Source organism: Hyaena hyaena, unplaced genomic scaffold (genome assembly GCF_003009895.1).
Source record: "Hyaena hyaena isolate Hyena2069 unplaced genomic scaffold, ASM300989v1 scaffold_235, whole genome shotgun sequence".
In the NCBI taxonomy this organism is placed as follows: Eukaryota; Metazoa; Chordata; class Mammalia; order Carnivora; family Hyaenidae; genus Hyaena; species Hyaena hyaena.
In genome coordinates this window covers 185,158-321,139 of record NW_024080867.1, presented here as the reverse complement: position 1 = coordinate 321,139, position 135,982 = coordinate 185,158, and the positions used below count along the sequence as shown (strand labels likewise).

At 46.0% G+C, this 135,982-nt stretch overlaps 4 protein-coding genes across 10 annotated transcripts; 2 read left to right on the top strand and 2 right to left on the bottom strand.

Moving 5' to 3' along the window:
* The first annotated feature begins 18,261 nt into the window (after nucleotides 1–18,261).
* LOC120239653 (cationic amino acid transporter 3-like) lies at nucleotides 18,262–58,675 on the top strand. 2 transcript variants are annotated; one of them, XM_039244062.1, is made up of 12 exons: nucleotides 18,262–18,301; nucleotides 51,911–52,324; nucleotides 52,985–53,143; nucleotides 54,855–55,032; nucleotides 55,491–55,603; nucleotides 55,754–55,976; nucleotides 56,128–56,267; nucleotides 56,590–56,692; nucleotides 57,118–57,320; nucleotides 57,521–57,687; nucleotides 58,012–58,120; nucleotides 58,289–58,675. In XM_039244062.1, the coding sequence occupies exons 2-12, from the start codon at nucleotides 51,952–51,954 to the stop codon at nucleotides 58,405–58,407; spliced, it is 1,887 nt and encodes a 628-aa protein (XP_039099993.1). In that variant the 5' UTR covers nucleotides 18,262–18,301; nucleotides 51,911–51,951; the 3' UTR covers nucleotides 58,408–58,675. The 2 variants fall into 2 exon arrangements, with proteins under 2 accessions (XP_039099993.1, XP_039099992.1); XM_039244061.1 differs by lacking the exon at nucleotides 18,262–18,301 and adding an exon at nucleotides 45,155–45,342.
* DPRX (divergent-paired related homeobox) lies at nucleotides 28,284–29,441 on the bottom strand. The gene is made up of 2 exons (XM_039244063.1): nucleotides 29,322–29,441; nucleotides 28,284–28,595 (listed from the first exon to the last, which is right to left on the bottom strand). Exons 1-2 carry the CDS (start codon nucleotides 29,439–29,441, stop codon nucleotides 28,284–28,286), a joined length of 432 nt encoding a protein of 143 aa, XP_039099994.1.
* A 6,452-nt stretch (nucleotides 58,676–65,127) lies between the features above and the next one.
* On the bottom strand, nucleotides 65,128–80,282 carry ZNF331 (zinc finger protein 331). Of its 6 annotated transcripts, none has more exons than XM_039244076.1 (6): nucleotides 80,140–80,282; nucleotides 78,033–79,073; nucleotides 77,277–77,375; nucleotides 72,142–72,189; nucleotides 70,885–71,011; nucleotides 65,128–67,129 (listed from the first exon to the last, which is right to left on the bottom strand). In XM_039244076.1, exons 4-6 carry the CDS (start codon nucleotides 72,148–72,150, stop codon nucleotides 65,793–65,795), a joined length of 1,473 nt encoding a protein of 490 aa, XP_039100007.1. In that variant the 5' UTR covers nucleotides 72,151–72,189; nucleotides 77,277–77,375; nucleotides 78,033–79,073; nucleotides 80,140–80,282; the 3' UTR covers nucleotides 65,128–65,792. The 6 variants fall into 6 exon arrangements, with proteins under 6 accessions (XP_039100007.1, XP_039100008.1, XP_039100006.1 ...); XM_039244077.1 differs by having other exon boundaries at nucleotides 78,039–79,073; XM_039244075.1 differs by having other exon boundaries at nucleotides 77,277–78,152; nucleotides 79,008–79,073.
* Nucleotides 80,283–108,661: 28,379 nt separating this feature from the next.
* Nucleotides 108,662–115,951, top strand: LOC120239665 (vomeronasal type-1 receptor 2-like; the record flags this gene model as incomplete). Its single annotated transcript, XM_039244080.1, has 3 exons — nucleotides 108,662–108,672; nucleotides 114,180–115,020; nucleotides 115,928–115,951. Coding segments are annotated over 3 exons (876 nt in total), but the record flags the coding sequence as incomplete, so codon positions are not given.
* Between the last annotated feature and the right edge of the window lie 20,031 nt (nucleotides 115,952–135,982).

Genomic DNA, 135,982 nt, shown 5'->3' with positions numbered 1-135,982 from the left:
TCCATCTCAGCCTTCACTTTACACCCACCCAGAACCCCAGATCCTCTTCCATCTCAGCCCTCTGTTTACACCCACCTAGAACCCCAGATCCTCTTCCATCTCAGCCTTCAGTTTAAACCCACCTAGAACCCCCAGATCCTCTCCTCCATCTCAGCCTTCAGTTTACACCCACCCAGAACCCCAGATCCTCTTCCATCTCAGCCCCCAGGTTACACCCACCCAGAACCCCCAGATCCTCTCTTCCACCTCAGCCCTCATTTTACCACCACCCAGAGCCCCCAGATTTTCTCTCCCATCTCTGTCCTCAGTGTACACCCACCCAGAACCCCTAGATCCTCTCTTCCATCTCAGCCTTCAGGTTAAACTCACACAGAACCTCTTATCAAGAACCTCCAGATCCTTGTCTTTGATATCAGCATTCAGTTTAAGCTCTTCAAAAAAAGAAAAAGAAAAAGAAAATGAAAAAGAAAGCCAGTTACAATTTCTATTCTTTTTTAGAATGAGAGGATTTGTTGAGGGAAGGGTCAGAGATCTGGTTGGGAGACGGAGGAGGAGGTTAAAGGGTGTGTCTTGTCATTTAAGAGATTCTGCAATAGCCTTTGGGGCGGGCAATTTGGAGAGCAGGAGCAGAGGAGTCTATCTGGGTAAGGTGGCTGGAGGCGGAGGGGCCCTGTGGTCACACCAGGTATAAGCCTGGGAAACTGCTGGTTCCTGGGGCTTTCCCAGACTTCATATTGGTAACCTGGCCAGGTGTAACTTAATGACTAGCACTTGGGGCATTTCCTGTCCTGGCCAGCAGAGTCCCCAAGCAATGTATGTGGGTTAATTAGTTGAGCTGGGTCTGCAATGGGCTTTGAATCCTGGATGTGTTTTCTAGAAGGCTTTTTGGCTCTAACATCCAGGAGGATGGAATGAATACAGAAGTTCTCAACCAGGGTTCATCCCTGCCTTGGGGATCAGTGAATAGGGCAGCTCCCACATATAAGGGTTTATTCAGCCCCAAACACCACAGGTACACTCAGAAACCCTGTATAAAATGCACACTATCTGGGCTGAGATGAAGCAGGGGTGAGGAAGGTGGGGGGAGGGCAAGAACCTTTAGGAGAAGGGCTTGCTTTCCAAGGGATGAACCAAATATCAGAGAAAGAAAAGGGGTCTATTTATCATGAATGATAAACAGGAATTGGAAGAAAGTGTCCACACTGAGGGACAAAGGAGACGCCAATTCCATTTTGTCAATATAATACGAATATAAAGTAAAAAGAGCAAAATCCGTGATTTCTTTTTCCTAAGCTAGTCCTGGCTTTTCCTGTGTCGTTAAATCTTACAAACTTAAGAGTTGTCTGCTGATGTGTATGGGAATGCTTATATTTTTAAGCTTTTTGGTACAGTAAAAATCACTTTTTAGTGGTTTTGTTTTATAGGTTTATAAGTTCAGACAGTCATGTGCCCCCCCCCCCCCAAGAATACAGAATGGTATTCCTTGGGAACTGCCCATCTACTTTGTCCCTAGAGTTCTGCCTTTTCCACAGTGTCCCATAAATAGAATCATACAGTTTGTAGAATCTACAATATGTAGACTTTGGGGTCTGGCTTCTCTCAGTCTGCAAAAGGCATTCATCCATGTTGGTTCCTTTTTCTTGTGGAGTCGTGGTTATCGTGTGGATGTACAAAGGTTTTTAAAGTCCTTCTGGCTGTCGGGAATAGTTTTTGTCCGTTATAAATGAAGCTTCTATCAGTATTCTATATAGGGTTTTGTGGGAACATTATGTGTTCGTGTGGCAAGATGTGTGGGGATGGGATGGATGAGTCACAGATGTGTATGCTTTGCTTTCAAAGGAATGGAGACACTTTTTTACCAAGGTAGCTTGTCGATTTTGTGTGTCTTAACAGCAAGGTATGAGAAACACTGGATCTGCTCTGCCTTCTAAGCCATTCTAAAAGCATAATTGGTGTTTTATTATGGTTTTAATTTACTTTTCCCAATGGCATCTTGTTGAGCACCTTGTCATAGGCTTATATCTCCATAGTGTCTGCTCATATCTTTTGTTGTCCGTTTTTGCAATTGGGTTACTTGCTTTCCTATTACTGAGTTATGGGAATTCTTTTTGTATTCTGGATGTAAGTCATCAGAAATGTGATTTGCAAACACTGCTATCAGTTGTGTGCGTTATCTTTTTGTTTTCTTAAGGGTGTATTTTGGGGGCCCCTGGGTGGCTCAGTGGGTTACACGTCAGACTCTTGATTTCCAGGACATGCTCTCAAGGTCATGAGATCGAACTCCATGCTGAGCATGGAGGCTGCTTAAGATTTTACTCTCCCTCTCTTGCTGCCCCTCCCCCAATTGTGCTCATGAACTCTGGTAATAAAAATAAATTTTAAAAGTATATTTTGTTAAAAGTATATTTTGAAGAGAAGTAATTTTTAATTTTAATGAAGTCTAATTAAAAAAAATTGTCTATCTTGGAGGGTCTGACTGGCTCCATTGGCAGGAACCCCACACGGGGTGTGGACATTACTTAAAAATAAAATTCTATCTCAAAATCCTTTAATATTGAGGATATACATAACATATATATAATATGTAATACTGAAGATACGTGGAGATTGTATGATCTGGTACTCAGGGTGCAAAATAAAATTTTTGTTTTTAAGTATATTTAGCTACCTGCCTATTCTATAGAGCCTTTCTCAATGGCTCAGGGCAATAAACCCTTACTCTTCTATAAAAGCCATTGAATATTTTAGTCTTTGCTTATCTATTCATCTTCATCCCTTTAAAATGTAGCCAGTTCTTATCTTTTCCCCCAGCAACCATAACACCCATTGCTTTCAGAGCCCTCCAAATGCCCAGGGCACCGTTACTGTATCAGTGCATTTAATCCACACAGGAACCCTGTGAGGTAGGAACAATTGTTTCCACTCTGCTGATGAGTCAAGGAGATGCTAAAATAAGTTTTTGGCCTTCATGTCCTGCTCCATTCCAGAAACACAACTTTAGCTCTCATGGTCAAGGTCTAGGTTTTTTTTTTTTTTTTTTTAATGTGGTGAAAACCACAATTTTATTTTTAATTTTTTAAAATGTTTGTTTGAGAGAGAGAGAGACAGTGTGAGCGGGGGAGGGGTGGAGAGACAGGGAGACACAGAATCCCAAGCAGGGTCCAGGCTTTGAGCTGTCAGCACAGAGCCAAACATGGGCTGGAACTCAGGAACCTTGAGGTCATGACCTGAGCTGCAAGTTGGACGCTTAAGCAATTGGGCCACCAGGGTGCCCCAAAACATGTCACTTTAACTGTAGAGTTTTTGGGCTAGATTCATTCACATGATTGTGTAGCAGATCTCTGGAACTTCTTTATCTACTAAAACTGCCTCTATACCCATGCCACATAACTCCTCCCTTCCCCGGGGCCCTTGGCAACCACTTTTGTACTTTGTTTCTAGGATTTAGACTACTTTAGATGCTTCATGGGTGGATTCATACCATATTTTCCTTTTGTGGTTGGCTTATTTCGCTTAGCCTAGTGTCCTCAAGATTCATCCATGTTTTCCCATAGGACAAGATTTTTTTTTTTTTAATTTCTGAGGAACCTCCATATTCTCCATAATGAGTGCACCATCCAACAGTGTGCAAGAGGCCCTTTTTGGGAGGGAAGGGGCAGGTCTTTATTTTAATCCCCAAATGATTCTTAGCAATCAACCTTTGAAGAATACCTGCTCATGTTTACTAAGAGATACACACAATTAAGTTCACACCAGGATCCACGTGAATGAAAGCATGGAAACAAACTAAATGTCTATGTGCAGAGTTCTGGTAACTTATATCATGGTAGGTAGGTTTCTACTGTGGAGTTCAAGTGGCTCTGGGCATAGACCCATGCTTCCAGACATATTTTTAAGCAGGAGACTAGTTACTAACAAGATACAGAGCATGATAAAATTTATGCTTAAATCTTGCTCCATTTAAAAACATATTTAGGGGGCACCATGGTGGCTCAGTCAGGTCAAGCGTCCAACTTCGGCACAGGTCATGATTTTGTGGTTCATGGGTTTGAGTCCCGCTGCAGGCTCTGTGCTAACAGCTTGTAACCTGGAGTCTGCTTCTGATTCTGTGTCTCTATCTCTTTCTCTCTCTCTCTGCCCCTCCTCTGTGTGTGTGCTCTTTCTCTCAAAAATAAACATTAAAAAAACTTTACTTTGAAAATTTTTGATTCTGAAACAGTTAAAAAAATCATAAGACTTGCTGTAGACTCTTCCTTTAGCTTCTCCCTGATGTTAAGGTCTTTTAAGATTTTCCTTTTTTAAGTAATCTCTACAACCAATGTGGGGCTTAAAGTCATAACCCCGAGATCAAGAGTTGCATACTCTACTGACTGAGCCAGCCAGATGCCCCGTGATCTTTTGTAATCATAGTGCAATTATCAAAGTAGGAAGTCAACACTGGATCAATACTACAAGCTACAGGCTTTCTTTGAATTTCACCATTTTTTCCAATAACGTTGGTTTTCTGTTACAGGACCAAATCTGGGATCTCTCATAGCATTTGGTTGTCTTGTGCCTTCTGCCTCCTCCAACCTGTGATATTTCCTCAGGTTTTTCTTGTCTATGTTGACCTTGACACTTTGGAAGGGTAGTGGTCAGTGACTTTGAAGTCCCTCAGTCTGATTTGCCTGATGTTTTCTCATGACCGCATTAAAATTATCCTTTGTTGGCAAGACTGCTACAGAAATGATGTGTGTCCTTCTTAGGGGAATAGGATGCTGATATATCTCATCACTGGTCATCTCTTGGGTAAGGTTGTGACTACTGAGCTTTTCCATTGAAAGTTACATTTCCCATTTCCATGAAAAACATTTGTTGGGGGATATGCTCGGAGACTATGTGAATATCCTGCTTTTCTTCAAACATTTGGCAACTGATTTTAGTATTCACTGATGAACGTCATTGATCACAACAATCAATACCATCGTTAGATTTTTGTTCCAATTTATTCATTGGAATCTTCTGTAAGGAAGAGGTATCCTTGAAATAGGAATTCTACTATCCTCATTTTATTTTTCAACTAAAGACCCAGAGATCAAGTCTCCTGCTCCACTGAGCTGGCCAGGTGTCCCTTCTAACCCCATCTTAAATTAAAACCTAACGAATAGGGGTGATTGGATGGCTCACTTGGTTAAGTGTTCGAATTTAACTGAGGTCGTGATCTCATAGTTCCGTGGGGGTTCGAGTCCTGCGTTGGGCTCTGGGCTGACAGCTCAGAGCCTAGAGTCTGCTTCACTGTCTCTCTCTGCCCCTCCCTCCTCTCTCACATTAATGAATAAACATTAAATATATTTAGTAGTGTTTAAGAATGGAAAGTTACTTAAATAAAATAAACTCAAAATCAATTCTTGAAACTCATCTAAACACTTCTTTTAAGGTAACATGTGGGACAGAGGAATGCCAGATCCTTCTCTTAACATTTACAAGGTCTTTTGCTTTTCTATGTAAAAAGAATATTTGCTGTGACGCCTGGCTCAGTTGGTCAGGCATCATACTCCTGATTCTGGCTCAGGTCACAATCTCATGATTTGCGAGTTCGAGCCCTGCATCGGGCTCTGTGCTGACAGTATGGAGTCTGCTTGGGATTCTCTCTCTCTGCCTCTCTCTCTCTCTCTCTCAAAATAAATAAGCATCAAAACATTTTTTTAAATATAAAAATAAGTCAAAAGAAAAAGGATATTTGCTGTTGATTTGAATTTTTCTTTTTTGCCAGATAATCCAGTCAAGCTGTCTTCCTTCTTAACAGTCTAGAAGACCTTAAAATGGATGTACCATATTTTAGAAACACTTATATCAAAGGTAAGGCCCTTACAGTAGTTCTAACTTTTTTTTTAAAAGTAATCCCTACCGCCAACATGGGGTTAGGAGGAGGGAGGGAGATGGGGGGGCAGAGAGGGAAAGAGAGAATTCCAAGCCCACTCTGTGCTGTCAATGCAGAGTTCAATGCGGGACTCGAACTCACGAACCGTGCTATCATGACCTGAGCTGAAACCAAGAGTCAGACGCTTAAGGCTCAGCCACCCAGGCACCTCCCCCCCCCCATTTTTTATTATTATAAAGCAGGTGCTTACCACTTTTTCATTTCTGTATGTATGTGTATATTTATTCCTCACTTGTAAATAAAATGCTTCTATCTCTATTTCTTTGTTTACAATTTCAGGCATTTTCTGTTGATTTCTCATGCCTTCTTCCCAAACAGTATCCAACCCCCCCTACAATCTGCATTAATACTTCCCATCTGTCCTCCTGGGAGTATGATTTCATCTGGATGAACATTTTTCGTCTACATATGCAAACTTTTAAATTTTTATTTATTAAAAATTGTTAAGTGTTTATTTTTGAGCGAGAGAGAGGGGGAGAGAGACAGAGAGACCAAGGAGGGTAGGGGCAGAGAGAGGCAGACACAGAATCCAAAGCAGGCTCCAGGCACTGAGCTGTCAGCACAGAGCCCAGTGCAGGGCTGGAACTCAGAAACCGGGAGATCACGCCCTGAGCCAAAGTCAGACATTTAACTGACTGAGCCACCCAGGTGCCCCTACATATGCAAACTTTAATCACTGCTGAGGAACTTGGCACACTATGATTATTTTTACTTTGGGAGCATAACATTATTGTTTTCTCTGAAGGTAATCACCCTTTTGTTGGTTTGCTGAGTTTTCTATGTGTCTACCACTAATTCACAGCATCTTACCCCCAGTAATCTCGATCTTGCCTTCGTTCCTTCACTCATTCATTCATTCTTAATCTCTACACTCAATGTCAGGCTCAAAGCTCTGAGCTCGAGAGTCGCATGCTCTTTCAACCACCCAGGCGTCCCCTGACCTTATTACATTCAAACACATCAAGACTTCTGTTCAATTTTATGTCCTTGCCCTGGCTCCACCGTGAACTTGGTTCTTTATGCTGGATGAGCACATGTAATTTGGCATCTCCTCCACTATATTCCTAGAAATTTTCTCACCTCTGAAAATCCAAGCTACAAACACCCCAATAGCCCTCTGGCCTCCTCCGGTGAATGCCCTATCTACCTGCTACGACGGGAATAGTTTTCACCAGGTAAGCAGAGCCCCAGAAGATCAACCTCCAGTCTTGGGGGCCCTTTTTGCCACGGAGCAACAGCATGCACCTCTGGGTTTGGCTGTAGCTCACTTTTCAGAGAAGAAAGTGAGGGCTCTAGACGAGTCAATAGGGCATCCGCTGGAACCCGGACAATCTTCAACATGTCTCAAGGGGACATCAAGGTATTGCCTCCCTCTAGGAAACCAATTCCCCAGTGCAAACAAAAACTAAATTTTAACATTTAAACTATAATGAGTAGTCTTAAAATTTCTTAAGCTCCACTAGCTTAACTGGGACAGATCAAAAGCGGTATCAAAGGGGTCTGGAGAAAAACTGTGACTCCCTCAGATATCTCACAGCCTCTGAAACACAAAAATCCCTTAGTCTTATAAGGTCATCTGCCAAGAGATTCCTTCAGTCCATGAGCCTCGCAAAGATGTTCTTGCCTCATTCATTTGAGAAGAGCTGTGTATTCAGCACTGAGTGTGAAAAGAAGTTGAGATCTTTGAAAAGAAAGACTTGGGAACTTAATTCTGGAAATTACAGCGTTAATTGGCTACCTGCTGAAGAATGCAGTGGCCAATATCAGATGTAGATCCCTGAAGTCTGAGAATCATGGCTATGTGGTTTCTAACTTGTTAATAAGATGCTGTCATCCTGTTTAAAGACATTTTAATGACTTATAATGATTTGCTGTCTGTGTAACATTACTGATCCCATAGTTAACGTTAAATTTAAGTTCCGATTTTTATATTTATATTACCATTTATAGATTCATTTTGGAGCCAGGTAGTGATACTTAAAGATGCTATTAAATATGAGAATGCTCTAAAAAAAAAATTAGGATGAATAAAGTAAGCTCTTCCAGGACTAATAAAATACTGAACAAGAACATAGAAAAAGGCACCAAAAAACATTTAGAAAAAGAAATAAAGAAAATTTTAAAAATACATATGTATAGACATGTATAAGAGACTATTAAAAATAAAATATAAAAATTTGGGGCACCTGGGCGGCTCAGTCAGTCAAGTGTCTGGCTCTTAATTTTGGCTCAGGTCATGATCTCACAGTTTGTGGGTTCGAGCCCTGTGTCGGGCTATGTGCTGACAGCATAGAGCCTGCTTGGGACTCTCTCTCTCTGCTCCTGCCCCTGCTCATGCTCTCTGCCCTCAAAATAAATAAACTTAAAATAAAATATGAAAAAGGAATATAAGATCTTTTGGCTAATAATGCAAAAACAGAAAATTGGACAATTTTCTGGAAAAATATTAATAAAAAAAGAAAAAAAAAAGAAAAACACTAACGACCCTGTTGACTAAAGTAGACCAAGGGATCGCCAAGCTTTTTCTGTAAGGGAGCATAATGTTAATATTTTCCATTTTGCAGAGCAGACTATTTCTAGAATGTAAACAAAAGGCCAAGGTCAACTTTGGCCAGTGTACTGTAGGTTGTCAAGTTATGAAGAACTTAACTAACTGAACTGAACCCAAACCTTGCACTTCTAAAAATAATTGAGGCTACAGTACAGCAAAAGCTCCCCTTAACTCACCTGCCCCTTTCTTAATCCTCATGATAGCTAGATAGTGTCACTGACTGAAAAAGAAAGAAAAATCACACAAAAAGTCATGAGCCTTTTTGTCACTCAGACAAAAGGGGTCACTCAGACAAGAAATTTTAAAAATATTATGAAAAAAAAAAAGTAATATTATGAAAAAGAAAATAGGGGCAGACACATTTTTGAATGCAGATGCGAAATCAGTTAAGCAAAATTTTGGTTCAGACCAACAATGGTGAACAGAAATAACAACTGAACATTCACATAAATGACTGACGGTCGGGTATGGGGCGGGGGGGGGACCTCAGTAATCCAGGACTGGTTTTATATTATAAAGTGTGATGATCAACGACATAGCTCATTAATTGCTAACAATAAGACACGACTTTCAACAGATGCAGATCTCTTGTTTGGAATACTTCAAATTTAAGTATAGCAAAAAGATCTGATTCGATAAGGGCTTCACATCCCATGCATTACCGACACCGGGGTTGGATAATTCTCTGTTGTAGGGGCTGTTCTGTGCATTGTGCGATGCTTAATAGCATCTATGGCTTTTTCCTTCTAGAAGTATTTCATTCCTCCACCCCACTCAGTTGTGACGCCCGAAAATGTTCATAAAAAACATCTCATGCCAGTGTCATGATGAAATCCAGCCAAACTGGCCTTTTCTTTATATAGGCATTTACTGTTCCCCTGCTGTACTGGGGTCTTACTAATGCAGCCAGTGGCTGGGGCCCCAATCCACCCCACTATTCTTTACACATCTGGGGGGAAGCTTTTATTGAGTGGAGGGAGGGTGAATGCCACCAGGGAGCAGCCTTTCAGAAGGGACAGGGTGGGTCTGGAGAAATGCAGAGACTGCATGGTCGGCTTTATGTCTCTTTGTGTTCCCACGCAGGGAATGTTTGAGAACAGCACACCTAAAAGACAACTCCTGGTTAGCCAAGCAGAAAAGGCGGCCCAGCCGGCAGGTAAGCTGGAGGTGGCCACAAGAGGTCCTGATTTGTATTGTTGGCCAATTACAGTGATTTCAGTACTTTGAGGGGCGCCTGGGTGGCTCACCCAGTTGAGCACCTGACCAGCTCAGGTCATGATCTCATGGTTGGTGGGTTTGAGCCCCGCGTCGGGCTCTGCTGACAGCTCAGAGCCTGGAGCCTGCTTCGGATTCTGTGTCTCCCTCTCTCTCTGCTCTTCCCCTCCTGCTTGCACTCTCTCTCTCAAAAATAAATGCTAAAAAAAAATCATAAACAGGGGATAGTGAGACATATGGAAGACATGTTTTCCTTGAATCAAAAAGAAAAACTGACCACTAAAGAAGAGAAAGACCACTGATTGGTTTCCAGCAGTGGGAGACAGCAAGTAGATAGAGTGCTCAAGAAACTGGTCTCTCTCTCTTAAGTTTATTTATTTTGAAAGAGAGAGAGAGAGAGAGAATATCCCAAACAGGCTCTACCTTGTCAGCATCAAACCCAGCGTGGGGCTCAAACTCAAAAAACTGTGAAGATCATGACACGAAACCATGAGATCATGACCTGAGCCAAAATCAAGAGTCAGGCGCTTAACTGACGGAAATGCCCAGGCGGCCCTGGTCTTCTCTTATTCAGAACAGATTTTCAAGGTAGTACAAAGTCAGAGCTGAGTGGAAAGCAAAGTGCCAGGGCCAGCAGCTGGGACAGCAAGGAGACAGGCTGAGTTCTAGAGGCTGTGCTCAACATTGCACGGACAGGTGGCGGTTGGGGTTAACCAAATGTCCCCTCTCCACAGCCAAACCAAAGAGGAGAAGCCGAGAACGGACCTCATTCACCTCCGATCAGAAGGCAGAGTTGGAGGCCCTGTTTAGTCTGACCCACTTTCCAGATTATGTCACCCAGGAGTTGCTGGCATCGAAAATTCATTTACAATACCCGGTGGTGCAGGTCTGACCCTCTGGAGTGGGGTGTGTTCCCCAGAGCCTTCTCACGCATGCCTCCTCCCTCCCCTTCTCCCTGCCCCTTGACCAAAGAATCACGACCAACCTTCCCTTTGGCGAAAAAGTGTCAATAACCTGACTCTTGTTGCTAAACACGGTTTGTACTTCCGCTCTCAGAAGTAGATCCATTTACACAGGAGATGAACAGAGGCAAGAAAGGCCAAGGTAGCTTCCCCGGGGTTTCAAGCCGGTTAAGTTGTAAAGATGGAACTCTTCCTAAGTGTGAAGTACTTGTCCTAAACTGTGCCTTCCACAAAACCCCAAAGAGAAGGGCCACTGCTTCCTGAAGCTTGTCCCTGGGGCTCGCCTGGTGAGGACACAAGTGAGAAACCAGCCGGAGATCTCCAGCTCGAATCACACTGAGGGCATATCAGACCCTTTTCTGGAATGCTTTTTTTCCTTTGTAAAAAAAATTTTAAGTTTATTTATTTTTAGAGAGGCAGAACACACAAGCAGGGGAGGGGCCAAGAGACAGGGAGAGAGAGGGAATCTCAAGGAGGCTCCACACTGCCTTGCCTCCGCTCTGCCGTGCAGAGCCTGATGTGGGGCTTGAACCCATGAACTGTGAGATCATGGCCTGAGCTGAAGTCAAGACCCGGACACTTAACCAACTGAGCCACCCAAGCACCCTTTTTTTTTTTTTTTAATGTTTATTAAACATTAAAAAACATATTGGGGGGGGCAGAGAGAGGGGGAGACACAGAATCTGAAGCAGGCTCCAGGCTCTGAGCTGTCGGCACAGAGCCCGATGCGGGGCTCGAACTCACGAGCCGTGAGATCATGACCCGAGCTGAAGTCGGATGCCCAACTGACTGAGCCACCCGGGTGCCCCGGAATGCTCCTGTTTAGCGTGGATCCTTCCAAGAGGCTGGGCCACAGATACTTCTCAAGGACTCCATCTGTCCTCCAGAGTCCGGACCCTTGGTCCCGTAGAGACTCATGGCATATGGCCGCTGCCTCCTGCTGCTGCTCTGGGGTCCAAGCCCTGCCTCATTCCCTCCTTCCTTCTTTCCCCATCCTCTGGAGGCCCTGGCCAGGGTGAGACACAGCACCTCCCTGCCGCACTCACACTGGCAGGAGCCCGCTTCCCCCCTGTGCCCCCAGGAAACCTGGTTTCCAAGGAAGATGAATGACCATCATCCTGGGCCCCTTTCCACTCCCGGATTCACACTCCCCCCGTGTCCTCTCTCTCCTCCGCAGGTCTGGTTTAAGAACCGCCGGGTTAAATGGAGAAAGAGTATCCAGAAAGAGCAAGAAGCGGGGCTCCCAGGCCCCGCCCCTGCGGCCAAGAGGAACAGAGCCAGGGCTCCCAGACACGCTTCTGACAGGGCGTCTGTTGTCTCCATCGGGCCCCATGGCTCGGAGCCGGGCGCTGGGGCCCCGGATCCGGCTTCTCCGCGGGGTGACCCTGAGCTGGACTGGCTGGTTGCTACTGTCCCCGCCTTGTCCTCCATGCCCTACGACATCCGCCAGGTCATGGAAGCCTATGGGTGCTTGGAGGGGGAGGGGAGCCCCAACAGCTTCAGTTGCCTTTATCAGTATCTCCCCCTGGCTGAGCAGCAGGGGCCGGCATCCTGCTAGCCGGTCCCTCCCGGAAGCCCTGCCTCCACCCTAAGGCTACTGACCCCTATACACAGCAGCAGGACAGAGATTCCAGAAAGCTTCCAGGATGGTTAAGCCCATAGATTTCAGCAGTTACGGCTACAGGTCACCGGAGAGTCTATAGGAGATCTCTCCACCTTGTCTTCTCACCCCCGGTTTCCCTTCCCTCAGGTTTGCGTCCACACCCAAAGGTACAGGATAGAGACACTTTGTCCTCTGTTTTCCCTGGTAGGAAAAAAACCAAAAAGCCCTATAGAAACCAGAGCCCTCTGGACCCAATGTGACATATTAATTTTCCCATAGGAAGAAACCATCTGCATATTGGAGTGGCCAGTTTGCAAATAAAGCAGAGTTTTCAAAGTCTCAGGTGTTCTTATTTGTAATGTGGGAGTATTATGAACCTGGTCATAGAAGGTTGTGCAGAGTGACCCTTTTCCTATCAGATTTGTCTGTTTTCCTTCTTTTTAAAATTTTTTTATTTTTTTAACATTAATTTATTTACTTTTAAAAAAATGTTTTTTATTTATTTCTGAGAGAGAGACTGTGAGCAGGGAATGGTCAGAGAGAGAGGGAGACACAGAATGGGAAGCAGGCTCCAGGCTCTGAGCTGTCAGCACAGAGCCTGACATGGGGCTCGAACTCACGAACTGTGAGATCCTGACCTGAGCCAAAGTCTGATGCTTAACCGACTGATTCACCCAGGCGCCCCTATTTTTCCTCTTAAGAGCTGTTTCAATATCCGGTATAACAGCCCTTTGTAATTATTTTCCATCAGGTTACCAGCTGTCAACTTTGTTTATAGATTGGGCCATGTAAGATTTATTTTTATTTATTAAAATTTTTTCTTAAAAATGTTTTTGAGACAGACAGAGTGTCAGCAGGGAAGGAATAGAGAGAGAGAGAGGGAAACACAGAATCTGAAGCAGGCTCCCGTCTCTGAGCTGTCAGCACAGAGCCCAATGTTGGGCTTGAACCCATGGACTGTGAGATCATGATCTGAGCCAAAGAAAGACACTTAACCAACTGAGCCACCCAGGCACTCCTCTTTCTGCCCCTTCCTGACACATGTGTGCACGTGCTCTCTCTCTTTCTCAAAACAAACAAACAAACAAACAAACAAAAGGGGGCACCTGGCTGGCTCCTTCAGTTAAGCATCCAACTTTAGCTCAGGTCACGATCTCAGAGCTTGTGAGTTCAAGCCCTGCATCAGGCTCTGTGCTGACAGCTCAGAGCCTGGGAGCCTGCTTCAGATTCTGTCTGTCTGTCTGTCTGTCTCTCTCTCTCTCAAAAATAGACATTAAAAAAATATTTTTTAAAAAAGAGAACTTCAGCCTACCTCCAGTAAATACAGGAATTCACCCATATTCTTGCATATTTGTGGTTTTCCTTTTTTACATTTAGATCCCTGATCTAGTCAGAATGTGTATCTTATGTGTGGTGTAAAGTACTCGCTCAATTTTATTCGTTTGAATGCCTAAGCAGACATCCTAGCATCATTTGTTTCAAAGCCCATATGTGCATGTTGGGAAACCTGGACTCCTGTTGTACCTTATCACAAAAATCAACTGGAAATGGAATCATGCCCTGAAAACATAAAACTCCTAGAGGAAGCCAGGGGTCAGCTCCTTGACATTGCCAATGAACTTTTTGGATTTGACAGCAACATGAAAGGCAATAATGAAAAGTAAAACTATCAAATTGAAAAGCTGCTACGCAGCAAAGGAAACCATCAACAAAATAAGAAGGCAATGTACCACATGGGAGCAAATATTCCGAAAGCACATATAGAACTCCTGTAGTTTGGGGCACAGGGGTGGCTCAGTCAGTTAAGCGTCTGACTTCGGCTCAGGTCATGATCTAACAGTTGGTGAGTTCGAACCTCACATTGGGCTCTGTGCTGACAGATCAGAGCCTGGGACCTGCTTCAGACTGTGTGTGTCTCTCTCTCTGCCCCTTTCCTAATCATGCTCTATCTCTTTCAAAAATAAATACACATTGAAAAAAAAATTTTAAAAAGAACTCCTACAACTCAATAGCAAAAAAAGAAAGGAAAGGAAAAAACAGGACACAGTCTGATTAAAAGGACTGAAACAGGTAGGATTCCCAGAAAAACATGCAGGTGGCCAACAGACACATGAAGAGATGCTTCACATCACTCATCACCAAGGAAGCGCATATCAAAACCACAATGAGATACCAGCTCATACCTGTCTGAATGCCTAACATTAACAACTCAGGCAACAACAGATGTTGGCGAGGAAAGAGAAAGGGGAGCCCACTTGCACTGCTGGTGGGAATGCACGCTGGTGCAGCCGCTCTGGAAAACTGTGTGGAGCCTCCTCAGAAAGTTAAAGATAAAGCTATCACATGATCCAGCAATCCCACTTCTGGGACCATATTGTAAAGGGATCTGCAACCCCATTTTCACTGCAGCATTATTTACGTTAGCCAAGACACAGACACGCCGATGTGACCATCGATGGACCAACGAACAAAGAAAATGTGGCCTCTACCCATAACGGTATGCTACTCAGCTATAAAAAAAAAAAAAAGAAAAAGGATACCCTTCCATTTGCAACCTAGGCGAATCTGGACGAATATTTCATTTATGCCAAATGAAATAAGTCAAAGATGAATAGCATATGAATTTCCATATAGGTGGCATCTAAAACAACCCCGAATGCATAGAAACAGAAAACAGATTCGTGGTTAACAGAAGTGGTGGATGGGGGTGGGGGGTGGAACGGGATGAAGATGGTCAAAAGGCTCAAACTTCAAGATATAAAATAAGTCTTGGGGGGCGCCTGGGGGGCTCAGTCGGTTAAAGTGTCTGACTTTGGCTCGGGTCATGATCTTGCGGTTCATGGGTTCAAGTCCCACATCGAGCTCTGTGCTGACAGCTCAGAGCCTGAAGCCTATTTGGGATTCTGTGTCTCCCTCACTCTCTCTGCCCCTCCCTGCTCTCTCTCCTCCCTCTCAAAATATAAACATTAAAAATTTTTAAAAAGAAAAGAAAAGAAGCCCTGGGATGTGATGGACAGCATGGTGACCAAAATGCTGTGTGGTACCTTTGAAAGCTGGGTTCATAAGAAGGCAGAAAATGGCCAAACTTCAAAATCAGACCTAAGAAGAAGAAAAGAGAATACATCCAAATCCCTAAGTGTTCCTTCTGAGCCTCTGCAGTGAGCAAGTATGGTCCAAGGGAAAAAATAAATGCATGTATAAGATAAAAGGAAAAGTCCACCCTGATTGTGAAAAAGCAGGCGGTTCCCCAGCAATGAGAACACAGAACGTAGGGAAGGGACTTACACGTGAGCGAGCACGCAGCCAGGTAGCTTCCTCAGGACTCCGCGCATCCGCGGGAGAAGCAGGGAAAGGGAGGGAGGCCGACTCCTTGCAGATTAAGTCTGGGAGGGAAAAAAAAGCAGAGAGAATGCTTTAGGGTCCTGCAGAACAAAGAGAATGAAACAAAATCCTCAGAGGACATAGAAACCCTTCCCCCCAAGTCAGAATCTATTGCAGAGACTGTCCTTTGCTGGGTTGACAGTTTTATTTATTTGTGAGAGAGAGACAGTGTGAGCAGGGGAGGGTCAGAGAGAGAGGGAGACACAGAATCTGAAGCAGGCTCCAGGCTCTGAGCTGTCAGCACAGAGCCTGACGTGGGGCTCGAACCCACGAACCGTGAGATCATGACCTGAGGTGAAGTCAGATGCTTAACCAACCGAGCCACCCAGGCGCTCCAGTGTCTGACTCTTGATTTCAGCTCAGGTCATGATCTCACAGTTTGAGAGATTCAAGCCCTGCATTAGGCTCTGTGCTGACATCATGGAGCCTGCTTGCGATTCTCTCTTTTTTTAAAACTCTTTTTAAAACAGTCTTATTTATTTATTTATTTATTTATTTATTTATTTCTATTTTGGGGGGGAGAGAGAGAGAGAGAAAGAGAGAGAGCAGGGCAGGGGCAGAGAGAGGGAGAGAGAGAATCCCATGCAGGCACCATGCTGTCAGTGTGGAGCCTAATGTGCAGCTCAGTCCCACCAACTGTGAGACATCATGACCTGAGCTGAAATTAGGAGCTGGCTGCTTAACTGACTGAGCCACCCAGGTGTCCCAATAATAAATAAACTGAGAAAAAAAAATTTTTTTTTGTTTTATTTACGTGTTTTGAGAGAAAAGGAGACATCACGAGCAGGGAGAGGCAGAAAGAGAGGAAAGAAAATTGCAAGCAGGCTCCACATTCTCAGTACAGCATGAACCGTGAGTTCATGACCTGCACCAAGACAGTCATGGGGCCACTCAACTGAGCCATCCAGGCACCCCTAAATAAATAAACTTAATTTTTTTTTTTACTTTATAAAATATACATTATGTACCAATACATTTTAAAACATGCTTGTGAGCGAATGGAGCAAAATTAATCCTAGATTAGTCAAAGAAAGTAATGTAATCACACCTCAGTAAGAGCGCCCGGCTGGCTCAGTCAGTAGAGCATAGGACTCTCAGTCTCAGCGTTGTGAGATCCATCTCACCGTTCAGGAGACCAAGCCCCAAGTCTGGCTCTGTGCTGACAGCATGGAGCCTACTTACAGTTCTCTCTCTCTCCCACTTTCTCTCTGCCCCTGCCCCACTCACTTTCTCTCAATCTCTCAAAATTAATAAATTCAAGAAACAAGTATGCTCCCTTATTTCATGTTAAAAAGCAAGCACTAAAAATGAAAAAAAAGTGCTCATACAAATCGCTCTTAGAAATTGGAAGAGTTGTCTGATGTGATTAGGACTAGGTTGGCATTTCGGGGAGCAAGCAGTATGGGGAGAGGCCCTCAGCCCCGTGCGGGAGGTCTCCCCTTGAGTTCCTGGGTGTCAGGGTGTGTAAGCGATGCCTTAGTACATTGTGCGGAACCACACTCTGGGGTCCCATAGAGGGTCTGGAGGAGCGGGTGATTTACGCGCGACTGTCAAACGCAGGCATTTCCTAGGTACAGACGACCCAGGAAATCGTCCACAAAGCTCACTGACGTCACTCAATTGACATTTCTGGGGAGAGAAGCCCTGGAGGCAAGGCCCTGTTCCGTAAGAAGAAACAGAAAGCGGGGGAAACGGAAACGGAGGGGGGTAAAGCGAGGGAGGGAGACAAACCATGAGAGACTCTTGAATGCTGAGAACAAACTGAGGACTGATGGGGGTGGGGAGAGAGGGGAAGGGGGGTGATGGGCATGGAGGCGGGCACTTGTGGGGACGAGCACTGGGTGTTATATGGAAACCAACTTGACAATAAACTATTAAAAACAAAAAGAGGGGAGTAGACAGGCGGGGGTACCTTCTGTCCAGGCTGGGGGGGGGGGCTCTGACCCTGTCCACGAGGTCTAGTGCACCCCAGGGATTCTGGAATGCCTGTCGGTGGAGAGCTGCAGGCCGCAGAGCTCTGAAGGGGTGGGGGCATCAAGGCAGAGGTGCGTGGGGACCCCCTCACTCAACGGGGCTCGGACAGGGCCCAAGGGTCGGCAGCGCATGGGGCAGATACCCCACCCACGCGTAGAGGCCGGAACACGTCCGCGGAAGACATAGTTTGTGCCGAATTCCAATCGCACAAGTTCCGACCTCTCGCCCAGCTCCAGGTTCCAGGGGCCAGCGAGGGGCTGCTGCCCAGGAGTCGGTGTGTCCGGGGAGCGGGGGGCCCCGAGACCCAGGGGCCGGGGTGCGCAGGCCTGGAGCGGAGGAGACGCAGCCATATGGTGAGGGGCGAGTTGGGGGGCGTCACGGGGGTGCGGGGCACCCCAGAGCTTGCTTCGCGACTGCCACATGCCACGGGGTCGCAGGCAACGCGTCACCCTGGGCGCTTAGCCGGCCTGCGCCGGAAACTCGCTCAGAGCGGCGGCCGGGCATCCGGGGCAGGGAGGCGCGCAGGGGCGTGGGGGGGCGGGGAGGCGCGCAGGGGCGTGGGGGGGCGGGGAGGCGCGCAGGGGCGTGGGGACGGGCGGGCGCGACCCGCGCCGGGACTGGCGCGCGGGAGGCTCCGTTCCGGGACGGCGGGCGCAGGTGGCGTGGAGCCGGGCGAGGAGGCTGGCGCTGGGCAGGTGAGCGGACCGCCGCGGAGGCTGGCGTCGGAGGCTTGTGGAGGGGCGAAGAGGTGCCGGCCGGGCGTGTTGAGGGCATGGGGACCCTGGCCCTGCGAACGTCGGGGTGGGATGCAGAGGCTGCGGAGGACCCTGCTTTGCAGGAAAGGGACGGGGACCTTGGAGATGTGAGGACAGACATCAGAGACTGTGGTCCTGGCTGTGATGTGGCAGACTTTCCTGCCCTGGGTCTTTGGTCCTTAGACCAAATTTGGGGAGAAGACAGCACCCATCAGGGTGAGTGAATATGAAAAGCATCCTCAGGACTGTCCCAGGGCAGAACCTGGTTTCCAAAGAGAAAAAAAAAAATCAGAGTTTCCACCTCTTTCTCTGGGTCCAGTTAGGGGCCTCGTTCCTAACTTCTGCTGTTACTCAAGTCCCAGAAAGGAGGCATGGGGGTGGGGGGGGTGCACGGGGAGGTAAACAGGTGCACGGGCTCAGGGAGGTCTCAGGCAGGTCGAGGTGTGGTTGGGGACTTGGAAGTCTAGAGTGCTGGCCGCAGGTCTCTTGGCATAAGAGGCGGTATGGTGTGGGGCACCTGGGTGGCTCAGTCGGTTAAGTGTCCGACTTCGGCTTAGGTCATGATCTCACGGTTTGTGGGTTCAAGCCCCGCGTCGGGCTCTGTGCTGACAGCTAGTTCAGAGCCTGGACCCTATTTAGGATTCTGTCTGTCTGTCTCTCTCTGATTCTCCCGTTCATGCTGTCTCTCTCTCTCAGAAGTAAAAAAAATATTAAAAAATTAAAAAAAAAAAAGAGGCAGTATGGTGTATGGTTAAGGACATCGTTTGAGCCTGGGCAGAAAGATCCAGACTCGGAGATTAATTCGATGTGGCTAATGTAGCCCTGTGGGTTCATGAAATGGTGCACATTAATAGGAAGAAAAATCCAGGCTCGATAAAGAAGCCTCAACAGCCCATAGTTGTGTTATCATGAGTTCTTTGAATAGTATTCAGCTAGGAGGTGCACCTGTGTGACTCAGTTGTTGTCGGAGTGTGGGACTTACTGCTTAGGTCATGATCTAGTGGTTAGTGGGTTCTAGCCCTGTGTCAGGCTCTGTGCTGACGGCTAGGAGCTTGGAGCCTGCTTCAGATTCTGTGTCTCCCTCCCTCTCTATGACCCTCCCCTGCTCACCCTCTTTCTCGCTCTCAAAAATAAACATTAAAAAAAATATCATTCAGCCACCGGAAAGACAGAAATCCTGCCATTTGTGAAAACGTGGATAAACCTGGAGGGCATTATGCTGAGTGAGATAAACCAAAGAAAGAGGTACTGTCTGATCTTGCTTATATGTGGATTCTAAAACTGTCGAATTCGTGGAACCAAAGAGGATGGTAGTTTGCCAGGGGTGGGAGTGGGAAAAATGGGCAGATGTTGATCAAAGGGTACAGACTTAAGAGTTATAGGATGCATAAGAAATCAAGAGTTGGGGTGCGTGGGTGGCTCAGTCGGTTAAGCGTCAGACTTCGGCTCAGGTCATGATCTCACTGTTTGTGGGTTCCAGCCCCTCATCAGGTTCTGTGCTGACAGCTCGGAGCCTACAGCCTGTTTCTGATTCTCCCTCCCTCTCTGACCCTCCCCTGCTCACGCTGTCTCTCTCTCTGAACTAAATAAAACATTAAAAAATTTTTTTAAAAAAAAGATCAAGAGTTGGATGCTTCACCCACTGAGCCACTCAGGCGCCCCAGATGGATGGGTTACTGGGCTTGAGTTTGGTAATTATTTCACAATGTCTACATATATCAAAGTATCATGTCGTACACCTTAAATATATGCAATTGTAATTTGTCAATTAGACATCCTTAAAGCTGGGGGAAAATACAGACCGTTCCTTAAGTTGGGAATTTGTTAAGTATTGAGTCTTAGGAAGGAGGGAAAGAGAAACTGAGTAGCCATGCCCCATCCATGGTTGGCCTTCCCTTCCTCTTGGGGTCAGAGACTAGGAGACCCCAGAATGGACACAAATGGGGTGTTTGCCTCAGCTCTAGCCCTTTTCTTTCCTCTGGGTGCCCTGGAGTGGGGTGGAGCCTTGCCTACACCATATGGCCTGTTTGCTATAGGGGGAAGAGGTGTACTTACTACCTAGTGGGCTTGGACTCCTCACTTGAGTATCTGGGCATCATCCTACCCCACCCCACCCCCCCATGTCACTGCTTTTAACCTCAGGTAACAAATTCATAGGCGGTCACCATTCCTGTTCCCAATCTCAGATGAGGAAGTTGAGGAAGAGAAGTTCCATAACAGGATTATTCCTTCCCAATCTCATTTATACTTTGTTAGTCCCCTTCTGTAAGATAAGCCTCCTCATCTCGTCTAGATAGGATAATCAACTCCTCCTGATTTGCTGGGGGCAGTGGAGAGGAGGGGGCTCTCGGTTTTAGCACAGAAAATGCTGCATCTGAAAAACCACTTAGGTGCAAACAGACTGCGGGTCTCCTAGTTTCTAGACCAGAGGTTGCCACTTCTCTCCTTGACCTGTTGTGTGGCCACTGTGTGAAGACTGGTTTTTACAGTTTGTAAAGGTTTAGAAGAGGAGGGTGAGTAGGGAGGCTGAGGGAGGGCAGGGGTGGGGGGTAGAGAGGAGGCTGGAGGGGATGGAAGTTGAGGGTGGGGTAGGTATGGAAATGAGGGTGGGGTCTGTGGAAGGGTTAAGGGCAGTGGGGGGAGGGACAGGTGAGCAGGGGGGGTGAGCAGGGAGGCTGAAGGGGAGGGTAAGAATGGAGATTAGGATGGAGTCTGGGGGAGGGTGTAGGGAAGACGAAGGAGGGTAGGGGGAGCAGGTGAGGGAGCAGAGACTGGAGGAGCAGGAAGGGGACAAGAATATGGGACAGACTGGCACGTGGAAGACAAAAGTTTTACTTCCTGGCTCTGTTTTATCAACTCCTGCTCAACGCCCTCAAGGTTAGGGGTCTGAGCCCCACCGACAGGATGGGGGAGAGCAGAGGCCAGAGCAGCTCGCACTCACAGGAAGGATGTACAGATGCTGGCGTTGCCTGGGGATCCTGTCTGGGGATCCTCAGAGTCCCTGGAGCCCCCACGACGGACCTGGGTGGCGGAGTGTCCTCAAGGACTGGATGGCATGAGAGTGGCCCGTGGGACAGAGGGGGTCTTGGCTTTGTGGCTCCTTTTAAGGGGCAGTGTGGACAGCCCACGAACCCAGCACCCACCAGTTCCATGGCCGGGAATAGATATCCCTTTCCTGATCTCCAGCTCCCCTCTTAGTGCGGGGAGTTAATAACAGCTTCTCCCAGTGCTGACCCAGAGAAAGCTGCTCCATGTCGGTCCTGTCCGCGGGGATCATCGTTCCCGCCTATCAGGCGAGAAGTCAGGGAAAGAGGGCTTCAAGCCTACCTGTGGGCACCGGCTGCAGACACAGGGACGGCGCACTGTGTGAGAGCACCTGTCTGCTGGGAAGCTCAGGTGCCCAGGACCAGTCTGCCAGCCCCAGGTTCATGGCCCACGCCTGCTTGGTTTGGCCTTCTGTCCATCGTCAGTCCTCCCCAGTCCCGCTCAGCCTGACAGCTTGGCTCTGGGAACCTCTGCCCTCTGCCTGCTCCAACGAGGGCCCCTCTTGGTGGCCTCACGGCCGCTCCTCACTACTCAGGGCTCCTCCAGGACCCCTGATTCTTTCATCAAGCACAGCTCTGTGGTTTGGCTTGGAGATAGGCCCCCAGAACCCAAAGTCTCGCTCTCTGAGCCTGCGGACTCACAGTCTTCAGGTGAGAGACTAACGGCCCAGGGAACAGGCTGTGGAAATAACTGCTGATGGCAGGTGCTATCAGGGAAGTGAGGGGTGGGTCTGGAAATGGGGAGATCTTCTACACAGAATGGTGAAGGAAGGGTCCTTAGGAGCCGCTGTTTCTATCGAAAGGATGGGAAGGAGGGGACGGTGGGTGAAGGAGGGGATATGGCGCTATAGGAAAAGCTTGGATGGGGCTGTTCAGGCTGGATGGAGCTTTGATGTAATTGTGAAACTCATTGAAAACGTGTGTGCCCCATACTCACAAGTGCCTCTGAAAGTTCCCATCACCTGTTTAGTGTATGTGTTTGGGAAGCTTTGGATTAGCAGGTGGTAGAAAGGGGGTCACCTGGGTGTCTCAGTCGGTTAAGCATCTTGATTTCAGCTCAGGTCATGATCTTACAGTTCGTGAGATGGAGTCCCTGGTCACTCTTTGTTGGGCTCTGCGCTGACAGTGCGCCTCTCTCTCTCTCTGCCCCTCCCCCTGCACTCTCTCTCTCTCAGTAGATCAATAAATAAATTTTATTTCTAGGAGAGAGAGAGACAGCGTGAGCAGGGGAGGGTCAGAGAGAGAGGGAGACATAGACTCTGAAATAGGCTCCAGGCTCTGAGCTGGCAGTCAGCACAGAGCCCGACGCGGAGCTCGAACCCATGAACCGCGAGATCATGACCTAAGCGAAAGTCGGACGCTTAACCGACTAAGCCACCTGGGCGCCCCACTTGGGTGTTGATTTTAAACAACAGCTTTAATTAAGAAGGTGCTTTGGGGACCATCAGGGAAATCTGAATATTACCTAGTATTAGGTTACCAAGGGCTCTATTTTACGTTACCTTTTAAAGATTTTAATTAAAAATTTTTTAAATATTTATTTTTGAGAGAGAGAGACCAGATCACAAGGAGAAAGGGCAGAGAAAGAGAGGGAGACACAGAATAGGAAGCAGGCTCCAGGCTCTGAGCTGTCAGCATAGAGCTGGATGCGGGACTTGAGCTCAGGAGCTGTGACATCATGACCAGAGCTGAAGTCGGAGGCTTACCTGACTGAGCCGCCCAGGTGCCCCAGGTTTTTTTTAAGTATGCTTCACACCCAGTGAGGAGCCCAATACTGGGCTTCAACTCACAACCCTAAGATCAAGACCTTGATGCTTAACCAACTGAGCCACCCAGGCGTCCCTTAATTTTAATTTTTTTAAATAAACTTTATACTGAATGTGGGGCTCCAGCTCCCCACCCTGAGATCAGAGTCACACGCTCCACCCACTGAGCCAGCCAGGCGCCCCTACCAAAGGCTCTTAAAAAGTTTTAGATACTGTGCTCCCTTTAACATGATTGAATCTCACCAGTTAAGTGGTGAGTGAAAGAAGGCACACATACACACGCACACCAGACACACACGTTCCTATGTTGTGGTTCCGTTTGGTGGGGAAGTTCAGCCACAGGCAAACGACGAGTGGAGGAGAACCGTTCGGTCTGGGCGACGGAGAGGCCGTGGGGGCACACGCTGCAAGCGCGCAAGCGGGTCCCCGCAGTGGAGACGGCCTCCCCGCTCATCGTTTGCCTGGGGAGAGGGCCGGGCGCAGGCCCAGCTCCGGGGTCCCCGAGTGTCCCCGCCCCCCGCCCGGGGTCCCCGTCTGGCGCGCGCCCCGGTGGCCCCCAGCCTTCCCCTGGGGCTCACCCTCCGGATTCTCGGGCTCTCCTCCAGAGGTGCACCTCTCTGGACCTTCAGGCTGTAGTGCGTCCCCGGAGACTCGCGCCCTGGTTGAGTCCGCCGCCTCTGGGGGCCGCGCTGCCTCCCCTCCTGCAGCCTGGGCTTTGCCGGGTCCGCAGGTGCGGCTTGGGTCAGCAGGTAGGGCCACACCCGCGGCTCGGCGGTACGCGGTGGGAGGGGCTCAGGGGCCGCGCGCGGGCTAGCCGCTCGCCCAGCCGGCCAATCCCCCTCTCCTCCGTGTTTCTTTCTTTCAAGCACATTTTGAGTAACTTCTTGGTGACAGGCTCTGTTCTGCAAACTCGGATAGGGCGCGAGGCACCAGGAAGTTCCTGATCACTAAAGCTTGCACTCTGGAGCGAGGTCCCAGGCAGTCAGTGGATAGTCTGCACTCTAAGGACATAAAAAAGCCAGGGGGTGGGGGGTAGGTGTGTGTGTAGGGGGGTGCCTGGGTGTCTCGATCTCTTAAGCTTCTGACTCTTGGTTTCAGCTAAGTCGGTTAAGCGTCCGACTTCAGCCAAAGTCATGATCTCATGGTTTGTGGGTTCAAACCCCGCATCGGGCTCTGTGCTGACAGCTCAGAGCCTGGAGCCTGCTTCAGATTCTGTGTCTCCTTTTCTGTCTGCCCGTCCCCCCCTCAAAAATAAATAATCATTAAAAAAGTAAATAATCATATATATATATTTTTTAATCCATGGGTTCCAAAGGAAACTGAAAAAAAAATTACCCCAAAGAATAACTGGACTCATTTTTTATTGTTGCAGTAAACAAGGACATAGAGTTCTTCTTTTTAAGTTTATTTATTTGATATCTACACCCAACTTGGGGCCGGAACTCACACCTGGAGATTAATTAAGAGTCTCACTCAGCATGGGGCACCTGGGTGGCTCAGTAGATTAAGCGTCCGACTTCAGCTCAGGTCATGATCTCATAGTTAGTTCTGTGGGCTTGAACCCCACGTCCAGCTCTGTGCTGACAGCTCAGAGCCTGGAGCCTGTTTCAGATTCTGTGTCTCCCTCTCTCTCTCTGACCCTCCCCTGCTCATGCTGTCTGTCTGTCTGTCTCTCTCTCAGAAATAAATGAAACGTAAATTTTTTTTAAAGGGTCTCATGCTCTTCTGACTGAGCCACCCAAGCACCGCTGAGTTCTTGATTCTGACCAAGAAAGGATTGAGCTTTTTACGTATACTTCTGTATGGATTCTACTTCTTTCTCAGCTATGACTATGTTATTTGTGAATCGATAAGGAAATGTTCTCACAAGCAGAAATGTGTCTCTGATGACTGTGGGGAGACTGGAGGAATTGGGTAACGTCCATCTGTAGCCTCTGTTGGGTAGTTGTTGCTCAGATGCTGATTCCAACAACCAAAGCTAACAAGATATTTTAAGACTTAAAAATTTTTTTAAAGTAATCTCTGCACCCAGTGTGCAGGCTCGAACTCAAAACCCCGAGATGTAGCATTACATGCCCTACCAACTTAGTTAGCCAGGTGCCCTTGTTTTGAGAAATTTAAATATGGCATAGGTGTCAGGTTTGTAGAAATCAATGAAGATCACTCCCAAATGAGAATGAGCAAATATTTATTCTCTTTTTATGTGTGTGTGTGTGTTTTTGTTTGTTTAATTCTCAAGTTAGTTAATATATAGTGTAGTCTTGGCTTCAAGAGTAGAATCGAGTGATTCATCACTTATATATGACATCCAGTGCTCATCCCAACAAGTGCCTTCCTTAATGCCCATCACCCATTTTCCCCATCCCCATCAACCCTCAGTTTATTCTCTGTATTTAAGAGTCTCTTATAGTTTGACTCCCTCTCTCTCTCTCTCTCTCTTTCAATGTTTATTTTTGAGAGAGAGTGTGAGCAGGGGAGGGGGAGAGAGAGACACACACAGAATCTGAAGCAGGTTCCAGACTCCAAGCTGTCAGCACAGAGCCCGATACGGGACTTGAACCCACAAACTTAGCTGAAGTCTGACGCTTAACCGACTGAGCCACCCAGGCGCCTGTGCTTTCCTCTCTGTTTTTATCTTATTTTTCCTTCCCTTCCCCTATGTTCATCTGTTACATTTCTCAAATTCCACATATGAGTGAGGTCATTCTCTGACTTATTTCACTTAGTACAATATACTCTAGTTCCATCCACGTTGTTGCAAATGGCAAGATTTCATTCTTTTTCATCATTGCTAGTATTCTGTTGTATAAATATACCACATACTCCTTATCCATTCATCCATCGATAGACGTTTGGGCTGTCTCCATACTTTGGCTACTGTTGATAGAGCTGCTATAAACATTGGGGTGTATGTGCCCCTTGGAATCAGCACTCCTGAATCCTTTGGATAAATCCCTAGTTGTGCACAGGGGTCACAGGGTAGTTCTGTTTTTGATTTTTTGAGGAGCCTCCGCACTTTTCCAGAGTGGCAAATATTGATTCTTGCTGTAGCGAGACAGCCCGCGTCGATAACCGACTGAGTTTGTCAAGCCAGGGAGCTGACAGCTTTATAGAAGGAAAAAGGAAATCCCAGGATATGCCCTGATTGGAGACTGGTTGACACGGGAAGGAGGGATACTCGCCACGCGGTTCGTGGTGGGCATATTTGGCTTTGTCTGGCTGGTGAAGGTGAGGGTGCTGGCAAAGATGAGGGGAGCTGTCCAGCCCTTCTGGGCTGATTGCTGCGCAGCTTGTGGTTTGGTTTCCTGGTTATGGGTCAAAGCTCTCATGTATGTTCTGGCTCCTGTCTGGATTCATCTGTCGGGCTACCCCAGCGCCTCTCAACCTGGCACAATTGACGCTTGGGGCTGGATAACTCTTCCTGGGGCGGGGAGGTCTGACCTGTGAACTGTGAGCTGCTCAGCGTCCATTTGGGTACCTGCCAGTGGCACCCTCCTCCCCTCCAGTGTGACAGCCAAAAAATGTCCCCGGGTGCTGCCAGATGTCACCAGGTGCGCAGAACCGGCTCCTGGTTGAGAAGCGCTGTGTTAAACGAGGATTCCTTGGGCTGTGCACAATGTGCATGAATTTCATCGATGGAAGCCACCCAGAAGGGTTCCCGCAGAATGATTCAATCACGTGATGTTTAGGACCAGGCAAAAGTCAAACCAGCCGTTCCTTCTGGGGCCTGGGTGTCATTGATGGCTTAGGGCAGGCAGCCGGGGGGGAGTAGCGCAGCACCTGCTGGAGGGGTGGTCTCTGGCCAGGAAGAGAATGAGAGGGTGGGCGCAGGCCTCCTAAAGCCAAGTCTGCCCCAGGAGCATGTCAGCTGTCGACGACGAGGTGCTAGTTGGTGGGGGAGCGCACATTGTAAGGTGGGGAGCGTTGTCTCCTGGCCCGGCTGAGGGCACCCTGGTTCTGAAGTTCAGGGTGGACTAGAGATGTCAGAGCCCCGACACTCCCCCTCCCCCCTGCCCCGACAACCTGAGGACACCTTTATGGGACAGGTGGGCAGCCTTACGGCATCTCCCTGCACGGGAGTGCCAAGGTCAGGTCTGACACAAATGTGCATGATCCTGCAGCCTCCGAATCTCACGTGTTCCTGACAAAGCATAGTTAATGGGATCATCTTGGGCTCTTTCAAAGATGCTGTGAGCACAGGGAGGGGGCAGGGAGGAAGGAAGCAGAAGGCCTGAGAATTTCCTTGGAAGGGCCTGTGGTGTTTAGTAGGTGGAGAAGAAAAAAAAAGATAGAAAAATGGAGGACGGGGGACTGGAGATATTTGGGTGTTCAGGACATAAAATAATGGCTGGGAAGGTGACCAAAAAAATAAATTAGAAAGAAAAATAAACCAATTTCCTACCTAATGATGTTGACTAAATCTTAGTAGTGGAATGATGGTGAAGAAGAAACAAAATCACAAAATCAAGACAGAAGAAGCAGGAAAAAAGGTGACTGTCTTTTTACTAGTCCCATATATACACACACACATATATATATGTATATGTATATACACAGGTATATTTATATACATTTTTATATAAATCTTTATTGAGATATCATTAAAACATTTTTTCTCCAGCTTTACTGAGATATAATTGATACATTAACATTGTGCAAGTTTAAGGTGTGCATGAAGGTGTTGATTTGATGCGTTTACGATTGCAAAATGATGACCACTGTGGCATTAGCTGACGTTGCCATGTGGACACGATTGTTTCTTTTTTGTGGTGTAGATAATATTACACTTCCATGTCTTCTAGTGACTTAATACATCCAGGTAGGCACCATCCTAATTAAGACAAGAAACATCATTATCCCCATTCAGTTTCACTGCCTCTCTTTCCGCTTCATTCCACCACATGGGCATTGGCATTTTGTGTCTTTTTTTTGGAGCATCATGGTTTTGAAGCATGTCCATGTTGTGTAGCTCTTGTATCTGTCGCTTGTTTGGGCATTGTTGCAAATCATGACAATATGTGACTTTGTGTCTAGCTTCTTTCATTAGGTTCTTTGTGGTGATGTGGAACGGAAGGGATTAGATGTGAAGCCTGAGGAAAGAATCTGAGATTCCTAAATGGGACAAAGGGAGTAGATGTTAGGATCTTGGCAGCAGCCAAAGTGGACTATTGTGTGGCCAACAGAATGGCCAGGGAGAGCCTTCAAATTGGGGCATATGCGGAGTTGGAAGGAAGGTATTGGATGTTCTGTGTAAACCAGGGAGGTAGGGTAGGTGCCGTTAGAGGATCCTGGAAGTGCCTCCATATTTCTCTGGGAAGAACTGGTCTTGAGGTCCACCCCAGCGAATTGCTCTGGTTCTTGTTTTTGCTGCATATGCCTGCACTGGGCTTTCTTGAGTTTTGCTCTGTGGTTCTTGAACCAGACCTAAGGAGAAAAGAGGAGCAATGGGTTGGTGAGTCCAAAGGAGATTCCACATGTTTTCATTTTACCCGATACAATGGACAGTGCTAGGTGAGAACAGCTAGCTGGACCAGTCTGCCACCCAGATCCAAGTACTGGAAACTCTCCCAACCTATGGGAAAGGAAGCAGAAATGAGAGGTGGTAGGGACAGAAAGTGAGGCGGGCGTCAAAACACCCAGGGCAGGAGAGACTGATGTCAGCACACTGAGGCCAAATCTGACCTGCAGCTGTTTTTTTGTATGATGCATAAAGTAAGAACAGGGTTGTTGGTGTGTGCATGTGTTTTAAGTTTTTATTATTTGTTTAAATAATCCCTACACCCTTCACGGGGCTTGAGCTCACCACCCTAGAACAGGAGTTGCACACTGTTCTGAGCCATCCAGGTGCCCCTAAGAACAGGTGTTACATCTTTTAACATTTTATGCGAATGCAGGCACATCCGTTCGTTTACATATTGCTGATGGCTGCTCTCACGCTATCCCTGCAGAGCTGAATAATTTGGGCAAACGTGACGTGGCCCACAAAGTCTAAACTCTTTGTTGCCCGGCCCTTTATGGAAGAAAATTTTTGCTGATCCTTGCTCTAGGGGTTGGGATGGAGGGATTCAGGGTAAGAGTCTGGGTCTGTAGAATTGGGAATTATCCTAGGGTCTCTGAATTTAGGATATTCCAGGGAGGTGGCGTGGCAACCTGCAGCACTGTTGGATGCATGTCCAGTTTCGAGGCCATCTCCTTTTGAAGGTTGGGAGGGGGGTACGGGTTCTGACTGAACAAGAATTCCAAGGCTTCCAGTTGGTCCTCAGTGAACATTGTTCGTTTCCTTTGTGAATGCTTCTGCTGTTTTCCTGGGAAGGGGAGAAAGGCACAGATGAGGGGTTAAGACAATTCTGTCCTCAAAAACCTGAACTCCCCTCCCTCTCCAGAGGCCAAGCCATATATCGATACATGGCGTGGATGACTCTGGTTACGTTTCCTGAGCTTCATTTTGTCATGGCTGCTCTTCCACATACTCGGCATAGGAAAAGGTTATATATTTGTTTATTTTTTTAAGTATCTGTAAAAAAAAATTTAATGTTTTTTATTTATTTTTGAGAGAGAGAGAGAGCACAAGCAGGGAGGGACAGAGAGGGAGACACAGAATCCAAAGCAGGCTCCAGGCTCTGAGCTGTCAGCACAGAGCCCAACACATGGCTTGAACTCATGAACTGTGAGATCATGACCTGTGCTGAGATCGGACACTCAACAGACTGAGCCACCGAGGCACCCCTTGAGGATTTTGTTTTTGAGTAGTCTACATAGAATGTAAAGCTTGAACTTAAAACCCTGAGATCAAGAGTCACACGCTGTACTGACTGAGCCAGCCAGGTGCCCCTGGAGAGGGTTATTTAAAATAAGGATATTAGGGCGCCTGGGTGGCTCAGTGGGTTAAGCATCCAACTTCAGCTCAGGTCTTGATCACACGGTTTGTGAGTTTGAGCCCTGCGTCGGGCTCTGTGCTGACAGCTCTGAGCCTGGAGCCTGCTTTGGATTGTGTCTCCCTCTCTCTCTCTCTGCCCCTCTCCTGCTCGCTCTCTGTCTCTGTCTCTCAAAAAGGAAATAAACATTTAAAATATAATAGCATAAAATAGTAATTTAAAAAAAAGGATTCCTTGTGTGTCAACTCCTAGATTTTGTGTGGGGGTGGGTGGGTGGGTGGGTATAAGAGGAAATCTCTGTACTTTCTGCTCAGTTTTGCTGTGAAACTAATACTGCTCCAAAAATAGTTGATTAATGATCAAACATTGTTGCTCTCATGGATTTCATTTAGTGAAGACACAGATATACACAAACTAAAAGACACACGTACTTTATGTAGTGTTAATAAGTACCCTCTCTGTAGAGGAGGAAAATTCAGAACAGGGAGGATAAGGAATTTGGGTGGGAGGTTTTAGTTTTAATGACCTATGAAGGAAGGTCTGTCTGGGTGAGGTGAGGGTGTGAGCCATGTGCTTATCTGCAGGAATAGAAATGCAGACAGAGGGAACAGATCCTTGAGGAATAATAAAGAGATGAGTATTCTTGCATAGAGAAGACAAGTGGACAGGTGTTGAGAAATTAGTCCATGTTGGAGGGGAGCAGGTCATGCAGGGTCCTGTCGGGGAGGTGGGCCGAGTGAGTGGGTCATCTGGCTCCTGTAGAATCTAGCGCTTCTGGGTTCCCTGAGCTCAAGACGTTATCAGGAGAACAGACAGTCTTAGGGGTCACTGGGTCTCCAGCACCTGGACTGATATTTCCGTAGGTTTGAGATGAGGGCATCCAGTGACCTTAACACACACATTTGCTTCTTCAGGGTTCAGAAGTTTCAAGTGTAGTTGGAGATGACTAAAGTTCCTCTCACAGGCTACTGAGGATTAAATTAGGTCATGTCTGTGAAATGCAGGACTTAACATATCATGAGGCTTCAAGGAACCTACTGAATCTCACACACAGTATATTGATGTCATTCTCCCATGCACACACGGCGCTTTCAACATGGTCCTGGTGTTACCGCCTTTGTCTACTTCCATCCAACATGGCACCCAACTTGGTCGGTGTGGCCAGGAGGGCACAGAAAATACTGTGGGATGTCACTTCTGAGCTTATGAAAGCCTCTGTGCCTTCTGTCTAGGACACTTTCTCTCTTTTGGATCACTTGTTCCAGGGGAAACCGTATTGAACATCCCGAAGGCAAGGCCCTCTTGACAAGGATCTGAGGTCTCCAGATGAAAGTCAGGGGCTGAGGCCTCCAGCCAACAATGTGAATGGGCCCTCTTGGAACTGGATTGATCCTCCAAGTTCAGTTACGCCTTAGATGACTGCATTCTTTGTTGACAGCTTGATTCCACTATGCATTTTTAACAGTGTTATTGAGATATAGTTGATGTATAATAAACTACATAATTAAAGTGTACAATCTCATAAATTTTGATATATGTATATTTACACGCTCATGAAATGCATAAATGGATTTATCCTCAGTTTCCTATGATCCCGTTCAAAGTCATCCACCTGATAATCTCAGGTCATTGTGGACTTGACTCCATACTAGTTAAGGACAATAAGAAAAGATAAATACATCAAGAGCTAGAAGGTTTTATGTCAAAGGAACTTATCAGACTGTATGTGTTAAATATGTGAAGTTTATTATATGTCAACTATATCTCATTAAAGCTGTTAAAAAAATTATTTTAGGAGCCAACTTGATTATTTATGTTTATAGGACTCTATACTCAACAATAGCAGAAATTAAGTATTCTTTCCAGTGCATATGGAACATTCATCCGGTAGAGTATATTCTGGGCCCAAAACCAAGTCTGAAAAAATTTTAAATGATTTAAATCCTACAAAATATGTTCTCTGAACATAGGAGTTAAGATAGAAATATGTAAAAATAACTGTAACATCTCTCTCCCAGTGTCTGGAGATTAAACACATTTCTGAATCAAACAGGGGACAAAGAAGAAATCAAATGGTATTGGGTCAACTGGGTATCTGTATAGGGAAAAAACGAACTTCAACCTTTGTCTTGAACCATATGCAAAGAATGAACTACGGGTAGATTTCAGACATAAACATAAAGCCTAACTCTAAAACTTCTGCAAGAAAACAGAATCTTTTGAGTCCTTGGGTCAGATAAAGGTGTCAAGAGCACAGAGTATAAAAGTAAAAAAATCAGTGAACTGGGGTTCATGAAAAGTAAAAAGTTTTCTCTTCAAAAGACTGCATTAAGAAGATGAAGAGGCAGTGGGGGCCCCTGGGTGGCTGTCAGTGAAGTGTCCAACTTTAGCTCAGGTCATGATCTCATGGTTCATGGGTTCGAGCCCCATGTCTGGCTCTGTGCTGACAGCTCAGAGCCTGGAGCCTGCTTCAGATTCTGTGTCTCCCTTTCTCTCTACCCCTCCCCTGTTCGTGCTCTGTCTCAACCATAAATAAATGTTAAAAAAAAAAGAAGAAGAAGAAGAAGAAGAAGAAGAAGAAAGAGGGGAGCACATAATGGAAGAAAATATTCTTAAAACATGTGTCAGACAAATTCATATCCAGAATATACAAAGAATTCAATGACTTGACAATTCTGTTCCTAGGTACATTCCTAGGTATGTTAGAGAAGTAAAAATATCCATGTGAAGGGGCACCTGAGTGGCTTAGTGGGTTAAATGTCTGCTTCGACTCAGGTCATTATCTCGCGGTTCATGAGTTCAAGCCCCATATCGGGCTCTGTGCTGACAGCTCAGAGCCTGGAGCCTGCTTCAGATTCTGTGTCTCCTTCTTCCTCTGCCCCTCCCCCACTCATGCGCTTGCTCGCGCGCTCTCTCTCTCTCTCTCCCCCTCCCTCCCTCCCTCTCTCTTTCAAAAATAAACATTAAGGGGCGCCTGGGTGGCTTAGTCGGTTAAGCGTCCGACTTTCGCTTAGGTCATAAACTCGCGGTTCGTGGGTTCAAGCCCCGCATCGGGCTCTGTGCTGACTGCCAGCTCAGAGCCTGGAGCCTGTTTCAGAGTCTGTGTCTCCTTCTCTCTCTGACCCTCCCCTGCTCACGCTGTCTCTCTCTCTCTCCTAGAAATAAATAAAAATTAAAAAAATTAAAAAAAAACAAAAACAAAAACAAAAATAAACATTAAAAATCTAAAAAAAATTATCCAGGTGAAGGCTAGTATGTGAATGTTCCTGCCAGTTTTATTCATAATAGCCAAAATTTTGAGATTAAAAAAAAAAAAATCTTACTCATTGTCAAGTAACAGATAGCCAAATTATGTTGTATCCATACAGTGGAATAGCGCTTCTCTGTGAAAAAAGAATGAGCCACTGATACAACACAAATGTACTCCAGCAACATGCTGAGCAAAGACAGATACACACAAAAGAGCACATACTCTGCATCTTGATTTATGTGCAGTCCTAGGCAGGAAAGCAGATCACGTGGTGCCTGGGGCTGGTGGTCCAGGTGTGGTGTTGTGTGTTGGGATGAGGTTGGGAGATGATGCCCACAATAGGATGTGAACTTTTTTAGAGTGATGGGGGTGTTCTGTGTTTCCATCGGGGTGGTGGTTCATAGGCATATACACTTGATGTGCAAACTTACTTTAAGTGTACACTTGAAAATGGGTAGACTTTATTATAAATTGCACATCAACAAAGTTGATTTTTAACCCAAAAAAGAAAATTGTAACAATTCAGGGAGTAAAGCCATCTTGCCACACTTTGTGAAAGTTATATATTAAATCCCTCTAGTGAACATTGTACTTAATGGAAAAATGCGTGCATTTCTTGGAGTCAGGAACACAACAGGGGTATTTGTAAGCACCATGACAGTGTAATCTAGTTCCATTATAAGGAAAGACAAAAATGTGTAAGATCAGAAGAGAAGAGATAAAACAGATTCTTTGTAGGTAGTTTTTACTAGAAAAGCCAGCAGAATCTGACAGGTAAGGCTTTTAGAGCTATTGAGAGTTAAGCAGCCTTTCTAGGTAGATGACCTGTAACATTTCTCTCTACCAGCCACGTTCAACTGGAAACAAAACTGGGAAAGAAAAAGTCGACATTCACAAAAGCAACCCAAAACTCCAAGATACCTACAAATTAACAGAGGACAAAAGATCTCAAAGGACTTCAGTGGGAAAGTCACAGCTTCAAACCATTTGAGGACACCTTCTGATCTTTATGATCTCTCAGTAGGGAAGGATTTTGAGATAACATCAGCAAACCATGAAAGAACAAAAGATACGTTTGACTACCTTATAATCAAGAAATGGTATTCAAAGTTTCCTTAACAGAGTGAAACAAAGTGGAAGAAGATAAATAGATAAAGATCAGGTGTGGGGGGAGTCAGAAACATGAAAGGGATATAACAGAATGGAAATATTACTCATCCAGAAGACGTTGAAATCCTGCCATTTGCAACAACATGTATGGAACTTGAGGGCATTATGCTAAGTGAAATACATCAGAGAAAAGACAAATACTGTATGGAACCACTTATATGTGGAATCCATAAAAGCAGAACTTGTAGAAGCAGCCTAGAATGGTGGTCACCAGTTATGGGAGTGGGTGGTGGAGATGGTGGGTGGTGGATGGATTGGGGAGATGTTATAGGTTTCAGACTTGAGACTTTAGTAGTTGAGTAAGTCCTGTAGATTGAATACCCAGCACAGTGATTAGAGGCAACAATACTATATTATACAGTTAAAATAGCTAAGTGACTAGATCTTTTTTGTTTTCAGAGAGAGAGCGAGAGTGTGAATGGTAGAGGGACAGAGAGAATCTTAAGGCTGCAGGCCCAGTGCAGAGCCCAACATAGGGCTCAATCTTATGACCCTGAGATGATGACTTGAGCCAAAACCAAGAGTGGACACTTAGTAGGCTGCCTGCCTGACTCAGTCCAGTAAGTGACTAGATCCATAAATGTTCTCATCACAAAAAAGAAAATGGTACTTATGGATTGTGATAGAGGAGTCAGCTAACACTGTGATGCTAATCATATTGAAATACATAAATGTATCAAAACGCATTGCTCACTTTAAGCTCACACATTATAGATGTCCATTATTCCACAAAAACAGACAGATCCAGGCCCTTGCAGTCTGCCAGACACTTTCCTAGGTGCTTTGTGAATATCAGCTGACTCAATTCTGATTATTCCCCACGTGGTTGGTACAGATGGGGAAACTGAGGCACAGGAGACTACGTGATGGGTTTGAGGCTGTGCTATGCTCTCTCTGGAGAAACACATGTAGTTTATTGAACTGGGCTCCAGTGTTCATGACAGGTTTCTAGGGCTCCTGATTTTGTGCTCTATGACTTTAGAGGAAGCATATCATCTCCCTCAACAATGTTATCTTTTTATTTTATTTTAATTTTATTTTTAAATGTTTATTTTTGAGAGAGACACACACACAGAATCCAAAGCAGTCTCCAGGCTCTGAGCTGACAGCACAGAGCCTGATGCGGGGCTTGAACTCAAACCGTGAGAGCATGACCCAGGTGCCCCATCTACATTATCTTTAAAACGAAAACTTCTAACTGTTACGACTTTTATTATTATTATTATTATTATTATTAATTATTTCTGAGACAGAGACAGCATGAACAGGGGAGGGTCAGACACAAAGGGAGATACAGAATCTTAAACAGGCTCTGAGCTAGCTGTCAGTGCAGAGCCGGATACGGGGCTCAAACCCACAAACCGTGAGATCATGACCTGAACCGAAGTCAGCCGCCCAACTGACTGGGCCACCCAGGTACCCCTATTATTGTTTTTTTAAGAAGCCATCTCTACACGCAACGTGGGGCTACTTTCACAGCCCTGAGTCGCATGCTCTCTCTTCCAACTGAGCCAGCCTGGTGCCCCAGGTTGTAACCACCTGAAAAGATTTTAATGGTTGGAGCACCTGGGTGGCTCAGTTGGTTAAGCGTCCGACTTTGTTGAGTTCGAGCCCTGTTTCAGGCTCTTTGCTGTCAGCACAGAGCCCGCTTAGGATCCTCTGTCCCCCGTCCTCTCTGTCCAACCCCCCAAAAATAAATAAACATTAAAAAACAACAACAAAGAACTGGGATTCCCTCTGATTGGGTTTGCCCTCTGATACCCTTGCCTCCACCATAGTCAGCTGCTCTCAGCTGACTCCTTCACACATTATCTCTCAGTTCACATCCCTCCGACTTACCTTTAGGAAGAACCTCTGGGTCTGACATCCTGAGATCTAGATGCGTTCCCATGCTCTGCTCCTGTGACAAGAGCTGGCTAATGTGGCATCTTGACTTAAATACCTCCCTCCCTCGACAGTCACTCCCTGGCCCCACCCCTTCACCTTTTCATTTCTTTCCCCCTCCGCCCATTAATCTGATCCATTCATCTGATCCTCGGGTCCTAGAGCCCCTGGTCCTCTGCCATCTCTTAAATGTGGAGTTCACACCAGCAGCAGCATCACCCGAGAGCTTAGTAAGAGCAGAATCAATACATAGTCCAAGGGTATGAACTTGTAGTTATTAGCGTGACAGGTTCTGGTAACGTACTGCATGGTGATGAGAGCTAATACTGTATCATAGACTTGATAGTTGCTGAGCAGGTAGATCTTAAGATCAGTTCGCACCAGAAAAAAAAATTTAGGTAATGTGATGGGACGGAGGTCTTCACTACCACTCTGGCCGCAGTCGCGTTGAAACTAGTTGTACGCTTGAAATGTCCACATGATACGTGTCCATCACATCTCCGGGAAACCGGAAGAAAATGCTGATTCTGCTGAGTGTGTCTGTATTTCGCAGGAGCCTCAGGTGATGGCGAGGTCACAGTAGAGATGGAGGAACACGGCCGTTCCTCCGAGGATTGCCTGGAGCACTTGCTGAAACAGGTTGCTGGGGCTTGAGGATTATCATCCCTAACAGTTCCCAGTGGTGGTGCCCCGGTGATGGGGTCTGGGGGGGGGGTGCCTGTCCATCACAATGTCCCTCTGGTTGCTTGGGGAGCACTTCCGTGATCTTTAGTGGTTGCTCTGTGCCTGACATCATTCTAAGCACCTGCATATCCTAATTTGTTTAATCCACTTTATCTCATTTTACAGATGGGGAAACGGATAAAAAGGCAAGTTTATCTGACTTGGCCAGTGTCCCATAACCAGTAAGCGTCAGAGGCAATATTTACCTCATATTTTTACCTCGCTTTGACCAGCAAGGTGCTATTGCCCCTAAAACCCACGGGGGGAGCCAGAGGGCCCACAAGTGAGCCAAGAAAACCTTGACTTAATGGGATCATTGCATAGAAACAAACATACAGAGGCTAAGCAAAGATACTTGAGAAATAGTACTAATAAGCCTACTTCTTGTAACTGGATTTCTGCCTGCCTTTTGTTTTGGGTTTTGTATTCTGGACCAGAAAACATTCAGCCAACTTTCCTATCATTTCAGCAGTTAAAAAAAAAAAAAATCCTCATAATCAGACATGATGATTGGATAATGAGAAATAATCACATCATCATCATCCGATAATCAGCATCATCTCTGGTGAACTGGAGTAACAAATAATGATTCCGAGAGGCGATGAATCATCTTGAATGGTGAATCAGACACCAACAACTTGTAAACCATAATTTCATCTTCCGGTAGTATCCAAAACCGCTTTCAAAAGAGCCACCATTCTGCTTCGTGTTTATGGATTTACCTATTAGGGATATTTCACATAAATGGGATCATACACTATGTGACCTCTTGCATCTTAGTTTTCACTGAGCATGCTGTTTTCAAAACCCTTGTATCTGTGGCTGACTTGGACTCCATCCAGTGCATGGATATACCATACTTGGCTTATTCATCTGTTGATGGATGGGTTAGGGGTAATAGAATGGAGAGTAACTGCTTAATGAGCACAGGGATTATTTGGGGGGTAATGAAAGCGTTTTGATTCCAGATACAGGTGGTGATTGTACAACATCGTGGGTGTACTAAAGCCACTGAATTGTTGCCTTTAAAATGGTTAATTAGGGGGCCGCCTGGGCGGTCCGACTTTGGGTTTTTTTTTTTTTAATTTTTTTTAATGTTTTATTTATCTCTAGGAGAGAGAGAGAGACAGCATGAGCAGGGGAGGGTCAGAGAGAGAGGGAGTCACAGATTGAAACAGGCTCCAGGCTCTGAGCCGGCAGTCAGCACAGAGCCCGACGCGGGGCTCGAACCCACGAACCGCGAGACCATGACCTAAGCAAAAGTCGGACACTTAACCGACTAAGCCACCCAGGCACCCCTGGGCGGTCCGACTTTGGCTCAGGGCGTGATCTCATGGTTCGTGGGTTTGAGCCCTGTGTCGTGCTCCATGCTGACAGCTCGGAGCCTGGAGCCTGCTTGGGATTCTCTGTGTCCCTCTCTGTCTGCTCCTCACCCGCTCATGCTCTCTCTTACTCTGAAAAATAAACATTAAGAAAAAAGTACTTTAAAAATAAAATGGTTAATTAGGGGGTGCCTGGCTGGTCCAGTCGGTGGAGCATCTCTTGACTTTGGGATCATGAGTTTGAGCCCCAATTTGGGGGTAGAGATTACTTTTTAAAAATCTTAAAAATAAAACAGTTGGGGCACCTCCTGGGTGGCTCAGCCGGTTAAGTGTCTGACTCTTGATTTTGGCTCAGGTCATGATCTCACCATTGTGGGACTGAGAATGTGTCTGGCTCAGTGTGAAACAGTCTGTTTGGGATTCTCTTTCCCTCTCTCTCCCCCCCCCCCCCGGCTTGTTCTCTACCCCACCAAAATAAATAAAATAAAATGGTTAATTTTGTGTTAAGTGCATTTCACCTACATTTTTTTTAAAAAGCCACTGAGAAAGTCACATAAAGTCCACTTATCAGAGGTGCAAAGTCACATGTTCCCTCAAGTTGTTACCATCAGTCTAGTCAAAGGGGCTAAACCCTTAGCTTGCTTGTTTCTGACTTTGGGTACAGTTTTTCCCCTTTCTTGGGAAAGGACCAGCTGCTACAGGTTGGCCTCAGGAGGACTTAAATTCTATAGGAAACATTTTTTTTTAAACATTTGAATTTATTTTTGAGAGAGAAACAGAGTATGAACAGGGGAGGGGCAGAGATAGGAGACACAAAATCTGAAGCAGGCTCCCGGCCCTGAGCTGTCAGCACAGAGCCTGACGTGGGGCTCAAATTCACAAACCATGAGATCATGACCTGAGCTGAAGTCAGACACTGTTTTGTTTTTGTTTTTTGTTTTTTAAAAAATATTATTTTTTTAACGTTTTATTTATTTTTGAGACAGAGAGAGACAGAGCATGAGCGGGGGAGGGGCAGAGAGAGAGGGAGACACAGAATCTAAAGCAGGCTCCAGGCTCTGAGCTGTCAGCACAGAGCCCGAAGTGGGGCTTGAACCCACGAACTGCGAGATCATGACCTGAACTGAAGTCAGATGCTTAACCAACTGAGCTCCCCAGGTGCCCTAGGTTTTTTTTATTTATTTTTTTTAAAGGAAAGGGTTACCTACCTGGCTCAGTTGGAAGAGCATGCAGCTCTTGATCTCATGGTCATCAGTTTGAGCCCCAAGTTGGGTATAGAAATTTAAAAAAAAAATGTTAAAAAAAAAAAGGAAAGATAATCTTTATATTTCAAATATTTTTGAGGTAGCTCATTCCTCTTTTTCTAGGTTTCACTATACTTTGTTTTCTTTATTTTACTTCACATTTTATATTAGTTATTGTATTTTATACTTTGTTTTTACTTTATTTTTAATTTTACTTTATATAGTCATATATATATATATATTTGAGTTTATTTTTTTAGTTTGAGAGACACGGAGGGAATAAGGGAGGGGCGGAGAGAGAGGGAGAAAGATAGAATCCCAAACAGGCTCTGCACTGTCAGTGTGGATCCTGATGTGGGGCTCGAACTCACAAACCATGAGATCATGACCTGAGCTGAAATCAAGAGTCGGACACTTAACCAACTGAGCCACCCAGGCGACCCTTGTCTTTTATATGTTTTATTTATTTTTTGAGAGAGAGAGAAAGCACAAGCAAGGGAGGAGAAAAGAGAGAGGGAGACATCAGAGGCAGGCTCCAGGCTCTGAGCTGTCAGTACAGAGCCCGATGTGGGGCCTAAACCAATGAATCATGAGATCATGATCTGAGCCAAAGTCAGGTGCTTAACCAACTGAGCCACCCAGGCGACCCTTGTCTTTTATATGTTTTATTTATTTTTTGAGAGAGAGAGAAAGCACAAGCAAGGGAGGAGAAAAGAGAGAGGGAGACATCAGAGGCAGGCTCCAGGCTCTGAGCTGTCAGTACAGAGCCCGATGTGGGGCCTAAACCAATGAATCATGAGATCATGATCTGAGCCAAAGTCAGGTGCTTAACCAACTGAGCCACCCAGATGCCCCTAAAATTTTGCTTTATTTTAATTGTACACTTTATTCATTTAATTTTATATTTAATTTAATTTTACATCTTATTTTTAAAAAAATTTTAATGTTTTTTATTTATTTCTGAGAGAGACAGAGAGAGAGAGACAGAGTGAGCAGGAGAGAGTCAGAGAGAGAGGGAGACAGAGAATCTGAAACAGGCTCCAGGCTCTGTGCTGACAGCCTGTCTGGGCTGAAACCCACCGTGAGATCATGACCTGAGCCAAAGTCAGACACTTAACCGACTGAGTCACCCAGGCGCCCCTAATTTTACATCTTATTGTATATTTTATATTTTATTTACTTACATTGTCTGGGTACAGTGTACTGTATTAATTGCACAGGACAAGGTAGCGCTCCCTAAGCCCTCTCCCCTGCCCCAAGGGGGCCTGGGAGGGACATTGTCAAGGACGGGAAATACTGTATTGGGTGACTGAATTGGGGCCGGGACTTCCCAGCAGCTGAGGTCCTCTCTCTTCCTTTTGAGCCCTTGCTGGTGCCAGAAGTCCAGGGCTTTTATGCCTTAGAGGCCACACTGCAGTCAAATTCACTGTCATACCAGGAAATGAGCTTAATGTGGTGCCAGAACCAGCAACAGAGATCGAAGACTAGGTGTCCCTATTACAGATGCAGAAAAATCCGTGTTGCCCAGGATGCCCTGTAGGGGCCCTCTGATGCTGACTTCACCACCTTCTTGATGCCACCATATTGAACAGCTTCAGAAGGACCCACGTTGGCTGTAGGGACACAGAAGGTCATGAGCTGAAGCTTAGGGATGACCTTGCCAACAGCCTTGACTGTGCCAGTAGAAGCCGGGCTCATTAGGCCCCAGCTCCCCAGAGGGGCTGTCCATGGTCTTCTGACTGTAAGTCCTTCCACGATGACAGAATTGTCATGGGTGACCTTGGCCTGCAGGGGCCAAGGAGTTGGTGGTAAGGGAGACATTGCCGACAACCTTCAGGGAGCTGTCCTCATTCTCATGGCTCACGCCCATCGCAAAACACGAGGCGTGTCAGCAGATAGGACAGAGATAATGACCCTCTCAGCTCCACTCTTTAAGTGAGCGCCAGCCTTCTCCAGAGCAGTGAGGACACTGGCAGACCCCACAGTTTATTCAGCACAGGGTTCACCCCATATGATGCTCTTGATCCTGGAAGATGGACATGAGCTTCTGGCTGATGACAAGCCTTGACTGTGCCATTGAGCATGCCATGAGTGGAATCCTATTGCAACACCACGTAGTTGAGGTAATTGAAGGGGTCATCGGTGGTGACAATATCCATCTTACCAGAGTTAAAAGCAGATCTGGTGATCAGTGCCCAAGTACAGTTAAATCCATTTACTCTGACCTTCACCATGGTGTGAAAGTCATACATCTCATAGATGCCACTGGCACCACCCAAGAAGATTTGGCCGCCTGTCACCTGGGAGGAGCAGAGGATCTAAACTTTTTAAAATTAAATGGTTTCAGAAATTGCACCTGAGTCTGAAAAAGCATACCTCAAGGATAAGCCTAAAGCTTCAGGGAGAGACTGGAAGACGTTAATGAATCTGAGTTAGTAGTGTTTTTCAACCATGGCTCTATCTTGTCATCCCAGGCTGAAGTTTTTAAAAATGCCCAGGGCTCCACCCCAGGGTCCGGTCAATTAACTCAAATCTCTGCAGGCGGGGCCTAAGCATAAAGATTTGCATGCAATCCTCAGATGGTTCTGACACATAGGCAGGGTTGGAAGTTGTTAGCTCAGTCACCATCTTTAGAAGGATGGGAGTTGATGTCACCAGGAATTCACCTTGGAGCCTCACCCGCTAGCCAACACTCATTGCCTACCTAGAGGACCAGTCCCAGGAAAGGATGCTGACCAGTACTCCCCCAAATAACTGGGATTAATTTTTTTTTTAAATATTTTTTTATTTCTAGGAAAGAGAGAGAGACAGCGTGAGCAGGGGAGGGTCAGAGAGAGAGGGAGACACAGACTCTGAAACAGGCTCCAGGCTCTGAACTGGCAGTCAGCACAGAGCCCGACGCGGGGCTCGAACCCACGAACTGCGAGATCATGACCTAAGCAAAAGTCGGACGCTTAACCGACTAAGCCACCCAGGCGCCCCAGGATTAATTTTTTTTTAAATATTTTTTTATTTCTAGGAAAGAGAGAGGGAGACAGCATGAGCAGGGGAGGGTCAGAGAGAGAGGGAGATACAGAGTCTGAAATAGGCTCCAGGTTCTGAACTGGCAGTCAGCACAGAGCCTGATGTGGGGCTCGAACCCACGAACTGCGAGATCATGATCTAAGCGAAAGTCGGACGCTTAACCAACTAAGCCACCCAGGTGCCCCACTGGGATTAATTTCTTATCAGTGTCTGGGTCAGTCTCTCTAATCTTATTATAGCTCTCAAATCGTTTATACTCTGAGGCAATCTCCTGTTCACCTTCACCTGTAAACCACTTCCCCAAGCCTGCTGGAATCAACGGAATGACATCAACTATACCACTGGTGTTTTCAACTATCTCCTCTGACTAATCTTTCACACTTTTGCTCTGAAATTACTGAAGGCTTGGTTTTCCCTCCAAAGTGAGTAGACAGTATTTATCCATCGCCATTCACATCCCACCGAAGGCTGCAATAAGTTTTACTGCTCTTTGGGACTGAAATCTGACTACCGTTCATCCTACATCTTCAAACAGCCAGTGAATTTGAAAGATGTGCTATTAGACTGCACTGTCTGGTGCCTTAGCCCAGTAGGGGCTCTTGACTGGGGTAAATTTTACCCTTCAGCAGACCTTTGTCAGTATCTGGAGACATTTTTGGTTGTGACAACCAGGGAGAGGAAGATTCTACTGCCATCTGGTGGGTTGGAGGCTAAACATCCCACACTGCACAGTACAGCCCCCACAGCAAAGAATCCTCAGGCCCAAAGGTCAGTAATAACAAGCAGAGAAACTCTGTCTTAGACAGTATCAACTGCTGCACCTCCTTAGTGAGGCTCTTGACCCCCATCTTGATGACCTTTTTATAGACTGAACACTGTAATGGTCTTCCACCAGTCACGTGGCTTCTCTCACTTCTTACAAATCTCTGCTAAGATATCACCGCCTTGAAATAAAAATACACACAACACCCTCTCCATCCCCAAACCAAAAGAAGTAAGTGCTGTCCTAAGCATCCTGTCTTAAGAAGCATCCATCAGTCTTCATCCATTTATACTGCCTCGTTTTTCTGTAGCATATTTATTGCTTCTTGATATTAAATTTTTATTTTTTTTAATGTTTATCTGTTTTTGAGTGGAAGAGACAAAGTGGGAGCGGGGAAGGGGCAGAGAGAGGAGGAGACACAGAATCTGAAGCAGGCTCCAGGCTCTGAGCTGTCAGCACAGAGCCCGATGCAGGGCTTGAACTCACAGACCATGAGATCACGACCTCAGCCGAGGTCAATGCTTAACCAACTGAGCCACCCAGGCTCCCCTTTACATTAAATTTTATATCTCTTTATCACATGGCCATTTACTGGAATGTAGGTAGTATCTTTGAAATTGGTCTTTTTTGTTCCCCACTGAAGCCACCCATTTATTCAACAAATATTAACTGGCTGACTCTACCGGTCACTGTTGTAGACACCAGAGATAGAGAACACACAGACAAACCCACATGAGTTTATAGTTTAAGGAGATCGCATCATATTTGAAGGGGGAATGCAGCTAAAGTACTGGAATGTTCTAAGCTAATTCAAGTTGTCAGTTAACTCATCCGTGAGCTTTTCAGTAACAGATTCAGCTCCTTAGGTCAAGTATCTGGAGGACTCATTGTCCTTATGGAGGCTTTTCTTTTCTTTTTTTTTCCCCCCTGGCAGGGCACTCTACTTATAAGTTAATAAACCTGCAGAAATTTGGAGCATTTAAGTGGCTCAGTTGGTTAAGCATCTGACTCTTGATCTCAGCTCAGGTCTTGATCTCAGGGCCTTGAGTTCTAAGGCCTACGTTGGGCTCCATAGGAGCCTACTAAAAACAAACATACAGAAATTCATATTTTTAACGTTTATTTTCTTTTTGAGAGAGAGAGACAGCGCGACCAGGGGAGGGTCAGAGAGAGAGGAAGACACAGAATCTGAAGCAGGCTCCAGGCTCTGAGCTAGCTGTCAGCACAGAACCTCGTGTGGGGCTCAAACTTAACGAACTGTGGGATAATGATCTGAGCCGAAGTTAAGAGTTGGATGTTGGAAATTGAGTTGCTCAACCAGCTGAGCCACCCAGGTGCCCCAACAGAAGGATAGCTCCTGATACATATGCTAGGTTCTAAACTTCCCCAAATAATTGGTACCCAAAAGAGCACTTAGGATGGCTCCATTAGAAAAGTCTTGCCCAACTCATTTCTAGGGTGAGGTAAAGTCAGCTGGTTTTGGGTGTACTCAGAGCAAGACTAGGTCCGGCAATCTGTCCCGGATGGTGGCACAAGGCTCTTGCTGCTCCTGTCCCAGCAGGTCCAGCCACGTGGAGTGGTATCTGTGGTAGTGAGGACACTCCAGGGAGTGTTTGACACACATCGGTTACGGAATGTTCACAGAAGGATTCTAGGGTTCCGAAGCAAGGCTGTCCCTTCCGTTGCAGAACTCCTCACTCCTGGCATGAATCGCGGCTGAATCCTAGTCAATCCTGAACGCCTCTGAGCGTGGGACATCAAGGCTCCACATAGCCGGAAATGCCCATCATGATCTGGGTGCAGTTAGACCCTCTGAGTATCGGGTCCCGAATTGGATGGGTGTGGCAGCCGTTACTTGTACTGTGGAAGAGGCTCGTTGAGGAATTGAGCTGAGAAGGTCCAAAATTTTGGCACAGGTAAGTTACACGTGAAGAATTGGCATCAGGTCCCGGTATTTCAAACCCAGTTACATTGTTGCTTCTTCTTGACCTCACACTATGGTCTCATGGGGTTTCCCTCTGAGCAGCTGAGCGAGGAGGAAACTCCAACCTGACTCAAGGTGGGCCATGTGCCCCTAAAGATGCCCACTGACACCTCTCTGCCTTTCTCGAGGTGGCCCTGCAGTCATGGCGATAGGGAATTATCCCAGCGGCCAGAGCTATGAGCGGTACCCATGGCCTCCCACTTTGAATGGACAGAGCCGTGGCCTGAAACCAGGTTAAATATGCACTTGTAGGAAGTGGAATGTGGCCCAGCCTATTGGTCAGGGAAGGAAAGAAGGTTGGAAGACGGACATCTAAGTGGTCTGTGGACATGGTAGGTCAACGACCTGTGAAGAGGCACACAACACGTGTAGAACGTTGCGTCTCGTGTTAATGACCTCCAGGGAGCGTTTGCCAGAGAGAAGTCCCTCAACACCCAGGTGGAGAGGATGCTGTATGTAGTGGATATGCTATAGTAATGAGCGCTGGTGATGGGAACCTCCTCAGACTGGGGGGGTTCATTTTGTGCTGAAATGGGTCTTCAGCATGTGTATGACTACGCAAACCCCTGTTCACATCATATATTGCATTGTACAGAAGGAGCTGCCACAGCGCGATGACACAGTGGCCTGGAAACAGCTCAGCTCAGGTTGTCAGCTCAGGGACAACAGCCTGTGGGAGTGGGGTGTTGTCCTGAAACATGTAATATGTGCGTTCAACTAACAACAGTCAGTATAAGGTGCTGTGTCCCTGATAGAGTGCACAAGTCTAGCCCTCGGGGTGAAAAGAGAGTTGGTTTTTATCCCTCCCATTTCTAGGGACTCACTTGAAGGATTTGTGCTTCCTGTTCCCCCCCAAACTTAGGACCTATTCGATGAGGTGTCTTCATTTTCACAAGGGTGACACTTCCATCAGGAACCAGGAGGAGTTCCTGGGTGGTTACGGTGGCCTTTCCGTGCTGATGAACCAATGGGCAGAGAAATGAGTTGGTTCACGGGCGTGGATACCGCACCGTGATGACTACCGGGGGCTGGGGGCACTGCCACGTAATGAGGTGGGGAACGCATGTGTCTGGGACCCAGAGGATGCCCTGTGCCCTGCAGTCATGGGTGAAAAGGAACCTGCAACCCAATAAAAGCAAAGTCGCGGAGCTAACTCTAAGGGATGGTGAAAGACTCCATGAATCAGAGATTTTTGACACCTGGCATCAAACTTTCAGTCATTCCAAGGATACAGATAATTGCAAAACACAGGCAGAGCAGAGGGAACGTCTGAGGCAGCCAACACAGCCGCTTGGGCCCTTCCTTGTCACCCTGGAACGACCCTTGGCCCTGATTTAAGATTCGAGGTCCTTATTTAAGTGATGTATATTGGGGCCTCACATACACAAAGGCATTACTTTGATCAATGACTTCTCCTCCCCACCCCTCGAATTCTCTGATGATTAAATAGCAGACTTGTTTTCCAATGGCCCCTGCCCTGTAAACCCATAAATCTCAGGTTTGTTTACTATAAGCCAGCTAGAAAGAGCAGGTATGTCCTATTAAAAGCATTTCATAGATAAGGAGTCTAGTTTGGTTTCCTCTAACACCCCAAGGAGGAGATCTGATTAGCTTGTTCATAAGTCAGGATAGGAAGAGTGGATTATAGACCAGTTGCTAACTCCTTGCTTCCTAGCAGTGCATGATTCAGACCTCTCAGAAACAAGGGCCTGGATCACCCTACTGGACAAATGACTTAGACGACATATGGTGCTGACCCACCACAGGAATCTGGAAGGTGTTGGGTGGAAAAGAAAGATGAGTCATAGAAGTGGTCTTGGGTCCGGGGTGCAGTGGGGACCGTGGCTGGTTCCACCAGCCATGTTCACATCAGAGTTTTGTATATGGTGGCGGGATCCTTGAAGACTCAATGACTGGGTGGACTCCATGTGGAAGTGAGTATCTGAGAAGGTGCAAGGGTTGTGCCTTAGCAAAAGTCAACCTTATATCCCCTTGGTGCACCTCCAACATCAGTCTGGGCTTCAGTGGTCTTGTGCAAACACGGACTCCCCTTATTCTGCCATAGTCTTATCTCAGCCATAGACCACTCATCCTTCTGTATTCATCCCTAGGGTCTTTTCTGATGCTCTTTACCCATAAAAAATAATGGCCCACGGGGGACCTAGGTGGCTCCATCAGTTAGGCATCCGGACTCTTGATTTGATTTCAGTTCAGGTCATGATCTCAGTGAGTTTGAGCCCCACACTGGGACTCACTTCGGACTCATTTCTTTCTCCTCAGTTGCTCACATGCCTCTGAATTCTTACACTTACATTCAAAATAATTCCTGGGCAGGGGCACCTGGGTGGCTCACTTGGTTAAGTGTTGGACTTCAGCTCAGGTCATGATGTCACTGTTCCTGAGTTCGAGACCTGGATCCACATCCGGCTCTCTGCTGTCATCACAGAGCCTACTTAGGATCCTCTGTCCCTCTTCTCTTTCTGCATCTCCCTCACTCTCTCTCTCTTTCAAAAATAAAGATTAAGAAAAATTCAGATCAGGGGTTCCAGGGTGACTCAGTCGGTTGAGCGTCTGACTTCGGCTCAGGTCATGATCTCACTGCAAGTGGGTTCCAGCCCTGCGTCTATCTATGCTCACAGTTTGGAGCCTGGAGCCTGCCTCGGATTCTCTTTCTCTGTCTCTCTGTCTCTCTGTCTCTCCCTCCCTCCCTCTCTCCCCGGCTCATGCTCTGTCTCTCTCTCTCTAAAAAATAAACATTAAAATTTTTAAAAAATCAGATCAACAGAACAAATAAAATGGCCCATTACCACACTTTATGGCATAACAAATGGATCTTGATTCTCTCCTCACACACATATCAAATACAAATGATTCACCAACCTCAAATCAGAAGGCACAACAGTATGTTTTTAGAAGACAACACACAAGGACGTTTTTGCGATCTAGGAGTAAGCTAAGATTTACTAAAAAGGCCAAAAAAGTCTTCACAGTGAAGATACATAAATTAGACTATATATTAAGGACCGCAGTTCTTTAAAAAAAAAAAAAAAAAAAAAGCCAAACACCGTTGAGAAAGGGGAAAGGCAGCTCCCCTGCGTGGGGAAGGATACAGGCAAGGGCACATGAAGAGCTCTTGCAAATTACTACGAAAAGAGACAATTCAGTACAAAAATGCGCCAAAGACGACAGAGAAAAACAAGAGGGAGTGACATCGGCAACACAGCAGCGAAAGAAATGCCTCCTTTTTACCCCCCATTAACAAGTTGGACACCCACCCAGGCGCGAAGGCGCCTCGGCTGGTGCTGCGGGGTCCTGCGGGGTCCTGCGGGGTCCTGCGGGGTCCTGCGGGGTCCTGCGGGGTCCTGCGGGGTCCTGCGGGGTCCTGCGGGGTCCGGGAGCAGGCCCGCGCACTGCGCATCGGGTGCCGGCCAGTCTCGGGAAGCCAGGAGAGTGCACACCTGGGCAGTGTCGCCACCCGCGAGAACCGCACGAGCGCAGGCTACCTGGAGAGACCAGGCAGCAGCGCCCTCGCGCCCCGGGAACGCGGAGCGGCGCGGGGGTGCCCGGCCCCTCCGAGCGCAGGGTGCCAAGGCGCGCGGTGGGACCTCCCCGACCCGGGGAGGAGGGATCCTGGGAGAGGGCACATACAGATTGCTGGGGCTTGGGCAGGCGGAGCCCCAGCGCCGACCCCAAACCTCCCCGCCCTGCGCGTCTGCGAGCGCGCAGCGGCCCGTCCCGCGGACCCGGAGCGCGCGCCCGGCACCGGCCGCGCAGCTGGAGCCACCGCGCCACCTTCCGGAGGAAGAGAACGCTTTCCTGGACGCGGCCGGCTGAGTCCTTCAGGAATCGCAGCAACGCGTTTTAACTGGGCCGCAGGTCAGATCAAGAGTGGGGGGCAGGTGCGTTCATACAAAGTCAGAAGACCCCAGACGGTAAAAGTGCCATGGAACAGAATGCCCCGTCCGAAGGTATCTCACGCAGATTAAAAAAAGAAAAAAAAAATTAGATTTTTTTTTTTAGATTTTTTAAAGAGACATTTAGAGAGATTTATTTTAGAGAGAGAGAGAGACAGAGCACGAGTAGGGAGGGGCAGAGAGAAAGAGGGAGACACAGAATCCGAAGCAGGCTCCAGGCTCTGAGGTGTCAGCACAGAGCCCCCCGTGGGGCTCGAACTTGTGAACTGTGAGATCATGACGTGAGCCACAGTCGGACACTTAACCGACTGAGCCACCCAGGCGTTCAAACCATATTTTAGTTGTACGTTGTAGAACCAATCTCCAGAACTCTTTTCATCTTGCAAGGTGAAACTCTGTCCCCATTAAACACCTGCTCCTCCCCCTCCCTCTAGCCCATGGCCACCCCATTCTACTTTCTGTCTCCATGAATGTGATGACTCTTGGTACTTCATACAAGTGGAATCATACATCTGTCTTTTTGTGATTGGCATACTTCAGTTACCATAATGTCTTCAAGATTCATCTGTGTTGCAGCATGTACTGAAATTTCCTGTCTTTTAAAGGTTGAATAATATTTCTTTGGGGGGGCGCCTGGCTGGCTCTGTTGGTTGAGTGTTGGACTCTTGATTCAGGCTCAGGTCATGATCCAAGGGTCATGGGATCCAGCCCCGAGTCCAGCTCTGTGCTGAAAGTGGAGCCTGCTTAAGATGTCTCTCTCTCTGTCTCTCTGCCCCCTCCCCTGTTCTCTCTCTCTAAAAATTAAAAAAATATATATATTTTAAAGTAATCTCCACCCAGTGTGAGACTTCAACCTTCAAACCCGCGATCAAGAGTGGCAGGCTTTTAGGGACTGGATGGGTCGGTTAGGTGTCTGACTTCGGCTCAGGTCATGACCTCATGGGCCACCAATCTCCACAACTCTTGATATGTGGGGGTTGGGGCCCCACGTCGGACTCTGTCCTGGCAGCTCGGAGCCTGGACGGAGCTTGCTTAAGATTCAGTGTCTCCCTCTCTCTCTGCCCCTCCCCCACTTGCACTCTCTCTCTCAAAAGTAAAATAAACATTAAAAAAAAAAAAAAGAGTGGCAGGCTCAGCGGACTGAGCCAGCCAGGCACCTAGAACACACAACTCTTGATCTCAGGGTTGTGAGTTCAAGCCCACATTGGGCAAAGAGCTAACATTAAAACAAAAACGAATAAAAACCCGGTATGTATGTACCACATTGTTTATCCCTTCCTCATGGATGGGCATTTAGGTTCATTCTACCTTTCGGCTCTTGTGAATAATGCTATGAACAGGGGTATACAAATATCTCTTTGAGACCCTACTTTTTAAATAAAGTTTATTTTGAGAGAGAGAGGGCGTGCACACCTGTGCACGCAAATTGGGAGGCACAGAGAGAGAGGGAGAGAGTCCCAGGCAGGCTTTTCAATATCAATGCAGAGCCCGACGTGGGGCTCGAACCCACGAACCCTGAGATCATGATCTGAGCCGAAGTCGGACGTTTAACCGACTGAGCCACCCAGGTGCCTCTGAGACTCCACTTCCAATTCTTTTGGACGTATATGCCCAAAGGTGGAGTTGCTATATCATATGGTAGTTCTGCTTTTATTTAATTTTTTGAGGAATAGCACCTTATCTGCAGTAGAGGGACCATCTCACGTTCCTCCTAACGGGACCCAAGGGTTCATCTGCAGCATCAGGGGAAGACGTAGAAGGTGACCGCTCAGTGGCAGACAGGTAGCAGTGGCCCCAAGATTCTTCCAACCTGGGGCCTGGCTATTGGATCCCTGCTCTCTCCAACACGCTAAACTTACACTTTCGCCCTCAGCCTTGCCCTGCAGAGCAGCTCACTGAGGAAACATTCTGCGCCTCAACGGAGCAGGCAAGTGGAGGGAGACAGTTAGTCTGCCCCCCTCTCTCCAGGTGACTGGGAGGGCACTCTGGTTTCAGGCCCTGGCTGAGCCAGGCTAGTCTCTCCCTCCCTGCAAATTCTGTCTCATTCTGCCCCAGCTCAAAATTCCAGTTCCATTTTGCTCTGCAGGCAGATGACACAGCGCCATCAGGTCTTGGCATAGACATGTGTGGAGGATGAGCCACGTCCCTGGTCGCCACAGCCTGCAAAGTGAGCGTCGCTTCCCACATAACCAGGGCGGGAGGGAATGACGATGATAATGACTATCTTCCCTGTTTTATGGAGGGGAGGGCAGAGAGTGGCGTGTAGCTTGTGCGAAATCCGACCGGGCTCGTGTGTGAATCTGGATGATTCGGCCTCAAAGGTCAGGGCTCTCGTCCCTCCGCTTATATGGAGGAAGCGGAGGGCCAGGCTGGCCTGAAAGCTTTCACTTACCTTCCTGGTAACTTTGAGCTGTGTTAAAAGTCTTACTTAAGTTTCAGGAAACGTTTCAGGCCCGGGGATGGTTGCCTGGGCAAGTCAACCCAAGGTGTTCAGTCCCCGCTGCTCCAGGGATTTGGTTCTGGCCACGACTCCCAGGGCCATGGCGGATGGACGCTCTCGATGGCTTTCTTTTGTCTTCTCCCCAGATCTTGGCCTCCTCCCCATCGACTCCTGAACTCCTGCCTGGATGCTGTGTGAGCAGGTCCGCCAGTTTGGGAGGAAGCTGGTGCGGAGGCGGCCCCTGGTGCCCAGCACGGGGGCTGGGAGCCGCCTGGCCCGTTGCCTGGACACCCTAGATCTGGTGGCCCTGGGCGTGGGCAGCACCCTGGGAGCAGGCGTGTATGTCCTGGCTGGCGAGGTGGCCAAGGACAAAGCTGGGCCCGCGATCATCATCTGCTTCTTGGTGGCCGCCATGTCTTCTGTGCTGTCCGGGCTCTGCTACGCGGAGTTTGGGGCCCGCGTGCCGGGCTCCGGCTCAGCCTATCTCTACAGCTATGTCACAGTGGGACAGTTGTGTGCTTTCATCACTGGCTGGAACCTCATACTCTCCTATGTCATTGGTGAGATGGCCTGACGGGGGTGAGGCGCGGGGGGAGAACGAGGGACTCAACGTCAGGAGAGTGGGATGGGGTGCTGGGGCTTCAGTCTCCTCTGTGACCTTCTTGTTATCCACCTCATGGGGGCGGGGGTAATAGCGCAGGAAAACCCCCCAAACTTTATTCTACTCAACTTCAAGGCCCCATTCCCTTTTCCGCCAACTTCCCCATTTTCTTGCGTTGCCTGATCTTGATCTCTTTCTAACTGTATTAGTTTATTTAAACTATTTTTGCAAATTTTAATGTTTATATTTGAGAGAGAGAGTGCGCGCCAGCGAGCTGGAGTTGGGGAGGGGCAGAGAGAGAGGGAGACAGAATCTGAAGCAGGATCCAGGCTCTGAGCTGTCAGCACGGAGCCCAACATGGGGCTCAAACTCCAGGACCATGAGATCATGACCTGAGCTGAAGTCAGATGCTCAACAGATTGAGCCACTCTGTTGCCCCTAAAATAGTTGACCTGTTTTGTGAACCATCTGTGTCTGCTCTCCCCACCCCATGAGAGGAAACTCTTAGAGATTAGGTGTTCTGTCTGGCGTCTTTTTCCTCCCCAAGATAGCTCCCATGGTGCATAGTAGGAGTTCAGCTCATGTTCCTGAGCGGATGTTTCTGCCTCCGTCGCCTCAGGCACTGCCAGCGTGGCCAGGGCCTGGAGCTCCGCCTTCGACAGCCTGGTTGGGAACCGTGTCCTGCAGGTGCTGCGGGAAACTCTCGTTCTGCACGTCCCCCACGTGCTGGCCACGCACCTGGACTTCTTCGCGCTGGGCCTGGTGCTGCTGCTCACTGGTGAGGCTGGGGGTGTCTAGGACGGGGGAGCCGGGTGTGGAGGGAGTCCTGTGTGAGGCATGGTGGGCGACCCTGGAAGGCAGGTCAGAGAGGCCACTGCTTCCGTCCCCGGGCACTATTGACATTTGGGGTGGATCAGTCTTTGCTGTGGACAACTGTCCTGTACATTGTAGGTGTCTATGTTGTTGTTTTAATTCATGCTGGATTTTGGTAGCATCCCTGACTTCTACTCACTAGATGCCAGTGGCATGCACCCCCCAAATTATGAAAATCAGAATGTCTCCAGACATTGCCCACATGTTCTTTGGGGAACAAAACCAGCCCTTGAGAATCATTTACTTAGACTGACACATTTCTTCTGCTGCACTGAGATCAAGGGTTTTTAAAAAAATCTTTAAAAACATTTTTTAAGCTTATTTTTGAGAGAAAGAGAGAGAGAGACAGACAGATAGACAGACAGCACCAGCACGGGCGGGCAGAAAGAGAGGGAGACACAGAATCTGAAGCAAGATCCAGGCTCTGAGCTGTCAGCACAGAGCCCTGTGCGAGGCTCGAACCCACAGGCCATGAGCTGAAGTCAGATGCTTAACCAACTGAGCTACCCAGGAGCCCCTGAGACCAAAGGTTTTTAAAATTTAATTGAGGGGCGCCTGGGTGGCTCATTCGGTTGAGCGTCCAGCTTTGGCTCAGAGTTTGTGGGTTCGGGCCCCGCATCAGGCTCTGCTGACAGCTCAGAGCCTGGAGCTGCTTCATATTCTGTGTCTCCCTCTCTCTCTGACCCTCCCCTGCTCACGCTGTCTCTCTCTCTCAAAAATAAATAAAACATTAAATTGTTTTTTAAATAAAATAAAATATAATTGAGATGAGAGGCACCTGGGTGACTCAGTTGGTTAAGTATCTAACTTCGGCTCAGGTCATGATCTCACGGTTCATGGGTTTGAGCCCTACATCGGGCTGTGTGGTGAGAGCTCAGAGCCTGGAGCTGCTTCAGATTCTCTCTCTCCCTCTCTCTCTCTCTCTCTGCCCCTCCTCTGCTCGCTCTCTGTCTCTGTCTCAAAAATAAATAAACATTAAAAAAATAAGAATAGGGGGCGCCTGGGTGGCTTAGTCGGTTAAGCGTCCGACTTTCGCTTAGGTCATGATCTCGCGGTTCGTGGGTTCGAGCCCCGCGTCGGGCTCTGTGCTGACTGCCAGCTCAGAGCCTAGAGCCTATTTCGGAGTCTGTATCTCCCTCTCTCTCACCCTCCCTGCTCACGCTATCTGTCTGTCTCTCTCTCCTAGAAATAAATAAAAATATTAAAAAAAAAAAAAAATAAAGAAAAAATTGAGGTGAAATTCACATAGCATCAAATCACCACTTCATTTTATTATTCCCAGCTTTACTGAGATTTAATTGATGTGCACCATTGTGCAAGTTTAAGGGGTACAACACGGTGATTTGATACACCTGCATATCGCAAGCTGATTACCACAGTAAGAAACTAGCCATCTTAGAGTGTACCTTTCGGTGGCACTTAGCACGCCCACAGCGTTGTCCACCCCTGTCTAGTCCCAAAACCCAAAGGGACCAGCACCCCAAAGGGGAACCTCGTGCTTACTGAGCAGGCGCTGCCCACCGCTGTCCCCTCCAGCCCCTGGAAACCACTGGTCTGTCTGTCTGTCAGCGTGGGCTTAGTTGTTGGGCAGATGCCACACTCCATCGTTCCCACAGGACTCCTGGTTCTGGGAGCTAGCGAGTCGGCCCTGGTCACCAAGATCTTCACGGGCGTGAACCTTTTGGTTCTCAGCTTTGTCATTCTCTGCGGCTTCATTAAGGGAGATCTGCACCATTGGCAGCTCACTGAACACGACTACAAACTGGCCATCTCCGAAACCAACGACACTTCTAGGTGAGGCGGGCACTGCTGGCCGTGGTAGGGCGTGCGGGGTGTCAAGCCGGGAACACGGCGGGGTGTGTGTGTGTGTGTGTGTGTGTGTGTGTGTGTGTGAGAAGGGGAATGCGTGGGCAGGGGATGAAGGGGAATGTGGGCGGGGGGTGAAGGGGAATGTGGTGGGGGAGTAAAGGGGAATATGATGGGGGGGTGAAGGGGAATGTGGTGGGTGGGGGGTGAAGGGTGGGGGGGGTGGAGGGTGGGCTGGTGGGGTGGAGGGGAATGCGGTGGGGGGGGTGAAGGGTGGGCGGGGGTGGGTGAAGGGGAATGCGGAGGGGGGGTGGAGGGGAATGCGGTGGGCGGGGGGATGCAGATGACAAGCGTGGGGAACGGAGCCCAGGTCTTGTCGTGTTGACTGAGCCATCAGTGGAGGTGGCTGAGCAGCACGCGCCCGTTCTTGTTCCCTCTCACCACAGCTTGGGCCCTCTGGGCTCTGGAGGGTTTATGCCCTTCGGTATTGAGGGGATTCTCCATGGAGCAGCTACGTGTTTCTACGCGTTCATTGGTTTCGATTGCATTGCCACCACAGGTACCACAGTCATCCCGTCCTATCAGGGGCTTGGGCGCAGTTGGGCTGCCCTTGGGCATGGGGTTGGTAGGAGGGACGTGTAAGAGGGAAGAGGATTTTGCACCTTCGCCCCCATGTTTTCCTGACCCAGTGCTTCCACTCTTCCTGCAGGGGAGGAAGCCCGTGACCCCCAACGATCCATCCCCTTGGGCATCATAATCTCGCTCTTCATCTGCTTTTTGGCGTATTTTGGTGTCTCGGCAGCACTCACCCTCATGATGCCCTACTACCAGATTCATGCCAGCAGCCCCTTGCCACAGGCGTTTCTCTACGTAGGGTGGGACCCGGCCAGATACACTGTGGCTGCCGGAACCCTCTGTGCCCTTTCATCCAGGTCAGTGTCCGCCTTCTCCCCGCGTGGTATCAGACTCTCAGGTGTCCCAGCCCTTGGGAGTGAGATTCAAGAGCGAGAGACGCCTGACCGTACGCCGACTGGGGTCTCCCTTGCTCCCTGAGCTCACGCACATCCCCCTTGTCTCCCCCAGCCTGCTGGGTACCATGTTCCCCATACCTCGAGTGATCTATGCAATGGCAAATGATGGACTTCTCTTCCGGGGCCTCGCCTGGATTCATCCTCGCACACGTACCCCCATTGTGGCCACTATCGTGTCTGGAACTTTTGCAGGTAAGTAAGAAAGAAAAAACCATTTTAAAAAAATGTTTGTGTATTTACTTTGAGAGAGCATATGGGTGTGCACGAGTTGGAGAGGGGCAGAGAGAGAGGGAGAGAGACTCCCAAGGAGGCTCCGAGCTGTCAGCGGGGAGCCTGATGTGGGGCTCAGTCTCACAAACCGAGAGATCACGACCTGAGCCGAAATCAAAGTCGCACGCCCAACTGACTGAGCCACCCAGGCGCCCCCCACACCCACTCTTTTGATCAGTTTCCTCAGTGGTTATTTGCAGTGGCTCCTCACCCCCTCGCCCACCTTGTCTGTGCCTTGTCCCAGCATTGATGGCATTCCTCTTTGAGCTCACTGATCTTGTGGACCTGATGTCAACTGGGACCTTGCTTGCTTACTCCCTGGTGGTCTTTTCTGTCCTTGTCCTCAGGTAAGCTCTTGCATCTTTTCTTCAAAAAAATTTTAATGTTTATTATGGAGAGAGAGAGAGAGACAGAGTGTGAGCTGAGGAGGGGCAGGGAGAGAGGGAGACACAGAATCTGAAGCAGGCTCCAGGCTCTGAGCTGGCAGCACAGAGCCTGACGCAGGGCTCGAACCCACAGACTCTGCGATCGTGACCTGAGCCAAAGTCAGATGCTTAAATGACTGAGCCCCCCAGGCGCCCCAATCCTCCTCTTGCATCTTGCTGGGCGTCTTGGACGCGTGGGGCTTGCTGAGCTGCTAATCGTCTCTTGCTTCCACGCTGCCTCCTAAGCGTTCTGCTGCACCCCGGGGCGGGAAATGGGCCTGATTAGGCTGTCCGATGTTGGAGGGGCAGGGGCTGGTGTTAATACTGCCTTGATGCCTCTCCTTTAGGTACCAGCCAGACCAGACTTTAAGCAAGCACGAGAAAACAGAGATGGAAATAATTGCGATAAAGCCTGCACTTGAAGCAAGTTCTTTGGAATCTGTACCTAAAGCGGGAACCTCACGGACCACGACCGGTCTGCACAACCCTGCCAGCACCACCCCTACTCGGAAGTCTGGCCGGATCGTGTACGGGTGCGCCCTGCTGCTTGGTGAGCAGTGGAGCCCTCTCTGTGGCATTCTGAAACTGGTGGGATGAGGTGGGAGGTTGTGTCTTTGGTAGGCGAGGAAGAGTCTTAGAGAGATGGTGGCCTTTCCCGAGGGGGCCGCTGTTGGGGTGGGGGGGTGACCCGAGCTCTCCACGTTTGGCTTCTGGACTTGGACCTGTCCCCCTCCGTCTCGACCCCTGCAGCTCCCTTGCTGACCGCCCTGTGCCTGATGCTGGCCGAGTGGCCTAGCCATCTGCTCTCTGGAGACCCGGCATATACTACAGGGGCTGGGCTGCTGCTGCTGCTCATTTTTGGGCTCACTTTCATCATCTGGAGACAGCCCCAGAACCCCACTCCTCTCCACTTCAGGGTAGGTGACCTTATGTCCCCAGACTATTGACCTTGAGTGAATGAACTATGCGTTAAGGTCTACCATTCTGGGCCGGGCCAGGCAAGAAAATGGTCAGCCGCTGAAACCATGAACCATTTCCCTGATCTACACTCAGTACTTGCTTACCTCCATTTACCTCTGCCCACTCCTTCCAGAACCTTCCATGGGATACCTGATGTGAGTAGGCAGTGAATGCAGAGCACAGGACTGGAGTCTTCCTTCCCGCCCAGGTGGGGCTGGCGGGGGCACCTCCCTGCCAGACACCTGTGCTGTGTTCAGGGACTGACCTGACTTTGCCCACAGGTCCCTGCGTTGCCCATGCTCCCGCTGGTGAGCATCTTTGTGAATGTTTACCTGATGATGCAGATGACCGCCGAGACCTGGGCCCGATTTGGCCTCTGGATGGTGATCGGTAAGTGGTTTTCTGGGGGAGAAGCAGCTTCTCAAGGGCCACAACTCAACCCTCTTCCTACTACTTTCCCCAGAACTGTCTCAAGACGCCATGATAGGAGGCCTGTTGGGCACTTCTAGGTCGGGGGAGTGCCTCCTTTTCCATCACGTTGTCTCGTTTCCCTTCTAGGATTTGCTATATACTTTGGATATGGGATCCGACACAGCTTGGAGAGCAGTGATCAACAGCCACCAGCCTCAAGCTCCCAAACTTTTGACAGAAACACCCCCGGTGCTGAATTAGCTTAACCACAGGGCAGAGATGCCGTGTAGAATCCCTCCACACACTGGAGGTAGCTTCTGGTTCAAGGGACACTCTGAGCCTCTACGAGTATGAAGGTAGGATGCACTCAGAGCACTGTATTTATTTCCAGGGGGCAAAAATGCCTTTACTCTTATTTTTTAAGTAAACTTTTAAAAGAATATACACACAAAATTGCTTGCTTCATAAATGTGCAGCAAGATGAATTTTCACAAAGCACCAGGAACATACTCAGCAACCAGAGGGACAAATAAAATACCACCTGCATGTAAGCAGTGCCTTCTGGTGCCTATTTCCACATGGGAGGAAAATGTAGCTGTCCCCTCTATACTGTGTCAAGAATTGTACTTTGTTTTTTCTTTTTAATGTTTATTTTTGAGAAGGAGAGACAGAGTGTGAGCAGGGAAGGGACAGAGAGAGAGATAGGGAAGCACAGAATCCGAAGGCAGCTGCAGGCTCTGAGCCGTCAGCACAGAGCCCGGTGCAGGCTTGAACCCATGAACCATGAGATCATGGCCTGAGCCGAAGTCGGATGCTTAACCGACGGAGCCTCCCAGGCACCTCAAGAATTGTACTTTATTTTTTACTTAAAAATTTTAAAGTAGTCTCTACCCTTAACTTGAGGCTCAAACTTATGATCCTGAGATCAAGACTTGCATGCTCTACCAACTGAGCCAGCCCAGTGTCCCTGAAGAACTGTACTTTAAATATTAGAGCACAAACAGAGTAGAAATAAAAGGAAGGGAAGAGGGGCACCTGGGTGGCTCAGTTCATTGAGTGTCCAACTTTGGCTCAGGTCATAATCTCCCATTTCGTGGAGTTGAGCCCCATATCATACTCACTGCTATCAGTGCAGAGCCCACTTCAGATCCTCTGTCCCTCTCTGCTCCTCCCCTGCTTGCGCTCTCTCCCTCTCAAAAACAAACATTAAAAAAAAAAGGAAGCAAAGAGACACATCGTGCAAGTGGTAACAGGAAGCTGGCGTAGCTATTTTAACATCAGACAATGGAGACTCTAAGAAAGACAGTAATATCAGGTGAAGTGCATCATTTCATAATGTCCAAGAGAATTGGTCATTTTTATTTTCTCGTCAGCTTTATTGAGATATAGTTGACTTATCAGCTTGTGTAAGTAAGTGATCATGTGTCTTTATGTTTTCGGTCATACTTTCAGAGTGACACAGTAGGTTGGTGAGGAAAAGTCGTGAACTGAAGGGAATTGCATTGCCTGAGGCAGGGACCCTGTGGGAAGTAATGGTGGTGGATACGTGGGTATATGTGGGTAGAACTAAAAGACAAGATCAGTCTGGTGCAGCACAGAACACTTGAAATTGAGATTGTGGATGCTGAAGATGGTGGCAGGAGCCAAGTACAGGATTGTCTGTGGGGTCAGCAGTAGAGTAAAGAATATGGCCATTGTGGCGATGGAGGTCAATGAAATGAACAGCAAAGTTAATATGGTGAATTTTAATTTTTTTAATGCTTATTTATATTTGAGAGAGAGAGAGCACGCAAGTGGGGGGGAGGAAGTGAGAGAGGGAGACACAGAATCCAAAACAGGCTCCAGGCTCCGAGTATCAGCACAGAGCCCAATGCAGGGCTTGAATCCCTGAACCGTGAGATTATGACCTGAGCCGAAGTCGGACGCTCAACCGACTGAACCACCCAGGTACCCCAATTTGGTGAATTTAAAAACAGCAGGAGGATTAACCAATTAGAAAAATCGCCATCTTGCAAGTTCTCGTGAAAACAGTGGGGGTAGGAAACACTAGTTAGTGGAGACAAATTCAGGCGCAAGTTGATTATTCTTGTCACCACTAACTGGACAGCAGACACACGCGCATCCCAGCTGGCTGCGACAGGCCACGCAGAGCACTGCTCCAGAAGGGTTGGTGGGGAACTGAAGGAGAATGTTAATCAAGCCCTTGGCAACCATTGGCTAATAATAAAAGCCATCAGGGATAGGGTCATATGTCTACAGAAAGCCCAAGCAGCCAAAACCAGAATGCGGGCAGTTCTCCAGGAAAAGCCTAAAATGACCTGATCCGAACCCCAGGTTAACTGTTGCAGATTAAAGGATGCTGACTAGTCAACAAGAGCCAGATACTGACATTTGCAGGAATGTTCTGCCTTGTCTTTTGCTACAGAAGTCATTTTGTCACCTGATTTTGTGCGGCATGATGATGGTATTGTGGCTGCTTTTGAAACATAAGATTTTGGATGTGCTTTGAAAGACCTCAGCCAAGGGCCGGGGGTGGGGTGGCGGGAGGTGTGGGTGGGGAAGCCCCATCTGGATCTGATTTAGAACAAGTTAACTGCTTTACAAAGACTGTGAGAGATGGTTGTGAAAATTTGAATTACAGGGTATCGAAGAGTTGATTATTGTACTGGGCACCTGGGTGGCTCACTCGCTTAACTTCTGACTTCAGCTCGGGTTATGACCTTGTGGTTGTTGATTTCCAGCCCCGCGTTGGTGCGGACGAGAGGGACGTGGAGGGTAGATGACTGATAAACGCAGCCATAAGCAGCAGATAGTGCTGGTAGCAGTTTCCCTTCCGCAAACGTTAACTGCTCACGAGGGTCCAGCCGTATATTATTGGGTGGTGGGTATGGCAGTGGTGGATCTGAGAGCCATAGTCATCTGCATCAAGATACGTTGACTTCACGTAGGTGATTCGACCGATGGTCAAATGCTCAAAGATGTATGTGGCTCTCACTTCATGACTGACTGTTGGCCCTGTCTGCGCTTCGGCATGTCCACCAGAATGTGGGGACAGTGTGTGTCTGCGATCTAGGGCTGCCTCGGGGTTTAGTCAGTCCATGTGAAGCCACCGCGTTGTACCTGGCACATGCTGCCCTCACTGTGGTCACCGAGGTCAATGATTAAGGACATGCTCTGCAAGGCAGGCTGGCTGGTCTGAGCCCAGTGTCACCGTGCAGTACTGGGGTGGCCTTGGGCCAGTTACTGGACCTACTGCACCTCTGTGTCCTCCTGGAAGACTGGAACGATGGCACTTACATCAGAGTATTATTGTAATGTTTACTGAATGGGAGTTTTCAAAACATGACTACAGGGATGAGTAATGCGGATTCTGGTTCTAGCGTGGGGCAAAGCAATTGAAGGGTCTTAAACAAGAGCTACAGGTAATGCCCTTGACCTGTAGGTTAAAAACATGCTTTAAGATCACTGCTGGGACGACAGTAGTGATGAGAGCTTGGGCTGAGCACATGGGTGTGATTAATCTCTAGTTTATGAAAAGTTTAACACTGTAATATTACAACTTGTATTTTAAAATAATGTTTTTTTTTTTTTTAATTTCTGAGAGAGAGAGAGAGACAGAGAGAGAGACAACATGAGCAGGGGAGGGTCAGAGAAAGAGGGAGATACAGAATCTGAAGCAGCTCCAGGCTCTGAGCTTCAGCACAGAGCCCGACATGGGGCTCGAACCCATGAACTGTGAGATCCTGACCTGAGCTGAAGTCAGATGCCTAACCGACTGAGCCTCGAGGCGCCCCTAAAATGTTTTGAGAGAAAGAGAAAGGGGGAGGGTCAGAGAGGGAGGAAGGAAGAGAATCTCCACAGTGAGTGCAGAGCCCAGTGTAGGGCTTGAACCCACGAAACGTTAAGATCATGACCTGAGCTGAAATCAAGAGTTGGATGCTTAACCTACTGAGCCACCCAGGCGCCCCCAGTTTCCTATCCTTTTAAATGTAGATATTTACTGTTATTAAGTGTCCGTCTGGGCACTGCATTCACAGTACACGTCTTGTTTTGATTTTCACTCCTATTTTCTAGTTTCCTTTTGAGCTCTTCTTTGACCCGTCTGTTGTAGAGTGTGGTTTGATTTCCACATACTATTTTCCTTTCCTTCTGTGGATTTCTAGTTGATTCCATCTAGGTTGGAGGAGATCCTAGGATTCCAGTGCTTTCCGGTTTGTCGAGACTTGCTCTGTGGCCTACCACATGGTCTATCCCAGAGAGTGTTTGTGTGTGTTCTGTTGCTGGTGGTGTTGTGTTTGTCTGCTAGGTCTACTTGGTGTATAATGTTGCCTTTCATTTTTGCAAATCAGTCTCCCATCTGGATGTTGTACCCATTACTGAAAGTGGCGTACCGGGGGGACCTGGGTGGCTCAGTGGGTAAGCGTCTCTTGGTTTTGGCTCAGGTCATGATCTCACGGTTTGCGAGCTTAAGCCCCACATCGGGCTTCATACTGACAGTGTGGAGTCTGCTTGGGATTCTCCTTCTCTCTCTCCCTTTCTCTGCCCCTCCTGAACACACACCTACACTCTCAAAATAACCTTTAAAGAAAAAGTGGGGTGCTGAAATCTTCAACTATTACTGCAGAACTATTTGTCAATGTTCATGTCTTTTCAGGTTTAGTGTGTATATAATTTGTATATGAATTGTATTAATATATGATGTCCTTCTTTGTCTGTTTTAGACCTGAAGCCTGTTTTGTCTGATTAGTGTAGCTGCCCCAGCGCTCTTTAATGACTGACGAAGGACCTCAGCTAGTGTGCAATTTGCTTTCTGTATGTCATGCTTTTCTTCTTCCTCATTTCCTCCACCATTACCTTCTTTCCTGATTATTTTGCAGTTAGTGTTCTGACTACCCTCTCATTTCCTTTTGTGTATTTATTTATTTATTTAAATTTTTAAAAAAATATTTTTATTTCTAGGAGAGAGAGAGACAGCGTGAGCAGGGGAGGGTCAGAGAGAGAGGGAGACGCAGAATCCGAAACAGGCTCCAGGCTCTGAGCTGGCAGTCAGCACAGAGCCCGACGCGGGGCTCGAACCCACGAACCGCGAGATCATGACCTAAGCGAAAGTCGGACGCTTAACCGACTATGCCACCCAGGCGCCCCTGTGTATTTATTTATACACATTTATACTCATTTTTGAGAGAGACAGCACAAGGGGGTAGGGGCACAGTGAGAGGTTAGACAGAGAATCCGAAGCAGGCTCCAAGCTCTGAGCTGTCAGCACAGAGCCTGACACGGGGCTCAAACTCACAAACCTTGAGATCATGACTTGAGCCGAAGTTGGACACACAACCAACTGAGCCACCAGGAGCCCCTTTGGCATTTCTTGTAGGGCAGATCTGTTAGCAAATTCTTGGCCTTTTATCTGGCAATGTCTTCACTTCTCTCTAGGTTTTCAAGGGCAGTTTCGACAGATAAAGAATTCTTGGTTGGCAGCCTTTTCTTTCAATTTGTATCATTCCTCCTGCTGACGGGATCTCATGCACCCTTGCAAACGCTCTTTGGACATATCCCTAATGATAAAGTGTGTCTTATGCTTATGTATTTGAGAGGGGGATCATTAATTAATGCGTTGAGGCTCAATAAAATTCAGATGTTCAACAGACACTTCCTGACTGCCTACAACATACACGGTGCCTACTGGTCAAAAGGGTCAGGATTCAGGGGCACCTGGTGGCTCAGTCGGTGAAGCATCTGACTTGGGCTCAGGTCATGATCTCACGGTTCGTGGGTTTGAGCCCTGCGTTGGGCTGTGTGCTGACAGCTCAAAGCCTGAAGCCTGCTTCGGATTCCGTGTCTCCCCCTCTGTCTCTAACCATCCCCTGCTCCCGCACTGTCTCTCAAAAATAAACAAACATTAACAAAAATTTTAAAAAGGCCTTCAGTTGAAACTTTAGTTTTGGATAGTGTGCACCAGAAGCAAATGAGCAGTGCTGTGACAGAGCTGCATCGAGATGCATTAAACCCTACTCTCCCAAAAACTGAGCTTGAAGCAAGGATTATGCACTGACACTTTGATAGGTAGCAAGAAAGAACTTGTCAGAACTACACTGATGCCCACACTCCTGAAAACAGTCCAAAGCAGAGTTCGAATATTTTTGCAGTTGAAATTGTGGGGGTGCCCGGGTGGCCTCCCCCTTTGATTCATGCAGGACAGCACCCACCCCCACCCTGCGGTCAGCAGACACCTGTATTCTGTGAATACTGCACCCCAACCTGGAGGTAAACCACACATTAAGCCCTACTTGACCCCAGAATCTGGACCTCTTGTTGGCCTCTGTGCTCTAACCACACTGCCACCCCCCGGGCCAAGGCCAGACCCATAGGCATTCAGGTCTTCCAGCCCTTGAAGGCTTCAGCTTCCCAGGACCTGTCTACACTAGCCATTCCTCCCCCAGCTTCTCAAACTCACCCGCCTGGGCTCTAGTCTTTCCCACAGGAGCACCCCTCCCTCCTCTCCAGGGCCCCTGGCGCTTACTGCTCCCTCAACTCTCCCAGGACTGGGTTGCGGGTCCCAGCGCCTCCCCCTGGGCAAGTCTGCTTGCCACCCCCTCGAGCACCCCCTTCTTGCTCCTGCTGCAGGACCTCCAAGACCCCGTGTGCAGGCCCCATACTCCTTCCTGAACTGGTCACGCCTGACAACCCAACAAGGTGCCAGGCTCACACGTGACTCTGACGGTAGCTACTCTAGAGGGCGTCTGGTGAAATCGATAGTGTTACTTCTTGTTTCCCTGGTGAGAAGACGTCAAACCTGCTTCATTGGCCATTTGGTGATCTCAAGTGCTTATTTAGGTCCCCGCCACCCCCTTAAAACTGCTTTGTTATGGACTTGGGGGACTCAGGTTTCTGTGTGAGTCCTTCATCAGGTGCACGGACAGAAGTGCCTTCTCCCAGGCTGCTGCCTGCTGCTTTCACCTGCATGTCACTTGAACACAACTCTCAACGAAATCCAACACGTAAGCTTTTTATTTCACACTGAGCATCTTCTGTGTACCAGGAAACACCGTCCACCCCAAGGCCATGGCAGTAATCTCTAGATTACTGTATCTTCCTCTAGAAGTCTGAGTCTTTCCTAAACCCACTATACCCACAGGGGAGGCGGTCTTCCTCGAAGAATTCACCAGGGGCAATGCTTGTGGTAATGATGGTAAGAACAACAACATCTAATATTGACTGAGCTCACATGATTTTCCAGATACACTTTAAGAGTTTACACGTAGCAGACACAGCCAGCCCAGCAGCAGTATGTGTGACTGTCCCCATTTCACACGTGACACATGGGGGTCGCAGGTTGCTTCCCCAGGTTTCACAGAGGGTGAAGCAGTGGGATGGTGACGGTAACGGGGAGGCTCTCCCACGTATGTTACATCAGTGGAGCTGTTCCCTAGAACAAATCTGAAATGACACAGACATTGACTGGTAGCGGGAGGCTTCTATCCACTCATTACACTAACCAATTCAGTAAAAAAAAAAAAAGTCTACACTGAGTGTGCGGTGATCACTAAGAAAAAGTGATTTCTCCATTCTCCAAACCTGCCTCGAGCAGGACTCCTCGGAGATCCTGTAAGCAGAAGGGTGACTGGTGAAGGCTTTCTTTCGTTAAATCGTGTCATGGATTTCCCTCGTGTTGTGGCTGGAGTGAGGGTGGGATAGAAGCTTCTGCATGTTCTTTGGGTTCAAGAGGCTTTCCAGCCGTGTGAATTCTCCCATGTTCTCGAACATGGTTCACATGGTGACACGCCTTCCCACACTCCTTACATTCAAAGGCTTTCTCGCCCGTGTGAACCTTCTGATGCTGGGTAAGCTGATGGCCGTGACTGAAGGCCTTCCCACACTCTTTGCATCCGTAGGGCTTCTCCCCGGTGTGAATCCTCTCGTGCTTCACAAGGCTCGAGCCGTAGATGAAGGCCTTCCCACACTCCCGGCATTTGTAAGGCGTCTCGCCCGTGTGGATCCGCTCGTGCTGGGTGAGGTGGTAGCCGCAGTTGAAGGCCTTCCCGCACTCCGTGCACTTGTAGGGCTTCTCGCCCGTGTGAATCCTCTCGTGCTTCACGAGGCTCGAGCCCCAGCGGAAGGCCTTCCCGCACTCCTTACACTCGTGCGGCTTCTCGCCGGTGTGGATCTTCTGGTGCTGGGTGAGGTAGTTGACCCGCGTGAAGGCCTTCCCGCACTCCTGGCATTCGTAGGGCTTCTCGCCCGTGTGGATCCTCTTGTGCTGGACGAGGCTCGAGCCGCAGATGAAGGCCTTCCCACAGTCCTTACACTCGTAGGGCTTCTCGCCGCTGTGAATTCGCTTGTGTTGGATCAGTTTGTACACACGGCTGAAGGTCTTGCCGCAGTCTTTGCACTCGTAGTCCTTCTCCCCCGTGTGAAACCTCTGGTGCTGGGTGAGCTCGTCGCCCCGTCTGAAGGCCTTCCCGCAGTCCTTACACTCGTAGGGTTTCTCGCCCGTGTGGATCCTCTTGTGGATGACGAGGCTCGAGCCCCAGCGAAAGGCCTTCCCGCAGTCCTTACACTCGTAGGGCTTCTCGCCCGTGTGGATCTTCTGGTGCTGAGTGAGCTGATTACCCCAACGAAAGGCCTTTTTACATTCTTTACATTCGTAGGGCTTCTCGCCCGTGTGAATTTTCTGATGCTGAGTGAGCTGGTAGCCACGACTAAAGGCCTTCCCGCATTCTTTACACTCATAGGAGTTCTCTCTGGCGTGGTGTCTCTGGTGCACTCTGCCAGAGCTATTTTCTCTACAAGTGGGCGCTTTCTCACAGTTGGTTATCACTTGATTCAGACAGCCCTCCTGAGGGCCCCGCCGTCTTTCAAGCTCACCTTCACACCTCCAGCTAAGGCCAACGGGTTTCCTTTTTCCATTTGAGTTCCAGCGGGATAAATTTATTTCATAAATGCCCTTTTCTGTAGGTAAACTCTTGGTCCCATACGGTGACTCCAAATCTGGAAAAAAAAAAAAATAACGTATTTTGTTTCCTTTTAAGGAGAATGAAAACACAAACGAAACTAACCACAAAGCAAAAGCTGACTCTAAGAGAAATAAAACTTCTCTAGGAGAACAAACATGGATCTCCTACGGGCTCTTTTTTTTTTTTTTTTTACAAATAGTTTATTGTCAAATTAGTTTCCACGTAACACCCAGTGCTCATCCCCACAAGTGTCCTCCTCCATGCCCATCCCCCCTCCCCCCCACATCCATCAGTCCTCAGTTTTTGTCAGCATTCAAGAGTCTCTCATGGCTTGCCTCTCTCCCCTTCCCCCACCATTTCCCCCCTTCTTCTCCCCCTTGTTCCTCCGTCAAGTTCCTAATCCTCCTATACGTGCAAACATATGATATTTGTCTTTCTCTGCCTGACTTATTTCGCTCAGCATAACACCCTCAAGGTCCAACCATGTTGCTACACATGGCCAGATTTCATTCTTTCTCATTGCCATGTAGTAGTCCATGGTATAGATAAACCACATCTTCTTGATCCATTCATCTGTTGATGGACACTTAGGCTCTTTCCATGTTTTAGCTATTGTGGAGAGTGCTGCTATGAACATTGGGGTACATGTGCTCCTATGCATCAGCATTTCTGTATCCCTTGGGTAAATTCCTAGCAGTGCTATTGCTGCGTCATAGGGGAGTTCTATTGTTAGTTTCCTTAGGAACCTCCACACTCTACGGCCTCTTGTTAGAATGTAGAGTCCACTTCTGGGATCACGATACTTAATGAGGAAAGCACTGGAGACAGATGTTCCTGCTAAAGTCAGACAAGAAAAAGGCAGTGCCTGTCAGCTGCCCCACTATGGGCTGACCCAATTTAACAGAAAGAAAGCGGAGGGGCAGATCTCAAAAATAAAGATGAAAAAGAGTAAATTAGCAGATGATGTGATGACATACCTGGAAAACACAGGGAAAGTCAAATATGCAATTAATGTAAAAAACAATATACAGTTGGGTAGCTGGCTATAAAGTATTCTGAAATTAATCTTTAGATGTCAGTCATATGATGAAAGGTAGTTCTGGACATAAAGACCCAACATCGGAGGCAATAAAAGAGACAACGTAGGATTCATTGTAAGAAACCTGGTAAATGCTAAGTGGGAGGGTTCAGGAGGGTCTGACCATCAGCACGATGCTAAATGCAAGGGGCTGCCAAGCCCCGAACACGTGACTCCGCGAGTTCACAATGATGCTACAAAGTGTTAAATGATCAACGGGGAGCATACTAGCAAACCAGCCCTTTACTGTAGGAACTGGTCATTTTTTTCCTTAAAGAACAATGTTTATCCAGTACAAAGAGGCTCAGTACATAACCAAGTAGCAGGTGGAGCACAGTTTCTCCTTAACAAATAAAGAAGTGGTGATAAAAGATCACCATTTTTAAAATATGTATTTTTTGGGGCGCCTGGGTGGCTTAGTCGGTTAAGCGTCCGACTTTCGCTTAGGTCATGATCTCGCGGTTCGTGGGTTTGGGCCCCGCGTCGGGCTCTGTGCTGACTGCCAGCTCAGAGCCTGGAGCCCGTTTCAGTCTGTGACTCCCTCTCTCTCTGACCCTCCCCTGCTCACGCTGTCTCTCTCTCTCTCCTAGAAATACATAAAACATTAAAAAAATTAAAAAAATAAAATAAAATAAAATATGTATTTTTTTAAGTTTATTTTGAGAGAGACAGCATGAGTGAGGGGGGGGGCAGAGAGAGGAGAGACAGAATCCCAAGCAGGCCCCTAGCTGCCAGTGCAAAGCCCAGTGTGGGGCTTGAACTTACCAACCATGAGATCACAACCTGAGCCAAGACCACGTCGGAAGCCTAACTGTCTGAGTGGCCCAAGTGCCCCAAGAAGATCACCATTCTGAAATTTTTTTTAATGTTTATTTTTGGGACAGAGAAACCGAGCATGAGCAGGGAAGGATCAGAAAGAGAGGGAGAAACAAAATCTGAAGCAGCTCCAGGCTCCCAGCTGTCAGCACAGAGCCTGACACGGGGCTTGAACTCACTAACCATGAGATCATGACCTGAGCCGAAGTTGTATGCTTAACTACCTGAGCCCCCCGCGCCCGCAGATCAGCATTGAGGCCTGCTGCAGAAGTGGGTCAGGCACCGAGCGTCAGTGGTGGCCAAGGGCACAAAGTGCCATAAGCCGACAACGTCCTGCGGTGTCCCGAGCATAACTGTGCAGGGAGGACGTGTCAGTGACAAGTGGACAACAGGGTAAGAAGGAGAGCACTCAAGCTGGGATGCCAGCCAACCCGCAGGAGCTGCAAAGGGCCTAGGGTCATGCCGTCTACGCCCCTGGCACCGGAGGCTGGTCTGCGACACGAGAGCGGGAGTGAAGTAGGAGAGGAGGGGTGAAGGGGGACGGGGTGACTTCCCCACGGGCCTTGGGCCTTTGCAGGAAGCTTCCCAAAGACCCAGGGGCACACCTGCTCCCTGCCCTCATGGCGTGGCCCAGCTGGACCCGCGGTCAGTCCCTTGAACGTGTCCCCCTTTCAACCACAAGACGCTCTTCCCTGCTCCAAAAAAGCAGCAAGTCACATCTGGCGTGGAAATGAAAGGTCCTGCTTTCGAAAAAAGAAATGCACCTGATGTGGGACTTCAGAAATAAGTTATAAACTCAGAAATTCTTCGATGGAGACTTAGCGAAATTTCTGACAAGTTCAGTGTCAAAGTGGTCAGACTTCAGAAAAGAGAAATGAAGAACAAACAGGCAGCCAGATAGGAAAGGTCTTACTGTAAACAGCCAAGGGCTTCAGTACAACAGTACCACAGGGCAAGTGTCCGTCTGGACTCGGGGCCACAGCGCTCAGGTTCGGTTCTTGCTTCTGCCTCCCTGTCCGCCCGAGCGCTCTCACCTGCAGACCAGAGCACTCTCACCTGCAGACCAGAGCACTCTCACCTGCAGACTAGAGCACTCTCGCCTGCAGATCAGAGCACTCTCGCCTGCAGACTAGAGCACTCTCGCCTGCAGACTAGAGCACTCTCGCCTGCAGACTAGAGCACTCTCGCCTGCAGACTAGAGCACTCTCACCTGCAGATCAGAGCACTCTCACCTGCAGATCAGATGTAGCAGTCGTGCGTACGTCATCAACTGGTGGGAAGCAGATGAAGCGTATCTGCACAAACACGCCATGCTCACGACAGTGCCTGGTACACAGCGAGCATAGTGTGAGCCACTAACACTACAGCTGCTATTTTCCTAACAGAAAAATGACACACATCTTGAGATGTTCACGAGACATGGTCATCCAGTGTCTAACTCAGAACTCAGGAATTTAAACTTCCAACCTCACTTCCGGTAACAGCACAGCACAGGGAAAGTGCTGGCTATGGCTTCACGTGAGTGCTGTGCGTGCAGTCTACCTCTACGCCAGACACATGCTGGGTCACCAGCGGACTCACGTGTGAGCTGCTTTCCCAGAAGGTGGCCCCAAAGCAGCACACACCATCAACCATGGTTTGGGTATGAACACGCTACCATAACATGAAGATGGCCGTGAAGTAAATATTCCAGAATTTGAAAACACTTTGGTCACTAAGGGCGGGATACAATTACAAGAAGGGCCAGACAAAGGTGGGAAGATCAGTGACAGGGGAGACGGTGCGTGATGCCCATTTTAGACGCAGCAGGGCTCAGGATGCGCCTGAGAAGGGAAGAAGGAAGTCGGCTGGCTCCGTGGAAGGCGTCCTGGCACTCAGGGGGGCAGGCAGCTCACCCAGGGACACCAGGTTGCTGTAGTTCTCCAGCATCACATCCCAGTACAGGTCCCTCTGCGTGGAGTCCAGGCATGCCCACTCCTCCTGCGAGAAGTCGATGGCTACGTCTGAGAACGTCACCAAGCCCTGAGAACACAAACCCACAAGCCCCTCATGAGATGAGAGGGCACAGGTTGAAGACAAAGGACAGGTCTGCTCGGGGTCGGGCTGGACACGGGCTGGATGTGGTGGGACTGTGACCGCAGCAGGGCCCAGCTGCTGCAGAGAGAACCTTTGCGCTGTGGGATGCCTTGTCTCCCCAGCCCGTCAATCCTGGGGCTCCTCCCGCATGCCTGCCCCGGAACACCTCAGCAAGCGTGGATCCCTGAGGATCACCCTCTCCGTCCTCCATGGGGAGGAAAATGCCCGGGGTTTTGTTTCCAAATGTGAAAACTGAGCTTTTACCTTCGAAACTAGGGCTCACATGTCTGAATGTTCTCAAGCCTCATGCTCATTATCTGCCAAGACTTTACGCAGCCTTCCTACATAATGACGGCAGCATTTTCTTGTTCCCTCGTGGGACAGATTAGACTTATTACGGCTGTAGACTTTGGAACAACCAGCCATCTGGGGTTTTCCCCAATTCTGGGAGTAGATGATCATCTAGGACTTCTGTACCCGGTGACCTTACCCGTCACCACCCAGCACCCCTGCCTTTTCCATGTTCCCGACTTAGGATACTGGTGCCAAGTCACGTGGATGCATGCAGGGGCTTGGGGGGTCTGCTGGGTGCCCGGGTAACACCATGGCCCGCCATCCGCAGGCCCTAACCACAGCCCTGTCTGGCCCCAAAAGCCTCCTGGAGCTGGAGCTCTCACCGCGCACTGACACTGATCAACAACGTGAGCATTCCCTCTTCTTGGCCTGAAAAAAAGACCAGTGGAGAACAGGGGAGAATTTCTGTTTTTGCACGTGGTCAAATGCGACCACCATCTCCAACTCCTCAAACCACAGATGTGACCCAAGTTTTTCTCTCAAGGGACTTCCCTCCTCCACTGCCTCCTCGTTGCTCTTGACAAAAAAAGTGAGCACACAGGAGACACTGAATCACCGGCTCCGTGTCCCCCACGTGGCTGTTTGGCATCGTTTTTCACCAGAATAGGAATACCCAAGGAGGGGTAATTACAGGGGCCTCAAGAGCCTTCAGGATTATTTGTAAAACTATCCACAGGAACTACACACCGCATTTCAAGAAGGAGAGAGAAAAATATACTTACGTGGGCCATAGTTTTAGAATCAAGAACTGATCAGTCCTCTTGGGGTTTCTTTTACCAAAGACACAAAATCCAGAGAAGCCACAGATATACGAGAAAAAAAGAGGCATTAAAATAAGTGCACCTTGTTCCCCAAATGACTTCATACAACCTTCCTGCTCCTCCATCTTTGCTTCAAACCTCCCCCGCACCCCCACCCCTTTCTTCCCCACAAAGCTCTCCCCAAAACCCAGCTGAGCACACGGATTAGAGCAGCTTTTAGTTACGGTTTTGCCTTGAAGTCAGACCTACTCTTTTACTTTTTAAATTTTTATTTTTTTAGTAATCTTGTCCCCCAATGTGGGGCTTGAACCCATGACACCCAGATCAAGAGTTGCACACTCTACTGAATGAGCCGGCTGGGTGCCCCTCAACATCAATTTTCAATTGCAGCGCAGGGACACAGAGTGTTATGTTAATGTCAGGATTATGCAAGTCTGCACCTCACGCTGCGCACACAGTGTAGCGGCAGTCCGTCACCAGGTGACGCTGTTAACAATACCGAGGACTGTGCTCCCTATGCCATTCCTCTCATTCCCGTGACTTACTCACCTCAGGGCTGGAAGCCTGTACCTCCCACTTCCCTTCACCCATTCTGCCCATCCCCCCTCCCCTCTGACAACCATGTTTGTTGGTTCTCTTTATGGGTTTGTTTCTGTTTTTGTTTTATTTAGATTCCACATATAAGTGAAATCATATGGCATTTATCTTTCTCTTACTTCACTTAGCACAATACTCTTCAGGTGCATCTATCTTGTTGCAAATAGCAAGATCTCATTCCTGTCTTTTACCCTCAACTTTTTTTTTTTAAAGGGAGTGAGAAAGCACAAAGCTGGGGAGGGGGGGCAGAGAATTTTAAGCAAGCTCCATGCTCAGTACAGAGCCCAACTCAGGGCTAGATTGCCATGACTCTGGAGATTCTGGAATCATGACCCGAGGTGCGCCTGCCCTCAACCTCCAAGAGGTGATCTACATCACACCTGATGGGAATGTCTTTGTTCTGGTGCAGCTGGCTACACCCAACCAGTCTTAGGGCAGGAACTGGCCATGCCAAAAAGACCAACCAAGTGATTAGGGGTGTATGCTTTGGGTCATGACCTGATACTGAGATTAACATGGAGACAATTAAATGTCAATCATGTCTGGATGATCGATCAGTCAATGATGCCTATGGAAACGCTGGGAGCTTGCAATACTCCTTGCATATTGTCCTATGTCCCTACGGACAGGGAATCCAGCCCTAACTCCGGGGGGGAGGGCACTGGAAGCTTGTTAATGTGCATCCTTCCCCTGTAATTAACTGTAACTGTGAGCAGAACAGCTCTCAGTGGATGCTAGGAATCCTTCCAATCCTGATTTACTGAACCTGAGGGTAGTTTTGGGAAAGTCCTGAACTTGGAGTTGGTGTCAGGGCTGCAGGTAACCTTGTGTGGCTCCTGTGCCAATCTGTCCTGGCCTCTAGATAGGGTGAGATTGGTCAAGATACGGCCAGTGGAGGCAGTGAAGGAAATGCCAGCCGTGTTCTGCACTGAGGCTAGAGAAGCTGACTGCATAAGTACAATGTAAAAGAGTACATGATCATGAAATGCTAAGTTGGCAGAAACCCTTAAGACAGGAGACATACTTCAGATTCGTTGTCAGCAGAAAAATCAGTTTATCAACAGAATAATACAGTTGCACTATTTTACATATGAACGTATGTATACGTACAGACACACACACAGACACAAAACAAGCAAAACCTCTCAGTAGAAAGAAAGAGATAGGAAACCCAGAGAAATAGAAAAAAAGGCCTGGAGAGTTAACATCCTTGTGCAGAAGAAAAGAGCTAACAGAGCAGGTCTGAAACTGCTTGCAAGACTGGCCCTTGGCTGGACTTGCAGAGGCTCCCTGACAAGGGTGGCTCACTGCTCCGAAACCAGAGAAACCGTGTGGTCTCCACGGAACCCTTGCTTTCCTCTGGGGTCTGGGATGCGCCAAGCAGACGGTGCCTGTGGGCTTGGGCCCTGACCCAAATCCCAGCCTCCTCGGCCCAGACGGCTTCCCCAGTGGACTTCACATGTGCTGCTGTCCCTCGTGCTGGGGAGGAGGGGTAAGCATGTCCCGGGTCACTGCACTGGGAGGGCGCTCTTGGAAGTGTGTGCCTGGATTCCTCCCAACGTTGTCCCAGGCGCCTGTCCCTGGGCTGACTCTGCTGTGTGTACTGTCACCAGATAAACCCTGGCCACGAGCAGGGCTTGTTGAATCCCATGAGTCCACTCAGAGAACCAGAGAACCTGCTGGTGGTCCTGGTGACCTGAAACTCCGTCTGATCTTAACTTCTTCTTTTTCTTTTTTTTTAATGTTTATTTTTGAGAGAGACAGAGAGCATAAGCAGGAGGGGCAGAGAGAGAGGGAGACACAGAACTCGCAGCACGTTCCAGACTCTGAGCTGTCAGCACAGAGCCTTACACGGGGCTCAAATCCAGGAACCGGGAGATCATGACCTGAGCCAAAGTCAGATGCTTAACTGACAGCCACACAGGTGCCCTGTGATCTTGATTTTCTTAAGTACACCTGACTGGGCGTGCAACAGCAGGCTTTGGATGGACACACACACGTGTGCATTTATTTCTTTTAAATTCATTAAATGGTGGGGCGCCTGGGTGGCTCAGTCAGTTAAGCGTCCAACTTTGGCTCAGGTCATGACCTTGTACAAATTTGTGGGTTCGAGCCCTGCACTGGGCTCTGTGCTGACAGCTCGGAGCCTGGAGCCTGCTTCGTATTCTGTGTCTTCCTCTCCCTCTGCCCCTCCCTTGCTCACAACTGTCTCTCTCTCAAAAATAAATGAACATTAAAAATTTTTTTAAAAAATTCACTACATGACAGTTGGACTCTCAAACAACAAAGAAACTTTTTTAGAGTCTCCTTTTGACAGGGTGGGAGAAAAGATCAGAATACATGATCTCTGCATTATTCTGCTCGTTAAGTTTTGTTTCCTTTGCCTTCCTAATACCTAAGCCAGCTCTATGGTCTACCCATGTCCACACACGTTGGGGCGCCGGCTGGAAACAGGACTAGAATCCCAAGGGGCGTCCTGCAGATGCTGACGGCTGTCTCCTGGGAGGCTGAACTGGACTTCTGAACTTGGCCTTTCAGCCACAGTGTCCTGCTACACCATCTGACCCCATCAGTCTTCACTTTGTGTCAGATGCCATTAAAGAAGTCTGGTAAAGTCTAAAACTCAGGTAGCAAACTCCATTTAAACCCCCCCGCCCCTGCCCACGCATTGAGTTATCTGGTCACAACCTGATGACCTGGAGAATGATGATCTCCTTCCCAGCACCTGTCGGAGCACGTCACCTACAGTCTCCACAGGCCCTGTCCACAGGCGGCCCTGGGCTTCCATTCAGTCTCCCTTGAGGGCCGAATTATGAGCAATGTGCAGGTAACAATGTTCTCAGTCATCACCCGTTCCGAGTGCTCACACCACAGGGCCAGACGCCTTACAGGTAGGATTCCGATGCAAAATTCCACTTTTGGGAACTTATCCCAAGGAAACAGAAAGAGGTGTGCAAACAGGTGTACAAGAATAGTCAGAGGACTTTTTAAAAATGGGATAGCTTTAAAAACTTTTTTGAGATAACTGTAGATTTACATGCAGTTTTAAGAAATATAGAGGGAACTGTGTACCCTTTCCCCGGGTGACCCCAATGGTAACACGTCACAAAACTATAGGACGATATAACAATCAGGACATTGATACCGATGTAATCCATCAATTTTATTCAGATTTTCCGGAGAATTGTCTTAAAAGATGGGGGGGAAAAAAAAAAGAAACAGAAATATCTCATGGTAGAGGACAGATGAAGTAAATTATGGTCTGTTATAATGTCATATAATACATTTACTAACAATGATATTGACGTATATTATTTGAGAAGGAAATTTAAGATGAATTACTAAGTGAAGAAGACAGGTTTAATAAATATGTGTGATTTGGGAGAAGAGGGCTTGGTGAAATTAAAAATAAGGCTCTGTTGGGGCGCCTGGGTGGCTTAGTCGGTTAAGCGTCCGACTTTTGCTTAGGTCATGATCTCGCAGTTTGTGGGTTCGGGCCCCGTGTCGGGCTCCGTGCTGACTGCCAACTCAGAGCCTGGAGCTTGTTTCAGTCTGTGACTCCCTCTCTCTCTCTCATAGAAATAAATAAAAACATTAAAAAAAAAAATAAGGCTCTGTGGCCTGACTTTCAGGATGTGAATCTGAGCTCTGACAGTTCATAAGCTCCCACTGTCTGTTCCCCATGGGTAAGATGGGGGTAAAAACAGTATTTATTGGCCACGTAGGACTGCAGCAACTATTAAGATAATCTACGTAAAACAAGTTACTCAATACAAGTTAGTTATGAATGAAAATCGGTCACATCACACTATTTTTATGAAAGAAACTCCAAGCTGCCTTTTCCCTTCTTCTACTGAAATGTGCTTCTCAAAGCTGCTGTCTACATAATCCATGCTAACAATTTTCAGAGCCTCTTGAAAATGAAATTCTTTTAAATTAACATCAGCAAAAAAAAAAATCTGAGACACAGAAGGAGAAAATGAGGGCCAGACTGGAGTCTGCATGGAAAATCCAGCTCGAAGTATCTAACCTGAGAAGGTGTCACTGAGAACACAGTAGGCAGCTGGGCCCTGCACGCCACGTGACATGGGGGAGACTTAAGTCGCCTTACCATTTTCTCATATATCGGCCCATGCACATGTTACAGTGCAATTCCTATCTGTAGTAAGTCAGCGCTTATATCATGTTCTATGAAAGGAAAATTCAAGCCTTACAAAATCTAATTTTCAAAGACGGTCTGTGTTGATAATTTATTCATGGGACTAATTTCAAATGATGTCTTTCTAATCGCTGAAGGTATAAATATGTCAGATGAGGATCGCTGGAGCAGTTCTCTCCACACACACACAGGTACAAGGGGACCCACGCTGAGCCGGACACCTCTATAAACTAACATTTGGAGAGTCATTTATGTTACCAGTTAGCAGGATCCAGGGCTCTGCAGACAAAACCACACATGTATGCACAGAGGGGAAGGGAAGGGCTGGACACATACATACCAAAATAATCAACAGCAATTCGCTCTGGACAGTAGTTATGGGTAATTTCGAGTTTCTTCTTTACAGGCTCCTTAGGGAACTGAAGCTTTTGCAGCAGGCCTGAATTAATCCCATAATAAGAAACATGAGTCCCAAATTAAAAAAAAAAAAATCAACAAACAGAAAGGCCACGGTTATGGGGGAGTGGATATATCACAGTCATCAGGGGAACTAAGGGTGTACAGGCCTGTGACAGGCAGGAAAACGGTCTCCCAAAGATGTCCACATCCTAACCGTGGAGCCCGTGAATATGTTACGTTACAGGGCAAACGGGAGTTGGGGTCTGGGTGGACTTGGGAGTCTCTCCTCACCTGATCTCAAGACAGGGACGTACCGAGAATTACGCCAGGCGGGCCCAATGTAATTGCAAGGGTCCTTACAAGTAAATGAGGCGGTGAGAAGAGAGAAAGATGCGACCACCAAGGCAGGGTCAGAGTGACTGGGTTCTAGTAATTGGGGTCCTGACACATGAGGCTGTCACTCAGGGAGACACGGTCTTTGGGAAAAAAAGGAACAGCTCCCCAGTGGAGAACACTGACGAACTACCTCAGCCAGATGATCAAGTTCAAACTCAGCCATCATAAATCGTGCTGACACTTTGTGCTCTCGCCATGACAAGATGAACGTAGTGTGATCTTCCACCCCCAAAACCATACACCCAGTCCAATTGCGAGAAAAGCATTGGGTTCCAAGAGAGAGGGGCATCCTACCAAGTACCTGTACCTCTCAAAACCGTCAAGGTCATCAGAAACAAGGGAGGTCTGAGAAACTGTCTCAGCCAAGAGGAGCTTAAGGGCACATGTCAGGGAAATGTAATGGGGTCCCCTGGATGGCATCCTGGAACAGATGAAGAACATTATGTAAAGACTAAGGAAATCTGAATAAAGCATGGACTGCAGTTAATGATATCAAACCTGGCTCATCAACTGTAAAATAATATTCCATATTAATGTACGTTGTTAATGGTAGGGGAGTCCGGGTGAAGGGTACCTGGGCATTCTCAGTACCATCTCTGCAAGTTTTCTGCAAATCTAAAACCATTCTAAAAATTAAGAAGATGCAACCTGTAGCCCGCAAAACACGAGCTAGTCAATCCGTGACCTTTCACGGAAAATATGTGCGGAACCCTGCTCTAGACCCAGAACTCACGCTCAACGTCAAACCATGTTGCTTCTTGCAGTTCAGACAGAGACACAACCCAGGAAAACAGAGGCTGTCAGACCTCTGAAGGGACCAGGATAATACCAAAAACCTCTATTTATTGCTTCCTGGAAAAAAAAAAAAATCCCTGCTTTTGATGACATAGATCTTTGTTCAAGCCCCTCTTTTAAGAGCATCTCAAAGCTGGTAACTCTGTCATTCGCTGGCCCAAACCGTCAAACCTTCTATCTTCTTATTTCGCTCTGGAAGTCAGGCCTGCGGTGAAGCAGGGCTACGTCTAGGACTTGATGCCACCTTACGAGTCATATCATCCGACCAAATCACACCCTAAAAGCACGACACGGAACCTCCTCATTGTATTCTTCTGTTCTGTTTCGTGTCTGTACACCCGCGTGGCCCCATCACACCTTTGGGCAAGAATTACTGAGGTTAAGTCCCTATTAGTGAGAACATTTCAGGCCTGGGAAAGCAAATATTCTGAAGTCCTAAAACACAAGTTAGTGACTGAATAAAAAGGTAACTCATCTGAACCTTGACTTTAAGGTGTGTAACAAGTCGTCTTCCTCCTCAGGATGCTTTTTCTGGAGGACCGCTGGCCTGGGGGAAAGAGAAGGAGACACTCGGGCCTTTCTGGAGTACAAACTTACCAGAAAACACCCTCCAAGCCCACACGTCGTATTTAAAACCAATCTGGAAGGAGAGAGAGCTGGGATCTGAGTATTTCAGAGACTCCTGGGGATCAGGCTGTAGTAACTGGGTTCTGACCCATGAAGCAGCCCCCTTCCCCCATCTCCCAAGTCAGAGACCTCTCCCTTCCAAAGGAGGAATCTCATTCCCGAGGCCTTTCCGTCCTATTACTCAGGCAGCCTGTAAAGACAGTACTTCATTCTAAAACAGTCATCTCCTGACTATATCTGCGCCCTTTGTGCCGGTCACTTTCGGGGCAGGGGGTTCGGGCTCCGACCTCCCTGAGATCACTGCCCTTCCCCCCCCCCCTTCGAATATGCTCCGGTTGGAGCAGCCACGGCAAAGCTACAGGCTGCACTGTCCTGCACACGCAGTCACGACACACATCTAGCACGGCCCCGCCCCTCCTCCCCCCGGCGGCGCGAAAGCACCATGACAACCACGGCGTTCCAACCCCGCCCCGCCGTCTCCCAGCTACCGACAGCGCTAAGGCACCCGTGACAGCCACGGAGCCCCATCCGACCCCCTGCCGCCCCCACGCGTGCGCGAGGGCACCCGTGACAGCCACGGAGCCCCATCCTACTCCCTGCCGCCCCCCTCCCCACCCCGGTGGAGCGAAGGCACCCGTGACAGCCGCGGAGCCCCATCCGACCCCCTGCCGCCCCCCTCCCCACCCCGGTGGAGCGAAGGCACCCGTGACAGCCGCGGAGCACAGTCGCGCAGTCGCGGTCCCGCCGCCCCCGCCCCCACACACTCCCGCGAAGTGCGTCACAGCCGCCGAGACGGGGCCTGCCCTCGCGCGCACCGCGGCCCCGGGGCCCCGGTCCCGGGCATCCTCGACGCTCCCGCACTTCTCTCCGCAGCAGCTCCCGCAGGCCCAGGCTCCGCATCGGGCCTCCGCGCCCGAGGCGCCCTCCCCACCGCCCTCCTACATCGTTCCCCGCGCTGCTCCCCTCCCAGCAGGCCACCCACTCACCGCTCGGGGGCCCACGACCCACTGGACGTCGGGAAGGGCGGGAGGGGGTGCAAGGCGCGAAGTTAACTCCAAACTGCGTCCGCGGGACGCAGGGCAGAGAAGATGCTAGACGCAGGGAGCCTCTCCCAGCAGGCACCTCGGCGTGCTCCGACTTGGGAGAGGGGGCGGTGCACCGGGCTTCTGGGAAATGTAGTCCCCCAGCCCGGGAATACGCGGAGGCGGATGCGCGGCCGCCCCCCTCCCCGGCATGCAACTCTGCACCGCCCCCGTGCGCTGTGCCCCACGGACTTCTGGGAAATGTCGTTCAGGGGAAGAACTCGCGGAAGGATGGGAGTGCGGCCGTGCTCCCAACATGCATTTCGGTCCCTTACGTAAGGATGCCTCGTCATCGGTGTGATGTCACTCAAGCTAAGGCGTTGATTTTAAGAGTAATTGAGACTTTTCCCTCAGTCCATTATTTGACTTCTGAAAAACAAAACAAAACCTTTTTCTAATTCTGGCGTTCCTTCTACAGTCGTTTAACTGGGATATTTCTTTCCCTTGTACAGTGGGACTATGTGGTTCCGCTGTAGTATTGATCCCGTTGTAAAGGCAGCACGTTTGCCTCTTTAATTAACCCTTTCTAACGTAATCAGTTGTTTTAAAAACTATGAATGATGATGATAAATTAGTTACTCCTGGGTTTTTCTTGTAGGCTCACTTTTTTTTTCCCCCCTCTATTCCAGATGCAGAATCAGTCACTTCTCCAGAAAGCACTGGCTCCTGTTGTTTGGAAAGGACATTAGAGAACACAGACTCCGTACTCATGGGCTGACACTGCTTTCAGGTATTTATGGTGAACAGAATTCTTGTATTCCTATTCATAATTTCCTTAAATCTCAACTTTATGATTATTTACTGTCACAGCATAAAGCCAATACTTCTTTATATTTTATTTTTTTAAAGAATTTTTAAGTTTATGTATTAATTTTGACAGAGAGAGCGAGCGCGCGCGAGCACAAGCGGGGGAGGGTCAGAGAGAGAGAATCCCAAGCAGACTTTGCAACATCAGTGCAGAGCGGGATGTGGGGCCTGAACTCAAACACTGTGAGGTCATGACCTAAGCTGAGGCGTCCCTATTTATTACTTTTCTTAAAGTTTATTTATTTTGAGAGAGAGGGACAGAGAAAGCTAGCAGGGGAAGGGCAGACAGAGAGGGAGAGAGCATCCTGACTTGGGGCTGGAACTCACAAACCACCTGAGCCAAAAGCAGGAGTTGGAGGCTTATCCCACTGAATCACCCTGGTGCAACTAAAGGAAATACTTTCAAAATAACGATGTTGATAGTACTATCCGTGATATAACACTGAAAATCTGAAATCTTCTCTGTAATTGCTTTGTCCTTGGAATGGCTCCCATTCAGTGGGTAAAATCAAGATACTGCACTGTTTATTGGTAATGCGCAATTTAATAATGGTGTTGCAATGATAGGGTAGTTATTTGGAGAAAGATCAAATTCATTCAGTATCTCAAACTATTATCAGAATAAAGTACAAATGGATAAGAGGTGTAAATGTAAAAAAATAAGTCATAAACATGATAAAAGTATGCACATAATATGGAAATAAGGAGAGATCCTTTCGAACTCTAACTCAAAATCCAGAAGTTGTAAGAGACACCTCACAGTTAAAGTGTTGAAAGCAAAAGTCATGGAGGAAATCCCGAGGCAGGATTTCCTGCCTCATAAGAGACTCATCATATAGGGGCGCCTGAGGTGGTTAAGCGTCTGACTTTCACTTAGGTCATGATCTCGCGGTTTGTGGGTTTGAGCCCCGCGTCGGGCTCTGTGCTGACTGCCAGCTCGGAGCCTGGAGCCTGTTTCAGTCTGTGACTCCCTCTCTCTCTGACCCTCCCCTGCTCAATTTGTCTCTCTCTCTCCTAGAAATAAATAAAACAATTAAAAAAAAAAAAAAAAAGAGACTCATCATATAGAGGGTAACAACAATGTGATCATTAATGCTGGACACTTCATCAGAAATAGTAAAATGAAGGCAGTGGAATAAGATATTCAAAGTATTGAGAGAATAATTTTAAAAGGTCAAACAAAATACTATATCCAGCAAAACTATCATTAAAAAGTTAGGGGGGAATAAAGACATTTCCAAGTGAACAATATGCAAAGAACCTTCAAACTCAGGAAGTAACCAACCCAATTTAAAAAAAAAAAATAGGAGGGGCGTCCGGGTGGTTTAGTTGGTTAAGCGTCCAACTTCACCTCCGGTCATGATCTCGTGGTTCGTGAGTTTGAGCCCCGCATCAGGCTCTGTGCTGACAGCTCAGAGCCTGGAGCCTGCAGCCTGCTTCTGATTCTGTGTCTCCCTCTCCCTCTAAAATAAACATTTAAAAAATAGGAAAAAGACTTGACTAGACATGTCACCAAAGATATATGAATGGCTCATAAGTAAATATGCTCAAGGTCATCAGGCATTAGGAAAATGCAAATCAAAACTATAATGCAATTATTATGCTCTTTACAATGGTTACAATACAAAAGACTAAAAACAGTGTTGCCGAGGCTATGGAGAAACTGGAGCCTTACTTATTTCTGCTCATAATGGAAAATAACAAAGCACCTTCTATTTTTTTTTAAATCTGTATTTTTAAGGGAAATATATTATTTTCTAGGTTATATTGCACATCCTGACTGAAAAAGAAAACAATCTGAATAGCCAGTTTTAATACACAGATTATGGGGCGCCTGGGTGGCTTAGTCGGTTAAGTGTCCGACTTTCACTTAGGTCATGATCTCGCGGTTCGTGGGTTCGAGCCCCGCGTCGGGCTCTGTGCTGACTGCCAGCTCAGAGCCTGGAGCCTGTTTCAGATTCTGTGTCTCCCTCTCTCTCTGACCCTCCCCTGCTCACGCTGTCTCTCTCTCCTAGAAATAAATAAAACACTGAAAAAATTTAAAAAAAAATACACAGATTAAAAGGCATTACAGGTCTCTGAATCTAATAAGGTCTATTTAATTTTAAGCCAAAGTTAGTTCCAATGTGATGTAAGGTCGTTTAAGAAAGAAAAATTAATTTGTTCACATTATTATATTAGGCTACTAAAAAAATCAGAACAAAATGAAACAAGAAAATTTTAACTTGAATCTCCTTTAAATACATAATGTAAAGGTACAAATATGACTTTAGTCATATAAATGTGGCCAGTTAGCAATTAATATTAGTCAAATTCACTTTATTCCATTAATGAAAAAAGATTACATATTAGAGCACTGATAATGCAATACATCAAAATAATATTTATTTTTAAAAGCGTTTTTAATGTTTATTTTTTGAATTTATTTTTATTTTTTTGTTTTTAATATTTATTTTTTGAGAGAGAGAGAGAGAGGCAGACAGATCACGAGTAGGGGAGTGAGGGAAAGGAAGAATCCGAAGCAGGCTGCAGGAAGCAGGCTCCAGACTCTGAGCTGTCAGCAGAGCCAGTAGGGCTGGAACTCAAAACACGAGTTCATAACCTGAGGCAAAGTTGGACGCTTAACTGACAGAGCCACCCAGGCGCCCCTGATGAATATTTTCAATGTATAATTATTAGGAAAGCATGGAGACCCAATCTGAACGATACAATTTATTTAAAAAGAAAAGTTGGGGAAAAAAAAAAACCAAACACTTTTGAAATCAGACTGAAATGAAATTTGAGGATATGAAACAAAATAAAAATTTGAGGAATGGAGTAAAAATGTGCCCTGTGTGGGTAAACCCCTTTCCAGTGGTGCACTGAGGTTGTACACGCACCGCTGAGAAAGAGGACTTTGGCTGCCTCCATTTTGACTTCAAACTTCCTGGCTGGGTTCTTCTTTCCAGCCGGACTCTCAGCTCAGGAGGAAGACTCTGAGGGCAAAGCATCCCCTGCGGGGGACCAGCAACTACCCCGTCAAGCAGTAGGGACTGCCCTGAGCAGGCGAGACCCCACTCAGGATTGGCTCCAAGACAAAGATCTCTTTGACTTTCACTGCCTACCTGTTCTACCCACCCACCTTTGCCCCACATTTTCCTTAGAAGTCTGGAAATATTTTCAGCACTTTGGACAGTCTTTGAGAAGCTACTCCTAACTAGATTCCTTTCGTGTTTCACCACTTCTTTTTGCCTTTGGATTTTGTCGGCAGGAAAGGCCCAACTTGTCTGGAACCCCACCCCTCCAGCTAGGGGCTCTTGCGCCCCAGCTACACCATGGTCGGGATGAGCCCCGGGAGGAAAGAAACACGACACGACATGAGCCGGTCACCTCCGCGGGCGCGCGGGGGGACAACAGCTAGGAGGTCCCCGGGGGAGAGGCAGGTCCCCGCCCCAGGAGCACGCGGTGCTGGGCCGCGGAGGAGGGGGTCTCAGGACGAGGCGAGTGCTGCAGAATGCCAGGCTCAGGCAGGAAACCGGCGACCCGCGCTGCCAGAAAGGGGCAGACAGACACTCGCGAGGCGGGCACCGGGTGGGGGCTTCACACGGCATCGGGTGCGTGAGGAGGGTCGGCGAAGGTACTGAGCAGGAAAACGACGACGCAGGTGGTGTTCACAGGCCACATGCAGACAGGGCGCAGGGATCGGCCTCCGAGCAATTTTAACCGGAAACGGACGCGGATCCCCGCACTCGGATACGCTCCGGCAGTGTTGGGACTCACCACTGCAGGGTCTGGCGGGGGTTGCAGCATTCTAGCGACCCCCGCCCCAGGTGCGGACGTCTGCGCACGGAGCAGCCGCTGGGTTAAAGCCTGAACCGGAAAGACAAACTGTCCCTCAACAGTAGGACACCACTTATCCGGATCCGCTTCCGGGTCTGCCGGAAACTGCGCAACAGCCGTGCAGGGAGGGGTGGGGCGGGGCCTCGCAGGGCGGGGCGGGGCGGGGCTGGGTGTGTACTAGGATGCGGGGACGCGTGAGTGGAGGCGGGGTCTGGGAGTGGGTGGGGATGGCAGCGGGTGGGGGGCGGGGCTGCGGCGAGCGCAGGGCGGGGCTAGGAGCGCGCTGGGGCCCTGAGAGTGGAGGCGGGGTCTAGAAGTGGGCGTGGCCTACAAGCCTTTGCGCCACGCCCCTGGGGCGTTCCTCGATCGGCCGCATCTAATTTGGTCTTTAGAGTCTTGGATCCATTTAGGCTACTTCGTCGTAGTGCGGAGTAGGGTTAACTCCTTCCTGTTTTATATAAATATTCCCAACAATTTAGGGTAAACGCCTACAGTGCTGTAGATTCTAACAGTGGAAGCCGAGATGTTTTCCTCTTAATGAGCTGGAAACGGTTGGAGTCCGAAGCCGCTTTTGCTAGCGGGTGGAGACGAGAGGGGGCGCTGGGACCTGAGAGGGAATCGGTATACACAGTGGTTCCGCGGGGAGGAGCTGCAGCAACCTGGGACAAGGACCTGGGAGGATGGGTGGAGGGGAATTTGAGTATTGTCGTCACCAAGCCATTGCTTTAAAACACCGATAAAAAACAACCTTAAAAAGTAGGCATTAGTTCCTTGGTTCCTCTTTTATCTTCAGTGTGTTGATCTGTTTATTACGTGCTGGAGGTGAGCTATAAATCCATGTATCTTGCAATAAAGTCGGATTGCATCTACTTTCTTGCAATTACCTGAAATTTCCTTTTGTCCTATGGTAACCTCACATTTGATAGATGTTCTGTTGTTACCAAACCCCAAGTTCAGGTGCCTGTGGCTCAAAAGGCCAATACCCAAGAGTTGAGTGTTGGTTGGAAAGGAATTTGAGCTTTATTCAGGAGGCTGGCCACCCAGGGAGAAGGCAGACTCTTGTCCCAAGGCCAACATCAAGGTTTCTGCCTGGCCCAGGGATTTTTAAAGGAGTTTGGGGCAGTTGATCCGTAAAGGGAGTGCAGTAGTCCCTGTAACATTTCTTGATTCCTTGCAGACTCAGTGATGTTATCTCAGTGTTCTGAGGTTGTGCAGGGGGTCTGGTTCCTTAGTGCCCAGGTGCTAGTGGCTTTGGACTTGGTTTCATGAGGTGCAGAGGTGATCCCTCTGTTGTTTCTAAGAAAGAGTGCATGATCTATAGATACTCAAAGACAGGATAGTTAATCACAAGGGCTAAGTGTGCTTGCTAAAGCTTAAGGACTATTAGGTTGACTGGAGGAGCCAAGGCAGCTTCACTATGTTTGTGATAAAGTACAATAGGGTATTTCAGGGGCGCCTGGGTGGCTTGGTTGGTTAAGATTCGGATTGGTGAGGGGTGCCTGGGTGGCTCAGTCGGTTGGGCGTCCAACTTCCTCTCAGGTCATGATCTCACAGTTCGTGGGTTCGAGCCCCATGTCAGGCTCTGTGCTGACAGCTAGCTTCTGAGCTGGAGCCTGTTTCAGATTCTGTATCTCCCTCTCTCTCTGACCCTCCCCTGCTCACACTGTCTCTCTCTCTCTCTCTCTCTCAGAAGTAAATAAAACATTAAAAAAAAAAAAAGAGTCTGATTGGTGAGTTCAGCTCAGGTCATGACCTCACGGTTCCCGGGACTGAGCCCTGTGTGGAACTCTGCTGACAGCATGGAGACTGCTTGGGATTCTCTCTGTCCTTCTCCCTCTCTCTTTCTGTGCCTCCCCAGTTCATGCTCTCTTTCTCTGTCTCAAAATAAATAAATAAACATTTTAAAAAATGGAGTATTTCTCGGATGCCTGCGTGGCTCAGTCGGTTAAGCATTCAGCTTCGGCTCAGGTCATGATCTCGTGGTTTGTGAGTTCAAGCCCTGCATTAGGCTCTGTGCTGACAGCTCAGAGCCTGGAGTCTGCTTTGGATTCTATGTTTGTTTCCCTCTCTGTCTGCCATTCCCCTACTTATTCTCTCTCTCTCTCTGTCAAAAATAAACATTAAAAAATTTAAAAAAAATAGTATTTCTTAGGGGTGTGTCTGGTTGGCTCAGTTAGTAGAACATGCAACTCTTCGTCCTAGGGTTGTGAGTTTGAGCCCCACATTGGATGAAGAGCTCACTTAAAAACACACACACACATTTATCAAAAGTGCAAGAAGAAACAGTACTTAAACACTATATTTATTGTAGAGAACTATTACAAGTTATTAAGTAAAAGTATTTCCACAGAGGAAAAAAGTAATGAATTCTTTGGGACAGATAATTGTTCCTCAATTGTCAGAGGGAAAAATGTGCCATATACATCAATCCTAGGACGCCAGAATTCTACCAAAAGGAAACCAAGTATCAAAGTCTTTTACAGGTTTTGGGGCACTGGATGGCTCAGTCAGTTAAGTGTCTGACTTTGGCTCAGGTCATGATCTCACAGTTCGTGAGTTCAAGCCCTGCATTTAGTTCTGTGCTGACAGCTCAGAGCCTGGAGCCTACTTTGGATTCTGTGTTTCCCTCTCTCTCTGCCCTTCCTCAGCTCGTGTTCTCTCTCTCTGAAAAATAAACATTAAAAATTAAAAAAAAAAAAAGAATCTTTTACAGGTTTCAAAATTTCTAACTTGTTTCAAAATCTTTCACAAGTTTTCTCAATGATTCAGTGAGGTATTGGCATGTTAATATCTCTAAAGTAATCACCTCTCTTCAAACAATGAAAACACAAAGGCATGGAAACAGATGGAGCATGTAATTCATACTGATGGAGAAGTGGTCCCAATTAATTCTTTTTAAAAAAATTTATTATTTAAATATAGTGGACATACAATGTTAGACATATTTCAGGTATACAACATAGTGATTGACAGTTCTATATGTTACTCAATGCTCATGATAAATTTACTAACCGTACAATGTTATTACAGTGTTATTGACTATATTCCCTATACTGACTTATTTATCTTATAACTGGAAGTTTGTACCTCTTTATCCCCTTCACTTACTTCACCCTCCCCTACTCCCCTCCCACCTGGCAAGCACAAGTTTGATTTCTATATTTTGTTTTTTGTGTTTGTTTTTTTAGACTCCACGTATAAATGAAACCCTATGGTAATTGTCTTTCTCTGTCTGACTCACTTCACTGAGCATGATACCCAATCCTGATTCTTTTTTTTTTGGTAATCTCTACAACCATTGTGGGGCTCAAACTCACAATCCCAAGATCAAGTGTTGCGTATTCTTCCAACGACCAGCCAGGTGCCCCAATCCTGATTCTTAATAGCAAAAAATTTTCCCATCTGACAGCTGCTACTAAAGCCACATCCTAATACTTAAAACAATTCAATGTTCATAGAAATCCCCAGAGAAAATATTATAAGGTATATCTGAATTTGACAGGCACTAAAGTCCATAGGACTTTTTATATATTCATCTGGGACAATACATCTCAAAATCCCTGATGCCCGCCACATAGAACACTTCCATTGGAATCTCTGGTATATTTTTAAAAAACTCCCCACGTAAATCTAAAGTGCTGCCCTGTTTGAGAAATAGCACCTAGGATGTCTTGAGGAAGATTCAGTCAGTGACGGAGCTTGTCTGCAGGAAACCAAGAGCATCCTTCTCCATCTGGGATCATATATGACCCATACGGAAGTGTGAAAGATGAGGTGCCTGGCTGGCTCTGCTGGTAGAGCGTGTGATTCTTGACTCTAGGTCATGGGTTCAAACTCCACGGTGGGTGTAGAGATTACTTAAAAGAGAAAAAAGTTGAAAGTTTGTTCAATTATGGTTGCTTATGTCTACATCCCAGGAGTTGTAGACAGTCCAGAGAATAGGGAATTCTGAGTGCTGGCAGAAGGAAGCCCACCCTCCCGCCTCCACAAAAGAGGGGATCTTCAGATATTACCTCTTATGGTGGTGTGGGTTAATACCAAGTGATGGGAGGGTACGGGGACAGAGGAGAGGCCCATGTGTTTGGTGGACGGTTGGAGACCTGTCCAGGTGTAGTTTCTCATGATGTTGTTCTTCACACCAAGCGGGGTCTTTTTAGGATTCCCAGTGATAAAATAAAGGAATTTTTCAACTTTATTTATTTATCTCCTTAGAATGATTACTTCAGGTTTTATTTTTTAATAGAACAATTTAGTCCAGTGGTGCCTTGGTGGCTCTGTCGGTTAACCATGCAACTTAGGCTCAGCTCATATTCTCACAGTTTGTGGGATTGAGCCCTGCATTAGGCTCTGTGCTGACAGTGAAAAGACTGCTTGGGATTCTATCTCCCTCCCTCTCTGCCTCTCCCCTACTTGCACACGTGCTCTCTCTCTCTCAAAATAAATAAATTAAAAAAACCCTAGTCCAATAGTTCCAAGATTGGGACTATTACAAAATTAACCAGTTTTTTTTTTTTAAATGCTTATTTATGTTTGAGAGAGAGGGAGAGTACAAGTAGGGGAGGGGCAGAGAGAGAGAGGGAGATAAAAGATCTGAAGCAGGCTCTGCACTGGCAGCAAAGAGCCTGACGCGGGGCTAAAACCCATGAACCTCATGATCAGGACCTGAGCCAAAGTCGGACGCTTAACTACTGACCTACCCAGGTACCCCAAGTTAACCAGTCTCAGCTGCAGAAATGAAGACGCTTTTCACTAGCCACAGGTCTATGTTCAAGGACAGTGGGATATGCCCCACATCCTGCATGCTCTTAAAACTAACCTGGTTGTCAAGCAGGGGCTGTAGCAGGGCACTAACTGAGCCTCTGGCTTTGAAGGAGTCTCTCTGGTAGGACTCTCCCAGGTCAGAGCTGCACACACAGCTCCTTTCCCTTCTTCATCCAGTACTGAGATGCTGTTGCAAACTTGATTTGGGAAGAAGTACCTTGAATAGAGTATTGCAGCCATGGGCCCCCATAGTCATGGTCTTGTTATTAGGATGCTTATACATCTTTTTTTTTTTAATGTTTATTTATTTTTGAGAGAGGAGGGCAGGAGCAGAGAGAGAGGGAGACAGGATCTGAAGCGGGCTCCAGGCTGACAGCAGCGAGCCTGATACGGGCTTCAAACTCACAAACTGTGAGATCTTGAATGGAGCTGGAACCAAGAGACGGATGCTTAATGGCCTGAGTCACCCAGGCGCCCTGTCATGATGATTTGTAGCTCTTCATGTACACAACAGCACACAGAGCCCTGCACTAAATGTTTTTTTCCCCTGGAGCGCTCTCTACTTTGTGAAGATTGTGTGTCCTGGGCAGCTAGCTGTCCTGACTCGGGCTGGAATAAAACTTTTCCTTTTAAAAAAAAAAAAATAATAATTAAAGGTTTGTTTATTTTGCATCAATACCAGAAAGGTAGGAGGAGGGAAAACCGTTTCTTTCCAAAACATGTAGGCTTAGTGACTCGGTGTTTTCTTCTTCCTTCCAAAATGCTGTCTTTCAGAAAGCTTGATTTCTTTCCACAGTTTTCCTGCACCACAGACATCCCATTTCAGGTCCAGCTTACTAACTTTTTCTCATTTCGGGTAATTAGATGTAACACAGTGATGACTTAAACAGCTCTTGAGAATTCTCTCCCTGCGATATTAGTGATTTATATGAAATATATATTTGGTCATTCAGATGACCAAAATTTATTTCACAGATCTGTTTGGTTTTCTTTTTTTTTTTTCTTATTTTAAAATTTTATTTCTGAGAGACAGACAGACAGCATGAGTAGGGGAGGGTCAGAGAGAGAGAGAGAAATACAGAATCTGAAGCAGGCTCCAGGCTCTGAGCTGTCAGCACAGAGCCAGACACAGGGCTCAAACTCAGGAACTGAGATCATGACCTGAGCCGAAGTCGGTCGCTTAACCGACTGAGCCACCCAGACGCCCCTAGATCAGTTTGGTTTTCATCCATGGTTTCTAAAAATGCTTCAGAGCCATAGGAGTGAAATGACAGCCTCATTATTAATTAAGGTAACTTTTGGGCTCCACCCAAGGGCAGAGGCTGGACGCCAGCAGGATCAAGCATGTGATTAGAAGGTTGGAAATTTTAGTCCCACCCCCTGACGTCTGCGGAAGGGAGAGGGGCTGACGGTTGATTCAGCCAGTAGCCGGTGACTCAGTCATTCATGACTATAAAGCCTCCATAGAAGTCCAAGAGCCCAGCTTCTCATCCTGTTACGGAAAGCTTGCATGTTTGGGGAACCTCAACACCACCACATGCCACTAAGCTGTGCCCAGACTCCACGAAGACAGAAGCTCCTTTGTTGACTAACTAGCCCTATGTAGCACTTCATCTGGCTGCCAATTCGTGTCCTTCAAAAACCTGGTAACTATTTCCCTGAGTTCTCTGAGCCGCTCTAGCAAATTCATTGAACCTGAAGAGAAGGTAGCCAGTTAAGCAGAAGCACAGGTGGCAGCCTGTGGCTTGCAGCTGCATCAGAAATGGAGGCGGGGGGGGGGGGGGGGGGGGGGGGGGGGGGGGGGGGGGGGGATGGGGTGAAAGAAGGTGCTTGGGGAGGTCAACATGTAGAACCGAATTCTTAAACCTTGGAACTCGATGCTATCTATAGATAGATAGTGTCAGAATTGCTTGGTGTTGTGTGGAGGAACCCCCAGCATGCCATATTGGGTCCAGAAACCCTACTAGATATCTTTTTTTTTTTTTAATTTTTTAAATGTGTTATTTATTTCTAGGAGAGAGAGAGACAGCGTGNGAGCTGGCAGTCAGCACAGAGCCCGACGCGGGGCTCGAACCCACGAACCGCGAGACCTTGACCTAAGTGAAAGTCGGACGCTTAACCGACTAAGCCACCCAGGCGCCCCCCCTACTAGATATCTCTAATGAATACATTCTTAATAAGAAGTAATAAAACATGGGGCGCCTGGGTGGCTCAGTCAGTTAAGTATCCGACTTCCGCTCAGGTCAGGATCTCACAGTTTGTGGGTTTGAGCCCTGCATAGGGCTCTGTGCTGAATAGCTCAGAGCTTGGAACCTGCTTCAGATTATGTGTCTCCCTCTCTCTCTGCCCCTCCCCAACGTGTACTCTGTCTCTCTCTCAAAAATAAATAAACATTAAAAAAAAGAGAAGTAATAAAATATTTTGAAAATATTTGTAATATAAGGGTATTTAAATTAGTTTTAAATTGCATTTCCCTATTTGTGACTATGATTGAGCATCTTTTTATGTGTTTATGTGAGACTATTCCATTTCGTAAAATTTACCCACTTTTATTAGGCTAAGTTCTCTCTGATTTTTTGCACTTTTTTTTAGTAGTTTCAAGAAATAAGCTTTTCTCTGTGGTTGTGGATACAACTTTTCCTAGTTTTTCATTTGCCTTTTAAATTTAATTTGGCTGTCTAATGAACATTTAAAAATCTAGTTGCATTCAAATTAATCACTCCATTAATGCTTGGATTTCGTGTCACCCCTAAAAAGGTTGTTCTCCAATATGGAAATAATTTTGTGTAAATTACCTTCTTAAAAATTGAAGTATAGTTGATGTATGCTATGTCTAAATCACTTTTTCATTTGTAAACTACCAATTTTATCTCACTTCTCATGTGTAATATTATAATTTAATTAACCCGTTTTCAGATCTATATTCTACTTTTTTTTTTTTTAATGTTTTATTTATTTTTAGGAGAGAGAGAGAGAGACAGCGTGAGCAGGGGAGGGTCAGAGAGAGAGGGAGTCACAGGCCGAAACAGGCTCCAGGCTCCGAGCTGGCAGTCAGCACAGAGCCCGATGCGGGGCTCGAACCCACGAACCACGAGATCATGACCTAAGCGAAAGTCGGACGCTTAACCGACTAAGCCACCCAGGCACCCCTCTATATTCTACTTTTATTATAAGTGATCTGCTGAACACTTTATTCGCTCAGTTTTATGCATAGTAATTATAGGATCAATTTCTATGGGTCTAACTTCCATTTGGAAATGTTGATCCTTTATAGATTAATTCAAGACCTCACATTTTAGGAAGGTGACCTCTAGTGTTCTATCTCACACCATCTTTCCCATCTAAAACATGCTGCTCCCCCTAAGATCCCAAATGGCTAGAATTGTGTGTGACTGGTTCTCTATATAAGCTGACTTTGGGAGTCATGTCTTTAGGAGGTAGAACATGATACTTGGAACCCAGAAACACTTGGGGTGAAAATGAAAATTTGGACCGAGAAGGGAATGCTGTAGCCAGATAATTTTCAATTAGTAGGAAACAGACCATCTCGTTTGCACACACACACACACACCCAAAACAAACCCACCAGAATGCAAACTGGTGCAACCAGTCTGGAGAACAGTATGGAGGTTCCTCAAAAAATTAAAAACAGAGCTAGTCTGTGACCCAGAAATTGCACTACTAGGTATTTATCTAAAGGATACAAAAATCCAGACTCAAAGGGGCACGTGCACCCCAGTGTTTATAGCAGCACTATCAAGAATAGTTAAATTATGGGAAAAGCCCAAATATCCATTGCCTGATGGGTGGATATAGAAGATGTGGTATATGTATATACAATGGAATATTACTTGGCGATAAAAAAGACTGGAGCCTTGCCATTTGCAACAGTGTGGATGGAACTAGAATGTATTATGCTAAGTGAAATAAGTCAGAGAAAGATAAGTATCATATGATATCATTCATATGTGGAATTTAAGAAACAAACAGATGAACATATGGAGTGGGGAAGAGGAGAGAGGATAACAAACCACAAGAGCCTCTTAACAACAGAGATCAAACTGAGGGTTGATGGAGGGATGTGTGTTGGAGGGGATGGGCTAGATGGGTGATGGGTATTAAGGAGTGCACTTGGGATGACTGCTAGGTGTTGTATGAAAGTAATGAATCACTGATTTCTACTCCTGAAATGATTAATTTTTTTATTAAAAATTTTTTAATGTTTATTTATTTTTGAGGGAGACAGACACAGAGCAGGAGTGGGGGAGGGGCAGAGAGAGGGAGACACAGAATCTGAAGCAGGCTCCAGGCTCTGAGCTGCCAGCACAGAGCCCGATGTGCGGCTCAAACTCGTGAGCTTTGAGAGTTGTGAGCCGAAGTCGGACACTCAACTGGCTGAGCCACCCAGGCACCCCTTAATCCCTTGAATGTTTAATCTTATCTGGGCATCTACTTCTTTGAGGACCATCTCAGCAAAACTTGTGTTTGAGAGCAGCCTGAGAAGCCAGGTGGAAAGATGGGAAATTGGGGGACTGGTACCCATACCATCCAACAGGTAAAGAGGATGTTGTTCTCATCCATAGGTGGGGCACAGAGCTCATTCCCTTTCTAGGGATTTCAAGAGTGGTGACTCCGGGGAAATTTCCCAGTAGAGGGGAGCACTGTGGCAGGTGTGATGATTCAGATATTTGAAAAACAGCTGAGTTGCCTGGTTACCGAGTTTTACTGAGTCCCTGAGTAAGGAGAATGAGAGACTAAAAGTTAACAGCAACTAGCTAACAGCTAAAAGTGAGAGCCAGAGAGACTTGTCTCATTGTTATTGTCTGCAGTGGAAGAGAAAGCGCGTTCCAATGGCAGGGTTTACACATAATTGTGAGTATCTCCAGGCTCTAGAGATGCTCGGATGCTCTGCTGTGATAAGTCTGTTATGCCTCCATCGCGGTCTGGAGGGAAAAACCTGGCATCCTAAAAACTGCAGTAGGGATGTCTGGATGGGAACACCTGGAGGTGTTGACTTTAATATCCCAGGGACCTTCTGGGGTGCAGAGGTGGCCCATTCTTTCCCAGTAAGAGCTACTGGCTCTGCTGCTGTGTTGGAAGATGCCGCAGAAGATTTTGTGCACGATGCAGCCAATATCCCCTCCGGAGCTTCTCCCACTTCCTCTCCTGGATGTTAGACCCGTAACTGGACCTAAATCTCAGTATATCTTGGCTCTGGACATGCCAGGACTGATAAGGGAGGAATGAACATGAAGAACTGTAAGCAGCTAGAATGTACGGCAGAGGCCAAGGGAGTACTCTGGGGATTCAGTTTACAGAAGTCTGATGAAGAGGGCAGGGATTTAGGGCTGAATAAACAAAATTTTATTTATTCAGTTGCTCAGTAACTTGGATTTAACCCTCCAGCAGGGACCCCGGAGATCGGGCCTGCTTTGCTGCTGGAGTGTCTCTCAGAGTTCCGGAAGAAACGATAGCCAAACTCTCAAGTCAAGGAAAAATGTTTGAGTTGCTTTGGTAGATGGTACAGGAAGGAATAAGATTCTCTGGGAAGTGGGCTCTATTGTGTCAGGGTAGAAAACTCACTGGAAGATTATGTTCCAGAAGACAGATTCTTCAATAGCAGGTGGTTCATGGCTGAAAGCCAGAGACAGAGAATGTTGGTGGTGGCCTAGAAACAAGCCTTCACCTCACTATAGTGGAAAGAATATTGGGGTGCCTGGGTGGCTCAGTTGGTTAAGCATCTGACTTCAGCTCAGGTCATGATCTCACGGTTCATGAGTTCAAACCACGTGTTGGGCTCTGTGCTGACAGCTCAGAGCCTGGAGCCTGCTTCGGATTCTGTGTCTCCCTCTCTCACTGTCCTTCAACCGCTCATGTTTGTCTCTCTTTCAAAAGTAAATAAACATTAAAAAAAAGAAAGAAAGAATATGGAACATGCTGGTGATGTGGGCCCTGAGAACACTGAGTTCAGTGGGGGCTCTCTTTGGGTGAGGGGTGACAGTAAACAGACATTCCTGGGTTGAAGCTAAGATTATGGAATTGTGGATCCAGGTGTTTGATTCCATTTTTTTAAATGTTTATTTTTGTGAGAGAGAGACACAAACAGAGTGCAACTGGGAGAGGGGCACAGAGAGAGGGAGATACCCAGGCACCCCATAATTTCATCTGACTTGATGATCATGTGACCCCAACAAGTTTCTTAACCTCTTCAAGGCCTCAGATCCCTCATTGGCTTAGTGGGAATTAGCAGTAGCTTCCTCACAGGGTGGCTAAGGAGGATGAGTCAATTAATATTTGTAAGACCCTTAAGTCTTGACAGGTAGTAAAAATTAAAATACGTGCTCACAGATGAAATAAGTAGGTGGCACATCAGAAGTCTACACAAGGATTGGGTCGCCTGGGTGGCTCAGTCGGTTAAGCATCGACTCTTGGTTTTGGCTCAGATCATGATCTTGCGGTGTCATGAGTTGGAGTCCCACATCAGGTTCTGTGCTGGCGTCATGGAACCTGCTTGGGATTCTCTGTCTCTCCCTGCTCTCTCTGCCCCTCCCTCACTCACACTACCTCTGTCTCCCTCAAATAAAATAAAACTTTTTAAAAATTGAAAAAAAAAAAAAAAGAAGTCTACACAAGGAAAGAGTGGAAGTCTCCCCACCTGTAAGGATGACCGTCCTTAACAGGTTTGTTGTGGAGAGAGCCTCTTTTCTTTTCTTTTTCTTTTTTTTAAGATTTTACTTTTAGGTAACCTCTGTATCCCATGTGGTGCTCAAACCTGCGACCCTGAGATCAAGAGTCACATGCTCTGCAGACAGAGTCAGCCAGGTGCCCTGAGAGATTCTCATTCTTGTCCACACAGTGATACATTACTGAAGTTTTACTTAGAGAGATCAGATGCATCTTGTCCCTTAATATCTCTAGATGGGGCATCATGTTCCTCTTTCACCTCGGTTTCTTCCTCTGGTCTTCGTGTGGATTAAGGACACCATACAGCCGTTTAATCCCAAACTAACTGCCTTTGGCACTCTCCTCTCTCTCACCCACATATCCAAGTCAACAGGATATTACTTTGGATATCCTTCCCCTGTTATCAGCTTTGTTAAAAACTCTTCCTGGTCTGTATCAGCATCTTCCTAGTGAATCTCTCTTCCCTCTAAGCCTCACATCCTAGAGAACCCTTTTACAAACTTCGGATTGTCACCTCCCTACTAAATTCCCCCCATGGTCTCTGACTGCTCCTTAGTTTGAAATTCAGATGTTGGATCAAGGCAGCTTTCCATAATCTGGTCCATGAATGTCGCTTTTCTTCTCAGCAGTTCCCTTCCACACACACTTCTGGCATACAGGACATATTTCTCTCCTTCCAACACACTTTGTCCTTCCCCACTGCAGACTGGGCGATAGCTTTGTCAGGTATTTGGAAGAGCCAGCCGCTCCCTCTTACTGTGACTAACTCAGGCTCTTTCATCTTGTCTCAGCTCCAGCATTGTCCCCTCACAGAGGGGGACACGCCATACACCCCCTTAGACCCCCTCTGAAGAATCACTACCTGGTTGTTCTGGTGAGATGTATTTGTAGGTTTTTCATTTTTACATTATCCCTTTGTGATTGTAGCCTGCTTTTAAATCATAACTTGTAAATAATTGTTGTCTGAAGACTGTCTGGAAACAGAAGACCACTGTTTTTCTGTGCTAATGTTATACTCTCTGTATATTTTTTTAAATGTTTATTTGCATTTGAGATAGAGAGAGCATAAGTATGAAGTGGCAGAGAAACAGGGAGAGAGAGAATCCCAAGCAGGCTCCATGCTTGTTAGCACAGAGCCTGATGTGGGGCTCAAATCCACGAACTGTGAGATCATGACCTGAGGTGAAATCAAGAGCTGGATGCATAACCAACTGAGCCACCCAGGTGCCCTCTCTGTAGCTTTCCTTTATTTTAAGTTTACTTATTTTTGAGAAGGGTGGGTACAGAGAGAGGGGAGAGAATATCTGAAGCAGGCTCTGCACTGACAACACAGAGCCTGATGTGGGGCTCGAACTCATGGACCATGGACCAGGAGATCATGACCTGAGCCAAAGTCAAATACTCAACCAACTGAGCCACCCAGGCATCCCCTCTGTAGTTTTTCTTTTCTTTTTTTAAAGTTTATTTATTTTTGAGAAGGGTGGGTGCAGAAAGAGGGCAGAGAGAGGGGGAGAGAGGATCTGAAGCAGGCTCTGTGCTGATAGCACAGAGCCTGATGTGGGGCTTGAACTCATGGACCATGGACCATGAGATTATGACGTGAGCCAAAGTCAAATGCTCAACCAACTGAGCCACCCAGGCGCCCGTCTTTTATTTTTTTTGTAATTGGAGTTTCCCTCTATTCTTTTGTGGTTCCAGGCATACAGTTATATCATCTGTAAATGATCATACCCATCTTTGTTTGAATTCTTATGGCATTTGAAATTGCACTGGCTGTATTTCCAGTGCAATGTTCAATAGCTGGGACAGGCAATCTTATATTTCTTGGTGTTGTTTCTGACCTTGGTAGGATGCCTTCTAGTGCTTTCGTGAGTAGGATGAAGACTTTATTTTGTCAGGTTAGAAAAGATCCGTTGATTCTTCATTTTTAAGTGTCTCCATTTAGCATTAATGCATGTTAAATTCTGCCAAATAGAGGTCTTAACATTTAGGAACATTGTCACAGGACTTTTATCTTTTTTTTTTTTTTTTTTTTTTAGTGAGGCTTCACACCCAGCATGGGGTCCAGTGCAGGGCTTGAAATCAAGACCCCAAGATTAAGACCCAAGCTGAGATCAAGAGTTGGATGCTTAACTGACTGAGCCGCCCAGGGTCCCCAGGACCTTTATCTTTATAAATATGCTAAAGTACATTGCTACAATCACTGTTGGATCCCAGGGATAAACTGCACTTGGTCATCATTTATTATTTTTTAGTGGGCTGTTGGAATATATTTGCTACTATTCATTTTATTTCTTTGCATCTATAGGCAGATGTGAGATTTTTCTGTCATACTCTCTTTGGTACAGTTTTAGAAACTTTGGTATCCATGTTCTATTTTTTTTAACTTTTAATGTTTTAATTATTTCTGAGAGAGAGAGAGAGAGCATGAGCAGGGGAGGGTCAGAGAGAGAGGGAGACACAGAATCTGCAGCAGGCTCCAAGCTCTGAGCTAGCCGTCGGCACAGAGCCTGACATGGGGCTCGAACCCGCGAACCGTGAGATCATGACCTGAGCTGAAGCTGGATGCTCAACCGACTGAGCCGCCCAGGCATCCCATATTTTTTAAAAAATGTTTAATGTTTATTTTATTTTTGAGAGACAGAGAGAGTGAGACAGAGCATGAGTCGGGGAGGGGTAGAGAGAGAGGGAGACACAGAATTGGAAGCAGGCTGAGGGCTCAGAGTGTGAGATCATGACCTGAGCTGAAGTCAGATGCTTAACTGACTGAGCCACCCAGGTGCCCCGTGTATCCATGCTCTATTAAATGTCCTAAAATATCTGCAAGTTCTACTTGCTCTTCAATACCCTTGGATTGGGTAGGTAGCATGGGTTTATCTGATATTTAAAAGAATGGTAGGGGTGCCTGGGTGGCTCAGTTGGTTGAGCATCTGACTTTGGTTCAGGTTTGATCTCGCAGTCCATGAGTTCGAGCCCTGCATTTGGCTTGCTGCTGTCTGCTTAGAGCCCGCTTCAGATCCTCTCCTCCTTTTTCTCTTCATTCCCCCACTTGCGCTGTCTCTCTCAAAAATAAAATAGGGGCGCCTGGGTGGGTCAGGTCATGATCTCAGTTCGTGGGTTTGAGCCCCACGTCGGGCTCTGTGCTGACAGCTCAGAGCCTGGAGCCTGCTTCAGATTCTGTGTCTCCCTCTCTCTGACCCTCCCCTGCTCACACTGTCTCTCTGTCTCTCAGAAATAAATAAAACATTAAAAAAATAATAAAGAAAATAAAACATTAAAGAAAATAAGAATAATGGTAGAATCTCCATGTTAAACCATCTAATACTGGTGCTTTTATTTGGGCAGGATACTTGCATAAACTTCTCCCTTCCTTCTGTAGATATTGTTGTCTTAAAGCCCCCCCATCTATACTGGGGCTGATTATCAATAGTTTCTTTTGCTGGAATAATTTCATGCTATCAAGGTTTCCTGATTATTTGCTTTGGGTGATGAAAATTAGCCTGGTGATTTCTATTATTAGCTACTGACATCATGTTCTTCTCATTGCTATTACTATTGAAAATCTCCTCTGAGGAACCGCTGAGTATTGCATTTCCCTGCCCATAACATAAAATGTGAGGCAGCTCAGGAACCTGAGGACAGGTAGAGAGTTGGATTTGGGGCGGAAGAACTTCTCAGGGAAGCAGACAGTTCAGGAAGGCAAGCGTGTTGCAATGTGGGTCTGGGTGTCAGGCCTCAGCATCTCCTGCTGTCTCCTGTGAGAGTCTTTATCCCTCTGGGGATCATGGAAAACAGTGTCTCTGAAACTCATTAGCCTCTTAGTAGGTAGGTGTTTACCAGATGCTTGTAAATTGTTTCTGATAATTGGTAACTGGGACAAAGTTTTTAAAAAATATTCTCAGCTCCCCAAGAGTGCTATCACATTGTTGGACAGATAATTGCACTTAAGAGGGTGTGGGGGTGAGGTCACATGACTATAACATGCTTTGGTTGTTATGAGCATCACACTGAGCCCACGGCCCTGACAGCTGGAAGGAATTAGGTGGCTATTTTCTCTTTCAGTCTGAGACAGAGTCTAAAAGGGAAAGAGACCTGTCAAGAGACAGGATAGGAGCTCGTGCCTGGAAAAGCAATTCTTCTAGAGTAGAATCACGTCCGGTACCAAGCCACGCAGCACGTGCCAAGCCTGTGGAGACTCGTGGTTCTGGCCCCTATTTCAATTCTGACTGCCCCTCGTGTAACTTATTGCAATTTGTGTGGATCATGGATATGGATTTTTAATCTATGCAGGAAGGAAATATGTATAGATTCTGCAGTGAAATCTTCATTTAAAAAATCATGTATATGGCAATTTGGAAATTAACTTGCTAGCTACTCAGTCTTCAAAACAAGGCACCATTTCCAGGGTCGGTAGTTCTAAAATAAATCCAGGGGCGCCTGGTGGGCTCAGTCGGTTAAGCGTCCAGCTTCAGCTCAGGTCATGATCTCACGGTTCGTGGATTCGAGCCCTACGTTGGGCTCTGTGCTGACAACTAGCTCACAGCCTGGAGCCTGTTTCAGATTCTGTGTCTCCCTCTCTCTCTGACCCTCCCCTGCTTACACTGTCTCTCTCTCTCAGAAATAAATTTTAAGAAACATTAAAAAAATTATTTTTTTATTTTTTTATTTTTATTTATTTCTAGGAGAGAGAGAGAGACAGCGTGAACAGGGGAGGGTCAGAGAGAGAGGGAGACACAGACTGTGAAACAGGCTCCAGGCTCTGAGCTGGCAGCCAGCACAGAGCCCGACGCGGGGCTCGAACCCACAGACCGCGAGATCATAACCCAAGCGAAAGTCGGACGCTTAACCAACTAAGCCACCCAGGCGCCCCTAAAAAATTTTTTTAATAAAATAAAATAAATCCATGTCAGGGTGCCTGGGCTGCTCAGTCAGTTAAGCGTCTGACTTCAGCTCAGGTCATGATCTTGCAGCTCATGAGTTTGAGACCCCCACCCCCACCCCCCCGCATTGTCAGGCTCTGTGCTGACAGCTCAGAGCCTGGAGCCTGTTTCGGATTCTGTGTCTTCCTCTCTCTCTGCCCCTCCCCCTGCTCTCTCTCACTCTCAAAAATAAACAAACATTTTAAAAAGTTTATTTATTTTAAGCAATCTCTACACCCAATGTGGGGCTTGAACTCACAACTACGAGATCAAGAGTTGTGTGCTCCACTGACTGAGCCAGCCAGGCACCCTTAAGGAAAGCTTTTGTCTTCGCATCAGCCTCCTCTGATATAAATATAGCCACTCCTGCTCTCTTGGTTTCCATTTGCAGGAGATATCTTTTTCCATCCTTTCTCTTCCAGTCTGCACGCACCTTTCAATCTAAAGTCAGGGATTTCTGTAGACAGCATACAGTTAGATCTTGCTTTTCATGCATTCAGCCACTCTGTGGTTCTGCACATTTCATTTGCATTTAAATTAATGATTTTTCTTAATGTTTATTTATTTTGAGAGGGAGGAAGGGAGAGCAGGGGAAGGGCAGAGAGAGAGAGAGAGAGAGAGAGAGAGAGAGAGAGAATCTCAAACAGGCTCCACGCTGTCAGCACAGAGCCTGATGGGGGGCTCAAACTCACTAATTGTGAGATCATGACCTGAGCCAAAATCAAGAATCAGGTACGTAACTGACTAAGCCACCCAGGCACCCCGTAAAGTAATGAGTGATATGGAAGGATTTACTATTGCCTATTCCCTGGAGAGAGTGACCACAGTGAAGCTGATGACCATGCTTGACTCTGATGCAGAGGCTGCCACTACATCCGAGACTTGTGATCACTGGTGACCTGCTGGTCTCGCTGGTGGGGAGGCTCCAACCACCCCATTGGAACTCTGACCTGCTTCGAGGCATGATGGTCAGTCAGCCAGCCATACCATTGTGACCCTTGAAACGAATCCTTGTCACCCTTTACACTCTCTAGGCCATTTGCACTCTGACTATCTAAGACTTGTCCAGATGGCTTGTAATATTCAAACAGCTGGTTGAGTCTGAGACCCTTTGCTGCACTACTGACATCAGTACTTCAGGTTAGCCTCGTCCTGTACATGGAGTCCTGCTGCTAGTAACCTATGTATTGATTGACTGCATCTCTACACCCAATATGGGGCTTGAACCTACAACCCCAAGATCAAGAGTCATGTGCTCCATCAACTGAGGCAGCCAGGTGCCCCAACCACTGATAGTACTCTTTTTTTTAATGTTTACTTTTTTTGAGAGAGAGAGAGAGACAGAGCATGAGCAGGGAAGGGCAAACAGAGAGGGAGACACAGAATCCGAAGCAGGTTCTGAGCTGTCAGCACAGAGCCCGACACTGGGCTTGAACCCACAAATGGTGAGATCATGACCTGAGCTGAATGAAGTTGGATGCTTAACCCAGGTGCCCACGTTGATAGTAGTCTTAATCAAATGATGAATGAAATCGGTCTCAGCCTCTGTTGTCTGTGATTAATCAGAAATTTAATGGACTGCTGTGCTTATGGGGAAATCTCCCAGAAGCTGAGACAGTATAGAATTGAGGAGTCGCTATCAGTGGGATTTCAAGTGTTTGCATGTCTTGTGGGCAGAGTCATGGACAGATTTTCTTCCCGATTTCCTAAGGATTGTATGGGAAACAGCCTTGGAAGGTGGATATAAACCTCCTTCTGGAACAGGGAAAGGATTTGTTTGCCACACAGGAAAATGAAGATAATATCTCAGAGCAACAGGAAGTGTGAATTTGTTGAGGTGGGAAGGTGTGAGGCTTGGTTGGGGATGGGGTGGGGGTGGGGAGTGGGTGTAAAGGAAACCGTTGCAGATATTAAGCTAGTGTTACCTGCTGTGCCATGAATAATAAAGCTCTGTCCTCTGACTCAGGAGTCTTTTGTCTTTATGCATCCATGGACTGTTGCAGGCACACTTACTAGCATTTCAGGTAAAATCTTGGACTCTTCATACTTCCTGAAAGTAAGCATATGTGTGGCTATATATACACGCATGTATACATGCACATACATACACACACATGAACACACTTTATGTTTCCGTAAAGGGTTGGATTATGCCAAAAAAGCTCACTTACTCTCTGAATGAGGTTGGTTAGGTGCGTGGGTGGGTGCAAATTTTGGAAAGCAAATTGAACTATAAAAATGATAAAGAATGTAAAATGTTGGGGCAGGGAGGGGCCCGGGGAGAGAGTGAGCAGGTGGGACATTGCTCAGGTGGAACGGAAGAGCCAAAAGCCCTCAGTGAGTGGGCAGCCCAGAAGGGATCGTAGAAGGAAAACGATCACTGTGGGAGTTTATTAAGTTGTTTGCTGGAGGGTGTTTTGGCATTTCTCTCTCAATGTGTCACCTTCAACAGCATCTTTAAGAAAGGCCACAGGGCTCATTGAAGCTTTTTTTAAAAAATAGATTTTTAAAAAATGTTCAATTTTTTTAAATGTTTATTTATTTATTTTTGGGGGGTAGGGGCAGAGAGAGAGGGAGGAAGAGAGAGAATCCCAAGCAGGTTCTGCTGTGCTGACAGCACAGAACCTGATGCAGGCTCGATCTCCCAACTGTGAGATCGTGACCTGAGCTGAAATCAAGAGTTGGACACTTGACCTACTGAGCCACCTAGGCACTCCTAAAAAAATGGATATTTTGTCCCTTTAATGCTAGTTTTAAAAAATGTATTTATTGTTTGATTTACATCCAAGTTAGCGTATGGTGCAACAATGATTTCAGGAGTAGATTCCTTAATGCCTCTGACCCATTTAGCCCATCCCCCTCCCACAATCCCTCCAGCAGCTCTCTGTTTGTTCTCTATATTTAAGAATCTTTTATGTTTTGTCCCCCTCATATAAATATAAACATATACAAAGAATGTTTTTATATTCTTTTTGCTTCCCTTCCCTTATGTTCATCTGTTTTGTATCTTAAATTTCTCATGTGAGTGAAGTCACATGATATTTGTCTTTATCTGACTAATTTCACTTAGCATAATGCCTTCTAGTTCCATTCACATAGTTGCAAATAGCAAGATTTCATTTTTTTAAATTTTAAAATGTTTTAATTATTTTTGAGATAGAGACAGAGCACCAGCAGGGGAGGGGAAGTGAGAGAGGGAGACAAAAGAATCTGAAACAGGCTCCAGGCTCTGAGCTGTGAGCACAGAACCTGATGTGGGGCTTGAACCCATGAACCGCAAGATCATGACCTGAGCTGAAGTCAGACACTTAACCAACTGAGCCACCCAAGCGCCCCAAGATTTCATTATTTTTGATTGCCAAATAATACTCCATTGTATAACATTTGGGTTCTTTATATTTTGGCTATTATCGATAGCACTGCTGTAAACATTGGGGTGCATGTGCCCCTTCGAAACAGCACACCTGTATCCTTTGGGTAAATACCTAGTAGTGCAGTTGCTGGGTCGTAAGGTAGTTCTACTTTTAATTTTTTGAGGAACCTCCATTCTGTTTTCCAGAGTGACTGCACCAGTTTGCATTCCCGCCAGCAGTGCAAAAGAGATCCCCTTTCTCTGCTTCCTCGCCAACATCTGTTGTTGCCTGAGTTTATTAATGTTAGCCATTCTGACTGGTGTGATGGGGTATCTCGTTGTGGTTTTGATTATATTTCCCTGGTGCTGAGTGATTTTAAAAAAATTTTTTAATGTTTATGGGGCCCCTGGGTGGCTTAGTTGGTTAAGCGTCCGACTTTCGCTTAGGTCATGATCTCGCGGTTTGTGGGTTCGAGCCCTGCTGACTGCCAGCTCGGAGCCTGGAGCCTGTTTCAGAGTCTGTATCTCCCTCTCTCTCTGACCCTCCCCTGCTCACACTGTCTCTCTCTCTCTCTCTCTCTCCCCTAGAAATTAAAAAATAAATAAATAATAAATAAAAATTTTTTAATATTTATTTTTGAGAGAGAGAGAGAGAGAGAAACACACAGAGCGTGAGTAGGGAAGGACTAGAGAGAGAGAGGGAGACACAGCATCTGAGGCAGGCTCCAGGCTCTGAACTGTTAGCACAGAGCCCGACGCAGGGCTCGATCTCACAAACCGGGAGATCATAACCTGAGCCGAAGTCCGACGCTTAACTGACTGAGTCACCCAAGTGCCCCAATGCTGATTGATGTTGAGCAGCTTTTCATGTGTCTGTTAGCCATCTGGATGCCCTCTTTGGAAAAGTGTCTCTTCATGGCTTCTTCCCATTTCTTAACTGAATACTTGTTTTTTGGGTGTTGAGTTTGGTAAGTTCTTTATAGATTTGGATTCTAACCCTTTATCTGATATGTGTCTGTTGGAAAAGTTTCTGTTCATGGCTTCTTCCCATTTCTTAACTGGATTATTTGTTTGGGGGAGCACTCAGGTTATGATTTCACTACCTAGTAGTGCAATTGCTGGGTCGTAGGGTAGTTCTTTATAGATTTTGGTTACTAACACTTTATCTGATATATCATTGGCAAATATCTTCTTCCATCCCACCTGTTGCCTTTTAGTTTTGCTGATTATTTCCTTTGCTGTGCAAAAGGTTTTTATTTTGATGAGGTCTCAATTTTTTGCTTTTGCTTTTGTTGCCCTTGCCTCTGGATATGTGTTGAGTGAGAAGTTGCTGCAGCCGAGGTGAAAAGAGGTTTTTTTCCTGCTTTCTCCTCTAGGATTTTGATGGCCTCCTGTCTTACGTTTAGATCTTTCACCCATTTTGAGTTTAGTTTTGTGTATGGTGTAAGAAAGTGGCTCAGATTCATTTCTCTGCATGTTGCTGTCCAGTTTTCCGAGCACTACTTGCTGAAGAGACTGTCTTTATTCCATTGGATATTCTTTCCTGCTTTGCCAAATATTAGTTGGCCGTATGTTTGTGGGTCCCTTTCTGGGTTCTCTGTTCTGTTCCATTGATCTGATTGTTTTTGTGCCAGCACCATACTGTCTTGATGATTACAGCTGTGTAATACAGCCTGAAGTCCGGGATTGTGATGCCTCCTGCTTTGGTTTCGTTTTTCGAGATTGCTTTGGCTATTCAGAGTCTTTTCTGGTTCCATACAAATTTTAAGATTGTTTGTTCTAGCTCTCTGAAGAATGCTGATGTTATTTTGATAGGTATTGCATTAACTATGTAGATTGCTTTGGGTAAAACATAGATTATTTTGTGAGGTAATTAAAAGGGGGACTGAATTGATGTCTGGGTTGGCAGATTTTGCAGGAAAGACTAAATTGAGGACAGCAGAGATCCTGTGTGTGTAAATCTATTGAATTTTATTTGTGCTGTCAGCGCAGAGCCTGCTTTGAGCCTTCTCTCTCTGCCCCTCCCCTACTCTCTCTCGTGCTCTTTCTCTCTCAAAAATAAACATAAAAAATAAAAAGAAATTTCCCTCTTTTTTAAAACTTGCTACCCACCTATCTAGAGTGGTCTCTTTCTTTGGTTTCTCCTTGCCCTCCGAGTATGGGTACCTATGGGTATGCAATTTTGGCAGATTGATTTTGGATTCAGTAATTTTGCTGATACATCCTGTTCTAACAGTTTTTACATCATTGTACATAGATTTGGTATGTCAGCAATTACGCCTGCCTACAGCAAGAATATTGGATCTTTATATGTGTACTAATAATGCTTTCTAAAGAAATAGATTTAGTTTATCTAAAGATTTATTTTTAAGTAATCTCTCCACCGAACATGGAGTTTGAACTCACAGCTCTGAGATGAAGAGATGCATGCTCTATGGACTAAGCCAGCCAGGTGCCCCCAAAATGGTTTTTATTTTTATTTATTTATTTTAATGTCCACACATTTTTGAGAGAGAGAGAGAGAGCACGCACTCAAATGGGGGAGGGGCAGACACACACACACACACACACACACACACACACACACACACACAGAATCTGAAGTAGGCTCCTGGCTCTGAGCTATTAGCACAGAGTCTGACGCGGGGCTCAAACACACGAACTGTGAGACCATGACCCAACTGAGCCACCCAGGCGCCCCAAATGAATTTTATTTTTAGAGCATTTTTAACTTCATAGCTTAATGGAACAGAAAGTACAGCGCATTGCCACGTACCACCTGCCCTCGCCTGGCCTCCCACCATCAACAACCTGCATCAGAGCAATACGTTTATTACAATGAACCAACAGTGATACATCATCAACCGAAGTCCATAGTTTACATTGGGTTTTACTCTCTGTGTGACACATTTTATGGGTTTGGGCCAATGTATAATGACATGTATCTGCCATTATAGTATCATACAGAGTAGTTTCACTGTCCTAAAACCCTCATGCATATGTATCCACCTCTTCTGTTCTTCCTCCTCTCAGCCTGGCAACTACTATCTTTACTTTATAGTTTTGCCTTTTCTAGAATGTCATGTTGCTGGGATCATATGGTATGCAGCCTTTTCAGACTGTTTTTTTCACTTAGTAATATTTATTTAAGGTTCTTGCATTTCTTTTCATGGCTCCATAGCTCATTTCTTTTTGGCATCGAACAGAATTTGTCTGTGGGGATGACAGTTACTTATTTCACCTCCTGAAGGGCGTCTCTGTTGCTTCCAAGTTTTGACAGCTATGAATAAAGCTGCTATAAACACTTGTGTGCAGAAATCTGTGTGTGGACATAAACGTCCACCTCATATGGATAAATACCTAGGGGCGAGATTTCAGGATCATGCTAGAGGCTGTTTAATTTTGTAAGAAACCCTCATCTATCCTCCAGTGTGGCTCTACCATTTTGTATTCTCATCAATGGCGAAGGCAAGTTCCTGCTTGCCCACTTCCATGCTGGTATGTGGTGGTATCACTTTCAGATTATACCCTCTCTAATGGACATGTAATGTATCTCACTGTTTCAAATCGCCATTGACAATGGGCACTTTTGGTGAGGTGTCTGTACAGATCTTTTTTTTTTTTTTTTTAATGTTTTATTTATTTCTAGGAGAGAGAGACAGCGTGAGCAGGGGAGGGTCAGAGAGAGAGGGAGTCACAGACTCTGAAACAGGCTCCAGGCTCTGGGCTGGCAGTCAGCACAGAGCCTGACGCAGGGCTCGAACTCATGAACCGCGAGATCATGACCTAAGCGAAAGTCGGACGCTTAACCGACTAAGCCACCCAGGCGCCCCTGTACAGATCTTTTATCCATTAAAAAAAATCAAGCTGTTTGTTTTCTTGTTGTTGAATTTTAACAGTTCTTTGTATATTTTGGATTAACAGTCCTTTTTTTTTTTTTAAAATTTTTTTTAATGTTTTATTTATTTCTAGGAGAGAGAGAGAGAGACAGCGTGAGCAGGGGAGGGTCAGAGAGAGAGGGAGTCACAGACTGAAACAGGCTCCAGGCTCTGAGCTGGCAGTCAGCACAGAGCCCGACGTGGGGCTCGAACCCACGAACCGCGAGATCATGACCTAAGCGAAAGTCGGACGCTTAACCGACTAAGCCACCCAGGCGCCCCGGATTAACAGTCCTTTATCAGATATGTCTGTTGCAAATGTTTCCTCCCAGTGTCTGGCTTGTCTTCTCATTCCCTTGACAGTGTCTTTCATGGAGTAGAATGTTGTAATTTTTATGAAGTCTGACTTAACAATTATTTCTCTCATGGATTATGCCTTTGGTGTTGTATCTAAAAAGTTGTCACAGGGGCGCCTGGGTGGCTCAGTCAGTTAAGCGCCTGACTCTTGATTCCCGCTCAGGTCATGATCTCATGGTTCATGGAATTGAGCCCTGAGTCAGATTCTGCACTGACAGTGTGGAGCCTGCTTGGGATTCTCTCTCTTTCTCTCTCTCTCTCCTTCTCTCTCTGCCCCTCCCCTGCTCTTGCTCTCTCTTTCTCTCAAAAATAAACATTAAAAAAAAGTTATCACAGAAGGTAAGTTCATCTAGATTTTCTCCCACTATCTTCTAGGGTTTTTATAGCTTTGCGTTTTACGTTTAAGTCTAGGATTGATTTTGGGCTAATTTTTGTGAAGGGTGTAGGGTCTGTATCTAGATTGATTTTTTTTCCCCATTGCATGTGGATGTCCACATGTTCCAGTGCTGTTTGCCGGAGAGACTATCTTTTTCCCATTGAATTACCTTTGCTCCTTTGTAAGAGAGCAGTTTATTGTCTTTGTGTGAGTCTATTTCTGGGCTTTCTGTTCTGCTCCATTTATCTGTTTGCCTATTATTTTACTGGTGTTACACTTTCTTAATTAATTTGGTTTTATATCAAGTCTTGACAATGGGCTGTATCAGCCTTCTGACTTTTTTCTTCCACTTTATTATTTTTTTTTAATGTTTATTTTTTTTGAGAGAGAGCATGAGCAGAAGAGGGGCAGAGAGAGGGGGACAGAAGATCCAAAGCAGGCTCCATACTGACAACCAGCATCCCGATGTGGGGCTTGAACTCACAAATCACAAGATCATGATTTGATCTGAATTTGGACACTCAACTGACTGAGCCACCCAAGGGCCCCTCATCTACTTTAATATTGGGTTGGCTTTTCTGGACCTTATGTCTCCATATACAGACTTTAGAATCAGTTAGTAACATGGTGGAATTTTGATTAGGATTTCATAAATCTATAGATCAGTTTGTGAAGACCTAACATCTTACTAATATTGAGTCTTTTAATCCATGAGCGTAGATATAAGCTGTATTCCATCATGCCATGATAATTTATGGCAGTGTTTGCAATATTGTATTTCATAATTTTGGATCCCTAGGCATGTATGAGATTTGTAAAATATTTGTGGTTATCTTCGTAAGATTTTGGAAAATTGTTAGGAAGTATCATTCTTCAGTATTTTTGGATGGTGACGGGACGCCTGGGTGGCTCAGTCGGTTAGGCATCCAACTTCGGCTCAGGTCATGATCTCATGGTTTGTGGGTTCGAGCCCTGCATTGGGCTCTGTGCTGACAGCTAGCTTGGAGCCTGGAGCCTGTTTCAGATTCTGTGTTTCCCTGTCTCTCTGACCGTCCCCTGCTCATGCTGCCTCTCTCTCTCTCTTCGAAATAAATAAAACATTAAAAAATATTTTTGGATGGTGTAAGTTGCATTGGTTTATGGAATATATGTATTTTTAAGTATTTATTTATTTATTTATTTTTGAGAGACATAGAGACACAGAGCATGAGTGGGGGGAGGGATTCTGATGGGGGAAACATCAGCACAGAGCTCAACATGGTGCTTGAACCCATGAACCATGAGATCATGACCTGATCCGAAGTCCAACGCTCAACCATCTGAGCCACCCAGGTTCTCCTGGTTTATCTAATATTTAAGAGTAGCAGGATGCTATTCATAAACCATATGACCTAGTGCTGTTTATAAGAGGAACCTCTCTTATATAAATATTGCTGTTTATTCTATAGACATTGCTCAGCTTAGAATTTGTATCTCTTTTTGGGTCCATATGGATAAAATATTTATTTGTAGAAATATCCACATCAGCTAGACTTTTCAAGTGATTGCACTGAGTGGTACAAAGCATCTCTAGTTATTAACATGCTCTCTGTATTACTCTTCTTGAGGAATCCTTCTTGCAGCGAACTTCTTAGGGCAACACAGGCTCTGATGAAATACATGTGAATCGTTGCCAGCCCCTCATTTGTCAGGTGGGAACATTCCCAGTTCCACCACCTGAGACACCGTCTGCCTCCAGGTGTGGTGGGAAGGGAAGTTGCTCCCTGACGCTAAACTTGCCAAGAACTTATAATTGTTTCTGGGAATTGGGATCTGTTGCACTCCCAACCTGGGGCTCAAACTCATGACCCTGAGGTTAAGAATTCCCTGCTCCACTGACAGCTATCCAGCCAGCTGCCCCTGGGAGGAAGTCTTTACAAATTAGTCTTACTTGCCTCATTGTGCACTGTCATGGAAAGTGCAGGTGAACCAATAATTGCAGTTCTGTGGGGAGGTGAGGTCACAGAATCAAACCCATATCAGCTCTGGTTGCCTTCCTCCGTCACAAAGGGGGTGGCATGACTGTCCCACCGAGCCTTCATCCTGGAGGCAGGAAAGGGCAGCAGGAAAGGGTGAGTATTTTCCGGGTCCATCTGTGTGACTCCATCTGTAAGGGAGTGAGGTGTCTCAGGGTCTGAGTCTGAATTGGTCCTTATGGCTGGAAAAAGGCTTCTTCTGGGGTAAAAACTGGTTTGGCTGAGGTCCTCCCCCAGACCCTAACTGCTCCTTGTGTAGTGTTTGGTTTTTTTTTTTATGTTTATTTATTTTTGAGAGAGAGACCAAGCCAGCAAGGATGGGCAGAGAGAGAGGGAGACACAGAATCTGAAGCAGGCTCCAGGATCAGAGCTGTCAGCACAGAGCCTGATGCAGGTCTTGAACTCATGAACTGCTAGATCATGACCTGAGCTGAAGTCAGATGCTCAACTGACTGAGCCACCCAGGCACCCTTCCTCCCAGAGATCTAATGTCCATCCCTCCCTGACTGTGCTTGTTGGAGTTAGTTATAAGTAGTAACAAAATCTCGGGGCGCCTGGGTGTCTCAGTCTGTTGAGCGTCCGACTTTGGCTCCAGTCATGATCTCACAGTTCGTGGATTTGAGCCCCACGTCGGGCTCTGTGCTGACAACTCAGAGCCTGGAGCCTGTTTCAGATTCTGTGTCTCCCTCTCTCTCTTCTCCTCCCCCAATCATGCTGTGTTTCTCTCTGTCTCAATAATAATAAACATTAAAATTTTTTTTTAAAAAGTAGTAACAAAATCTGAACTTTATGATCCCTAAGACTGCGATTCAGAAATTAAAATGCTATTCAAGGTGCTTCCTGAAACCACAGAGAAATTTACACGATTAGGGTAGTTGTGTTCTTAAAGTGTTACTGTGCAAGTGCAAGTGACAGTGAGTTTCATAGAGCCAATGATATTGTATCTCAATGCAAATAACGTCCCTGAGTGGCATGTGCTAAACCATAGGTTTTTCTCCTATATACACGTGATGCATCTAATGGACCTAGTAATTAAATCTTTCCTGAAAATATTTGCAAGCTAGCGAGCAGGGAAGGACAATTTTCCTTTGTGAAGGTAGGACAGGAGACTTTCAGAAAAAGGTGACCCTCACATCTGAGCGATTTGGAGAGCAGAAAAATGAAGGACTTCAGCACTTTTCAGCTTAAATAGGTCTTCTGATATTTTGTGTGTTTTTCAAAGTTCTGGCATCATTTTCATACTCATCCTTCATTTCCCCTAATTTGATGCACACAGTTTCAAGCCTTGAAATTCCATTTCACATGCTCAGCTTGTAGCTTATCATCTTTCTCTTCTTGTAGTTTTTGTTATATTTTTCAAAAATCACAGCTCATTGCATGCTAAGGAGGAATAATTTAGATCCTATTCTAAATGTTTTCTTGGGGCGCCTGGGTGGCCCAGTCAGTTAAGCATCCGACTTCGGCTGGGGTCATGATCTCACAGTTCGTGGGTTCGAGCCCCACATCAAGCTCTGTGCTGACAGCTCAGAGCCTGGAGCTGCTTCAGATTCTGTGTCTCCCTCTCTCTCTGCCCCTCCCCTGCTAGCACTGTCTCTCTCTCTCTCAGAAATAAATAAATAAATACAAACATTTAAAAATGTTTTCTTTATCTCCAAATGCTTTATTTATACTTCATCTTAGCCAAAAGGCCGAGAAGTGATCCAAATGCTTTATTTAAATTACAAATCCCATAGTTAAAAATAGGGCAAAGTGAAATATTACACAATACTTTCTGTAGTGGGGGGAAAAATCATAGGATTACTTCTGTTGCTATACTAACATTGATCCATATTTGGGAAATCCATTTTGCTCATGGATAGATAATATTCAGGTCTTTATTCAGACCTTTTCATCTTCATTCACAAGTGATGTTGGTCAGTGGAACAAACATATTAACAAAAACGAGGAATCGGCACAAACCTAAATTAAAATAAATTTCAAATATGACCAAGTATGCATGCATATATCTGTATAATTTAAAGATACAACCAGATACAGGTGCCTGATTTCCTCCTTCTTGATCTCAGGGCCCATGTTGGGGTAGGGATTACTTAAAAATAGAATCTTAAAAAAAAATTTAAAAAATACAACCAGGTATCTTGGTATGATCAAGTAAACACCAAGATTGTTAGATTGTTGCAACCTGGCTATTTTAATATTTAAAGGAGTCAAATAACCTTATTTTAATTAAAGTCTTCTGTCTGTAAAACATATACACCTATGAGTATTAAATAATTTACCATAGGTAAAGCATTAATAAGAGTGACTAGGGGCTCCTGGGTGGTTAAGATTTCCAATTTGGGCTCAGGTCATGATCTCGTGGTTTGTGGATTTCAGTCCTGTGTCAGGCTCTGAGCTGACAGAGCCTGCTTCAGATTCTGTGCCTCCCTCTCTCTCTGCCCCTCCTCTGTTCTGTACTCTCTGTCTCAAAAATAAATATAAAACATTTTTTAAAAATTAAATAACAGTAAATGAGAACTATATAAAGAAATATATTAAACTTGGAAATCTTTATTTTTATTTATTTTCATTTTTTAAAATGTTTATTTTTGAGAAAGAGAGACAGAGTGTGAGCAGGGGAGGGGCAGAGAGAGAGGGAGACGCAGAATCTGAAGCAGGCTCCAGACTCCGAGCTGTCAGCACAGAACCCGGCGTGGGGCTGGAACTCACAAACTGCGAGATCATGATCTGAGCCAAAGGTGGACGTTTAACCTACTAAGCCACCCTAAACTTGGAAATCTTTAATAAAAGAACACATGTGCATTTGAAAGAAATTCTCAGGGAAAAGTAGTAGCATGTGCAGAATTTTGAATTTATTTTCCACAAATCATTAGCCCACAACTCCTGTTTTCATGCAGAGTCGTCTCTTTGTGAATGTGAACACTGAGCCCTGGGAAATGGCAGATTGGCTTCAATGGATGCGAAATTTGCACTGATTTTATTCCAGATAGTTGTTGGAGTCCTGGGAAACTTCTGGCTCTTCTATCATTTTACGTCCCTTTGCCTCAGGGGATACGGGGCAAAGTCCACGGCCTTGATTCTCAGACACTTGACTTTAGCCAATTCCTTGGTCATTCTCTCGCGAGGAATCCCAGAGACCATGGCAGCTTTTGAGCTGAAATCTTTCCTCAATGACTTTGGATGCAAAGTTGTTTTCTTTGTTCACAGAGTGGCCCGGGGTGTGTCCATTGACAGCACCTGCCTCTTGAGTATCTTCCAGGCCATTACCATCAATCCCTGGAACTCCAGATGGGCAGTGCTTAAAGGGAAAGCTCCTGAATACATTGGCCCCTCAAATATCCTCTGCTGGATCCTGAACATAATACTCAATATTATGGTTCCTGTGTGTGTGACTGACAAATGGAACAATAAAAACGCTTCAAGAACTATGGACTTAGGATACTGTACTTCTGAACTGCATGACAAAGACACAGTTTTACTATACATGATAGTGATATCTGCCCATGACGTTTTCTGCTTGGGGCTCATAACTTGGGCCAGTGTGTTCATGGTTTCCATCTTGTACAGGCACAGGCAGCAGGTCCAACACATTCATAGGACCCAAGTGTCCCCCACAGCCTCCCCTGAGATCAGAGCCACTCAAAGCATCCTTTTCCTGGTGAGCACCTTCGTGTCTTTTTACACCCTGTCCTCCATAATTCACATTTATTTTTCTATTGTTTATAAGCCCAGCTGGTGGCTGATGAACACTTCTGCCTTAATCAATTCTGGTTTCCCAACTGCCTACCCCTTTATTCTCCTGAGTCACAACCACCGTGTATCCAGATTCTTCTCTGTGTGCATGGGAAGAAATACACAATTCCCTTGTCTTATCAGAGAAATATAAATTGTCTGGTTGCACTGCATTCAGCTACTTTTTTTTTAATGTCTATTTATTTTTGAAAGAGAGACAGACAGCATAATTGAGGAAGCGGCAGAGAGAAAGTGAGACACAGAACATGAAGCAGGCTCCAGGCTCTGAGCTGTCAGCACAGGGGCTTAAACCCATGAACCTTGAGATCATGACCTGAGCCAAAGTCAGAGGCTTAACCAACTGAACCACTCAGGTGTCCCAGTGTTTAGCCACTTCTTATACTCATCCTTCAAGAAATCTTCAGCAAGATTACAGTCTTATTTTATTTAAAAAATTGTTTTAAGTTTATTTATTTTGAGAAAGAGAGCAAGTTGGGGAGGGACAGAGAGAGAAGGGAGAGAGAGAATCCCAAGCAGGCTCTGCAGTGACAGTGCAGAGCCTGATGTAGGGCTTGAACTCACCAAACTGTGAGATCATGACCCAAGCTCAAACCAAGGTTGGATGCTTAACCAATTGAGCCACCCAGGTGCCCCACTCAGTTTTATTTTATATAGAGTTTTGAATAAGATAGAGATTCTGCTACAACAATAAAGAGTAAATAATAGCCATTGTAAATTAAATCCTATGTAATTATTATGTAAGTACTCATGCAATTACATTTTATTAATGCTTGTGGTGGAGAAATTCAGAGTCCAATAAATAAAACGGTCCCGAAATAATGTCAAGTTACTGGAAATGTCTTTGGGTATATAATTTTTTTAATGTTTATTTATTTATTTTGAGAGAAATTGTGTATAAATGGGGGAGGGACAGAGAGACAGAGAGTTTTTTCCTTTGTTCACAGAGTGGTCTGGGTATGTCATCCCTGTAGCGTAATGCAAGTGTCCTGAGGTGAAGCTGGTAAGATTAGGTTTTAGTTGTTAAGGACAATGGACTAGTTGTAAATATTGTGTCTCACATCCTTCAAGAACAGTAGTAGTTTGAAATTAGAAAATGTGTGTAGTGGGGTGCATGAGTGGCTCAGTCGGTTAAACGTTCCACTTTGGCTCAGGTCATGATCTCTCCATTCGTGGGTTTGAGCCCCATGTTGGGCTCTGTGCTGACAGCTCAGAGCCCGGAGCCTGCTTCAAGTTCTGTGTCTCCCCCTCTCTCTGCCGCTCCCCCTTTAGTGCCCTGTCTCTTGCTCTCTCTCAAAGATAAACATTAAAAAAAAGAGAGAAAGAGAAACGTGTGGAGAAAAATGAGCATGTTAAAAAGATTTTCAGTTGAACCTCGGAATTGTGAACTTAAGGAGACAAAGATGAATGCAGAGTGATATGTTGGCTGAGGTGCAAAAAGAGAGGAGGTGGAAGACTATCATTAAGTTAACATTTTATGTCTGTGATAAAAATGAATTCAATGTTCAGGGTCTTTAGACGGTCAGTTGTTCTGGGTTCAGTCTTGGTGCCAACAGGCTGGTTGATAAGCCGATTTCAGGGTGGGAGCCTGCATTTCCAAGTTAGGGAGACCACGTGTAGAGGAATTCTTCATCGAGCTTGGATTAGTAAGAGGAGTACCCATTTGGAGACCAAAGACACGAATCTATTTTGTTTAATGCGTTTTCCTGCTTTTGAAATCACCCAGCAAAGCAAATGGACACATTCAAAAGAAGACAGTAGATATCAACTCAAACATAATTTAATGTATTTTTTTGTTGTTTTTGAGAGAGATAGAACATAGGCGGGGGAGGGGCAGAGAGAGCGGGAGAGAATCCAAAGCAGGCTCCAGGCTCTGAGCTGTCAGCACAGAACTGAACTCACAAACTGAGAGATCACAACATGAGCTGAAATCAGACGCTCAACCGACTGAGCCACCCAGGCACCCCAACATAATTTAGTGTAAATCTCTGTAATTAAATTAAATTACAAATGGTTGCATTTTTTTAAAAAAAAATTTAATGTTTATTTATTTTTGAGAGAGAGAGAGTCCATGCATGAGTTGGGGAGGGACAGAGAGAGAGAGGGAGACACACAATCTGAAGCAGGCTCCAGGACTCCAAGCTGTCAGCACAGAGCCCCACACGGGGCTTGAGCTCATGAACTGTGAGATGATGACTTGAGCCAAAGTTGGATACTTAACCGACTGAACCACCCAGGTACCCCTCAGTGGTTGCAATTTTAATGCAAATTTACTTTGGAATCTGTTTAAATTTGTAGGAAAGTAGTGAAGAATATAGAGAGAGTTCCCATCTTCCCCCCACCCTGTCTCTCCTGTTATTAACATCTTACATTTCTATGATTTCCATGGTACATTTTGGAAAACTAAGAAACTGGCACTGGCACCACACTATAAATTGAATTGTAGACTTTATTCTTATTTCATCAGTTTTAACACAGATATCTTTTTTTTTTTTCTGTTCCAAGATCCAGTCCAGAGCACCACATTGCATTCAGCCAACATGTGTCTCCAACCTCCTCTTCTCTCTGTCCGACTCTCAGTCTCCTAGGATTTTATGAACTTGACAGGTATGTGGAGGATTGTTCAGGTACTGTGTAGAATACTTCTCAAATTTGTTTTGTCTCATGTTTTTCTCTTATTAGATAGTGCTTATTATATTTAGAAAAACATCTCATCACATCATATTACTGGAAATGAATTATTCATTAATCATCAATCATTACTTATTACTGGCTATGTTGATCTTGACCACTTGGCTATCAAGTATTGGGTAGTGTTTTCTAGTTTCTCCACTATAAAATTTCTATCTGTCCATTCCCATTCTATATTGGTTGGAAGGAAGTCAGTAGGTTTAGCCCAAACACAACAGTGTGAGAGCAGGTGAACTAATCTCCACCTCTTGGAAAGAGGAATATCTGTGTAAAGTATTTAGTATTCTTCTGCAAGAAATAATTCATCTCTTCTCCCTCATTTATTTGTTCCAGTTTTATTTGTATCATCGAGATGTAAGGTACATTGAGAAAACAAGTTAATGTTCCCTTTTGCCCTATTAAATTTGCTTTGCGGGATAAAAATCCCCGGAGGGCGTCATGAATTCCCCAGCTTATGAGGTTAGACAAACAGTATTTTGTATGCTCATATCACATATTTGCATTGCCCTCAACATGCACACTAAGTTCTGCTCATGGGCAAAAAAATAACCTAACAAAGTGCTCATTCTTCCCTTCATGAATCCAAAGTTATGATTAGTGCAGATCACTGCATCAGGAGTAAGGACAGGCAAGGGATCCAGAAGGTCCTTACAGAACTGGTTCCTAGTGTCTGTTCTCTGGTCTCAGCAGGTATGTACAGCTTCAAACTTTCATTTGAGAATTTTGGGGTTTTTTGATATATCAGGGTCTTCAAAAAAAATTTTTTTGGCACATTGTAAAGATTATTACAAAACTCTGTGACATCATTTGAGACGTAATCTAAAAATTTACTTGTTGATTTTTATTTTTTGAATTTTTATTTATTTGAAAGAGAGAGAGAGCAGGGTAGGGACAAGAGAGAGAAGAAGAGAGAGACTCCCAAGCAGGCTCCATGCTGTCTGCGCAGAGCCTAGTGAGGGGCTCAAGCTCATGAAATGTGAGATCATGACCTGAGCTGAAATCAAGAGTCGGATGCTTAACCGACTGAGCCACCCAGGTGTCCCTACATTTATTTTTTTGAAACTAATCTCCCTTAGACTTTATTTAGGATGGAATCAGCAGAAGGGAGAGATTTTTAATAGAGTGTATTTCATTTCACTCTGACTCATACTTGATTTCATTTCCTTGGGGAGCTCACACATCCAATAGCATGTTGGAGATAGAATCACAGACTTGGGCATGTTGACCATATGGTGTCATAGCTTCCCTGGAAATATCGGGCAGAAGGGGCCCCATGAGGCAGATGCTGCTGGAGCCCTGCAAGCCCAGGATTTTCTACGACGGAGGCGGACCACACTGGAGACAGAGCTCTCATTGGTTGGTCTTAGATCCTGTTCATGTCATCCACCTCTTAGAAGCCCTGTGCGTGATCAGGTACAGAGATTACCCATCACCCCAGAGATTATTTCCACATGCCTGTCTGCAGTCATCTCCCCCGACTCACACCTGGATTCTCCAATCTAATCTCCATCAGATTTTTACATTTTTCGTAATATCATATAATTGGAATACTACATTATATAACTTTTTGAAACTGATTTTTTTCACTCAGCATCATGCCCTTGATATTAAACCATGCTGAGGTGTATATTAATAGTTCGTTCCTCTTTATTCCTGAGTGACATTTCATTGTATGGATATGCCACGGTTTTTTTTTTTTTAACAAAAAATTTTTTTTAATGTTTATTCATTTTTGAGAGTCAAAGAGTGAGTGAAGCAGGGGCAGAGAAAGAGAGGCAGACATAGAATCTAAAGCAGGCTCCAGGCTCTGAGCTGTCAGCACAGAGCCCGACCTGGGGTTTGAGATCATGAGATCATGACCTGAGCTGAAATTGGATGCTTAACAGACTGGGCCACCCAAGCACTGACTGGGCCACAGTTTGTTAATCCAACAATTAATTCTTAAACATTTGTGTTGTTTCAACTTTGCCAATTACACTATAATGCATAAATACTCCATAGATGTATTTTTTGATGATGTAATTTTTAAAATTTCTATGTGTAAATATTTGAGGTATTCTGAAAGATGTAGATTTTATAATCATTTACTCTTCAGCTTAAATTTTTAGATTCCAGGGTTGCCTGGATGGCTCAGTCAGTTGAATGGCTGACTCTTGATGTCAGCTCAGGTCATGATTTCATGGTTCATGAGATCAATCCCCATGCACTGTTAGCATGGAGCCTGCTTGGATTCTCTCCACCACCACCCCCATGCCTCTCCCCCGCTCATGCTTTCTCTCTTTCTGAATTAAATAAACATTTTTTTTTAAATGTAGATTTCAGGAGTGCCTGGGTGGCTCAGATTGTTGGGCATCCAACTTTGGATCAGGTCGTGACCTCACAGTTCATGGGTTTGAGCCCCTGTCAGGCTCTGTGCCAACAGCTCAGAGCCTGGAGCCTGCTTCAGATTCTGTGTCTCCCTTTCTCTCTGCCTCTTCCCTGATCGTGCTCACTCTTTTTCTCTCTCAAAAAGAAATAGACATTAAAAAAAATTTTTTTTATGTAGATTTCAGTCATTCCAGAGACGAGAATCATTAACCAAGGACTTTACTTCACTCATGTGCTCCCTTCCTTAATAACTTATGGAGAAAACTCTGTCCTGAATCTGAAATACCTAGATTTTACTACAGGACAGTTTACAAGCTCCTTTTACCTATGAATATAGGTGGCAAATATTAACTTTTTCATCAAAATGAAGTCAGCAATGAATTAAAACAATTTCTTGTAAACATATTTCATAGTAATGCATCAATGCTTTGTTTCCTTTTGATATTGTTAAAAGCAGGAATTTAAAACATTTACAAAATTAGGGGCACCTATGTGACTCTGTCGGTTGGGCATCAGATTTGTCTCAGATCATGCTCTCATGGTTGTGAGTTCAAGCCCCACATTGGGTTCTGTGCTGACAGCTCAGAGCCTGGAGCCTGCTTCAGATTCTGTGTTTCCCTACTCTCTGCCCTTCTCTCGCTCATACTCTGTCTCTCTCGCCCCCAAAAATAAATAAAAATGTTAAAAAATTTTAAAAAACATTTACAAAATTAAAGAGAAGAAAATGCACATTCAAGTACCTTGACAACAGTCTCAAAACTTTGGCCATCTTGCATCATCCATTCCAAAGCCCTCTTTTGGTTGGGGTAAGAGGTGGAGCAGAATGTTTTAATGCCTATCCTAGACACCTTTCAGGATTGGAGATAATTCGTGTCTCACAAATTAGTTGTATGCCATGAAAATTCATCTCTCAAATAATTAACCCTTGGGTTCCTGGTTGGCTCAGTTGGTTGAGTATTTGACTTCGGCTCAGGTCACGATCTCACAGTTCGTGAGTTTGGACCCTGTGTTGGGCTCTGTGCGGACAGCTCAGAGCCTGTAGCCTGCTTCGGATTCTGTGTCTCCCTCTCTCTCTGTCCCTCCCACACTCACACTCTGTCTCTCTCAAAAATAAATATTTAAAAAAATTTTTAAAATAAATAATTAACCCTGTAATAAAAAAAACATAACACTTCCAGGTGATTATAACACAAAAGTATTAAAATCTGTTTGAGTCCCTCATTTCAGTCCTCATGAGTGTATACCTACAGGTGGAATTGCTGGATCATATGGTAATCGTGTGTTAAACTTTTTTTTTCAAGATTTTTTTTTTTAAGTAATCTCTACATCCAATGTGGGGCTTGAATTCACGACTCTTAGATTAACAGTCACATGCTCTTCCCACTGAACCAGCCAGGTGCCCCCATGTATTTAACTTTTTGAGGAATCGCAAAACTGTCTTCCATAGCTGCTGCACCATTTTGTCTTTGTGCTGGAAATACACAAGAGTTACAATTTGTTCATATCCTCACCCATGCTTGATATTTCTTGTTTGTTTGTTTGTCTCTATGTAATCGTCATCCCAATGGGTGTGAAGTGGTGTATCATTGAGGTTTTGATTTTCATTTCTGTAATGATTAGTGATGTTGAACACTTTTTAATGTGTTGTTTAATGATGTTGAACACCGTTTGTGTGTCTTTTTCAGAGAAATGTGTGTTCAAGTCCTACGACTCTTTTTTAATTGGGTTTGTGGTTGAATTGTAAGAGTTCTGTATGTATTCTTGCTTTGCTATTAAGTCTCCATCAGATACTCAATTTGCAAATATTTTCTTCCATTCTTTGGGTTGCCTTTGTACTCTTTTATTTTATTTTTTTATGTTGATATATTTTTGAGAGAGAGAGAGAGAGAGACAGCACAAGCAGTGGAGGGGCAGAGACAGACAGGGAGACAAAGTCTGAAACAGGCTCCAGGCTCTGAACTGTCAGCCCAGAGCCCGACGCAGGGCCTGAACTTGGGAATGGTGAGATCATGACCTGAGCCAAAGTCCGACGCTTAACCGACTGAGCCACCCAGGCGCCTCCCCACCTTTGTACTCTTTTAATAACGTACTAGAATGCATAAAAGCTTTTAGTTTTGATAAAGTATATTTTACCTGTTTCCTTTTTTCTTTTGCTGCCAGTGCTTTTGGTGTCAAATCCAAACAATCATTGCCATGGCCAAGGTCATGTAGCTTTCCCACTATTTCCTTGTGAGAGTTTTATTGTTTTAGCTTTTACATTTAGGTGTTTGATCCTTCTTGGATTAGTTTTTGTGTTTAGTGTAAAGTAAGGATCCAACTTCATTCTTCTGCATGTGGGTACCAAGTTTTCCTGGCACCACTTGTTAGAAAGTCTATTCTGGCACCCTTGTCAAAAATATTCTGACATATATTCAAGTGTTATTTCTGTGTTTTCTATTTTTTTCTGCTAGTGTATGGCCTGCCTATTATTTTTGGCCCACAACACACTGTTTTGATTATTCTAACTTTGCGGTAAGTTTTGAAATCAGAAAGTATAAATCCTCCAACTTTGTTCTTTTTTTAGATTGCTTTGGTTATTTGGGGCCTCCTGAAGTTTCTTATTAGTTTCAGGATGGGTTTTTCTATTTCTGCAAACATTCATTCAATTGTTTTGCTATCTTAAAGTTGTTTTTTTGTTTGTTTTGAGTTGTAACAGTTCTTTATATATTTTGGACATCAGAACCTTATCAGTTATATAGCATGCCAATATATTCTCCCAGATACGTTGTCTTTTCACTTCCTTGATAGTATCCCTCGATGCATAAATTTTTTGTGTCTGAGAGAGAGTGCATGCCCATGTATGCATGTGCATAAGTGGAGGAGGGGTAGAGGGAGGGAGATAGAATCCCAAGCAGGCTCCACACCCAGAGAGGGGCTCACTCTCATGAACCGTGAGTTCATGACCTGAGCCAAAATCAAGAGTCAGATGCTTAACTGACTGAGCCATCCAGGCGCCCCTGCATAAATTAATTTTGGTAAAGTCCAATTTACTTTTTCCTTCTTTCTTTCATGTATCACACTTGTCATATCTTCAAAAACCATGTCTCTCTATTATATGTGTCTATTCTCTTGATTTTATCCTTCTAATCTATTTTTTATTTCTGAGCCAAATTTAACAGGATTATTTTTCTTTTTTTTTTTTTCAAAAAACTTAATGTTTATTTTTGAGAGAGAATGGGGAAGGAGCAGAGAGAGAGGGAAACACAGACTCTGAAGCAGTCGCCAGGCTCTGAGCTCTCAGCACAGAGCTGGATGCAGGGCTCAAATTCATGAGTCGCAAGATCATGACCTGAGCTGAAGTCTAATGCTTAACCAATTGAGCCACCCAGGCGCTCCTATTTTTCATTTTTAATGAGTGGTTGTATATGGTAGGTCCCTCAGCCTCTTTGTCTCCATCTTCTTCAGTTCCCTCACCTTAGTGACACTCTTACTATTAAAACCGTCTGGGGCGCCTTGCTGGCTCAGTCGGGTAAGAGTCTGACTTCAGCTCAGGTCATGATCTCTCGGTTTGTGTGTTCAAGCCCCGTGTCAGGCTCTGTGCTGACAGCTTAAAGCCTGGAGGCTGCCCCAGATTCTGTGTCTCCCTCTCTCTCTGTCCCTCCCCTGCTTGCACTCTGTTTCTCTCTCTCTCTCTGCAAAATAAACATTAAAATAATAAAAACAATAAAATTGTCCATTGATCTTTTACAAATTTGTTATTATACCCACACACATGTTCAGGCACACACATCCAGTACTGCATGAAACTTTATTATTATTATTATTATTATTATTATTATTTAAAGATTTTATTTTTGGGGGTGCCTGGGTGGCTCAGTTGGTTAAGCATCTGACTCTTATTTTGGCTCAGGTCATGATCTTGTGGTTCATGGGATCAAACCCCGCATCAGGCTCTGTGACAGCATGGAGCCTGCTTGGGATTCTCTATCTCACTCTCTCTCTGCTCCTCCCCCAGTCACTCTCTATCTTGCTCTCTCTCAAAATAAATAAATAAACATTAAAAAACAGATTTTATTTTTAAGTAATCTCTACACCAAGGGGGTTCAAACTCATGACCCTGAGATCAAGAGTCACATGCTCTACCGACTAAGCCAGCCATGTGCCCCCACCCTTGTTCTTATTAAGATTCATCTTCAGTATTTTATCACCTTATTTTATGGCTACAAATCTCAGTATGTTCCTGAGTACAAGTGGTGATACTAGAGATTAATTTTTGTGATTCATTTGTGACTTTATGGGACTGCTTCTAATGTCTGAGCATGGACATGAAATTTACTAGTACTTGTTGACTGAGATCACCCTGAACCTAAGAGGCTGGACACATCTGCATTATAAAATATGAACAACTATTAACAATTATCAAGTCATTTGCTGAGACTATTCAATCATTTATTTGTAATATGGTACATCAGTCACAAATGCTCTACTAAAAGTATCATCACCAATCCTGTATTCAAACAAAATCCAAGCAGTTGTATTATCCATTTTACATACAAATTCATCAGTTGTTGGTTCTTTTAAAAACTTTAATATCAGTAGAGCCTTGGTGACTCAGTCAGTTAAGCATATGACTTCAGCTCAGGTCATGATCTCATGGTTCGTGGGTTCCAGCCCCCATCGGGCTCTGTGCTGACAGCTCAGAGCCTGGAGCCTGCTTTAAATCCTGTGTCTCCTCTCTTTGTCCCTGCTCCACTCACACTCTGTCTCACTCTTCTCTCAAAAATAAATAAATGTAAAAAAAATTAAAAATTTTAATATAAAAAAAAGAAAAACAGACGAAAACCAAAAATTGATCCAAAAAAACCAAAAACAATCCAAAAATGTTGATATCAAGGTATATTAATTAAATAAAACATATTCAGTGCTTCTTTTTCTGTTTTGAAAAATAGTGATTGGTGGAGGACTATCCCTTGAAAATACAGAAAACATTAAAATAAAACATTAATAGTAGCATGAGGGGGCACCTGGCTGGCTAGGTTGGTCAAGCATGTGACTCTTGATCTCAGGTTGTGAGTTCAAGCCCCATGTTGGTTGTAGAGATTACTTAAAAAATAAAATAAAATCAGGGCATCTGGGTGGCTCAGTCAGTTAAGTGTCCAACTTCGGGTCATGTCTTGTGTCATGGTCTCACAGATTGTGAATCTGCGTACCACACGGGGCTGTTTGAGTCCCCACATTGAGCTCTCTGTTGTCAGCTTAGAGCCTGTTTTGGATCCTCTGTCTCTCCTCTCTTTTTGTCCCTCCCCCTCTTGTGCATGTGTGCACACTCTCTCAAAAATAAATGAACTTTGAAAAAAAGTCTAAAAAATTAAATCTTTAAAAATTATTTATTTTTTATTTTTAAGAACAAAATTTTTTAAATGTTTATTTATTTTTGAGAGAAAGAGAGAGACTGAGTGGGGGGAGGGGCAGAGAGAGAGGGAGACACAGAACCTGAAGCAGGCTCCAGACTCTGAACTGCTAGCACAGAGCCTGACATGGGGCTCAAACCCATGAAATGTGTGATCATGACCTGAGCCAAAGTCGGACTTAGGTGACTAAGCCACCTAAGCACTCCTAAAAGAAATTCTTTTTTTCAAAAATTAGGGGCACCTGGCTGGCTCAGTTGGAAGAGCATGTGACTCTTAATCTCATGGTCATGAGTTTAAGCACCACGTTGGGTGTGGAGATTACTTAAAAATTTAAAAATTTAAAATATCTTTTTTTTTCCTTTATTCTAGAGACAGCGAGTCAGGGAGAGGGGCAGAGGGAAAGAGAGAATCCCAAGCAGGCTCCATGCTCAGTGCAGAGCCTGAGGTGGGGCTCCATTCCACAATCACAAGGCCATGATGTGAGCCAAATCAAGAGTCACACTGAGCCACCCAGATGCCCCCCTCAGCCAAAAAAAAAAAAAAAAAAAATCTTAAGAAAAAAAGAAACATTCTAGCTTTTGAATATGTCAAAACTCAGTCCGTTTTTTTCTGAGTTGTATTTCCCACGTCTCCCTCAAATTCCCTGAAAAAGTACCTTTACACAGACTCAGAACTTCCTCATTGAAATAATAAGAAAGGAACCACGCATGCATATGTTATAGTAGTCTGTTGAGTGCCTCCCATTCCTACTGAATTCTGAGCTCTGTAAACGCAGACTCATTCTCAAAACTGTCCTGTGGCCGTGCGAGGCTGTACTTGAACCACTCCAGGAGTCAGTGAAGTCAGTGAAGAGATATGGACGGGAACGACAGGGAGAGACCACAGTTAATCAACACTCTCTCCAAAATGATGAAAATACTAGCAAACATTTCAGAAAATTTGGCAGTTTTCTAAAACTCTGCCCAAACTCCAGCATGAGTGGAGAATCCTCTGGCCAAGAGAAACCGCAGGAGTTCAGCAGGAGGGCGGTATCTGTGGTGTTAGAATGTGGAGGTACATCCATTACACTTCCATCCCCAGGTCAGTGATGCCTCCGCCATGAACATCCATTAGCCTCACAGCCAGAGGCAGCACCGGCACCTCCGTACCCTGCAGAGACCCCCATCAGCACAGCAGAGTCCGTATTCACCCAAATAGGTGTTCTCTGGAAAAGCTCCATTCCCAAGGAGTATGCACATTTCACAGGATTCAAAGCTCAGATGAGTGAGCCAGCATACGTACACAAACAAAGATAAAAACATGCAAAAGATTCATGACGTTATTCCTAATAGTTGAAAAGTAGAAACAACCCAATAGTCATGAACAGATTCATGGAGAAATAAAATGTCATGTATTCACAGACTATTTTTCAGAAATAGTTCTTTACAAAGAATGAGGCACCAATACACACTATAACATAGATGAATCTTTTAAACATTATGCTAAGTAAATAAGCCAGTTCCCAAAGAGCACAGATTATATAATATCATGTATATGAAATGTCAAAAATAGAAGCAGAGAATGTACTAGTATTTGGGTTGTAGAGTGACTGCTAGTAATGCACTTCCCTTATAGGGAAGATTGTGGGGGAGCCTGGGTAGCTCAGTCAGGGGAGTGCCTGACTTTAGCTCAGGTCATGATCTCATAGTTTGTGGGCTCAAGCCCCATGATGGTCTTTGTGCTGACAGCATGGAGCCTGGTTTGGATCCTGTGTCCCTCTCTCGGCCCCTCTCCCACTCATACTCTCTCTATCTCAAAAATGAATAGACATTAAAAAATTAAATATAGGGGCACCTGGGTGGCTCAGTCGGTTAAGCTTCCGACTTCAGCTCAGGTCATCATCTCACGGTTCATGAGTTCGAACCCCGTGTCAAGCTCTGTGCTGACAGCCAGCTCAGAGCCTAGAGCCTGTCTTCGGATTCTGTATCTCCCTCTCTCTCTGACCCTCCCCTGCTCACGCTGTCTCCCTCTCTCTCTCAAAAATAAATTTTAAAAAACATTAAAAATTAAATCTAGATTGTGATGATTGCATTCTTTTGTCTGTCTCTCACACACACACCAATGGAATTGCACACTTCCCAAAAGAAGATTTTACACGTGAATTATATCTCATCAAAACCGTTATAAAAAGGATCAAATGAATAAGTGACTGCACTTTGCAAAGACACATGTAACGTTTAGAGCTAGGTCACCAGATTTGGGCACTGGCTCTTCCATGTGCAGCAGGGAGGGCAGAGCCTGGATTCCCGGTTGTCTTCGTTCATGAGAACAAGGGGGCTGACTGTTGGGAAGCACAGATCAGGGAGGACAGTGATGTGTCACCAGCCACCAATAAGGATTGACTAAAAGCATCACATAAACTGAAAAGAGAGAAGAGAGGATGAAAAAAGGTAGGAGGAGTCTACGGGTGGCTCTGGCCTCAGCAGAGGACCGGGGTAAGATGCTGGTCCTATGAACGTGCTGGACTCGCCGCTTGTGTCTGTACAATATGAGAACCACAGATCCACGAGCCGAGAGATCATGACCTGAGCCGAAGTCGGATGCTTAACCACATGGGCCACCCAGGCGCCCCTCCATGTGCTCCAGGGGATTCTAAGGTGAGGCCGGGGTTAATCATGAGGGCTCCCAGGTGCGCTTATGAGAGTTGAGTGCGGGCTTTGGTCTAAGGGGAGGTAATAGGGTCTGCTCAAGGTGGGTTTGTAAGGAGCATGTCAGAGCAGCTACCATCCCCATGCTGTTGCCAGGGTTGTGGGCATCTGTGGGAGTGGAGGCCACATGAAGACACGGAAGGAGAGATTCACACACCGACCTCCATGTGTGAGCTTATTAACCCTGACTCTTACCTGCGACAAAGGTCAGGAGAAGGTGGCCTTTTGGTTTTTTTGTCGTTGCTGTTGTTTTACACAAACTTTCCTTCTGACATGGGGCTCGAACTCATGATCCCTGAGATGCAGACTCATATGCCCCACCAACTGCGACAGCCAGGCACCTTTTTGCAGTTCAAGCTCCCTCTGCCTGTGATGTAGTGGTAACAGATGAAGGGCCTGAGGCTGGCACATTTTAAGGCATAGTCTTGAGATGCGCATGTGGCTTCTCCATATAATATCCTTTAAGAAGGAAACTCAGAGAAGGAAGAGGAGGCAATGGATGGGTTCTCAGGTAAATGTCTTGTTCCAGGTCAGGTGGTGTCCTCTCTCTCCTTCTGAAATACCATGGATTTTTTTTGCATTTATTTATTTGGGGGCTAGGGGCAGAGAGCAAGAGGGAGAGAGAATCCCAAGCAGGATACGTACCGTCAGCACAGAGTGGGACTTGCGATCATGACCTAAGCCAAAATCAAGAGTCAGCCACTTAACTGACTGAGCCGCCCATGCGCCCCTGAAATACTGTGGATTTAGAACATGCAAACATTTATTTCTTTGCCTCTGATGGTCCTGTCTGACCTGCTTGTTTTCAGCGACTATTTTTCCTGTTTTTCTCATGAGGGTCAGGGTTCGGTCTTTAGACCCCTTGTCCCCTGTGTCCCAGCATCTTATGTCAACCCTCTGCAGCCTGGCTGCTGTTATGCCTGGAGCAAGTCCCACCGCGAATTAATGGCCTTCAGCTGTTGGAGATGTTCCCTTTGTGACGGAGCGACGGGTCCTGGGATATCCATGCGGAAGAATGTTTAATGTATAGGTTCCATTTGGATATTCCTTCAGCTCTGTATGGACCAGAATGAGGAAATGCACAAATAAACAGGATGGCATTCATGGTCTAAAATCACTCAGAAGTCTCTGAAAAAGAGAACCTCGCTGTCTAGATTGCTAAAGTATATCTAAATACACTGGAGATTAAGGGGCTTGGAAGCTATAGGTGGCTCAAAATTTGCATAAAACTGATATTTTCTCCTGATTAGATTCTGATGATAATTTGGTTTCTTAAATTTATCTAATTTTTTTTTTTTTTTTTGAGAGACAGAAAGAGTGTGAGCAGAGGAGGAGCAGAGAGAGAGTCCCATATAGGCTCCCTGCTCTGCGCCTGAACCCAATGCGGGGTCCATCTGGACACCGGGGGTCATGCTGTGAGCCGAAATCAAGGGCCGGACACTCAACAGACTGAGCCACCCAGATGCCCCTACTATTTACCTTTTTAAAATCAACAACTTTTAGGGGCGTCTGGGTCGCTCAGTCAGTTAAGCCTCCGACTTCGGCTCAGGTCATGACCTCACCGTCCGTAGGTTTGAGCCCCGCATCGGGCTCTGTGCTGACAGCTCAGAGCTTGGATCCTGCTTCAGATTCTGTCTCCCTCTCTCTCTGCCCCTCCCCCACTTGCTTTCTGCTTCTCTCTCTCAAAATAAACATTTAAAAAATTGAAAAAGTTAGCAACTTTAATTATAATTCATGTATTTCATGGAAACAAGAATGTAGCAAACAGCTCAGGGTGATATGCAAAAAATGTTTTAAAGCTGCCGCTTTGCACATTGCTCTCTGTACGTCTGGAGCTGGCTCTCTCCGCCTCAGGTGCGCTTGTCTGGTATCTCCTCACAGATGCACCTGGCTCTTCCTGCAGGGGGCGCATTCACTCCCTGCGGTGCAGGAGCCAACAGTGGAACATGAGAACTTGGGGGTCCATTTCAAGCCAAGGTGAGGATGGAGGTCCAAAGCCGGCGACCAAGGCAGAACTGGGAGGTACTGGAGGCATGGTGTATAGTTGACTTTTGTTTTCTTCCAACAATACCACAGCAGTGACATGACCAGGGTGCGTCAGGGACCTGACCTCAACCTGTTCCATTACAACCAGTTTTACCTTCTGGTTCAGTTTTCTGCCAGATTCCGCCCCTCTGAAGCTAATATAGTTTTAAAATTAGTATAGGTTTTTCTTTGTCATTAATATGGATCTGGGGTGATTTACTGAGAATTTTGTATAAAACATCATATTTAATCTGGAAAGGCCCCTCTCTTCTTTCTCTTTGTTCACAGTTTGCTTTGGGAAATGAAGGCCCTCACCTTTGTTTACTTGGAGATACTTGCTTTTTTTTCCCCTTATTTTTCTTTTTAACATTTTATTTATTTTTGTGAGACAGAAAGACAGATTGCAAGCAGGGGAGGGACAGAGAGAGAGGGAGACACAGAATCCGAAGCAGGCTCCAAGCTCTGAGCTGTCAGCACAGGGCCTGGCATGAGACTTGAATCCACAAACTGTGAGATCATGACCTGAGCCAAAGTCCATCACCCTGGAGATACTTGCTTTTACGGGTGGAGATTCTAAAGCGTTCAGGCATTGGTCCTGCAAATTTCCATTCATTCCACAATCATGTCACAGACACACTCTTCTTACTGCTTTGTAACATTCATGTCAATAATTCAAGTGTCTCAGAATTCTAAAATATAACTCCTAAATGATCAACAAAACAAATTTTTTCTTTTTTAAATTTTTACTTTTTTAACATTTATTCGTTTTTGAGAGAGACAGAGCGAGCAGGGGAGGGACAGAGAGAGAGGGAGACACAGAATCTGAAAGTAGGCTCCAGGCTCTGAGCTGTCAGCACAGATCCTGATGCAGAGCTTGAACTCAGGAGCTGAGAGCTCATGACCTGAGCTGAAGTCGGACGCTTAACCGACTGAGCCACCCAGGTACCCCAACAAAACAAAATTTCAATGCAACACAAGACTCAGAAACCATAGGTTTTATTTTAGTCTGTGTACTTGTCTCTGTGGTGTGTTCAAAAGTCACAAAAAGCATCATCTACAAATAGACATATACTTTTTATACCACTAAAAGGATATTTACTTATTTTTCACTTTAAAAATAATGTTTGTTTATTTTTGAGAGAGGAGAGAGAAAGCATGAGTGTGCACACAAGTAGGAGAGGGGCAGAGAGAGAGGGAGACACAGAATCTGAAGCAGGCTCCAGGCTCTGAGCGGTCAGTGCAGGGCCCAACACAAGGCTCGAACCCACAAGCCATGAGATCGTGACCTGAGCCGAAGCTGGACGCTCAACTGACTGAGCTGCCCAGGCGCCCCTGAAAATATTAGATAATTGCAATCACAGTGAAAGTTTTCTGTGCCCTCTTTTCAAGGGTATATAATTACCTTTTAAATGTATCCATATGTGTATAAAATGTAAAAGTTACTAATCAGTTTTGTGTTACTTTCCTTTTTAGTCCTCTCAGTTAGGAATCCTGTCACAAATATTCTTTTTGAATTTTTCTCTGTATTAGCCAATGTGTTCCTTCTGGATAAATTCTACATCTCACAAACTGGGTTAAAACCCAGGTCTTTCTGTTTGCTGGATGTTGGACAGAATCGTCTCATAAAAGAGGAAGGATAATATTCTCATAGAATATTTTTGTGGTTTTATGTGTCAATCTATGACAGCTATTAGAATAATATCTAGGAGGGGCGCCTGGGTGGCCCAGTTGATTAAGCTTCCGACTTGGATTCTGCTTTGGGTCATGATCTTGTGGTTTGTGAGATAAAGCCCCGTGTCAGGCTTTGTGCTGACAGTGTGGAGCCTGCTTGGGATTCTCTCTCTCTCTCTCTCTCTCTCTCTCTCTGCTCCACTCTCTCATTCTCTCTCTCAAAATAAATAAATAAACTTAAAACAAGAATAACATCCAGGAAATATTCAAAAAAGATTGTCGCTATTATTTCCATTCTATGAGAATTCCATTCTATTAGAAACTGTTCTAACTCATGCATGATTATTTCCCTCAATGTTTTACCTCTTTGCTATTCAGAAGTGTGGTCCTTGGACCAGAGGTGTTGGATCACTGATGAAGTTGTTAGAAATGCAGAAACTCAGGGCTCCTGGGTGGCTTAGCTGGTTAAGTGTCTGACTCTTCATTTCAGTTCAGGTCACACAATCCCACAGTTTGTGAGTTCCAGGGCAGAGCCTGCTTGGGATTCTCTCCCTCTCCCTCTCTCTCTGCCCCTCCACCTTGGGATTCTCTCTGTCTCCCTCTTTCTCTGCCCCTCCACCCCCAAATAAATAAATAAATAAAAATAAAAAGGAAATGAAGGAACTCAGGCCCCATCCCAGAACTGATCAGAGCTTGTACTCGAACAAGATTTCCAGTTTGTGGCTGCCTCCATTAAATTTTTGAGAAGTAACACTTGTAACTCATCATGACTTTCCTATTGAGAACGATACACAGCTTGTGGATGATACGAATATAGCACCCAAATATATACAAATGCCTGTGTAGATGCCCTAATAGATTTTGTCATCCCTGAAAGTGTAGTGTTTATCAGGGCTTTGTGAACCGTATGCTGTTCTCTTTCCTCAGAATTAGGGAAATTGTTAGGGGAAGTTTTTTTGTGTCCATAATCATCTTATGTATACCTCAGATCACTCACCTAAATCAGAACCAGTTCTCTTAACTCTGGCTTACATAAAATTATAAACTCTGCCCAATGGCCACTTGGTAAATGTATTATTTGTTTCAGAGATGGTTGATGTTCAGGGATGTGGCGAAAGAATTTTCTCAGGAACGGGGGGGTTCCTGGACCCCACTCAGTGGGATTTCAACCAGTACTTGTTGCTAAAAATTCTGGATGAAAAATTAAGTGGAGAGAACTGTGGTAATCCTTGACTGCTCTTGAGCTGAGTAAATCGCTTTGGGTTAACTGATGGTTAAAAGTAGTAAAATCTACTGAAAGGCAACCAACAGAATGGGAGAAGATATTTGCAAATGACATATCAGATAAAGGGCTAGTATCCAAAATCTATAAAGAAGTTATCAAACTCAACAGCCAAAAAACAAATAATCCAATGAAGAAATGGGCAAAAGACATAGACACTTTTCCAAAGAAGACATCCAGATGGTGAACACATGAAAAAATGCTCACCATCACTCGTCATCCGGGAAATACAAATCAGAATGGCTAACGTTAACAACTCAGGCAACAACAGATGTTGGTGAGGAAGCAGAGAAAGAGGAGACCTTTTGCACTGCTGGTGGGAATGCAAACGGGTGCAGCCACCCTGGAAAACTGTACAGAGGTTCTTCAAAAAGTTAAAAATTGAACCACCCTATGACCTACCAATTGCACTACTAGGTATTTATCCAAGAGATACAGGTGTGCTGTTTTGAAGGGGCACACGCACCCCAGTGTTTATAGCAGTGCTGTTGACAATAGGCAAAGTACTGAAAGAGCCCATGTCTCCAACAAGAAATGAATGGCCAAAGGTACACACACACACACAAAATGGAGTATTACTCGACAACCAAAAAGAATGAAATCTTGTCATTTGCAACTATGTGGATGGAACTAGAGGGTATTATGCTAAGTGAAATTAGTCAGAGAAAGACAAATATCATATGACGTCACTCCTATGTGGGATTTGAGATACGAAACAGATGAACATAAAGGAGGGGAAGCAAAAATAATATACAAACAGAGAGGAGGACAAAACATAAGAGACCCTTAAATACAGAGAACAAACTGAGGGTTGCTAGAGGGGTTGTGGGTGGAGGGATGGGCTAGATGGGTGAGGGGCATTACTGAGGACGCTTGTTGGGATGAGCAGTGAATCACTGGAATCTAGTTCTGAAATCATTATTGCACTATATGCTAACTTGGATGTAAATTTAAAATAAATTAAAAAATAAAAGTAGTGAAATCTGACTCCTAAAAGGTTTGACCCTCATGCTTTTATTTGTGAGGGTCTCTTTCGTGCCTTCCCTCTTTCTTCTGTGCACACTGTTCTGTTGCTACTTCCTGTCATGAGTGGGGGGGCGGGCGGGGATCAATGCTGCTGTTCACTTTCCTACAAAATATCCATATGAATGGCACTGAATTGTGCAGAAGACTCAACCTTGGAACCAAGTCGTGGAAAGAAGTCCAGGGATTTCTAATGTGAGGTATTGGCACCATGTAGTCCTGTAACTTTCGTCTCTCTGCAAATCCTCAGGTGATGCATGTCTCATTTTTTTGCCTCTGCTCATAACCGACATGCTGGTGCACACAACAGTCAGAAGGTAAGGAAAGAAGATGCTTTTTTAGCAAAATGACGTATAATGGAAGTTCCCCATGAATGCAGGGAGGCACCCATGTGTTCCTGCCAGGTCCTCACCTATCAGACCCCAGATTTTCATGCCCACTTTCTTGCAATGTCTCCTTAACATCTTCAAACACGCCTATGTTGGCAAGTGTCAGCCTATAGGGATAAAAGGAAAGAGCCTTTCTCAAAAGTCCCTTTGGGGCTGGTGAAAGAAAACTTGTAATTGTTTTGTTGATTTTTTTTTTTTTTTTTGTAATTAGCAACTGAAAAAAGATTCCCAGAAGCATTCTTCCTCCTCAGTGACACTCTGTTTGCTCCTAGGGGAGAAATGACAAATGAAGTCCTGAGTGGCAAGGTGAGGTCACAGGATCAAGAGCCCATATCTCAGGGTCTGGCTGCCTCCCTTTTGCACTTGAACTGGCTGGTTTGACCTTCACAAGAGCCTACCATCCTGACAGCGGGAAGGAGGTGAATGTTTTCTGTTTCAACCCGAGAGGCTGAGTCTACTATGAAAGCGAGGCGATTAGAAGTCTGGGTAAGTGGTTATGTTAGAAAAAGTGCTGCTGTGAACCCAGTCCAATGTCAAAGCCACACAAGAAGGAGGAATAATTCCTGAGGCATCAGCTAAGCTAATAAAGGCAGACGATGGCCCCTAAATTAATTTCACTTCATTTTGATGTTTAAATGCTAGTGAAACCTGATTTTTTTAAGGTGTTTAAGGACCATAGTTCTGAGGTCAATCAGACGCCATTGTCTACTCGACGGGAATCATAGCCTAGATTTCAGGATTCCCAGAGTTGTGCTTACAACACATTGGTGCTTATAACTGGATGAAACTATGTGAACCATATCATTCTGTGCAGTGTATTCAGTGTATTCAAATTACAGTTGCTAGAATGGAAATGTTTACTTTAGCTCTGGGTGTCTGATACAATGAAGGGAGACAGTAACTGTGTTTATACTGAAAACACCTGTGGTCTGTTGATTGTGGTAGGACTTCCTTCTCCAAGTGAGGGACAGATTATTTAAGGAAAAGGTAACTTTATGAGTTTTAGACAATAGCTGACAGGATTGAAAGTATCTTGTGATATTTTGTTTAACTTAAAAATATTCTAATATCAGGACACCTGAGGGGCTCAGTGGGTTGCGTATCTGACTTTCAGCTCAGGTCATAATCTCACGGTTGGTGGGATTGAGCCCCACATCTGTGCTGTCAGCACAAAGCCAGCTTCAGTCCTCTGTCTTTCTGTCACTCCCCAGCTCATGCTCTCTCTCAAAAATAAATAAACATTTAAAAATATGTTTTTAGGGGCACCTGGGTGGTTCAGTCAGTTGTGTGTCTGACTTCGGCTCAGGTCATGATCTCGTGGTCCGTGGGTTTGAGCCCTGTGTTGTGCTCTGTGCTGACAGCTCAGAGCCTGGAGCCTGCTTTGGATCCTGTATCTCCCTCTCTCTCTGCCCCTCCCCTGCTCATGCTTTGTCTCTCTCTCTCAAAAATAAATAAACATTTAAAAATATTTTTTAAAATATGTTTTTAATATTCTAGTATCAAT

Bases quoted from the DNA above. Each gene is read 5' to 3' on its own strand.
- DPRX (XM_039244063.1), bottom strand. From the start codon at position 29,441: ATGTTCACTGAGGACCAACTGGAAGCCTTGGAATTCTTGTTCAGTCAG. The intron at 28,596-29,321 runs GTTGCCACGCCA...TTTTCTCCTTAG, and splicing joins TGCATCCAACAGTGCTGCAG to GTCTGGTTCAAGAACCACAG.
- LOC120239653 (XM_039244062.1), top strand. From the start codon at position 51,952: ATGCTGTGTGAGCAGGTCCGCCAGTTTGGGAGGAAGCTGGTGCGGAGG. The intron at 53,144-54,854 runs GTGAGGCTGGGG...TCGTTCCCACAG, and splicing joins CCTGGTGCTGCTGCTCACTG to GACTCCTGGTTCTGGGAGCT. The intron at 56,693-57,117 runs GTAAGCTCTTGC...CCTCTCCTTTAG, and splicing joins TTTTCTGTCCTTGTCCTCAG to GTACCAGCCAGACCAGACTT.
- ZNF331 (XM_039244073.1), bottom strand. From the start codon at position 72,305: ATGGAGGAGCAGGAAGGTTGTATGAAGTCATTTGGGGAACAAGGTGCA. The intron at 71,012-71,742 runs GTGAGAGCTCCA...TTGTGTTCTCAG, and splicing joins TTGATCAGTGTCAGTGCGCG to GGCTTGGTGACGTTCTCAGA. The intron at 67,130-70,884 runs GTGAGCTGCCTG...TTTTTTTTCCAG, and splicing joins CAGCAACCTGGTGTCCCTGG to ATTTGGAGTCACCGTATGGG.